The following is a 135,816-nucleotide window of genomic DNA, read 5'->3' as shown; positions in this document are numbered from 1 at the left end:
TTAAGTCAAAACCAAAGTCTTTTCCCATTTGAAATCATTAGGCTTGGCAAGGACCCTCCACCACTGCTTCTTTCACTAAAGCTTGACTATGAAAATTCTGGGACTTTATGACCAGCACTGTCACCATTTTCTGGCTGAGCTTAAGGTGCTGGAAGTCCCTGAATCCCTTAATGGCAGAGTGTCTGGCCAGCTTAGAAAACCAACTTTGATGGAGTTGTTTTTTTGTTTTTTTTTTGTAAAAGAGTTATATAAATTTTTTTTTTATTATTTGTTTCTGGCAATGAGTGTGCCTGTGTGCACAAATGTTGGGAGGGTACATAGGTGTGAAATAATAGCTTTGCTTTCATAAAATAGTCAAGTTTAATTTCTGGAATTAAATAGATAGATCGCATTCATTCAGGATAGCTGGCCCCGAAGAAATTAAATGATGAATTAAAAACAGGAATTTAAATGAGGGCTTCAGTGACACTGCAAGAATTCCCATTAGTGGCCAAGAAAATGAAAGATCTTTCATCAAAGCCCGAGATGACAGCACTGTATCATTCACTTCTAGCAGCTGGATGTGTCGTTTTTTTATGCACGAACCTCAGATTAATGCTTATCTGTACTTCCACAATGAAATACTTGAGCTTTCTCCCGCTATTTAATCTGTGCGCCTGTGGAGAACAATTTTCACCAATGAAGAAGAAAAACACACCTTCCTTTATAGTCACTTACAATGATGTTTTCCTGATTGGAAAAGTGGATTTCCTCATGAGCATCAACACTGTTGTAACTGAAGCACTTGTTTTCTTTTCTTTATCCTGCAACACGCAACTATATCAAATGTGAAGTAATGATCCCAAGTGTATTACATTTTAATGGTGTTATTACAGCATACGAGTACAATTAGTTCATCAGCAGAAAGAGGAGATAATTTCCAGCGGCTCAGCTCCATTTAATGGCAGTCCCAGGGATGCTGGCACAGCAGAATAAGAGCCAGTACCAGAGGACTGCAACAGTGGATGACATTTAGAGCCATAAATGTTTACATATAAGTTGTGACTGTGTTGGCAATTTACCTGAAGAGCCACTGCAAAAAATGCATGTGATGCATGCATGAGGGATAAGCCACGTCTGTATGTAGACAGTGATTATTTTAAAGTCTATTGCATTGGCTTTCGTTATTCATAATAAATATGGTAATATATCTTGCAAAATCACTCTTGAATTTAATCTATTTTTAACAGCGTAATTCATAATTAGAGCAGGCATTTCTGCGGACAGCCTTAATTCGGATGCTGCTGCTCTATTATATTCTGTAATGTACTAACATAAAAAGGTACGTTGGTTGAGATCAGATGATATATAGCTTCAGCAACAACTATCCGATGACATCAATTATTCTTTGACACTTTCACGGTTGTCGGGCCACCCGTAATGATATCCGATGGGTCAACTTGAAATTGGACAGGTGACTCGGTGTGTCATCTTGACATAAGGACAATGGAAACAGCATGAGCGCTGACAGTGACAAAAAATGATTTTCACCAACATTTCTAGCCAGTGTGGAGATCATCCACCTGGTAAAAATACTTTTGAATTGTATAAAAACTAGCAGTGACTGAAAGTCTTTTTTTGTCAATAAATTTGAGTGTAAAATTAAATTTCATTATGTGGTTTTACTAACAAACCTTGTAAAATACAATTATGTTATTGAAAAGCGATTACTTTTTTCTTTAAACAATGATTGTTTTTATTACAGAATTTAATTGTAAATTGATGACAGAAAATCGAAAAACAGACTGTAAATTTAAAGATGCTTGAAAATGGAAAATCCATGTGAAAGGATGGGAAACTTTACACAAAATTGTATGTATATCTATATTTTTTTTTTGAAAAGAATATTTGGGAAATGATTCAACTTTAAAAGATAATACTGTTTTCTCGGGTGCATGGGGAACAGTGATGTTTTTCTGGTTAAATGTACTAGCAGAAGGACCTTCATGTTTAAATATAAAACTGCATAACATTTGAACATATTATCAATGTGAAGGTGTCAGTTCAGTTCAAAATAAAGATTGAGCTGAACTCCAGCTTCGAGAAGCTTGGCAAAGCTATAGTCACTTTGAAAACAGTCACACACATTCCTGAAAGAGATTACCATTAATGCCTGAGCTGCCGTGGCTGCATAGCAAGAACCCCTGATGTTTATTTCCCCCCACTGCTTTTAAAACTGCAAGACAGGAGATACTAATCAGACTTTAAAGTTCTTTCATTACCATGAAGAATCATGTAGCCTTTACTGCTGCTGCCTTGTTCTTGTCACTCCTTAAAAATGATAAATGATTTTGCAATGTATTAAATAAATTACCTTGAGTGTTGTGAGACAAGGAGAGTGTGGGTGGGAGCTGGATGAAGGTGTCCTTGAGGTATTTCATGCAAGAAAAATTCACAGTGGATTAAAACAAAGTATTTCAAATAGCTGTTTTGTTTCTGATCATTTGCCTGCAGTATCTCTTATATGAATTATTTCCAGTAGTTTCTACAGAAACAGATACTTTGACTGTGGACATATAGTTAGCGTTAGTTTATCTAACTGAACTGTTTTGGAGGCTTCAACCGCCTTCTATCCATTCATGTGTTAAAGAACCCGTGAGACAGGAAGGTTATGTTTTGGTGTTTGGTTTCTTATTTAGCTATGAATATTTAATGTTATTAATCCAGATTTGAGCTGTTCTGTTGTGGAAACTCCTCTGAAAATCAGCAACCTTATAACTCCTGTACATATTGTGCAACCACATTTCTTTCAAATAAAAGCCCAATAATTTTCTGCAATCTGTGCCTACATTTGTTTAGTTTTGTTCCTTTTCTTTTGTCAACTGTTCTTTGTGGATTTCCTGTCAAATGATGTCTTGTGTTGCATTATGTTTTGTATCTTTTTCACAGAAATTCACTTTTTGTGGCGCGTGTTCTTTTCACCATGTAGTGATAATAAACTCGAATTGAATCCAGAACTGAAAAAACGAAATATTCAAAAATCAATTAGACCAAAGTGTGTGCTGTTTTCAGATATATTTGAGTTTGTGGCTGAGTGACTGCGAGACTCAAAGGACAGTGTTGCTTTTGTTGACAAAGTTTTGTTTATTAAAAATGTTCAAAGAACATAAAATAAGTGACAGATATTAAATTACAGATAGTGTGGTTAGAAAATGGAACCTTATGCTGCTATTGTTAATTTAAAAAAAAAAAAATTCTCTTGTCCATTTTTATATTCTTATTTGTTTGTGTTCAATTAACAATTAAACTAACATACCTAAAATATTCTGTCCGCATTTTCTTTGATGCCAAAGGAAATATGATTAGTATGTTTATACTGGCATATGTGAAAACATTGAGTGTTTGTGCTTCTTATTCCTTTGTATTGAGGTTTTTGTTTTGTTGAGGACGGTTTCATTTGAGCACTAAAAACTGGGTTTGTTGTTGGACTGAGACGATAACGCTCAGGGGAATAAAAGATTGTGAAAGACAGAACGTTGACTCTTCTTTCCCTGTATAATTTCTACCAAATTACATAGTTCCCTCCAGGAAAAATTTCAGGAAATTGTGGGAAAATTACAGGGACCGTAAAGCTTTAGCGAAGTGCAACACTCAAACCAAATTACATTAAAGACATCCATCCAGTTGGGCTCTGTCACGAACAGTGGCAACTGTTACAAGATATTTTTGTGGTATAAAACCACCCACTCGCATGCATACACACACCCACAAAGATTCACAAAGAAGCACAAACAAAACAGGCTCACCGAACCAAACACATTTGCCTCGAGAAGGAAATCCACAAACACACACAAACAGCTGACAGCTTTCCCTCTGTGGAAACCCAAATGCAGAGTCACAGACTTCACTCTGCTCTTCAAGCCTCTACTGGTTGAACTTTCAGCACTATGGACAGCACTTCAGCACCATGGACAAAAGAAGTCCTGTGTGTTCAAGGTCCATTTAAAGTGACTGAATCGCCGCAAAGAGGCTGAAAATGGGCAGTTATTGCATACATGGAGAGGTAGGTGTCACTTACGGTCCAATGAGCCACAAGTCCTCTCACTTAAGGTCAACAAGCTTCTGGACAGATTTGTGTCCCTTCCCAAATCACTCTCAAAATTCCCCCATGTTTTCTTTTTCCATTCATGTGTAGGTTGGTTTTCAACAACACAGCCTGATGGAAACCTGCTGATGTACAGATAAAATGGGCTGAAGTCATAAATGTGGCAAAGATTCTAAGCTCTCGTTCTCACATATACTACATGTTGAACTCCAGAGTGAATATTACATTTAATAACTTCATGGAATAAAAAAATTTCAGGCTCTTCAATGTGTTATTAATGTAAAAGTCAAACCCTGAAGGAATCGTAGAGGTCATAACCATATCTTAAGATGAGAAAAGAGGGAGAGAGAAAACGTTGCAATATAACCGAAGCAAATCCCTCTGATGCCATTTAGCAGACGATTGCTTGATATACCTCAGGCTGGATATTAAAAATCTCAGATGGGCTGTCCAACTGACAACTTAATCCATTTAGAGACACTGAGTAAGCAGCAGGAAGCTGATTCAGGGTCAGTATACACAGAGGTCTGTTATCTCTCACACGGGGCACAATACGTTTTTCTCTGGTCATCTAACACTCCTCAGACTAGTGTTACACACCTCTACTTAAAGACAAAAATCCACAGTGCACATCATCTCCCATGAAAATAAAAAAAAAATAAAAAAAAAGACTATAAGCATATCACTGACTTGAATTGATAATATGTTATGTAAAAACCTTAAACTGGGGAGGGTAGAAAAATGACCCTGTGGAAAAAGGAGTAGTTCAATATGTTAATTGAGACTTTTTTCCATGTTAGCTTAAGAGTCTCTGGGGGCACGGCAGCCTCGATGACCTTCTATTTAACATCCTCAGAAAAATGAAGCAAATTGAATACAGTGCGTAGTTGCTGTCTTTTATACACACAAAAAGAAGTTTGGACCAAACTTTCCCCGGAAACAAACCACTGTGGGTTTAGTGTGGGCAGTAGGGGCAGCCCACACATATCTACCATCAGTCCCACTGTGGATTTTCTGTGGGAAGCCCACTCTAGGGCCCAATTTTCAGCCTACAGTTGCCCACACGGGAATCACCAGAGTTGTTTGCTCGGTTTGTCATGAAACAAACGACTTGCATAACAGAAAAGAGGGTTGTCATGTAAATGATCGCTGAGATTTCCAGCCACTAGAGAAAATTTAAAAAAGTAAACCAAAACACTCCATAAGCTGTAGCTTCCTCAGTCCAATTCACTCTTAAAAGTATTGTACAGCATAGCTACGGTTTTAACATTAAAGGGATATCTTACCTGATGACATTTGCTAACTAGCAGCAGAAATGTTTCACCTGATTCGCTTTGCATGCTACTGAGCTCCAGTAAAAGTGTTCCAATTTTTATGAATCAAACCATTTCACTGTGGTTAACTTAGATCTGCGGGGTTTTTTTTTTATGATTGGTACAATTTGAAAAGCCATTTTCCACCATAGTTTATTGTTGTTTAGAGAAAATCATTGTGTGCAATGTAGGAATAAACTTTCAGATGCATTATTATGGTACCAGGGCACTGAAACTGTGCTGAGAGGTGTGTATTGCTTCAGTTAATGCTCTTATTTTATAGTTCCTTAAATTATAAAGATAATGATCAATCGATCGATAGATAGAGAGATAGATAGCTAGATCTATCCAAGTCAAACTCTGTCATTATCCTTTTTAAAAACCTGGAAGTGACAATTTTTCAGGACACATGAGCCTGTTTGTGCTTGTCCCTGAATATAAACTGCAGTCACACAGTTGGTGATGTTAGCTCAGGATGACTCATGTATTGACAGAGGCATTTACAGTCAATTTATTCAAGACTTTTGAAGATATCAACTCTGACAGGTGTTATTGTCTGTCTACCGACTTCACCTCAACAAGAAGAATGACACAGAGACAGAGAGGGGGGCGAAGAGGGCACACTCTCAGCCCAGTTCATGATGAGATTCAATTTTGCACCTGTCTCCATGAACTGGAAGTTCAATAGTGCCATCTTCTGGATAGAGGCTGGAGTACTTGGAGTACTCTTTGGGACTTAAAAAAGACATAAACTTGGCACCACAACAAAATTAGGAAGTGTATCATTAACGTGGTAAAAGTTGAACTCTTCTCCCTCACCAGTGTGTCCACTTTGTTAGCTGAGAGCTGGTCTTGAGTCGGTTGAGCTTTTGTTCCACCAGAAGGTGACCGACATGTTGCTGAAGGACATGTGACGAAACAGATAGAAGCCTCTCCTACGTGGCTCTGAGGCCAAGACCTTCCTCCAGTGTTCCCAGGACGGCCATGGCCATCTACCAATTGAGACAGCATTGGTAATATGTTGAGAACACGTTAGTCAAATGCATTTTGATTCTGCCGTCATAAGGCCTTTACAAAACAAGCAATAATTGTAAATGTACAGTAGAAATAATTGTACTTAAATAAAATATGACATTGTACCTGCCAAGAATTTGAAATAACATTCAGTCTTTATTCTTTAGCTAATATATATTGACCTTGTGCCATTTTTAAGGAATTAAGAGCAGAATATGGATGAGTATAAATATTTGGATTTACGCTTAACAAAAAAATACTCACGCGACATTTTAGTTTTTTGTTAATTTAAAACATCTACGACTTCTCTGATGCGCACAAAAGGCTTATTTCTCTCACATTTTGTTGAAATCTGTGTTACTGTGCACAATTGTTGCGTTTATATTTTTGTTAAGTGTGATTAGTAACATTAAACTAAGTTTGCTGAACGTGTTGACCAGAGCCCCCTAATAGGAAGCCTTCCTAGTAGGAAGGCTGGCCATATATTACTTCTGGCTCGATTTTAAAATGAATATTAAGATATTTGACTTATTCAACTTTTTGTTTTGAAAGTGTGGAGCGGACATCTGTGTACGTTTGTGTCTGTCTTGTCTACCATTTTAATCGTGAGTGTAAACTGCCCTCTGGTGGTCACAATGTGTAACTACGTCTGCCTATTTCAAAATAGATGTACTGTAATGTAATGTATATAAGGCACGTATGGAGAGATGTATTTACATATTGTGACCACAGGGGGGCAGTGTAAATCCATAATTAAATGTGCTCGAATAGAAACCAGCGACTACCAAATACAAAGAGATATAACGAGTTGATGCAGGTGAACTGTAATAAATTACAAATCCAAAAACAGACAGATGTATCTACGCATTGTGGCTACCAAATAGTAATAAACAGGATAATATACTAGATACTGTCATCATCTACTTCTGCTGCCACGACCAAGGCAGACTCAATGGCATATATAACCATTTCCGGTGAAGGCCTTCAAAATAAAGGTAGACTCACAGTGACCACGGGAATAGTGCGCTCAAATCAAACCACACAAATTGTGTCCCACAAGGATCGACATTTGAAAGCAGAAAAATCCCCCCTTTTAACGCCCTCATTTCCTATTATTTGTTATTGTTGTCCGTGGCTTGATAGAAATGCGCGACAAAAAAAAAAAAAAAGTAGTCTCTTTATGACGTATTTTTCAGGCGACAGGAGGAGGGCGGTTTGAAAGCAAAGAGGCGATAAGATGTCTAAAAAAAAAAAAGCCGAATAAAGCCGAGGTTTCTGCACGCTGTCAGCGAGATACGTCATCTGAAAGTTAACCGAGGCGAAACGCTGTCGCGTTTATTCCGCCTTTTGAAACAACTCGGCGCACGTTAAAAAAAAAAACAAAAAAAAAACTCGGCCGGCGCGCTAGCTTTGTTTAGCTGCTGGTGGTTTCCAGATGGCGAGCGTGCACGAAAGTTTGTATTTCAACCCGATGATGACGAACGGAGTTGTGCACGCCAACGTGTTCGGCATCAAAGACTGGGTGACTCCGTATAAGATCTCCGTCCTGGCGCTGCTGTACGAGATGACCGCTTCCAAGATCTCCCTGCCGGAGAGAAGGCGGCTGAACAAGCTGATTCTCCCCCTGCAGCAGGTTAGTTAGTTAGTTAGTTAGTTAGTTAGTTAGTTAGTTAAATCCAAGGTTGTTTACCTTCGTCTCGCTGTTTGTTGGTGTCTTCCAGGGTCCCGACCTGTCTCTTGGCCAGTTCCTGAAGACCGTGGAGGAGTGCTGCCCTCAGACCGCTTACGCCGTCAAACTCAGGTAAACCTCCCCGGTGTTGAAGAGCCCTGCTTGGCCAGACTGCTGATGCGTTCACGGTCTTCCATTAGCGCGGAAAAGTCTCCCAATTTGTCCAATAATAATAATAATAATAATAAAAAAGACACTTTATTTCTACAGCATCGTTCATAAACAAAATCAGTGTTGGGAAGGTTACTTTTTTTTTTTTTTTTTGAAGTGTATTAGGTGACAGATTTGTTGTTACCCTGTTCAAAATGCAATAAGAAATGTGACTATTTCAGTTGCTTTACTGATTAAGTGTAACTTTTATTACATTCAAATAGTTTTTGATTACTTCTCTAAAAATGCTTTAAACCAGACAATAGAGCGGAATAGTCCTAAAAACTAAACGTAAACTAGTCCGTGTAAACCTCACGACACAGTACTCAACACCGATCACTGTCAAACTTTAATTATAATGTCTTCAGTATGACGTACCAAAACAAATCCTAAGTGACTGCAGTAAAGGGAAAATGTTCCAATAACCTCCAACTCAATGCTGAGTGATGACAGGACTATCAACATGGCTGTCTACTCGTCACAAGTTATTGACACTGGTTCCTGAATAACTTTAAATATCTCTTGGTCTTATCTTAGGGAAATGTAAAAGGATTTGATTGGTAGACCAAAGGCGATCTGAAGTCAAACAAGAGCTTTTTTTTTTTTTAGTTATTTAAAAATCAATCCTCAGTGACACACATTGCCAGAGATATGACGCTAAATCTGGAGTAAATCGATTTCCTAGTTCTCGTTACAATTCGGACTGCTGAATTTTGTAACGCTGGAGCCTATCACTGTTTTTTTGTTTTGTTTTTTTGCTGTAAACCAGAAGAAATTGCAGTACAATAATCCGGCCAAGAAATTACAAAAGCATGAGTAATCGTTTTGACATCTTCCAGTGCGAGGTGGGGGTTTAACTCTAGCAATATTTCTTAGGTGATAAAAGGCTACTTAATTGCATTGCTGCTTTTGGCAAGGAAAAGAGAGTATATACAGACATAATTACCTAGATATGATGTCATATCAGGATAATGTTGAAGTAGTGATGTCCTTGATGAAGCTTTTGTTTCCTTCAAAGGCTGCATGAAATGGCAGATGGAGAGCTGAAAGACATGGAGTACTTCTTTTCCACTCTTCCCACTCCATTCACTGCTTTTGATTCTGAGGCTTATAAAACCAGTGTTGTTGGTGAGTACACGTCATATTACAGGCCTTAAAGTCTGAATGGAAGTCCTGAAATGTCTGTGTTACTCGGCATGGGGGTCGACAAGTCCTCAGTTTGGAAAAGCAAGCACCTCTACATTCACAGAAGCCGAACTATGTACTGCTGTGAACGGGGTCAGGACCAAATGTATTTCAGCCATCAATAAAAAAAAAAAAAAAAAGAGGCCCACATAATAGAATCAATATCATTTTAAGTATCTGCTATATCTGATGTTAGTTTCATCACACGTTAGCACAGAAACTAACCAATCAAGGCAGTAGCAGAAGACCAGCAACGCGCATGTCCTGTGAGGTAAAATTACTGCTTTTGTCAAAGGAGTCTGGATATAACGTGGATATAACGGTACAGTTTGACGGCAAGGTAAAGCTTTGAAAATATTCTAAACCTATTGTACACTTAAACTGGTTGTGATTTCTGATGGTAGTTAAAACACATTTTGTTGCTGACCCCGTTCACAGCAGTACATAGCTGAGCTTCTCTGCCGGTACGGTTACCTGCTTCTCCAAACCCGAAACGTGCTGATGCCCCATCTACTGCAGATAATACCCTGACTATGTTTAACGTACAACACCACTTCAAACAATCCGAACCATCCCTTGAAGGAGTCTCGCATTAAGCCACGTTCCGCCTGCTTTTCAGGTCTTTTCATGAGACACATGCTTCTGGCCTACAACAAGCTGTCTTTCAGTCAAGTCTACAAGCTGTACAAGTCCCTGCAGCACTACTACCACAGTCACTATGCCAAGCCCACAGATGGGCAGGTGGGTCTGCCGGCGCTGGTCGCAGATGACTCAGACATGGACCTCACCAGCACTGAGGATACTGTCGGGGACAGACTGGACAGAGAGGAGCTGGACACCCCGCTGCATGAGTCAGAGCTTCGGTTAGTGATGATGTAACAGGACGGAATCATTGACTTATTCGGTGTACTAGATTTTACAGCAAAAGTCTAAACCATAACCTCCTACATCTTGGTAATCAGAAGGATTTTTGTTTTGTCATTATTGTAAGCAGGACACTTGTTGACAGCATATTCTCATGTGTGTGTTTTGGCTTTGTTCTAGCAGTGACAATACTCCAAGCAAAGGTCCACTATCCCAAAAACAAGCAGAATACTTTCTTGCAAGACAGGTGAGTGTTAATATCAAGTATTGAAATTAAATGGAACTGCGTAGTGCAATCTTGTTCAAAAACCAGCAGATTTCATGCAGTAGATTGATACAAATATTAGCCATCAACATCCTCTGTGTCAAACATAGATGTGCTGTTGCAGCTCTTACAGTTTTTGAAAACATCTGTCTGCAGGCATATCTTCTGAAGAACGATGAGAACAAAGCTCTAAAGCCCGCGGCTCTGCAGGAAGAGCTCAACAACATGCTGAAGTTTAACCCGGATTTTACAGAAGCAGTGAGGTCCATTTACTCCACTTTCCCAACTATGTTAAGTCTACCAGGGGTCGGGTATCTCCTTCAATGGCTCTGTGGTCTCTTCTCTCTCTCCTCAGCATTACCTGAACTACTTGAACAGCATGAGAGTCCAGGACATCTTCCTCTCCGCCCACAGTCTCTTACATTATTTTGACCGCCTCATCCTGTCCGGTAATGAGGGGAAGAGCAACGGGGATGAGGGCTATGGCCGAAGTCTCCGCTATGCTGCGCTGAACCTCGCAAGCCTGCACTGTCGCTTCGGCCACTAGTGAGTACAAGAGCTGGAGGAGTCTGAGAAAATGGACGAGTACGTAGGAAAAGAATAAATGTTTGTCTTAGACAGACATTTTTTCCCCCTCTTTCCTTCTAGTCACCAGGCTGATCTGGCTCTACAGGAGGCTATCCGGATTGCCCAGGAGTCCAACGATCATGTCTGCTTGCAGCACTGTCTGGTAAAACAAACAAGTTCCCACTTCCCAATTATTTTCACATCACCTCAGTGTTGGTGCCGTGATGGATTGTTAGTTACGTCTAAATGTAACACGAGTCTTCTCCTTCAGAGTTGGCTCTACACGCTGGAACAGATGAAGGGATCTGACAGCACAGTGTTAACGGAGGATTCTGTGAAAATGGCTGTCCATTTCTGCCTGCCAGTGAGTGCAACAAGAGCTCTTAAATAAGAATGCCCATATTAAAATAGCTCTGGCTATTTATCTTGTTTTTTATTATTATTATTATTTGCTTCAGCTCAATTTTCACAACTTTTTTAATTTGTGAAAAATACAAAATTAAAACATCCATTTATATTTAAATAACACACGAACATCACAACATTCTAGATGTTCATCACTGACTTTGAATAATTGTTTGATAGGAATGCAACTAACAATTATTTTCATTATCAATTACTTACTGACTCGTGTTTCCCGACGCCAGAGGTGCGACCTAAAATGTCTTGTTTTGTTCCAACCACCACTCCACAACCAAAAAAGATATGAAGTTTTATCATCATGGAGGACTAAAGGAACCAGAAAATATTCACATTTAAGATGTTGGAATCAGAATTTTAGCATTTTTCATCAAAGTTTACTCAACGTGGTTCATTAATTATCACAACAGTTGGCGATTCATTTTCCATCAATTAACTAATCGATTGATCTTCTAATCGTCCCAGCTCTATTGTTGGATTTTAAAATATAATAGTAATCATTAGATAATGCTGCAGACTATATTTGCACTGGTCATTTCTTTTAGGTGATGCAAGTACTGAAAAAAACTGCAATATGAATCGTTCTGTGTTGTGTTTCCCTAATGTGAGGCAAACCACATATTTATTTGCAATCCTTCTTACCTATTAAGCCGTCAATGTATTATTTTCTATGCATGTTATTTTATGAAGGAATAGTAAGTTTAAGAATGTTTTTTTGGGGTCAGACTACAATTACATAAATTAAAAGCAATCATTTATAATGAGAGGTGCTTGAAGTGATGCTGACAGCTAACATGTTCATGTACCAGTTGTGTTGTTTGGTTAAAGCTGACCGTTACGTATCATATTTATGTCATGTGTTTTCCATCACTGATAAATCCTCTTCTGTTGTAGTACTTGGCTTCTCTGGGCATTCAGTCTCTGGTCCAGCAGGGGGCGACACAGGGTAAAACAGCCCACAAACTGATGGATGCACTGAAGGACACAGACATCCTGCACTGGAAGCACAGCCTGTCGGAGCTGATCGAGATCAGCCTCGCTCAGACTACGTCCATATGGAGGATGTACGGGAAGAGGTCAGGCTTCCTCACCTTGCTACCTCAACACACAGTTGTTACTTCTGTTCACTGTTGACAAGCTTCTCCACATGCACATTAAATCAGACCTGCTTTTATGCATGGGTTAACAATTTGGACAGCTGAACATCTTCTGCACAGGTCACACTTGACCAGAGCATAAAAAAAAAATAGGCATCATAAATAAAAAACAGTATTTTTTTTTTTGTGAATCACTAATGTGGCCTCCTGTGTCCCGTGCAGCACCATGGCTCTGCAGCAGGCCCAGTTGCTTCTCAACATGAGCAGTCTGGAGCCGGTTAACTTCGGGGTCCAGCAGAACAACACAGAAGCCTTCGCCGTGGCTCTCTGCCACCTGGCCGAGCTGCACGCTGAGCAGGTAACACATTTGATTTGATCTTGTCGGCTTGGTTTCTGTCCCGCTGTTGCATATCTAACAGTCAGTCGCTGGGAAGGTTTATTATTTTCCCTTCGAAACATTGATATGGTCTGTTTTCCAGCTGCTGGGTGGAGCTCAGCACTTGACTCATTGTTCCATGTACCTTTGTTTCTGTTGCAGGGCCTGTACAGTGCCGTTTCAGAGGTTGTTCAACATCTGAAAGAACAGTTTCCTCCTCACACACAGCATGCCAAGGTGCATATTCTCAAACATACTGTGTTGTTCGATGGTGTCCTACCGCACAAAGCCAAAGAGCAGTAACTGCAGAGGGCAAAGTTCAGAAACAAGACTTTGAAGTTTACAGGCTGACCAACTGGGTAAAACTGGTTGGAGGTTTTTTTTAACCCAAAGAATATTTTTTTAAAGCTAAATAATAAGTACAAATTGCATACACTGCTTTGAGTGTTTAGATGATTAATAGAGGGAATCATTTATTTTAACTAGTTTGTTTATAATCAATAGTTCACAGGGATTACATGTATTTCTGTTTTTCCATCTACTATTAAGATTTGTATTCAAATATTATAATGAATTAAATCAAAAATGTGTTTCTTTAAATGTGTGATTTTAAGGTAACTAAACCACACCAAATCACGTAAATTTCACTCCTGCTAAAAGCTCGGGCATTTGCTGCTGCTTTGCCAAGCTAACACAGTTAGCAGGAGTTTAAGTGGAGTTTGTTTTTTAATGATGACTGGATTTGGCGCCTCAGATGAGATATTTTTTTGGTTGAGCTTGAGCTAAGAGTAGCTGTGGTTACACCAGCTAGCTTTCACTTTATATAGCTCTCGTGCTTTAGTGAACAGTTGTGGCTATCTCTCTGTGGCAGACACTGCAGTAAGTGTGACGGCACTTTAGCACAGAGAGCGATTACTGTGGTTTAGCTTTGTTCTGTGATTACCGGTAATTTTACATGCTGTTTTCGCAATAAATATAGCAGATTATATGCTCATTTTAGGGCAGTAAAACAGATGTCAAAGAGTTGGATGCTTGGTTTTGAGCAAATATTATTACATTTTGGCTTTGCAACCCAGAGGTGGAGGTTTAATTGCTGTATTCTGTGATGCATGACATTATGTAAATATAACGAGAGCAAATTATGTTAATGTTTTTTTTGTTTACCTAAATCTCCAATTCAGCTCTGGATGCTGTGTGATCTGAAAATCCAATTTGAGAGACACATGAACGAAGGGAAATACCACTTGGCCGAGCCGCTGGTCACAGCTATTTCTGCATTAAACAAAACAGAGGGGCTTTACAGGTAACGCCAAGACACAGCTCTTCAGTTTTGACTTTTAGTAAAGGTTGCCTCATACGGGCGTTATTTGTGCTGGAAAAGTAACACTGTGTTTGCTAACAGGAAAGCTCAAGTTCTGAAGGCTCTCAACCGCAGCACTGAGGCCTACAACGTCTTACAGCGGCTGCAGGTTCACTGTGAGAAGACTAAATGTACAGAGATGGTCATCAGGTAGGATGCTTGTTATTTGATACCCGTTCCCTGCAGTGTAGAGGGCAGTGAGTCTTAGTCTACTGTTATTTTTGTATGTGAAGGAGAATTTGCAAATACCACCTTTTGTATCATAAAATGTAGATGCGCCAACAAAGATGTTTGTCCAAAAATGTATTTTCTGACCTACATGCTCTCAGGGATTAGTCTAAACCGCAGTTGAACTCTTTCATGCCCTTTCATGTCTCATCCAGAGTGATGCTGTCCACTGCTGAGCTCCACTGGGAGTCGTCTGGCTTCTCCACAGCTCTTCCTCTCCTCCTGCAGGCCTTGGCTCTGGCTAGACAGCACCACCTACAGTCCCTGGCTTCGGAAACCATCCTTCACCTGGCCTTCACTCAGGTCAACCACAACACGAAAACAGACTTCACTCAAACACTGTTCGGCTGCCCGTCTATGCAAAATCACCACTGCTTTTATTTGCAGTGTGTCTGGTGTGTATGCAAAATAAAAGCAGCCTGGGCACGCACGCAGGGTTTAGTTATTATATTTGTTGTCTCCGTTCTGCAGCTGATGTTGGGGGTTCCTGAGCAGGCTCTGAATGTTCTGCATGAAGCCATCGAGCCCGTCCTGGCCCACGGATCAGTCATGGACAAAGGCCGCGCCATGCTGCTGGCAGCTCGCTGTCAGATGGCGGTGGCTGGGTTCAGTCCAAATGGACAAGGCCAAGCAGGTAACACCTTCACCCCCTCACACACAAACCCCCGCCCCAAATACTGATCCACTTCATGTAATGTTGAGTGGTTACTCATTTACATTTACACGCTGCTGCTCGTTGTGTCACGGCAGATTTGCGTTTGGCGGTTTTGGCTGTCGACACACTAAAGGAGGCTGCGGCTTATTTCTCCAAGCTGAACTGTAAGGAGCGGCTGCGGGACGTCTACTACCTACAGGCTCAGCTCCACCACTCTCTGAGACAAATCTTACAGCGCAACAAAAGTGCCATGCTCTTCCGGCTGCTGGACCAGGAGCTGCAGTCACCAGCACCGCCAGTCTCCATGCGACTCTAACTGCTCCCTCTTTAACAACAAACTGGATGTTGTGGCTCTTGCAGAGGACGAAAGATCTCCAACCGCTGAGTTGAGTCATTGCAAGTCACCACTAGATGGTGGTGAGGCTCTGTCGTGCTTCTGTCAGCTGTAAAACATTTCACTTCTAAATATTTTGACAGGCAGCTGTGGAACTCTTTGCACACGGTGTCAGGATAATAATTTAACAGAACAATGTCAGCAGTCGTAAATAAAGATGAGTTTCCAGTTGATCGAGAATGTTTCCGGCGTCCCTGCACTCGTGGTCAGTTACAGATTTCAATGATGGCCCCATGTAGAACATGAGGTTTAATAGATTTCACCACAGGCCAGGATTGTCTCACAGACGCACATGCCGGGCAACGGTGTGGGTAAAAAATGTCGAAAGTTTATCAGGAGCTGCCACCGCCGTGCAGATTTTTTTTCCTCCGCCTTTTGATGAATGAGGGTACTATCACAGTTAGCTAGAAGATGAATATGTTCCAGTGGCCTGGATAGTCTCAGCTGTATGTAAAGTTGCAACTCGTCCATATCTTGATATTTCAGTGTGGGATTGTTTTGTTTCCCCTCTTGCATAAGAGACTGTAAAACCCTCAGGGCTTGTTATCAGGAACTTTATCTCGTTTACCATCTGCACCGATCCACTGAAAGTTTCTGTTGCATCAGATGAAGTGCCATGTTTGGCTTCGTGTCCTCCAGCAGATAAACATAGATTGCAGCGGTGCATCATGAAAGCCGTCCTGTTTTCTATGCAAATATCACACACTGTCGTGAGGTACAAGTGTGGTCCTCTGACTGTTTCTTTTTGTGACATGGCTTCAGGCACTGGTCCATCGAGGGCCAATATTTACATGTTTATCTTGATTACAGCTAGAGTATGTGGTCCAGTTCAAAGGAGTAAAAGGAGGATGTGTGTGTTTACGTTCAGTTTGTGTTTTTTGAACAGACACTTAATGATGCAGGTGGGATTTAAACCAGCAGTTTAGTATTTTTTTTAGATTATTATCCAAAGGTAATAAAACATTCTCACTGCTCGTAATGTAGTTTTTCAACTGCTTAAAGAGCACACGAGTGGAGATGTTTGCCTAAGGCTGATTGAAAGCAAAACCGGTTCAGACTTTTCAGGTGCTCCTGAGTCCTCTTCAGGTTTTGTTTATTTCCTCTCACCATAAGTGAATCCACTAAGTCCTAAAGTTTTCCTTCACCTTGTGTGTTTTTGTGATGAAATTGAATGGCTTAGTCTATTGACAAAAATAATCAGCAACAAATTTTGAAACTAATGAATCTTTAAAGTCATTAATTCAACAAAAATGCTTCTCTCAGTTTTCGGCGCGGTAGCAGCATGACTTTCGAGGTGGCTGTTGGGCTCGGTCGGTCCATCACTTTGGTCCAGACTGAAGTGTCTCAGCAACTCATGGATGGATGGACATGGAATTTATTGTCACCACAAACTATTGACTGCAGTGATCTGACTTTTACTTTTTTAAGTGAAATGTCTCCCTAACTAACAGCTGGACTGCCGTAGGTCAAATGTCTATTTTCCCTTCAGGATGAATTTAATGTCCTCGGAGATCCTCTGACTTTCCCTCCAGCGCCTTCATCAGGTCAAAGTACTTTTGTTTGGAACCAAATATCTGCAGCACAAATGGCACTTCCATCAGCCTCAACTGTACTTTGGCTTTGTTGCTAATTGGCCGCAACATTAAAAAAAATATATTACACCTGTCAAACACTACTATGTCATTATGAGCAGCAAGTAGCTCAAAGCCACACCAGGGCGCTTAGAACAGTTTTGGACAGGAAGTCAGACTAAACCAGCAATTTCAGTGCATTACCTTGAGCTTGGGGAACATTTTCATGGGCGTTTTCTGAAAACGTGTGGACTAAAATGAAAATAAATGTTGAAGAAAGTTCAGGTAATAAGCTAATTGACTGAAAAACAACATGTTTCTAACCACAAACTAAACAAAAGAGTGATTTCATTCCTAATATTCCAATACAGAAACAGCACAGTTTCTATGGTAAAATATAACATCTTTGTTCAAAATGTTTAATAACAAGCATGGCAACAAACATGGCATAAGAACAATGCATGTTTAGAAAAATATATCTGCAAATGTATTTTTCAGAATACACTATACATTCACTTAACCTCTACTCGATATTAAACATTTACAATTCAAAAGTAATAGTTTCACTGTAGAGAGTCATGGTAGAAAACAACACGGTGAGTTTCCTCTAAATAATGTCCACTTCAGGATCAACTTACATCAGGGGGAAGATGTAGGTAGACATTTTGGTAACACAGGCAAACAACCTGAGATGTCCTTATTTTCAGTTAGTATAGCTGCTAGCAGGTCGAGTTTTAAAGCGATGGTTTTTCACCAATTTGACATGAAAACAAACCCTCTTTTTTCCAGACAAATTGTCCAATTATTCACAGTAATTATTCCTTACAAAAGAAGAGAAAAAAATAAGTTTAAATACTACATGGACAACCTACCACTCAGATTCTTACTTATTGATGAAACTTAAGACCATTTCTGTATATGGCAATATCCGTTGCCTGGTTATTGCTATGTATTTGGTTGTCTTTATGAAAATGTAGGGTACTGTGTCATAAATGGGCTGATTTATTGTTGAGAGCAGAATACATTTCGGGCCAACGGTTTTTGCTCCAGTCCTCAAAACATCACCTTCTTGACCAGTATCCAATAGTGATGATACAAGAGTCAAACTGGGTGCAACCTCTTATTTTACTTCAAAACACAGAAATGCCAAAAAAAAAAAAAAAAAAAAAAAATGTAGAAGTAAAGCTGAATGAGTTTGAGTAAAAGAGGTATTGAAATGTAGTCTATTTCCATGTTTGAGTAAAAGAAATTAATCTCTGAGAAGGAGTGGTGACTGTGTCTCCGTAGTTTAAACGTTGCTTGAGTCTTCAGTGCAGACACCTTTTTATTGTGGTTCTGTTCGGGTGTCTTTGAGGAAATCTTCCTCAGCGAGGGGAGCACAGCAGGACCTGACGGGACGCTCAGTATCCCGCTGGATAGCCTCCTTTCCTGGGGTCGGACTCCGCGCAGAGATGCTCTCCCTGCCGCACCACGGCCTGGACCACTGAGTCAGGAATCCTCAGCAGCTGTGTTACATGGTTCTTCAGGGCCAGACCCTCCAGGACACTCTGCCATGGTAACAAGACACATACACAAACACAGAGATATAGTCTTTTGTAAGAGCTGGTGATGATACTGGTCTTTAATAGAGGACAGTAACACACCTCTCAAAGTTTGGGCTGGAAACGCATGGTTACCTTTTATTTTTCATTCTTTCTAATTATTTTTAGCCATGCTGGAGGCATGACTGAAAATGTACAGAGTTTCATGGTGCCCGCAGGATGAATCCTAATGACTTTGGTGATCTCCTGGCTTTTCCTCTTCTGGCACCATAAGGTGGAGATTTGTGTTTTATAGTGAGTGTCTTGAAAGCTATTGAAAGGATTCTTATGAAAGTCTGTACACCCATTCATGTCCCCCTGACGATCATTTGTAAATTTGGTGAACCTTTCACTTTTTATGTAGCGCCATCATCTGGTCAAAATTCCCTTCTCCAATGCTTTGTTATTGACAGACCACCTAGAAAACGAATGACACTCCCATAAGCCTTAGCTGTTCTTTGTGTTTAGTGCTAACCAGCAAATGTTAGCATGCTTACACCCTAAGACCAAGAAGATTAATATCGTAAATATTATAACAGTACAAGAATGCTACAGATTCTAGCATTTAGTGCAAACAATAGCTCGACCTAAATACAGCCCCATAGAGGTGTTATTTACATTTTAGTTATTATAAAAAATTAAATTTTTGACATTTTTTTATACATTCTTTCTTGTGGCCTCTAGATATTTGATGCAATTTTTGATATTTTTATTCTGACATAAAATTAAATGAATGGTTGGATCTACAGCAGGAAATGAATAAAAACACATAATATGCTTTGGAAATCAATGTAAGTTTGTGGTAATGCTTCACCCAGCACCCTCAGAAGATGTTTTGGCGAGCTCTATTCTAAATGTTGTTTCGCATCCGACGTCTCCACGTTTGACTCACCTTTTCAAAGCCCTGCTCGACCACTGTCATATTTGGGTTGAGCTGGTTGTGAACTCGCGGTTCTGTCACAGCTTTCTTCAGGTTATAGTTGAAGAACAAGGAGTTCAGGATGACCTTTTTTTTTAGCCAGAAAATGTGATACATGTCAAGTTTCACATAATTAAAGTGAGTGAATCTACAGAATGGAGATGTGAATCAATCACACTTACTAAGGCGGTGGCTGTGGTGATTTTTGTGCCCCCAGACGCTCCTACAACCATTTTCACTCTGTTTTCTTTGTCAAAGATGATAGTAGGACACATGGAAGACAGCGGCCTCTTGCCTGCAACAGATAAACAAAATGTGGCTGTGACTGCTTAATGGATGAATGTGTAATTTCAACCTTGATACTCTGTGTGAGTTAAAGCTTTCAGAGTTCCTGACGATGACAAATCTGGCAATAAGTGTGGTAACGCCACCTCTGAATCACCAGAGAAAGGGTCAAGTAACATTCTCTTTGTGGAAATATGGGGATTCATTGAAAAGAAAAAACACCAATATCCGTCAACACGTGTGGACATAAACAGGGGATTGGAGTAATACAGTACAAGTGTGATAATTCAGTTTAGCCACACCTGGTTGGATGAAGTTGTTGGGCGAAGGCGGGATTCCAAACCCATTGGTCATGTATGGAGAGCTGAAGTCATCCATTTCATCATTGAAAATTATTCCAGTCGATCGAGACATGACTTTAGACCCGAAGCTGTGGAAATTAAATTGCTTTTTTTGAATGCGTATGCTTTATTCTGTGGGAACTACTTTTATTTAATTAGTGTAAATCCAAGTTTGACTTTTATGAGGCAAATTTAAATCAAAATCCAGGAAACGTACTACAGATTGATGGTGCTGGTGGCGGCCACAGCACTTCCATCCTCAGCTATGACTGACAGGTGAGCTGTCCCGTGGTTGTCTGGGACAAAATAGTCAGGCTCATAGTAACTGTCTGGGTGGGTGGTGTCGTCTGTAATTTTATTCCTTATGCCATCAGCGAAGTAGTCTGAGGTCATATTTTGGATGAGCTGAGGGAAGCAAAACAAGTCAGTCGAAGAGAAAATACAGAAAACAGCAGCTGTTTTTTATTTTGACCCTGAGCAAGGCCTTTAAACCACAGCTGTTTCAAAATGCTTAGGATAAAAGCTTGAGCACTTACATCGGTAATGTTGAGATATCGTGGGTCCCCCAGTCTGCTCCTCTTGGCGTAGGCAAAACGAAAAGCCTCTACGATGCGATGGTACGTCAGAGTTTTCTTCTCTGCTGTGGAGACACTTGTGTCTGTGAAGTTGTACCCTGCAAAACATCCACAGGAAAAAAATGTCTAGACTGAATAATGTTCTCATTTTTTCGCCCCAATCAGGTAATCAGTCTTCTCCATTCTTGTGCTAAAAGTCAGTGGCAAGTCATTAAACTTAAACAACATGAAACCTCCCAGCAGATATGAATGTGTGTGCACATGTTCCTCCAAAATAGAACATGTGGATTATTTCTCTTGCATATACAGCTATTGTACTTATAATTTGGCATTAATATCAGTAACATTATATTTTTCATGAAGGTCTCTGCATGCATGCAAGGTACACTACTCCTCAAGGTCAGAAGCAGAGCACATCGTCTCGTGCAGAGAGTCACGTACCGAAACCAGCACTTCTGAAAAACAACTACTCCTCAAAACTGATCTGCAGGTGTCAACAGATAACGAAAACAGGAAGAACCAATCAGCGAACGCCAACACAGCACAAGGAGCTACATGCATGATGTACTATAAAATACAGGAGCAAGGGCTAGACAGTCAGTCAGACTTCGCGAACTGACACATTCTGTTGTTGTCAGGGACACATAGTCTGGACTCCTAGCTAGAGATCTGATACTCTGTTGCTTTTATAATAAATACTTTTGAGACCAGCCGATTCTCTCCTATTGCCTCATTAAAGAATACGCAGGACTGGGGGCTGACACATATTGGCGTTGTACTAGCATGAGCCCAAGTCCAACAATTATGAACATATTCAATGTTATCCCTCATTTAAAATGAACTTTTATAGTTAAAGCGTGACTAAAAGATTCTCTGCCTGAACAGATGGAGTGTTGGTGGTGAATTAAATTTGGCGAGAAGAACTGAGCCGCTACTGTTTTTTGCTTCCAAAACAGGCGGAGAAACATTCCAGGGACGACCTGGGGAAACCTGACATCCTTTCTTCCGCACGGCTGCACAAGCACTTGGCGAGGCTGCTCACCATCCACTATATTGAGTATGAGTGCCAGCACAGGGCCACTGGAGGGGGCATCTGGGACATACATGGTGTATTCCCCAACGTTCAGCTTCAGAGGGTTTTCATTCAGCACCGGCTGGTACTCCAACAAATCATCCAGGGTGATAATGCCACCTGGAAACGTATGCAGAGGTGTCGCAGTGATTATAAAATGAGGAATAATGATCACGTTACTGGTTGTCATTTATTGTGTAATTTCTAGAAAGTTTTAACTTGAATTCTGTCATGTGCAGCTTGCTTCTAAGTGTATTCACTATTTATTCATTCTCATATCTCTGAAGACAAGAGTGGACAAGAAAACAGCTCAGCACCTGCCGCCTGGATGTCCTCGACGATGGTATGTGCCATGGTCCCATTATAAAACACATCGGGCCCCTCTTCTGCTATTCTTTGGTACGTGTCAGCCAGCTTTGGAAATTTAACAATATCATTTTCTTTCAGGATGTTGTTTTGAGAATCACAAAACACCTCACTGCAAGATGATAAGAAAAGAGAAAAGAAGAAAAACAGTGTTTCAGTAGGTAGAAAATTAAAGTCATTATGCGTAGAATATGAATTCATCTAACTTGACGCACCCCTAGCAAAAGCCACTGTGCTAGACAGCGATGCACCTATTACTGCTGTTAATGCTACTTGCTGCAAATTTATTTCAGAGGGCACATAGACCCACCTTACAAAAGAGGTGTCTGTAAAACTGTTGACAGTAGACCTCCAACTCAAAGGTCAAGGTCAGTTATCTCGTTTTGTGTTATAAACCATTATGGTCTCATGTTTAAAAACCTTCCCAGAGGAGTTATTTTATGTGCAGTCTATGGGCCCAACTGATACAAACACAAATCAATGGGCACCGCCTCGGAGTCCAGTTTGCATCCATGAAAGCTATACCCAAGAGAGGTTTAGATTAAGTTAGCATAAAGCTTTGAATGAGGAAGAAACTGCTATCATTGACTCAAAAGTCAGAATAAAAACGCATCCGGCATCTGGAGCTCACTAATTCTGAAGTTTGATCTTGTTTCTTTGATATGCACAAAAATTCAAGTTTTGTTTTCCGGGTGTTAATGTCCTAAATAATTTTCTAGAATTTTGTAGGCAACCAGTTGTAACTTGAGGAAAAGCTGCTGCTTGGACAAAGCAGAGATGAAGGGAGCTGGCCATTAATGTGGCTCTGGACACAAAGTCAGTAATCATGAGGTGTTTTCCATCAGCGGCAGGTATGTGGATTTTTTTTTTTTTTTTTTTTTACTTTTAGACCATCACACAGCTGTTTTACTTGTTTCCAGTCTTTATGCTAAACTAAACTAACCATCTCTGTAGCTTCATATCTGACTTACGAAAATGAGTCAGTCTTTGGGCTAGGAAGAGAGAAACCCTATTGCCCAGTAATATCTAACAATTTCTTTAAGTTTACAGCACAAAGTATTGACTAAATTATTGAATTCAAGTAGTTGAATAAGAATCCCCCTTACCACATGTTGGCGTCTCCTTGAATGGAATCTTTGCTCTTGAAGATGGCATGAGCCAAAGCTTTTCCTATAGGAAAACCACCACGAGCCAAGGCGATGCTTGGCTCAAACAGCTCCTTCCACGGCAGCCTGCCATGCCTTTTGTGTGCCATCTCATAACCTCGGATCTCCCCCGGGATGGCTATGGACAGTCCACCTGTCGTACAGAAACAGCAGTACCACTTTTGAATTTTGAGTGGAGGACCAGCATACTGAGAGTCATCGAGGCACATTTAGAGCATCTGGAGATACAGTATTCTACAGATGTAGGATTTTATTTTTATGCAAGCAGAAGCAGGTGTAGAGTAACATATCGAAAGGTTGTTAAGGATGACAGAACATCCAAAAGGAGCTCGATAAATAGATTTAAGATTATTAATAACTATCCACTTTAAATCCCTCCAGAGCTCTGATATAACATTGTCGTCAAGTTACACCAGCTCAAATTAGATCGACATTGAGTAAATATATTCCTTAGAAATACTCCAACAGCTCTCAGCTACTTTGTACCTGTACGAGAAAGCTTGGTGTTGTTGCCAAACATGTCTTCAGTGGCATTCATGGGCGCCGTCTCCCTCGCATCAATGGTTTCCACCTTCCCTGTTGAGCAGAAAATAACAACCGATTGATGAGGGGTGTTTTTCTCAGTTTGCTCTGCTGATAGCTTCTAACAAATGATGCACACGCACCTGTGGAAGCGTTATAGATGACAAAGAAGAGCCCTCCTCCGATTCCCATGCTGTGAGCGTTCAAAAGGCCGACACATAGCAAGGCAGCGATGGAAGCATCCACGGCTGAGCCATTTTTCTTCAGAATGTCCCTGGAAACACAAGAATACACTTAAGAAGAAGAAGAGCAGACGTGCAAATATGCACAGACGCCTACTTACCTCCCCACTTCTGAACACCTTCCTGCATCAGCAGCTACAGCGGCCTTTGAGTAGAAGTGGTCTAAAGGGACAGGCGGGTTTTTCTTCCCCAAGCCCATGAACACCCCCAGAAACAGGCTCACTGCGGCCACCAGAAGGACCACCAGACCAGCAATCAGGGACTTCCCAACCATTTTCCTACGCGGGAAAATCAGCACACCTTAGAATCAGACGGGATCCTACAGAAATACAAGTCTTTACATCATCTATAGTTTTTAAAATGAGAACCAAACAGTTGCACAAAAAAGACCAAAACCTTATATGTTTTTCATCATATTCTTTCAAGAACGTTCACTCACCTTTGGTGTATTGTTTTTCACAGATTGATGGAAAATGTTGGACAAAAGAAGACAAAAAAAAAAGGGAGCTGGGTATTCCTCTGACTCTGAGTGAGTGTCAGCAGTAAAGACAAGGAGTTTAACTTAAGTTGAGGTGATGTGGGTTGTGTCATCTTTGGTTTGCAGCTGAGGTGTCACACTGTGATGCTGATGAACAGTGCTTACTGGATAATAAGCATGCGCTGCATTTGTACATGTTTCCAAAAGTTACAGGAAGAAAACTAGACGCATATAGAGAGAAGGGGACTCAGTAGAGGAAGATAGACGTAGGAAGGCAAAAATCATAACATCTTTCTACCTACTGTGTGTTTGAGCTCCGGGGAACATTTGAAATGAAGCAGTGAGGTTTGAAATTCTGACAGAAAAAAGCACCTTCAATGCCTCACAAAAAATGGAATTTGTTGTAGTTCAATCAATCATTTTTTTTTAAACTTGATGTCACTTTTTCAAATGACGGATTTCACCACTTTAGAGTGAAGCTCCTGAATGTGTCATTCTAGTCCTCTATAACCTTCCATTTTACTCTGATATCAATCTGCCAGGCATGGCAAAGTGAAGGTGAGAGTGATCTGTTTACAGATGAAAGCTTGGGGCTCCGTGTGATTGGCTCAGCCGGCAGCGCTGCCACGCTCAGTAACCGTGTCACAGTCTATTTGGCTTATTCTGCAGGCATCCTCAGACCGATTGAGATGCCTGAGCCTTCACCCAGGAGCATTGGTCCAAGCTGGCAGCATCAGTGACACGAGCTTCTGAACAGCAAATACCCTTCTATTGGTACCTCAGCTTAATCCAGCGAGCACTCCTGTCACTGGGCCACACTGATAAAGCACCGTCAAAGAAGCCTGTGGTCAGCTGCTGCTGCTGCTGTTGCTGCTGCTGCTACGACTGAGTCTAAATCTAATCACTACTATCCTGTTCTGGATCTCCCAGGTTCAGAGCCGCCACAAGGAAGGGAGTTTATTCAATGGACAGAGCTGATTTATAGCGGAAGAGTACAATTTCTGTTTGTTGAAGATCACAAAAGCCCTTCTTCAGTTTTTATGTCACTGTCACTGGATAGGGGGTTATTTCATGAAATAAACCTGTTCATATTTTTTTCACTCAGCTGGAGGCTTAAAGGTTTCATTTTGACGTTGCCGGGAGGGATACACTCACACTACCCAACACGTTTCCCTCCAGTTGTTTTCGCACAATGAAGGGGGGATAGCTCATGTATGCCTGTACATACAGCAGCAAATCAAATCACACACTGCTGTTGTTCGCCAGCGACAGGTGAAACACAGTCTGCAGGAGCACTCACAGCAGAGAGATGGCCACAGTGGAGAGGGAGGTGATGTCATGTGTTTTTATGGATGGCTGCAGTCCTTTTAATGATAGTGGCTCCACAGACGCACTCTGTTATGCGTGCTGCAATTAGAAGTTGGTAACTCAGCTTCTTCTTTTGCAGCAATTACAGACAAATGTGGTGTATGGCTGGATGACGAAAGCAAAAACAGATAGATGTCCTCTGTTCCAGACATCCACTGACTGTTTTGCTTGTGAACCTTTATTAAGAAGGTGTTTGCAGATGTTTATGAATAAATCAGACTCTCTGCAACAATATTGTTTTTCAGTATTTTTGGAGCTTCATGGCCTTGATTTGTTAGTCGAAGGCTAAAAGATGCAACAATAGCAAGACTTGAATTGAGGGCATGTTGCTCATGGTTAAGTTACACGGGAGCCCAAAGTGTATCATTGTTTTTGCTGCGTCCTGTTGTTGTTGCTCTTCATGATGTGTGTGCTTTCTTGACAATGCATTCTTGGTTTTTTTTTCATTGTTATTTCACTATCATACTATTACGTGTTTCTGTATTAACCTGCATTTCATGGGTGTACCATGTTGCAAAAAAGGACTGCATTTGAAAATTTGCCAGCAGGTTAACACTTGCACATTTAAAAAAAATAGTGTGTTGTCCTTTTGTATAAAAATATGAAAAAAATAAACAGGAAAAGTGTTTTTATTTTAATATTGGGTGGGAAATTGGATTTTTGATTTCATAAGAAGAATATTATCCATAAATTTGAAAAAAAAATCTGCATAAGTATAATTTTGTGTCAATCTCCAAAAAGGCTGCAACTCAATGCATTTATTGCTTTACATCCTGTCCGTCTCCTAAATGCACCTGTCGTTCAAACCCCAACGTGTAGACCTTATGCTCAGCCTAAACCATGATAACCTTGATGACATCAGAAGGCTGCAGCCACAGATGATATATGCAGCTGCGTTTACAGATGGAATAGAGCTCCTCATGATTTGTAAACTGAGTATTCATCTGGAGAAGCAGTTTACCATTATCATCTGAAAACCCTTCAGACCTCTTTGAAAGTTGACTCCCAGTTTAGGAACCATTGCTCTTTACTGGTTCTGATTCTCATGTGACACAGAAAAAAGATGTCACACAGCTTTAAACATTAACTACAATTAAAACAGTTATGTGTTGCACATGTTGTAGAAATTAGGCGTTTTATCAACATACCTCGGAGAGTTAGATCTGTCAAAGCAAATTAGTGGCATGAGGGATGATGCATTATATTAAGGGCATCAGTCACTCATAATTACGACCTCTAAGAAAATATTCAGCAGGACCAGTCCAGGGAGTCAGTGCAGCCAGGGGAAATAACTATTCGAGACCAGATCAGCTGTTGTGCTCCACTAAACAAGGGTGAGCCTGAATCATACCAGAAAATAAGGTCAAATCAGGATCAAAGCCACAATGATGGGACCCACAAATAGAAAAGGAAGGAGGGAGGGGGTGGGGGGTTGAAATAACTGAGAGCTGTCTGTTTTGTAGCTGAATGCACTGTTGGGCCTGAATTTACTGTCCAACGTGGGTCCCTGGGACAAGATACTGATCCATATGACAGAAAGGGGCACTGGGACATGGATGTTCCTCAAAGAATGACAATGATTTAGTGGCGTTGTGACAGATGCAAACAGGATTTGACAGATCCTGCAATGGTTGACTGACAACATGATTGCCAAAAGAGATATTCATATTAATCCGGGGCCAGTGGGTCAGCACATATTTTAGCTGCATGAGATAAAAGACAAACTTTCAGTTATTTTTGAGGGATGAATCTAAAACCTTTAGAAACATAGGCAACCCCTGAACACTTGAAATCAAACTTGGATATTCAAAAGTCTTCCGCATGTTGTTGTTTTTTTTAGGTATTGCATGAGTTGCATGGTTTCCTTAGATGTTAAATATAACACTGACATCTCTTATTATTCTGTCCTCCCTCGTAGCTGCACAGAGGGGAATTTCAAGCCTGGGAGGAGAGACACGCAGCAGGCACCAGATGCTGCGATTGGTCGGACGCTCCACGTTGCACAAATCTAAACAGCAGCGTGAAGCAGATTCGACCGGAGGATGAAGCAGCCGGAGAGTCTTCATCATCCAAGCCAGGCACACGTAGCCCGAAGTGGGGGAGGAATCTAAATAGCAGTCTGTGACGGGTGCATGTGAGAGTGGTGATAAATTAGAGTGTTCGGGGAGATTTGTGTGGCTCTGCGCCGGATCCACCAGTGTGCTGACAGCCTGGCAGCAGCGGCGGAGCGCCAGACAACACGGTGCTGTTTTCCACCATCCACCAAGGAGCATCTGTACAAGCAGGAAAAACTGGGGCTGACAATGGATTTGTCGTTTTGGTAATACAGAGCTGCGACACAAAACACCACCCGCGTGTGTAGAAAAAAATAATACAATGGGTTCCAGACTGAGCAGACAGAGCAGCTTAGACAATGAGAATTTCTCAAAAAAACGACGCAAGCTTCTGGATAGCACCGGAGAGAGCGACAGGGGTAGTCGGGGCGGCGGGGACTTTCTGTTTGCACTGATGCTGAAATCAGACAAACTGCCTGGGATGCTGCGGAGGACCAACCACAGCCCGTACACGAGGAGAGTGGCGTGGATCAAAGAGATACAGAAGCTGCTCCGTGACCGCCGGATAGAGCAGGCGACCGACGTGCTCAAATTACTGAGGAAGGTAAGGAGAAGCTGCACAGAGCATGAAGTCTGACCTGTTTGCACACACTATACTGCTTTGATGCTGATGCAGCCATGCATCCTCTCCTCACCCCAGAGCAACAGATGGGGAACAGGCAGGAGCTGTGTGTGTGCAGGTGTGTGCATGCTGTATGTAGCGTGATGGGTGCATGTCCAAAACCTGCCAGTGCCACAGGTGACTGTCCTCTGACCTTTGACCCAAGCCCAGTTCTTTTTCCCCCTCCTTGACATGGCTCTACATGTGGCCTTCCTACTTCAGCCACTTCCTCCTGATGCATTTGTTTTTATAGAAAGTACGCCACTGGCAGAGCCGTGTACCTGTGACACACTGTTTCATTGGCAGACACAACATGTGACTCACCACAGTGTGTTCGCTCTTACTCTGAGTAAACGTGCCCCGTGATATTAGATTTGAAAACATTACCTGCCTTCTAAATGAGGAAATGGCAAATTGCACGCTGTGTGTCATTGCATCATCCCAAATTTCATTGTCTCTGGATGAGATCTGGATATTTTCCCACAAACAGCATACACAAATAGAGCCCCCATCCTCTCTACATTTGTCCTTGTTTTCTCCTCTCGAGCCAGAATCTCACCTCTCCTTAGGCTGTTCTAATGTTCCCATTAGTGCCACCTGCCCCCGCCATCTCTCCCCACTCTTAATGTTTCTCTCTCCGTGTAATGCAGTAATCCAGCGGCAACAATGTAAGCCCTAGAGTCCCGTTTTCCTCAAAACAAAATATTCTTCTTCTCCGAAAGGTTTTTTTTACCTCGAGGAAAGAGGTTAGAGAAATGAAAATCTAGGCTGTTGTTAGTGCTTCACTTGTGTCTTTTTCATTTTTTGTTGTTGCATGTGTTCCTGTAGTCATGTGAAGCTTTAGTCTTTTTTGATGATTTCTGCATGAACTGAGATGTTTTTTTTGCCTCGATGGCAGACGAAAATCTTGAAAACCAACCAAATGCATCATATTTAAAATGCAGTGTCATCAAGACAAAAACCCTGTTTTGTTTTTGTTTTTTTTACTATATTATGGAAAATAAATTTGCTTAAATTGACATCATTTGACATTTGTTGCTTTGAATTCGATGCAATTTTTGTTTTATCACAATAATAGCAACAAGGAGTTATTGTAGTGGATACCTAGAATATGCTCCACTCCACTTGACTGACTGAATAATGGTGGATCTTAATCAGGGGTTTGTTTTCAAAGCCCACATGTGAAGCATTTAAGCATGTGCAAAAGAATATACAGTGGTGTGAAAAAGTGTTTGCCCCCTCCTGCTAAAACATAACTTAACTGTGGTTTATCACACCTGAGTTCAATTTCTCGAGCCACACCCAGGCCTGATTACTGCCACACCTGTTCTCAATCAAGAAATCACTTAAATAGGACCTGCCTGACAAAGTGACCAAAAGATCCTCAAAAGCTAGACATCATGCCGAGATCCAAAGAAATTCAGGAACAAATGAGAAAGTAAGTAATTGAGATCTATCAGTCTGGAAAAGGTTGTAAAGCCATTTCTAAAGCTTTGGGACTCCAGAGAACCACAGTGAGAGCCATTATCCACAAATGGAGAAAACATGGAACAGTGGTGAACCTTCCCGGGAGTGGCCAGCCAACCAAAATTACCCCAAGAGCGCAGCGACGACTCATCTGAGAGGTCACAAAAGACCCCGCGACAACATACAAAGAACTGCAGGCCTCACTTGCCTCAGTTAAGGTCAGTGTTCATGACTCCACCATAAGAATGGCCTGCATGGCAGAGTTCCAAGACAAAAACCACCGCTGAGCAAAAAGAACATTAAGGCTCGTCTCATTTTTGCCAGAAAACATCTCGATGATCCCCAAGACTTTTGGGAAAATACTCTGTGGACCGACGAGACAAAAGTTGAACTTTTTGGAAGGTGTGTGTCCCATTACATCTGGCGTAAAAGTAACACCGCATTTCAGAAAAAGAACATCATACCAACAGTAAAATATGGTGGTGGTAGTGTGATGGTCTGGGACTGTTTTGCTGCTTCAGGACCTGGAAGACTTGCTGTGATAAATGGAACCATGAATTCTTCTGTCTACCAAAGAATCCTGAAGGAGAACGTCCGGCCATCTGTTCGTGACCTCAAGCTGAAGCCAACTTGGGTTCTGCAGCAGGACAATGATCCAAAACACACCAGCAAGTCCACCTCTGAATGGCTGAAGAAAAACAAAATGAAGACTTTGGAGTGGCCGAGTCAAAGTCCTGACCTGAATCCTATTGAGATGCTGTGGCATGACCTTAAAAAGGCGGTTGGTGCTGGAAAACCCTCCAATGTGGCTGAATTACAACAACTCTGTAAAGATGAGTGGGCCAAAATTCATCCACAGCTGGAAAAGACTCATTGCAAGTTATCGCAAACGCTTGATTGCAGTTGTTGCTGCTAAGGGTGGCCCAACCAGTTATTAGGTTTAGGGGGCAAACACTTTTTCACACAGGGCCATGTGGGTTTGGATTTTTTTTTTCTCCCTTAATAATAAAAACCTTCATTTAAAAACTGCATTTTGTGTTTACTTGTTATCTTTGACTAATATTTAAATTTGTCTGATGATCTGAAACATTTAAGTGTGACAAACATGCAAAAAATAAGAAATCAGGACGGGGGCAAACACTTTTTCACACCACTGTAGGTGCACCAAAGATGTGACAGCATCCTTGGTGATCTCATTTGTTTGCCTGCCACCAGGGCCCTCCTCTGTCTTTTAGCTGTCGACCAATCCAGTGTTAATTACTCTGAAGCCTTGACACGGGAGAGAGTGGAACCTCCTTAATCAAGCCAGAGGGGATAAACTGGCTCGGCTCATGACAGCCACATCACAGGGGACACGGGCTCACATCCTCTAAATGAGTTCTACTTTTATTAAATGAGCCTCACTTTATCTTTACTTGCAGTGTTGCAAGCAGGCAGATGTCCGAGATTCTGTTCTCTGAATCTAAAAATGTGGTAATTGGTGTGTAACAGTGAGCTCTGCTCCAGATATGGAAAAGATCTGAGGTTTGCTGCAGATGTGGGAGGGATTTGTGGCTTCCTATCACACTTGCACATGACAATTGATTGTGTCTGAACACAGAAGGGAGATATTTTTATACCTTGTTTCTCAGAAGGGATAAAACAACTTCTTCCCCGCCTTAGGTTCAGGCTGTGTTTACTGTTGCCATTGTTAAAAGGGTAGCCGGTAATGTGGAGCTGTCAGCCTCCCACTCGAACTGTCTATTACAATCAATGCCAATTGTGTTTTAGAAAAAAAATTGTGTGTGTGTGTGTGCATGCTGCATGTAGTGTCTCAGAACCTTTCTTTCCTCATTAAAGTTGCATGGGCTGCACAAGTGCTTGTAATCATATTTTGCCTCACTTGGACCTTGAGGATGGACATGTTGATGAAGGCAAGTTGTACAGTTCAGTACACAGCTGCACCGCTGACTGCTGCTTGTCCCAAACATGTCGTCTAACATCTTCTATTTTCAGATAGTTTGATTTGTTTCTAAGGCAAATCCCTTTGGATTTGTCAAATTTAGCTGCCATGACAGCTGTCAGTTCTGACATCGTTGCAGATGTGTTTATGTACTGCACAAATTTCCAAGTGAAATTCAACATATTAAAGTGCTACTGCCAAATTTTTACAAGGGGAAAAGCATTATAAACCAAGAAAAATACCTTATTTGTAGCTATAGAGATACATATATATTGGGGGAAAAAAAAAAAAAAAACATGCAGTACACGGGATTAAATGCATTTTTGTGTTTTTCCAACAAGGGCTTAAATGATTATGGACAGTCGAGAATGTATCGTCAATAACATTATCTAAATTGGATCCAAAGGTTTCACGTTAGATCAGTAAGAGCCAGGAGTGGTTTTGTTTGTGCAAAAAGTATGTGCTGTGACATGTTGGAATATGCGCTGTGGCTGGCTGCCATGGAAGTGTGATTATATATGCCAAAACATAGTGTTCCCAGTAACTCCCTCTAGAATTCCCTTCTCTAGTGTAGATGAAAAAGCTCCTGTCTCTTTTAATGAATATTTAAAAGAAAACTCCTCTTTTATCTTTCCATTTGGAGTCACGATGGCCTTGACACAGCAGGGACCCATTTCCATCCCTTTTTATTTCTCAGGTCTAAAGCCACACTGTTTCTTAATTGTATGTTTTTACAACTCCATCTTGCTTTGTTTATAATCCTGCTTATTTTGTCCGCTTTGGTAGGATCTGGGTTTAGAAGGCACCTCACTCAATGACATCTTGTACAAAAACGCCGCCTTCCTCAATCTGGTGGACCCGATCTCACATGAGCTGCTGCTCAGCTTAGCTCGAGAGATGCAGTGCCCTAAGAAGGTCAGTTATTTCCTGTGTTCTCCCTCCTGTAATCCTCACAGAGTATTCAGAGAAATCAAGCCCTAGTGTTCTGCAACAGGAAGCTTTTCTCCCTAAAAATACTTTCCGAATGATTTCCTTTTGTGAAGTAATGGGTTCTTGAGATCAACGAAAATCTAATCTGAGGATGTTATCGACAGACAGATGGTTGAAAGAAGCTGTGCAGCCTCAGACAAATTGAAATGGGAATATATTTTCAATATGAATCATGGGAAACTGTGTGTGATGCTGTTGTTGAATTTGTTTTATAGCTGAAAACTCATAAAGCTGGAGTGACCCGTTAATATCATAAAAATTCCAAGATGTAAGCCTCAAGGAATCAAACAAATTAGCACATTAAATAGAGAAAGCTGTGTTTTGTTCCCAGATAGGAATGCATAGTTTAGTATGTCTTCACCAGCAAAGGTGAATATTGAATTATTTTAATGTAGGCAATAGCCACCAGGAGCCACAGCATGGCTTAATGAACTGAAATTACCAGTGTTTACCAGTGGCTGTGTTGAGTCTCCCCTCTCTTGTGTACTTCCTGTGTTTTCCCCCTCGATGTGTGCTGCATGTGATTAGATTTTCTTGCTCCAGCAAGGCAGCTAAATTGTGTTTTGTTCAGGAGTAGTTTAGGGCTTCAACAGGTAATAACAAGCCATTTTTTTCCTACTCATGTGAAAAATGTTAGTTTCGGGTTGGTAAGTTTTACAAAATGGAGGAAACTATGCATGATATAAAACCCAGATAGTGCAATGTCATAAATTGTAAAGATGTTTTCTCCTGCACAAACAAGCAGAAAATCTCATTCTGAAAGCTGCTGCTTCACTACTGTTGGTCTCTTTGTTGTGTGTGTCACTATCAACGCTCTTTTCTGCTCTCTTCTGCAGGATGCAGATACCATAAAATCTTCTGATAAGATTTGCAGACAGCTGATATATCATCTGACCCCACACTCAAAGTGGCTGAGGCAGAGCATGTCCAGACGGAAATCCCAGGCCTGGTAAGCCCTTCTGTCCAGACACCCAGTCTGTAATGAATCTGCAGCTGCACACAGCATAGAACAGCGCTCAACTCCACATGAGGCAGTAGAGATTTCCATCTCTGTATCTAACATTGAAATAGGGCAGAGCTGGCCACGGGCTGACCTGAGAGGAGCGTCATGGTAACCACAGCTGCCAATCATATCTCTTTTAAAGTGCTATGGTCTGTGCAGTGGCTGTGCGTCGCTACCGGCTTTTCTCTCCTCAACAGTGACAAATTTGTCCATCTGTTTGTTGAGAAAAAGCTGGGAGGGTTGTGTTAAGATGTATTTTTAATCATTTTATTGAAAGACTGAATTGCTTTTGTTGTGAAAATAGGTTTTTGTGTGAGCCTAGGTGTGGTTTAGTAATCCTATTCATGAACAGAAACACGCTATCATAATTCTCTGTCATGTAATTGCTTATTCTACAACTGGCCTGAAAGGACTAATAATACATTTATATTCTCGAAATGAAAATAATTTCAGGATTGAGAAGGAGACAATGCGAGCACAGTGAGATCAGACAGGTTCATTATGAGTCAGTCGGAGGTATCGACACACAGAATCGGATGAAAAGCTAAGACGTATTCTCACGGTTCTGGACGGATCACACGCTTTGCTGTCGAGCTGCACAAAGGAGGGCTTCGTTGTGCTCGTGGACGTTTAATTCAGCTCAGAAGAGGAAAGACACGAGATTTAACCGATACCGGCAGCATCTCTGAAAATGTGCAGATACATACAATTGCTAGATTCCTATAGCTGAAGGGCTGAAGATCCTTTTTTTTTTTTTTTTTTTTTTTTCACTTAGTCATGTTGTTGCCTTCATAAACTTTCAGAGAGATGGTCTGACACTGGCAGAGACAGCAGGAGCAACATGAATCATTAAAGCAAAAATCCACCCTAAAACTGAATATTAATACAGTTACTGCTGTGAGCTCTGACAGCTTCGCCTGCTGTTTGTCGTGCTCACGAACAAATACCTGTCAAAGCCACAAAGAGATGAGACAGGGCCAGTCTGCCGCTGACTGGGAAAAGGAAATTCACCTCCCAAACTCAATTTTGGAAATACTTTTTTTAGGGAGTGTGCAGTTAATTTTCCATGTACTGTCACTAAAGAGAGCAGATTGTAATGCCTTTCTTTAGATGATTGATACAACCTGTGTATGTATGATAGATATGAAGCTACACCCAGCAAACAGTTAGCTCAGCTCGGCAATAATGCTGAAAACAAAGGAAACAGTTGTGCGAAGGTTAAACAATCTGTTTACCAGCATTTCTACAAGCTAACTGAATACCATGTTGCATCTTGTTTCAATCTGTAGAACAAGATCTTGACTTTTGTTTTTGTTACAAACAAGATTTAATAAAAAGTGAGCTGTAGAGGTGTTGGAAAGCAAATTCTTTTACTGTGCCAGACAAACTATTTTCCCCTGTATCTCCTGTTTATGCTACGCTGATCATCTCCTGGATGTAGCTTCATAATTAACACACAGACATGTGAACATATGTCCCAAAATCCCTGAAATTGTCAAATAAGGATTTAAATGTCAACAGTTGCAAGGAAAGTTTGCATGGATATTGTTTTAGGGGGGATGCAGAACTACAACAATCCACCTCTGTGAGGAAACAGAAACAGCTCAGTCCTTTTTAATGCCCCTGGATTGTTCATCCCTTCATTATCTAGCATTAGCTCGGCACACTGGTTGCTCTAAATACTGTACGCTCTTTTCTGACTGAAATGCCACACTGAATTAATATCTGAATCTCTCTGATCCGGTTAATCTATCTAACTTGTTTATTTGAAGTTGGTTAGAAGTGTTCTTTTTGTTTGTTTTTCTTTCACATTCAGAGCTGTAGTGGAGCCTTCAGAGCTCAACTAAAGGCTTGATGGAAAGCAGTGACCCAGAAACGCTGTCGATGCGGACTCACCTTCAGAGTGATTACACGTGAACTTAAAAATTGCCAACACTTTTGTGACTTTTTCTTTATTTGATTTTCACACTGCTCTGTTCCCGTTCCATCAGCCTTATTTGACCTCAGAATATTTTTTTCTTCGTCACCTGAACACTGTAACCAAAACTACAATTTATCGAATGCTTTGGATATCTCTGTTCATTCTTCTATTCTCAAAATCACTGGCAGAGATTATATTGTGCATTGTAGCATTCCCTGCACGTTAAAGCTACCTCGGGGCCTCATCAGTCACTTTTTACTGATAGCTTCAGCTTCAGGTCGTTTATGAGGAAAATGCAGAATAAGACCCGATTCTCGCTGAGAGAGGACAGAGTGGTCGGACCAGCTTCTCTGATCAGGTTTTCAGCCCAAAAAAAAAATCCACCTTACTAAAAATATAACATGATGATTTACGTGCAAGAATTGTCTTTATTGATATGGACTGTTAACTGTGAGGTTAGATTCCCTGCAGCATGAAGAACGATGCAGTGGTGTCAGTGTGTCAGTGTGTGTGTGTGTGTGTGTGTGTGTGTGTGTGTGTGTGTGTGTGTGTGTGTGTGTGTGTGTGTGTGTGTGTGTGTGTGTGTGTGTGTGTGTGTGTGTGTGTGTGTGTGTGTGTGTGTGTGAATCCTATCTGTAGTTGGGATGAGTGCACAGTCCTTTGTATACTCTTATGAATAGAATACAGCCGAAAATGAATTGAAAGTACAAGTGACATGTCAGGGAGCAGATGTGATTAGACTGCTCATCTTGATGCAGATGGGTTTCACCCGTCAGAGGACTAAAATTAATAATAGAGCAAAGTTTGAACGTAAATGACTCGGCAAAAAAACTAAGTGGTGTGAGCAATGCGATAAGAGCCCAGGGGAGAGTTAAAGACAAAATTAACTCCTGGAAAATGGGATTTCTCTGACAGCTCGTTTTGTCCAACAACTTGTTAAACACATGCGTTTAGACATTTGGAAAAATATTTGTAATTTTTAAATATCTTTTCCCCTCGTCTCAGCATCAGCTAACCCTTCGGATATGAATATTTATTTTAGTAAATTAATAGAAGGATTTGATTTACTGAATTCAAATGCTGCCTCATTATATTGAATCACTGACACATGGAGACTGATGATCTGCACATGGAGACAAGAGGTGCATTGTGCTTCCAAAGAGTTAAGTGGGAATACTTAATAGACGGTTTAATTATGCAATGCAATGCAAAATTTAATTGATTTATTAATTGTGTAATAGATATTTATTAGATTACTGTAGTTTGGTAAGCACGCTATAAACCACTTTCGTCATTTAAACTGAGCCTTGTTATCATTGTTCCTGTGGATGTAAAAAAAAACACAAGAAGTCTGCTTCTCAAAGTTATCAGTAACACTGTTTTCTGGTTTCAGATTAATCTGGAGGAAATAATGAAAGAGGCTGCAAGAGCTCAGACATCCATTTTTCTTGCTTCCTGAGCTCAAACAGATGAGTCTCTCTGAAAAACGTTGTGTGATCAAAACCTATTCACACCTGCAGTATAGAGCCTTTTGTGCTTCTGGTGAAGATGAGGTTTCTGTCACATAAAAGGCTGCGCCTGGCCAGACCATACAGAGAGGGAGGAGTGTGGTTCACAAGAATTTGACCAATGTCTTTAATCATAGATTTTATGCTCAAAAGCTGATTAAACTCCCTAATAGCTTGGCTTCATAAGCAGATATATATATTTTGTACTTTGCTATTAACACAAACATTTCTGCTCATCAACTCATCACCTTGTTTTTAATATGCAGCAGTAAATGCCATTGAGGGCACCTCCATTTTCAACGTGAACAAAAAAAACACTTCAAAGCATCACAAGTGACAGGTACTGCAGTGGATGTCACTGGGCACTGAAAGATGTTTTAATTCACTCTGACACCGAATCAGCGTTACAGGCCACTTCAATAACAGCTCAAGTTAAACGCACTGAGCACCTGGAGGGCGGCGGAGATGGGCACCGGTAAATTGGACTGACTGAAAACAAAGGGGCAAGCGAGTGTGTAAATAATGCATACATTTTTCTAGCTGCAGTGTAAAGCAATAGCTAATGCCACAGAAAAGGGTCACATCTGGTCACATTCAGCCTCACATCCTGCTTCTATTATCCTGAAAGGCATTCAAAAGCTTGTGCTGAGTCTGACGTGTACTGCACAGAAAACTTACATGTCGCATAAAGCTTCCTTCAGTGACTGAAGTTCACTTTATGAATCACCTCAACATGCACACAAAAATCCCCCAGATGCAACTAGAGTGCAGCCAGAGAGCACACACCTTCGCCAGTCCTCTAAAGGTGCTATGTTACAAGTAATTACAAGATTCTTAGTTTTTATACAGCATTAAAACACACAGTTTGAACACTCAAATGATTGATAACAATCATGCAACACTTTTTTACAAAAGAACACAAAACTTACTACTAATACTATCTAACATGATGAGGTGAAGCAGGATGTTTTGTAAATTCCAGTTGCTCACATCAGTCAAGTCGGTATGAGATAATGTGCACATACCACTAATACCACCAAGTAATGATTCTCAACTCATAATTACTTCATATTCATGTGCCACTAAATTAGCAGATAATGCATAAACAAGGGCATATCGTCAGGTCTGTGCATTTGATCATCCTTCCTGAAGGCAGAACACTATCCTTTTAGAATAGTGGACAGTTGCACACATGTTGCTGTATGAACCACTAATCCACACAAACAATATTTACTAATCTTTTGACAGAAACATACTTAACTGCAAAAATGTTTTGGTTTCAGTGATCCGTTGTCTCCTTCTTTCAAAAATAACAATCACGAAAAAAATGTTTTTAGAAACTCATGTTCCATCTACTCAAAACGCTCCAATATGAGATGCATTTTTATCTCTGTAACTGGATTCTCAGCTCAACTCAGCTATATCTATGTTGCACCTTTCACACGAACATGCTGCCCAAAGTGCTTCACATAAAACAACACACAAAAATAAGAGCCAAAATGTTAAACAAAACAAAATACAGGACTAAAAATTACCGCACTAAAATATAAAGTGTTAGAAATCAATAAAATAGAATAAGCACCACGGATCAAAAAATTCAAAGCCAGATTAAAGAGATGGGTCTCTAGTTTCCGTTTAAAAACATATATAGAGTCTTCCATTCTAATATCCAGTTTATTAATGTACGAAGAAATTAATACTTAACAGATAATTTACAAAGTACCAATCACATATAATCATAGTGCCGAGAATTTATTAATGTTGAGCAACAGAGATTCATGACAAATTATGCATTCATGCATTAGCATAATCTTGTGTTTTTATTATAATGTGTTACAGATGTTTATACAGATTATTTCAGAAAGTGCAGCAGTTCAACCTGAGAAAATCTGAGAATGCTTAAAAAATGTCCTATTTAGTAACGACTTCCTGGATCTGCACTTCAGAGCCACACAAAAAAAAAAAGAAACTGGCTCCTCTGCCTGACTTTCTGCCAGATTTCAGCAACATCTGTCATCAGAAAGCAGCTTGCAAACTGACGAAGAAACAAGACAAATTCATCTCTTTCCTTTCCCGTCTTGGATCCTGTTCAAGTTTCATCTTCTAAAAGACGTCATCATTTTATCGGTTAAGTAGGAAACTCTTCTCGCTCTGTGCTATAAGAAGTTCTGTGCTCCTGGTCCTCCCAAGCTTTAAGCTGAAGCTGCTGGTTCGTTCGGATGTTTTGGCTCCTCTGTTTACACTAGTAAATCCCCATGCTGGAGTCTCTGTGTCAGCCTTCCGCTCCAAGCCGGACCAGGCACCCTCTCTTTTATACAACGCAGGAAACACAAAATAAAACCACGGCCTTGCTCCAGAGTTGCAGTTAGGGGGACTCATTCGAAGATATTTTTACCCTCCTGCTAAAACCTGTATTGATTTGTTTAGTTTCAAGAGTCGTCTAAGTAATCCCACTCTTCTTCTCTTCCCCAATAGTCTCAAGACAACTCTACAGAAAAAGCTGTCCAGTGACACTGTGGACTTGTCCGGTATCCCTCTGTCCAGTCGAGACGTCCGTCAAGTCGCCTTCTACCTCCAGAACAACAGAGACAGTGTGGTGGCTGTAGACATCAGCTTCACCGAGCTCCAGGACGAGAACCTGAGGCTTCTCCTGCCTCTCCTCGCCCTGCTGCCCAAACTCAGCACGCTGGCTCTCAACGGTAACCGCCTCACCCTGGCTATAATCAAAGACCTCACCGAGATGCTCAAAGACCCCAAGCTGTTCTCCAGCCTGGCCTGGATCGACCTGGGCAACAACGTGGACATTTTTACCATGCCGCAGCCACTGCTGGTCGCGTTGCGTCGGCGCTGCAGCCTGAAGAGCAGCCTGCCGACCATTTACGAGTACACAGAGGGTCAACCCTACTGCTACCACCTGGAGACGTCCATCGAGGAGCCCAGCCACTACGACGAGGAAGAGGAGGAAGAGGTGGAGGATGACGAGGAGGACGTGGGGAACAAATTCGAGCTGGAGCCGTGGTGTCTAGGGGACAAGCAGCTCACCAAAGACTTCACCCTTCACTACTGTGAGAGGTGATGGGGTTGTTTTCTCTCCGAGGGTCTTTCAACTGTGGTTGAAATGTCATCCCACGGCACTCCGTTACTTCCTTCGCCTTCTTGCCCTCACACCACGAGCCCAGTCACCCTTTGAGGTGCGAGGGAGACCAGTGCCCACATTGTGAAACTTCTCGTCCCGACACGGCTACCAAGCTACTCCTAACCATCTCTGAGTTAACCCGCACAAGACAGTGAGAATGAAGTGACAGCCACGGCGGCGAACTTACTGTGTTGGTGGATGGAGCTCTTGGGAACAAGGTGCGGTTTCATTGGAGGGGGGCTGGAAGAGTTATTGACCCAGTGCTCTCTCTCTGTCTCTCTCTCCCCCTCTCTCTCTCCCTCTCTCTCTCTCTCTGTGATCGTGGTAGCTGAGGAGCCAATCTCAAGGAGATTTAGATCAGTTGGTCGGATGTCGGAGCAGCATCCCGGCGGCAGCTGAAGTGGAACTGGAGTTAGTTTGGAAATAGTGGGTCCCTCTGGGTTCTCCACCAGGACTGAGACTCTCTCTGGCAGGCAGGGCCTAGCTCCACATTGTGTGTTCTCTGTTAATCTCTCAACAAAAGCTATGACACAAGTTCAACAGACTATACAGCCGACGACCCGTCACGTGACGCCGGTAAAACTGCTAGGTCGACTTTTTGCATTTTCCCCCCCTTTCCCAATGTCCACTTGTGAATACCCACGCAGCTCTTGTGTAGATGTAAATGAGGACACAAAACATGGCTCTGTTGTGTTTCCACAGGCTATTTTTGTGCACTTTGGTTGAACAAAGCAATCTTAGAAGACAACAGGTAGGACTCAACAATGGATAGCTGTCACTGATTGTTTTTATTTTTGTTTTTGTACTTGCCTAAATGCTGATATTCACCTCTTTGTAATTATCAAGCTGTTGTAGTAATCACCACATCGTTTCAGTGCATTTATGACAGCTAACTGCAAATGTGGGCCACTGAGTCAGAGCAGAGCCCAGACTGCCCTTCCTACTGCCGCTTGTTTCTACAGATGTTTCGTCATTTCCATTTATAGAAGCTGTACTTCAGTGGCCCTGTGTTTGTTATGAGACACAGCCATGACTGTTATCTATTGGTTATAGTCTGTCGACAGTAGCACATAATAATTAAGTTACACTGAGCAAAATACTACGATGCACTTTAAGGCACTCTTCTTTTAATATTTCAGTTTCACATATACTCTGTGTACATCGTTTATAACTAAAGATATTTGCAAAGTTGAAAGTACCTCCTTTAGGTGAAGCAATGATTAAATGGCTCATGAATGTTAGAAGGATCATTAAAATCACCAGATATATAATAAGTATTTAATGTGTGTTCTATGTGTTTGTAACAGTAAATTTGTCTGATTGCTGCTGTAATTATTTGTGTTATTGTTTTGATGTTTTGTCTCTTGTCCGACTCCGTAATTATAATAATAATGACTCTAGTGTCTATGAAACTGAGACCAACGACCTCCTGCTGTAAGCGGTAAACAAAAGGGGGACACAGCTGATAGGGTTACACAATACAACAGAAAATAGTTCAGTAAATGTAATTTTCTGTCAGAACGGACACCATTTATGTTGAATGTTTAATCTGAGCAATGGAGAGCGCTGTCCACCTGGTTCGTAGTTTATGTTTCATGTGTCAGACTCTTCCTTGTTGTAGCCTGTGTGTATTTGTCTCATGCCAAACACTGACTGCCAATAAAAGAACCAAACTGAGAGGTGATGTTTGTTTTTATTTTGACAATCTCTACCTTGTCAAAAATAGTGCACTGAACGGTGGCAATATCTGGGTCACCAGTAGCTGCTCACAGAAACAGGATTTATCGATGCAGATTAGTCTGCAAATAGGGCAATAAGAAAAATCAGCTCGGGCCGTGCTGGTTGGGATTGGTTGTTGGAGCGTTGTACTTGTTCCCGAGCCAGCGGATCATCTGTACCGCTGTGTGCTGTCAGGGAAATGCCTGAGCTGCCGCCGTTTGCCAGGGAAAGGCAGGGTGGTCATCGCATGAGGCCCTACCCATGATCCTCCTCTGGCAACCTTTTGTTCCTGCTGCCAGACATGGTAATGTGGCATTTGCAACAGGTGGCTCCTATAAGGTCAGGGCACAGTGTGACTGTCACACCCCCTGAGGTCCAAATACCATGTGACACGGTGACACAGCCCACCCTAAAAATCACCAGGATCTTATCATTTGACCTTTTCCTTTCAGGATTGATTTATTTACCAGTATCACAAGGAAAAAAAACTATTTCTATTATGTTGTGTAAACTGATCGGGTTTTTTAGGCATTTGAGCCGACACAGACAAACTTTCAGTCAGGAAACTGCTCTCCTGTTTGTATGAGTCACTATTTGATCTGATCATCGTGCTCCAGCTACTGCCTGCTCTGGCACAAAAATGAAAAATTATTTATGAAAAACAGCACGAATAAGTCATGCGTAGCATGCAGAATACATTGTGGAGCAAAGGAATGGATTTACAGAGCAGATTTCAACAGCAGTGACCTCAGGTTAAAGGGACTGGCTGACCAGCTGAGGGTCATTTTAGTGCATCCAAAAAGAACTCACACTGCTACCAAAATTTATATATTTATTTTTTGTCCTTTTATATATTCTCTTTTTATTAGCTATACTTGTGATTTATCTCTTCATCCAGTTATTCTTCCTCCTTTGTGACTTAAAACCTTAAAAAACATGTGAAGTCCATTTCAAGCACTTTCTTACCTGCTTCATAAATATATTTAAAAATGGACCATATTATGAGAGATTATCCATGTTTCTATAAAAGGCATTTTATAAAATCAATTTTTTTTTAACCTGCTTGTGATAATTGTCCTTCTAAGTATAGACAGTTCACATGTTTCCTGCAGAAAATTTGCATCCTTAAAAACAGCATTTAGGATGTTTTAACAATATTCATCATGCAAAGCATGTAAAAAAAGGGAATATGCAATATTTTATTTGAATATTCCAAATAATATCCATATTTCATTTACAAAATTTATATTATATTCAGCTTGTATACAAAAGGTGAAAGAATAACTCAAGTACAAGTGTGAATGCCAGATAATACCAGATATAAACAAGTTTTTTAACTACACTAAAATAGCCTGCTACATGTTTATGTCTCAGATATTAAAATTAATGCACTAATATGTCACTTATGTGATGGCATTGATCAGTATTGTCCTGAGTTTTACATCAGAAACATGTAAGAAATGGCAAAACAAGCTGAACAGAAGGTCACAAAAGGTCAGATACAGTCACAGATGAGGGCTGTTGTTTCCTCATGTACAGTCAGTGCTGTTAATGCAGGCTGGAGAAGCCTGTTTTTAAGAGTCTTGTTCAATGATTTTCCAGCAGGACAAACACCACCTGTTGCAGATTTGGTGATTTTTCTGACTGCAGAAAGGTGTCTGTAACCTTTGAGTCATTCCATATATCTAACGTCACAGACTCTGGGTCTTAGTAACCGGCTGCTTCTCCAAGTTTCCTGGCGTCTGACACTGCCTGGATACAGCCGTCCTCCTTCTCCACAGCATTAACCACATTGTAGAAATACTTTGCTGTTCCTTGGTTGTGTCCCAGAGCTCTAAGAGCCTCAATTACATTCTGAAGGGAAAACCGGGGAGGAGATTCAGACAAAACAAAAGAACTATGATGTGTTATTTTCCAAAATAAGTACACTTAATGTAGTACCTTATCAAAGCTGGGCTCAAACTTGACTGCATTTTGAGGGTCGACAAAAACAACCGGAGCAGCAATTGCCTCCTTTAGGTTTTTCCCCAACCAAAGATGGTTCATGATTGCCTGGAGGAGAAGTAGAACAATACGTTGCAGTCTGCCAGATGGGAAAGTGATGATTACAGAATGGATTATGGACACCGTGAAGACTGTCGTGCAAACAACACTTGTGCTATGACACTGTGAGGGGCATTAGTCTTCAGCAATTTATCTTAATGGCACTTAGTGTGATTGCCATGGATACGTACCGAGGCCATCCCAGTTGTGATCATACCCCCGCCAGTCGATCCAATCACCAGCGTCTTGGACTGAGACTTCAGCACAGCGGGGGCCATAGAGGAAGGAGGCTGCTCCCCTGTGAACATAACAAAAGCCATGATTGACAAGACAGACAGCTACAATTCAGACTCATTAATGTGAAGGAAATGATTATGAATGCAATCAGGAGAGTGCCTCTGAATGATGTAAATGAGAGGGTGAAGGGCATTTATTCAACCCTGACATTTTCTTTTACATTTGTTCGACATCTGCAATCAAATACTTGTGAACATTTAAGGAAAGGTTCTTATTAAAACCCACAGTCCTCTTTATGTGCAAAGAAATATTTCAAAAGTTCAGCCAAATCTAATATCAGCCAGCTGGGTTAGACAAATCAAGTAGGTAGACACAGTCTCTTTTAGTATACAATAGTCTTTGTTCCTTGACTGCCAATCAACAAAGAAATCCTGTCTGCCGGAATAGAGCAACTTTTCTACTAAAAAGCGACTGACAACTGTTTCACATATGTGAATCCTGTTTTAATACAGACTTGAAAAAATGTGAAGCTATCATTTAAGTAAACCTGGGTACTTTGTACCATCTTTAAGAACCATTGCCTCTTTTTCAGTATGTTCATTTGTGGTGGAAACTCAGGTGTTAACTAACTAACTAACGAACTCAATCAATCAATCAATCAATCATATTTGGGGGAATTTGTTTTTATACCTCATTAGAAACAAGACTAAGAGTCAATATTATGCTTGCAGCCTGTTCTTTGGCACATCAATGCTTTCAGTTAAATGCTAACATGCTCTGAATGACAATGCTGTAATGTGCAAAAATCCTTCAGATGTTTAGATTCTTTTATCATCAGCGAAATATCTGATAGTTCCCAGATTCATTCTGCAGAATGACAGTGACTCCAAACATACAGCGTAAAAAAGAAGTATGTTCAAGAACAAGAACCTTGATATCAATGTCGTTACCTTATCAAAGCTGGGTTCCAATTTGACTGAATTTAGAGAGCGAGTCGACTAAAACAACCGGAGCAGGGATTGCCTTGAAGGTGCTACCTGACAACTACCTTATGAAACTTATTGCAAGTTTACTAGAACTAGTGCCGTTTTAAAAGCAACCGGTGGTCACACCAACTGATTCCAAATGACTTTAACTGTTCACTGCATGTTGTGTGAAATTTCAATCTGTTTATGGCATCATTTTTGAAAGTATCCTCACTATTATCCTGATGACTTAGAATCCCAAACTGCAAAAAGAAAATGGTGATCTGATTACCAGGAGAGATGCTATCGGCTCTCCCACAGAAGTCGGACAGCTCGTTGTTGAGGATGACTCCAGTTCTTGGAGAGAAGATCTTGGAGCCAAATCTGTAAAGAAAATACATTAGATGAACTGTATCCAGACACTAGTGACGCCACTGCACTCCTTCAGGAAGAGATACACAGAGCACCTTCTAAAAAGAGCTTCTTTTTTTAACTTTGTTGTTATGAAGAGGTTTTGGTTGGTGATGACAGGAGTCTTATGAAGGGAGAGACTTCTTTTCAATCTTTTAACAAAAACACTTGTTCCTTAATCTTTTAAACTTTATTAATCCCTTACTTTCAAACCAACAATAATAAATGATAGCTGGTTTCTAAGTGTGAAGCAGAACTCCTCAGATACTGACATGTGGTTGATGGTGCTGGTGACAGATACAGCAGATCCATCTTCAGCCAGCACAGACACATGTGTGGTACCCATGCTGTCCAGATATGGGGTGATGTTATAATACTGGAGATCATGCGTCTTGCTGCTGCTGATCAAGCTCCGTATGTAGCTGGCAAAGCTATCCTCTGTGAATTTCTTTGCCATCTGTGAAAAGTACAGAGCATTTAAAAATACAAACATTGCAAAAAAAAAAAACACAGATTATGAGAGGAATATTAAATCCAAGCTAAATTTGAAAGGGACATGCGGCCAATTTCTTTTTTAACTCTTTCTGTCAGTTTTTGTACTATTTTTGTTTATTTGTCTCTCTAACGTGATTATTTGTTTTATATATTACAGATATTATTTTTCTAAATAAATGAAAACGAGGAAAAATTCAATGTCAGAAGTTGTGATCAAGATTTATGATGTATTACATACACTTTGTGTCAACTTCAGGTTGACGTAATAATAGTAGGCTCCTTGAATTATATATATGTATATATATATATATATATATATATATACATATATATAAAGGGCCAGTACTCCCTTTATTGACATATTGGTAGGTGAATCCCTCCATATCAGCAAAACATGAAGCATTAACTACAGAAATTCTGAGGTGAATAAAAGATACTCGGATATATTACTTATCATCACAAAATAAAGTTATTTAATTGAGGGGACATTCGTTTCGACGCTCTTAATTTGAAAGGAGGTCTTTTAACTCAAACGGACACCGGAAGTCGCGTCATTCGGGCGGTTTGCTGACTTCAGAGGAACTCCACCAGAACAGGTAAACAATTACTTATAATATTTAATTTGACTATTCGGTGGCATGAATTTAGCAAACACTTGACAGTTCTCTAGCAGTGGTGCTAGCATTAGCTTGATGCTCCCAACTGGCATTTAGTACTAGTTTGGTTGGATTTTAATTCTCTGCTGTTTCATCGTCTGACTTGTCTGTTTGTGTTATTTTTGTGTGCTTTTGAAGCCAGGCCAACAACAGAGGAAAAGCAGCCAGTCAGGGGAGAACGTGACAGTGACGCACAACTGCAGTGCCCCCTGGGTAATGTAGTTTATTTAGTGCATTTATGAATTGCCTACAATCACCTACCGCTTGTGCCAAGTGCGCAAGAGAAAGCCAAAATACCTCGCAGGGAGCGCAAACGCGCAATCTATCAGACACCGTCATGGCAGGCCTACTTGTTTTTTTTGTTTTTTTTAAATCAGATTTTTGGTATTTTGCAAAATAGGTGCATTCATGTTTTTTGCTGATAATACTTCTACACATTTACCTTGAAGTCAAACTATGACACTATGATGGACTTTCACTCACAATAGAGTATTTGAATACTGTCTCATTGCTACTTAAGTGAGGGATTTAAATTATTCTTCCACCACTGTTTATAAGCCATATCTAATATCCTTAAAAAAAATAAAGCTGATGAGTGCAGCAACAGCATGTGTAAATATGCACAAATGTTCACTGGAGCATTTTGTGATACTTACTTTTTCTGAGGTGAACTGTGGATCCCTGATGTGTTTCTTTAATCCGTTGGCAAATTTAAACGCTTCAACATAGTTGTGATAAAACAGCGTCTTTTGCTCACCAGTCAGAGGCGCTGAATTCAAGGGATATCCTGTAAATAAAAAACAATTGTTTTCAATTCCAACATCCTTTTCTTGCATGTATCACAGACTATTGAATACCACCACTATTTAGTTCAAAACGTGTATGCAGCAATCAGCAGATTTTCAGTTTGGATGTCTCCGTTCAACAGACGTCTGACGAGCTTTCATTTTGTCATTTGAAGGTGTGGATGAGCGGTGGTTCTGCAGTCTGTGTCCAGCAGGAACCTTTCATGATGTTGAGGATGAGGCTGAGGATGATTCCTCCTGCGGGGGGCGGGGGTATGTACATCTGGTACTCCCCCAAAGAAACAGCCCACGCATCCGTCACTGTAACTTTGTACGATGCCAAGTCCTGCAGCGTGAGCGTCCCTCCTGAGCAAAAAAAACAAAACATTCAAACAGATGGTTCTGCTAAGCAAAACTGAACAAAAACAATCTCATAATCGAGACTTTTAATGGATCCAGGCAGCTCACAGAGTCTGAGTGATCGCTGCAGTGCTTTCAGGCCCAATTTATTTGTTCATTTGTAATTGGATCATTGTATGAGGCAGACACAGAAAACAGTTGGAAAAGGGAGCGTGATGAAACCCGTCTGACAATACCTGCCTCCTGTATGTCACGGATTAAATCCTCGGCTATTCTTCCAGTGTAAAAGGCCTCTGCCCCGTCATTTGCAATCATCTGCAGAGTGTCGGCCAGTCTCTCAAATTTGATTACATCGCCGGCCTTCAGCAAGTTCCCATTGTTATCGGAATATAACTTCCTGAAAGACAAACACAATGAGAGAAAGGTTACATGTTGATTTTATGCCCCTTGCCTTTGGAGTCATGCCGTTAGCAACTTTCGTACCGTAGTGACTGCGTCTCGTTTGTGTCAATGTGCGGGATGTATCGACCTTGGACTTGAGGAATAGGAAACCCATCTCTGGCCAGCCGAATGGTCGGCTCGAAGAGGGTGGACCACGGCAACTTCCCATAAAGCCTGTGTGCCGTTTCATAACCTCGGATTTCCCCTGGGACCCCAATCCATTTGCTACCTGGATGGATGGATGACTAGATAGTCAGTACTCGGGAATAACAAGTACAGTCAGTCAAGTTTTGAGTATTTCCGTGCAGTAATATAACAGATTGGGAATTATTTCGAGCTATTTCTCACTAACAAATTGTTTAAGGCTTCGCTCTTTAAATTTTTTTGACTAATTTCATACACTAGACAAAGGATTTTTCTGACTAAACAGCGTTCTCTATATCAGTTACAGATCATACTTTCCTGTCTACTTCAATAGGCTTAGAAGTGTATTTCGCAACAAGATTAATAGTTAATCTGTTGCACTGTGTGGTCTTGGCTCAGAGCTCAGCTCGTTGCCAATGCTCTTGTAGAGTCTGCCGGGCCCCCAAAACGTAATCAACACTTTACTGCGGGGGAACCACGACAAAGAAGAAACATTTCCATCTCCAAGAAAGGACTGACAGGGTCTGCGACTCTTGTCACGAGAAAAGTAAATCCTCGAACTTTGTGTCCTTATGTGGTAAATCCTACACTCCACTCTGAATTCCCTGGAAAGTAGAGGAGCTTGTAAATTGATGAGCAAGACACAGCAAGAAAAACAAGAAAAGTTCCCAACAAAAGAATCAGACATGCCAGAGCAGCAGACTTACCTGCCAGCAGCTGGAACGTCTTGGGGCATGACTTCAGCAGGTCAGATCTCACCCCTCTTGGTGCCGTCTCTCTGGAGTTAATGATTTTCACTTTCCCTTTTGAAAAGATTGGAAATTAATCGATTAACATGGAGTCGTCGTCGTCGTCGTCCCCCCCCCCCCCCCCCTCAGCAGGACAGTTGTGCTGCATTAGAGGGAATGGACGAGTCGGTTACCAGAGCTGTCCATCACGGTGAAGATGGACCCCCCTCCGATGCCCATACTCTGCGGGTTCATGATGGAGGTGCACAGCAGCGCAGCTATGGCGCCATCTACCGCCGAGCCGCCTCTCTGGAGGATGTCCCTGAAACATTTCACTCCTGTCACTTTCCGTGCCAGTGTTTTTCTTATCTTCCACACCGGCGAAATGGCACGCTAATGTTTTGCGTAGGCTGGTGTTACGTAAAGCATATGCAGTTTCCTTGTTTACGAAATGATGATGATGATGATGATGATTAAGTTATTTCACCGCAGCATATTTGTTAGATTTATATTTATATTTGTAAATATAAGTTGGTACTTGCATTCTGGTTATGCGGGCTAAGCAATTGTTTCAATACGTGTTCAAGTGTACTCGTATAAATAAACAGTGGACGTTGCCCGTATCAAAGTCTGCTGGGGTTTTTTTGGGTTTTTTTTTCATGAAAAGTGTAAAATGCCACTCACCGTCCAACCTCTGAACATTTCCGGGAGTCTGCGGCCACTGCAGCGTTTGAAAAAGTGCCATCTGGGCACTTGCGCCTCACGAGCACCGCAATACACACAATTACAGCCACCACGCAGAGCAGCATCAGTGCGCAACAAGTGTACACCTTCGCCTTCGACCTCGCCATGGCTGTTTCTCCTCAGCGTCTCCGCGGGGATTATTAAAGTTTTATCCGACCATGAAAAGTTATCTCCTCTCAAACATTTCAACTTGACTGACTGACTGACTGACTGAATGAATGACTGGGAGCCCGGTTACCCCATCAAGAGGGGCGTGCACCGTGCGGCCGTGGTCCCGCCTCTCCCCCCCCTGGATCGTATTATAGGAGAGGGGGGTGTAAACCAACTCTCGGTTTCGCTCGGATTACAACTAAAAAAATAAAAAAAATTCGCTGAATAACCTGGTGTCTGAGGGGCTCAAAACACGCAGCAGTCCCGCCTGTGTGGCCCTCACACGGCGGGGTTACAGCCCGGTCTCAGTGCAGATACACTCCGATAATCAGGAACTTGCATCAAAACACCTTTACTTTACTTTGTTTATCACTACCTGATCTGGTGGCAGGTTTTTCAACCTACTGACAAATGCAAACAACAAAACATTTGTTCAGTGTTTTTAGGAAGGCGTTTCTCGAAATATTCTGATTCATCTGAGGAACTAAAACGTTTGGGGAAATGTCCCCAAACTTATCCAACAAACCTCCAAACATATCAGTTTAAAGAGCTTATTGTAAGTGAGCAGCGACACAGAAACAAGTCCACATACTTTATCATTTTAAAGGATTTGCCTTGACTTGCCAATGATGTTTTTTTTTAAATTTTTTTATGAGTGATCTTTTCAGTCTCTCCTGTTAGGTTTGATAACGTTATAAGTATGTTGCAGTACTTGTTCTACCAGAATTCCCATTCAACACTCAGCGGTTCCGGGAGCGCAGCTCTGGAGAGGAGAGGGGGGGGTCTCCGGGGGTCAAATCTGCACTCGACCTTTCAAGGAAAAGTTGTTGGCCATACTGCTGTACTTTTTTGTTGTTGTCATAAACGATCATCAACAAACTACTGAACTATGACTGCTTTTGGATGGGGGAGCAAGGCGAGCTGCAGTGCATCTTGGGAAATGCTGTCTGCGGTTATGTCAAACTATAGACGATGGGCGAGCAGTGAGACATGCGGAAGAGTCCACAGCTCAAGTCAAGTGTCAAAGAGATTACCAGTGCAAAACCGGATATAAACTAATCTTGCCTTCAAAGTAAAACAATTTCCCCAAGCTATTTCCATTTTGCTGATAACTCTTGAAATTGTAGCCTACTTTTTTTTTTTTTTTTTTTTTTGCAGGCAGGTGTAACATCATCGTTTGGTTTCTGACCACCAAGTGCAGCAGTTTAACAAAACCTCAACCTAAACTCTGGCTTTTTTGTTGTTGTCTTGGCTCAGGTAAAACTACAAGCAAATCCTTGGTGATGCAAAGTTTTCTGGTAAGCATAAAAACGATCTATCAGTATAAAAATGATCTTTTTGTCCAAATGCTTTAATATAAGAATATTGGTAATATGCTTGGCGGGAAATGCCACCCATTTTACACATTATAATCAGTTTACTTGTCGTAAAGTGTAGCTACTTCTCAGCCTTTGAAAAAAAAAAAAGTAGAGTCACCTGTGGTTGTTGAGGGACCATTTGAAAGTCTGATTTATGGGACAAATACCTGTATTTGACAGGAAGCCTGCATGAAAGGCACTCAATTTATTTCAAACTCCTCCTCACTGGGACATTTATTTTGAAAGGTGCGACCGGAAATGTCATTGCATATTCCTTTGGGTGCTTGACGCTGGGTGGCTTTCCTGGTGGAGCTCAGTATTTACATCAATATTATCTGAAGTCCTTCCGACGCTGCTGACCGGCACAGCCAGTCAGACAGGGAGTCAACCCCGTCGGTAGGACAGCTTTTGGTTTTTTTTTCCCCCCCTCTTACTCCATCATTCCAGTTAGGACTTCTTTTGTGCATTTTGGAGCTGTACCCTATGATGTTGGCGAGTGATATCCGTCTACCTTTTGCACTGCAGTGGTGCGCAGCTTCGCCTGGAGAAACACCTGTGCGCCTCTCCTCTCCACTGGCCACAGTCAGGAATGTTGAGTAGGTATGGATGCAAACCTGTACACGAATCAGCGCACCAAACATCCACGTAGCTTTTAGAGAAAGAAACACGAGCTCGGTGCCTGCGATCTGCTTATTGAACGTTACAGCTCAACAGTATTTTGGTCATCAGTTTTGCGTGGCAGCTCGGCCCTGGTGGCAGCAGCTCCTTAGTGGCCGGATTACGAGGAGACAGTGGAGTGCTTGGAGGAATAAAGCAGGGTGTGTGTTTTACACGGCTTCATGGTTGGGTTTGATGGTCAGTCTGTCCTAAAAGCAGCGGGAGTGTGGGTGGGAGGGTGGGGGGGATGTGGGGGCGGGGGTGTCTTGATGCTGTCAGACAGGATGTAGGGGAGGATCTATTGGAGTAGGATTTACCCGACCATTTTTGGTGAGAGCGCTTCGTGGAGTTCTGATCACAGTTGACGCATTGCACTCCTCGCGCTTTGGCCGCTGGTCCATTATCATTATATAATCATACTCATGTAATCCAGCCCGTTTTTATACTTAGACAGCGTACGATTACACAGACTAGCTCTCCCCCCCCCCCTCCTCCCCCCTCCCTTCGAGGATCCATTTATGCAGCTCCTGCTGAGCCACCTATGAATGCCAATTATAAATGTGGGTGGGTTTCAACACTGTTTACGTTTACATAATTCACTGCTGCGCGTGTGTGTGTGTGTGTGTGTGTGTGTGCGCAAAAAATACAAAAAGGAAAGATTTTCTTTAAATGCAGCAATGTTCCCATGACTCATGGTTTTATACAGCGCAGTACAGGGGTGTGTGTGGAAAGCTGAATTCGAAAGTCTGTCCTGTGTGTGTGTGTGTGTGTGTGTGTGTGTGTGTGTGTGTGTGTGTGTGTGTGTGTGTGTGTGTACACTGGGTGCAGTCATTTTTGAAGTGCACAGTACGTGGGTGAGTTCCAGCAGGTGTGTTTTACTTGTGGTGAATACAGGATGAAAATCTGCTGTCAAACTCCGAGGAGGAAGATGTGTTTCACATACACAAAGCAACGTGTGGAGATATCTCCATCAGAGGAACGCATTAACAGTAAATAGAGGCTGGAGTATTAATATCAATCACAGCATCCTTGTCACGTCAGTTGCAACATCCTCCTCTCCTCTTATCCCCTTTCTCTCCTTCTGTCTTTGTTTTTCAGAGAGCAGATAACCCTAAGGCGCGGTGTCTGTCTGCATTTGTCTGAAAGAACAAGAGAGGGAGCAGCACAAATACCGCACAGCCAGACATCATGCAAGGAGAAACCTTCCCTCGTTGCAGAGTGCTGAAATGTTAGGACTGAAGAGCAAGTGTGTCAGATCAAATCAGCAGACTGTTTCCATCAGGGGGGGCGATAAGAGCTGCTTGACACTAGACTCTCTAACACCCGGCGTGTGGTTTACGGCCCCTTTCAATCACAGCCCAGAAAAGACGCGTTAACGGATCCTTCATCAGCACTTTGTTTTTCTGCCACATTCAGCAATCCAGGAACGAGACGAAATGGAGTGGTCACTGGAGAGCGTGAGGGAGATGGTGGCTGGAGGGATGCAGTCTATAAGGGAGTGTGAGATCTGTGCTTTTGCCATAGCCATGTGTGTCCTGCTGCTGTTTATGTGGTATTGTTACAGGGTGGGTCGCGAGCACGGCTCCAGCCCTCTGCGTGGGAGGTATCTGGCCGGGTCTGGCCGGATTGGAGGGGTGGTGGGGGGGTTCATGAGTTCAGACTGCCGTGGCAGAGGGAAGGGGAAGCACGGATCCATGCCGGAAGAGCAGAACGGCTTCGCTTTCTGCCAGTCGTCGGAGTGTTTCCGCTGTACCAGCGCCGGAGAGAGTCTGAACCAGAGGCTCTATCACAGCCTGCAGGATTACGCCAAGCGATACACCTGGTCAGGTATGGGCAGGGTGCACAAAGGAGTCCGTGACCAAGGCCGATACCTCAACAGCCGACCGACCATCCAGCGGCCGGAGGTCTTCTTCCTGCCCGACCTGCCGTCAGCCCCTTTCTTCTCTAGAGAAGTGCAGAGACACGACGTGGAGCTGCTTGAGCAGAGCTTCCCCGCCCTCCTGGCTGAGTTCGAGAGCATCTACCACCAACCTCCAGCCCGCAGTGGCTCTTCCCTCCCACCAGGGTGGAAATCCAACAGCACTCCTCGCGGGCAATGGTGGACCTACTACCTGGTCAACCAAGGCACCCCTCTGGTTCTTAATGTCAGGAGATGCCCGCGGGCCTGGAGGGTGCTGGGCCAGCTGCGCACATTCATCGCCAACAACGTGTTTGGAAACGCCTGCTTCTCCGTGCTGACGCCTGGAGCTCTCATCACTGAGCATTACGGTCCAACAAATGTCAGGCTGCGCTGCCACCTGGGTAAGAGTTTAGCTGACCTGAAACTGACGAGGCTCATCGTGTATTTAACTCAACACAAGAGAAAATGATTGCAGTAATTAGCATATTTAAGCAGAGAGGAGGAGCAGCTCAGTGAATCAGCTGCTGTGGTGTTTAGATTGAAGTCCTCAATTCTCTTGAGTCATGGGGCCACGTGGCTTTAATGTTGTGTGCAGCTTAAAAATCTATTGTTTTCACTGCACCTGAGCTTTCATTTATTTCCATCTGTACTCTGGGAGATGGCTATAAATAGTGATGTTTATTGTTTGTGGGCAGGATGTCTGATTTATAACAGTACACTAATGATGCGGGGCACTTTAAGAACTGTGCTGTTTGTGTTGGAAATGTCACCCGAGAGCACAAAATGCTTTAAAATTCAGTTTTTTTTTAAGTCTCCTAATGACATATGGCTGGGCTTGTTATTTTTCTGTGGTAGGTCTCAGAGTGCCCCCTTCCTGTGAGCTCGTGGTCGGTGGAGAGCCACAGTGCTGGTCTGAGGGCAGCTGTCTGCTGTTTGACGACTCCTTCCTCCACAGGGCTTTCCACGAGGGTAAGAAGGGATTAAAATTGAATCTTTTCTTGCACTGTGCCATTTTTTTCTTCCTGGATTGACCGAAAAGTGGTATAATCCAATAGCCAAGGAAAAAGGAGAGCCTTTTCAGTAAGAGTCTGTCTGGGTTTCAGTTCAATGACAAAATGGTGTTCTTGATCTTTGCTTTTTCCCCGTGTGCAGGCGGCGCGGAGGACGGCCCCAGGGTGGTCTTCATGGTGGACCTGTGGCACCCCAACGTGGCCGCCGCCGAGAGACAAGCCTTGGACTACATTTTTACTCCAGGCCGTTTAGAGGACAAGGACGGGAAATAGGTGTAAGTAAGAAACCATGTCCAAGCAAGACACGGATGGCATTTAGGGAAGTTTCTGTAAGATTGGGGAGCAACTCTTTTTCTGCCTCCAGACCAGCCCTCACATTCACTGTGTACATATTTTTCGGCTCATACAGTATTACTCATAACTCTTCTTAGCAAATGACCAAACATTGGGCCTCTTTTATCAATCGCATTTTTGCCTCTATAGTTGTAAAATGCAGCTATACTTAAAAGCAAATACTTGCTTTTTTTTTTTTTTTTTGCATATCAATGAGCGATGTGACTGAACAGCAAAAATGTTGCCCAGCAATAAGTTCTCACCAAATATATTTTCCTGCATTTCCATTTTCTCTAACTTTGGGCCAATTTCTGGAGCCAAGATTCTGCACACAGCTTGTGTCACTTTTATTTCAGTAGTTACCTAAAACAGTTCAACGGTATGCTGATAGAGAACAAAGTACATTACTCGTGTGATATTATAAAATAAAAAATAACGTGTCACTCTGTTGCTGTTATGCTTCACAGCATATATAGATCCATATTGGCCAACCCATTCTATTAGCTAAAAAATGAAGTGGAGTCACTGAGTAAGCGTTTATGAGCCCCATCATCTTCCCAGGCAGATCAGTATCACGGCAAATGTAATGTGTAATACACCTGCCAGTCCACTAGAGAGTAGCTTGTTTTTGTGGCAGTTTTTGTGGCAGTTTTCATCGCTGCGACGTGAAAATTAGATGCACGTCACAAGAGGTGTGACATAGGTCATTTGATGAGCGTCATGCTATGGAGGTCATTTGAGAAAATACAAAGGCAGTAAGGAGGCAAGAGGTGAAGTCCGGTGGCATAAGTCGCTGGCTTTCACCCAGGAGGCCAGGGTTGGAGTCTGTGAGAAAGTGGACTTGATTTCTTTAAAGCAACGTAGTTTTGGTGCCTAACCATAACCACGTGTTATTTTTCTCCTAAACCTAACCATGTGGTTTTGTTTTCACGATGTCCTCTAGTGGACTGTCGGATGTATTACAGGCTTTGTCGTGACACCGGGTCGTCCCAGGCCTTTAGAAAGGCACACAACGACATGTTACACCAACATACATTTCTACAAGGGCTAAAAATAATTTGGTAATTCAACCTTTTATATTTCTCAACACATCCACTACAATTTTGAATCAAGCCAAGACACATTTGTGACGATGTTTGCGCAAGTTTCATTTGAAAAACTCACTTTCACATTTAACTTTTAGACTTTTTACATTGTTATGAAGGACTGGACACTCTTCTGCTCACAGCATGATGACATAATGTCGTTATTGTAATGCCTGTTATAATTTATATAAAACCACAGCATAATTCATGATCAAATAAATGAATTATTGCTAGTTGGCCTACAAAAGGTTCTGATTACCACATCAAGCCACATTAAATAATGCCGGATCCTTCTTTACATCTAATTTTGAGTTGGGTTACTTACATGATCCCCTGTTGGGATTCTGTAGCATTGTGACTGAATTGGCAACTGTTATATAGATATTCAGTGTAAAGATAAATATAATGCTTCATGTTATAATAGTTATAAATAACTTTTCTTTTGCTTATCAGTATTACAGCGAAGTGATTTATCCTTGTGTGATTTGGTAACTGAGGTCCAATGTCGATCATGATTTGAATGTTTACAGACGCAGCTAATGTCTCTGTCCCGACTCCAGTGTGGTGGTTCAATTGTGCTCCCCTTTGAGAATCAGTCCTGCTTTCACAAGACATGGTTAGATAAGCACATTTTTAGGTCACTTTGCGTGAGTCGGCCTGTGCTATAAAACTGGAGATGAAGTGTTTTTAGTAAAAGAAATTTACTAAATTCTTGTAACTTGGTTGCATTTGATATCAGGTTTGTACTTCTGTAAATATGAGTGCGGTTACAAAAAAAAAAGGAAAAAGTTGAATGGTCTGAGATGTTTTGAAATGATTGTCTTCAATGCTTTAACTATTGTGTTGTCCTGATTTATAGCTAAAGTGATTGCATTTCATTCTCCGTTTCGGAAAACCAACCACGACATCATTTTGATAGATTAAATTTGTAAATTCTGTACAATGTTTATGAAGTACTATCTCTGTTGTTCTGTAATGTTTTTTTTCTTTTAATCACTGCAGTTTTGCAGCACCATACGGTCCATTATTAAAGCCACAATCCCTGATTATTCTACACCACCTCACGGATATGTCTAAAACGTAGTGAAAATTAATCTTCCACAGCTTTAATAGCTCATTGCTGTTCAATATCTATTCAGTTCTAATGTTTATAAAGATCATTTAGGAGCTGTTTACATCATTGGATGACACTGACACTCACATTGAGCTGTCTGTAATTAGGTTCAAGATCAAAGAGTGCTGTTAATTCACCTTAGGATATATGAAAACTGTCATTTCCAAAGTATTTGCTTTACATATACAGTGATGGGGCAACCTTTTTGTTTACACTTGGATTAAGGATTTGTCCTTTAACACATTCTTGTGTGGATTTTGAACAGTATTTCTGTACATTTAATAAATGGTCGAGTATCTTATTTAACCAGCTGGTGTCAGAAATCTCACTTTTACACAAACCTCACAGATTCACTGCGTGTGCATTTCCTCTACTACATTCTGCTGAAGGAAGCTTTCCAGGAGAATAAAGTCTTCAGTGGAAGCGCCACTCTAGTATTGATCACCCACTTCTAATACTAAACGATATAAAGCAAACGGACAAAACAATCTGTGGCACCTCATCTCATCCAGATGCAGTTTTATAGTCGTGACACAAGGAGGCGTAGCAGTCCAGTGATGTTGTCACTGCTCTGTTTTCTCATTATAACAACATTTATTTCCTGTCAGACCTGTGTTGCCTCCAGGGAATATGAAGCACTAAAACTCTGAGGCAATAATGCATTTCAAATGAAAGCAGTAATGGCGTCATTACCTGTGGGTTCATAAAAAAATATACAAACAAGGTAATGCTTTCTCTGTAGAAAGAGGGTTTCCAACACAAATCGGTTTCCTTCACGATGCAATCTTTGCCTCTTCTCAACAGGTGTTTCACATGTGGGCCTGAAACTCTGGTGGTGGAAGGCACCAGTAAATGAGAGGCTGATCGGATAGACCACTTGCATAAGCTGCGCATTTTATGGGCACAGAATTATGTTCCTGTCCCAGTTCTTGAATAGTTATTATTACCGAAGTGATTAGTACACTACTAATGCCAAACCTGTGAAATAAGCTCTGTGTGGGCTCAAAGAGGAGCAAAAAACACTGCGAGGGAAGACCAATTTAAATAAACATGTACAGTGTATGCACAATAGGATTATTCTTAGAGCAATGAGCATTAATACCACTGACTCATTTTTTTTGAATAATGAGCATGTATAGGTGCAGAAATGTAATAAAATGTATCTAATCTGGAGCTGTGTGGGCTGATGGATGGAGATCAGCAGGGTCCTTAGATGCAGCTGATGGAGATGTACATGGTCCCCAGACAAAATAATTAGACACACTTTTCATTCAAATGCAGGTGAGTACTAAAAAAAGGAGACAGAGCTGTTATTTTAGTGTCCAAATTTATATTATTGGATTATTCCGCAGACCAATGAATTATAGCCGACTTCTTATGATAATTGTGGATCACTTTATTAGCTCTGAGTTTCTAATCTAATTTTATCTTTACTCTGTCATGGAAAAGTTTGCAGACCGGTGTTTTTTTTTTTTTTTCTTACTACCGTTCACACCCACGCTACTGCCACGGTGCCCGAGACAAACACTCACATCAATGAAAAGGTGACGCGCTCCGCATCGACGTGAGTGCCGCTCTGTTTCGTTGTGTATGCGCGCTCCGTCCGCGCTGCCGCACAGCAATCAGGTGGTGAAATGTAGCTCAATTTAACGCTGGTAGGATCTGCTGGAGAATATGGGTCGACCATGGAGAGAAAACAGCAAATGATGTCGACGAACATCCCGCCGAGACGGACCAGACCAGATCCGCCGCAATGAGCGCCTCCTTCCCAAAATCTGATTCCACAACCTCTTTACTGAAATCATCCTCGGCGGCGAGGAGACCGACACACCTCCCCGAGCACACAGCAGAGAGCCGGAGAAGTCAGCATCACCACCCGCACCAGCATCACCACCGTCCCGCCGCACTCCAGAGCAGCAGCAAAGCCGAGGAGTCCTTCTGGTCGGCCGAATGCGACATCAGTGCCCGGAGACCCCTTTGCCATCCCACCCTCGCCGGCAGCCAGGACAGTAGTAATGATGCAGCCACTCGGGGCAAGTGCAAGTCACATGCTCCTCACAGCCAAGTTCCCGTTCCGCCAGAGCCAAACGGCGAGGCAGGCCGAGGTTTGAGGGAGCGCAGCAGGACGTCCAAACCCACACACCGCCACCACCGCAGGAAGCACGACCGAGAGGACCGCCCGCCGGCAGCAGGAACACCTGAACCTGAGCGTCCCCGCCGCTGTCACCCCCGCCCGGTCCCCAGGGTGCCCTCTCTGTCGGATAGCAACGACGACAGGACTCCCCTCTGCGAGCCGAGGGACCATAAAGGGGCCAGTGGGGCCAATAGCGGTGGTCAGGTCAGCAGTCCATCCCCGTCCTCTAGCTCCCTGGTCCCGCTGTCCAGCAGGTCCTCTCGTCGCTCTCGGAGGTCCAGTGCTGCTTCCTCTGCATCCGATATCAATTTACGCACCATCCTCAATTCCCTCTTTGGCCAGGTAAGGCCCTGAAATATAGAGAAATTAAGTTTGGTCTGAATTAAAACACCTGACAAGCTTTGACAGTGACAAACCAAACCTAAATCTTATGTAAAACTTAATGCCTGTTTAAAGGGAATGGAGGTTTCTCAATGGATATAAATAACACCATACATGTCTTTAGTGATTCAGACTTTATCTAAAAGAATATGCAAAACAAAACAAAAAGCCTTGTTATTATTTAAATGCAGATATGAAGTGGTTAACTTGTGCTTCTGGCTCCACTGACGTCCTGAATCAATATACCGTTAATGTGCTGTGATGCTGTCTGCAAACACTGTCATTACTGCACAGATTTTTACATGGAAAAGCATAAACGCATTTATTTCTTATGTAATTTGTAAATACAGCACTACCTCCTTCAGACTTTCACAATCAGGTAGCCCCTTTTCTTATTGATGTTGATGTGATAAAAAGCCCCATATCAAAGAGATGGAACTCTTTGATGTGCTGATGTGTATTTGGTCAAAAGCACAAAAAAATGTTATACTTCTGCTGCTGCATCATCCAATCAGGAACGCTGCAGTGATTGTGTTTTGTGTTTGAAGGAAATCACGTTGATGTTTCTGCTGGTGGTGATGGAGGATCTATTTTGAGCATGAATCTATTTATACAAATGAAAGGAGTTCAGCCTTATGTATGCTTGGATGGATTCTTACGGGCGCTGCACTTTTGCATAATTTGGGCTCTGTAAACACAACCAGCTTCAGTTTGAACATTGAGGATCCTCACAAAGCTCCAGCTTGCTGCTTCAACGACTGATAATGTTGTTTATCGGGGGGCTTTTCTTGGTCTCCTCCACAGAAGTCAGAGTTTATTTACTTCCGTGATTGGGGTTTGAATTTCACTCAGATCATGAATCAGGTGACTCACATATGCCGTTAAAACAGGAAGCTCTCAGTGGTAAAATAGGCTCAGGATGGGAACACAGAGATCATCCTTTGTGGCTGCAAGAGAAACATCTTCCCGTATAGTCTAAAAGCCATTTCTACAAATAACCCATGAGTCAGTCTGCGAGCAGTTCTGTGAAAACATTAGTGTGACCTGAAAAAGATCTTTGATGAGGCAGCTACTGTGGATGGTGAGGAGTTCAATGACGGGCAGAAATGTAACGCACGGTTTGAGAGATACTCACGTTGCCTTTGGCATGTTAAGTCTGAACAATACATTCAAAGTAAATATGATTTTCACTGCTGTGTCTGCAGGTATGGGTTTAACTGGTCAGAATGGAAATACACCTGAGCAGACTGTGATCAGGTAGCTGTGGATGAGAATTGTTTGAAATCTGTCTTGAAGGGAGCCAAATCCACAATGCGGAGAGAAAAACAATGCTTTTTTTAGGCCTGCTTCTTGCTTGTTCATCTGAATTTCACAGCAACAGCTAGACTAACTGTATTCCTGCCTCTCACAGTTTTTATGTGTTTCTCTTTGGTGCCATTAGGCTGCTGTAGTTTAAGGTGACCTTGTCTTTGCCTGCAGAGGGCAGAGGAGGATGTGTGGGGGTGGAAAGCAGGAAAAACAAAAGGCACATGCAGAGAGATATATGAATTCAAATGCAATCTCGAGGTTGCAAACTGACAAATTATTCCAGCGCTTGAGAGTGCAGGTGAGGAGGACAGCAGGGCTGGAAATGGGTCATCACGCAGTGTTCTTTTAAACTTGCCTGGTAGAGATTTTCACAGTCCAGAAAGAGCAAACGCCACACAGCATGTGTGCGACCCATACGTAAAAAGGTTCCTCGTCGGCTGCACATTTGTTGATAGTACTGTATATTTTCTGGAGGATAGCTGGAAACCCTTAATCCATTTCTCTTGTTTATTCTGATGTTTGGTACCTTTGCTGAATTGTCTGCGCTGTTAGAATAACCAACAGTTTGGTCAGTGTGACATCCAGGTGAAATATCTCCTAGGCGTCTCTTTTCCTTTAATAGGCATAATACAGTTTATGTCTTGGTCCACTTCCCTCTCTTATTTATTTTCTCACCCTTTTAGTTCTTCTCCCTCCTCTCCACACTCTCCCCCTCTCTACTCTCTACTCTCTACTCTCTTCACTCTCTACTCTCATCACTCTCTTACATTGGCGCTCTTACTCTTGCTACATTCATTTACTCCAGAAAGTGTCGTACAGTGAACTTCACTGTTGGTTTTTTTTCAGCTGTATAGGCACAGGTTAGCACCCCAGTCTTCATGGGTCTTGCTGAAACCACACTTTGCGCTCCTCTAAAAACCCAAACTGCCAACTTAACGGGGATAAAGTCCTCATGGTCCTTTTCACTGCCTCTTTTGTACTTTGGTATGGGAAACTGCTTACACTGGCCTCTGAGAACGGTAAGACTGTCTTCAGTGTGTTGCACTATTACACTCTGAGTGTCCCAGGTTGTTTTGATGGGTTTTTTTTGTGGTGCATCTGAAACTAATGCTGTTAAATGAAAACAGACAGGATTGTGGTACTCTCAGAAATGTTGTTTATATATTGGCAAAGTTTTCAACAGTTGGTTTCAGTTCTGCTCAAAATGCAAATCGCACTGTAAACAGCCATGTTTTTTTTGTTTTTTTATAACATACACAAAAATAGTCTAAATCAGTATGTTTCATGGCTATTCTCATTTTAAATTAAGAATATGAAAATGTATTGTTCCACTGCACTGTTTGTGTTTGGCTCTGGAAGTGTACTTCATAGTTTTAGACTTTAGAAGGCCTTTAGTGTGTAACAGGAACTATTCCCGAAAAATAACTGCATGTCCTCTGACCATAATGCCTTTTGTGATCACAACACATGGCCTGTTCCCCGGCGCTTTAGCTCGCCTTTTCTCTGCGTCTCAGTGTGTTTACTGTTCCTGTGACAGTGTATAGGTGTGAGGTGCCAGTCTGTACAAAGTGGCAAGTAAACTGTTATGAACAATGAGTGGAAAGTTGGCAACATGCTGTTTTATTGATGCAGTTTACCTTTCTGCCATGTTTTCATATTTTCAACATTGTTTCTCTCTCATACAACACAAATGCTCAACTGTTACAGTGTTTGTGTATTAAGCACACTTGTGTTTAAGCATTTAATATATTGCCATTTTGATAGAATAAAGTAAGTCAACAGTCACAAACCCTCTCTCATCGTGTATCTTTATTCCATTGCTTTCTGTCTCTGCGCCCCTCTGGAAAGATGCTCCAGGATGCTGAGAGGAGACTCAGAGTGGTGCTGTCCTGTCAGGAGATGGGCCAGTCAGGGTATCTTGGGCCTTATCAGGACTCCATTGTTTCCATGACACAAAACTGCGTTCTCGTGAGCAACATACTGGGACAAACCTGTGTCTTCCTGAGTAAAGGCGTGGCACAGTGCAGGCAGGCTGTACGTAAGTCTGGACAAACACCCTTTTTTTTTTTTTTTTAATCTATTTTAATATCAGCAGGCTGGAGTAGCAACTTTCACCATGAGGTTGTAGAAACTCTGTTTATCATCTGTTGATTGGTATCTTGTCAGCTATGAAAACTCTACTGTGGAAAATTCATGAAAATAAAAATAAATGCAACACCCATGAACCCAACTGCAGTCCTAACATTTGTTACACCAGCTAACCTTTCAGACTTATAAAGGTCAAAGGTTAAACTTTACTTTGTGCCTTGACTTGTGCAGTGAACGTGCAAAATATGTCATGAATATTGTGACATTTTGGGAAATAAGCTCAATATGCTGCTTCTTATCAGAGCGTTTTGAGAGGATTTATCCTACTCTCATGTCAGTCAGTTAGATATGTAGTTGAAACCAGAAATTGGTCAGCTTAGAGCCAAGACTGGACAAACAGCAAGCCTGTCCCCGTCCAACGGGACCAGCATCATTTTATAGTTTGTTTGCTTAATCCATACAAAAGGACAATAAAAACAGTATGTTTTGGTTTAAAGGGGTGTTTTAGAAAAGCTGATGACAAAGCTACGCCAGCTCTTTCCTCCAGTTTTCACTGTTTGTGTTACGCTAAGCTAACTGGCTGCTGGTTGTGGCTTCATATTTACCACGTTATTATCTCTACCACAGTCTTATCAATATTCTCCTGTCTCAGCAGGAAAGTGAATAAGCATTCCCAAAAGGTCAAACTATTTGTTTAAGAACACTTGTGATACTCAGTTATCACACCGTCTGCACAAATCCACAGCTCATATACTGTGTGTCCTTGTATCCACTGTGGTAACTGGTGATGGTGGTGATTTGCATGAAAAGAGTGAGCAGCTTTTAGATTTTGTGCTTTTATTGATTTTTGATGTGTCAGTGAAAACAGCACAGTATGAATTGATCAGACATGTCAGTGTAGCCAGTGACGGTTGATGGATTGACAGAAAAAGGGCTGACACCACTGTGCGTGCATCGGTGTTGGGTCGGCTGCTTCTTTGGGCTCATGTGCCGGCTGTGTTTTCTGTGTCAGTGGTTCCGGTCAGATAGTTCTTCTGGGCCTGATGTCAGCACTCAGTGTTGTGTTTACACTTCTTACTTATCCTGCTGTTAACCCCTGAAGGGCTCTGGGTTATGTCTCCCTCCCTGTCTGTCCTTTAAAGGTTGCGTTTATTGTAAGCAAGCGCTGAAAAAAATAGAAACAGTCACATTCTTCTGTGAACTCCAGGGTTATGGTTTCCAGTCATGTTTGATCGGGATCGACATGTTGATACTTGGAAGTTCTATCATCACGATGTGAGATCATTTCAGTTTGCTGTTGACATCTTTTACTGTTAGTTGAGGTTCGCAAGACAGCCGAGAATTGTTATGGAGAGAAGTGCCGATTTAGATTTGGCCATCACTCAAGTCACAGCGTTGTCAGCGGTATGTTTGCATTAAAGCTCAAATACAAAAGAGTATTTGTTATGATGAATAATCATCATCATATTGATGTTTTTCTTATGTGTCGTGAATTTGTTTTTTTTACTGACCAACAATTAAATGTTTTTTTCTAATAGGACAGAGAGCTGCGGCCAGAAGAAATGGACGGTACGTCTTTTATTTCATACATTTTTAATTTCTTTACTGAACTTAATGACTCAAACAAAATGGACTTTATTTTAACATGACTAAACAACAAAGGGTGTTGAAGTCGAATTGAATGAACATGTGAATTGACATTTGATGCCAGAATCTGTATTTATTAGTACAAACAACATGTAAGAAAAGGCAAGAAACGCAACTCAATTTCTAAAAGGATATGTGCTACTGTTGTTTAATCAGAGCTACGAGACGCTTTCAAAGAGTTCGACAAGGACAAGGACGGTTTCATCAGCTGCAAAGATCTAGGAAACTGTATGAGGACCATGGGATACATGCCCACTGAAATGGAGCTGATAGAACTCAGCCAACAGATAAACATGAACTGTAAGGACATAAATCTCTTCTATATTTATGTCATTTTTATAACTGTATTTGTATTAAAGGTTTGAAATTCTGTTCTCTTTTTTTTAGTGGGAGGCCATGTTGATTTTGAGGATTTTGTAGAGCTGATGGGACCGAAACTCCTCGCTGAAACTGCAGACATGATTGGAATTAAAGAGTTAAAAGAGGCCTTTAGGGAGGTGAGAGTGTCTGGATTCCATTTTTTTTATATTTTATTTTATTTTTTTATTTTTTTAATATTGCTCCTCTGCTTGTTGTTCTCAGTTCGACACTAATGGCGATGGCGCCATAAGTACATCTGAGCTCCGAGATGCAATGATAAAGCTGTTGGGCCAACAAGTAAGACTTTAATAAAGACAAAACAGCCTCTAAACTGTTCTTGAATGATAGACACTGTGTGTCTGACTTCTGCCAACCTGATTTTTCCAGGTTGGTCTAAAGGAAGTAGAAGATATCTTACGGGATGTAGACTTGAATGGTGACGGACTTGTTGACTTTGAAGGTAAAACAGCTTCCACAAATTTACTGTAAACTGTAGAGCGTGGTACTATTTTTACACTCTGTCATCCTCCTCCTCTCTTTGCAGAGTTTGTACGAATGATGTCTCGCTAAGATCATGAAACTGATCGGTCCTGAATGTGAAGCTATGTCCATCTCTACACTAGACCAAGTACAACAGAAGGACATGTTGAGAACTTCTGAGCCATGCAAATCTGAGTGACACTGGAATTAAAACTCCTTGAATGTTACAGAGCGAGGAGTCACCTCACAGTTTCAATCAATAAGTGTTCTTCCTGAAAAGTCTCCAGTTCAACTGAGGCAGAATTTGCTGTAGCCTAGCTGATGATTGTCTAATTTATGTTTTTTGCACTTTAACTCTCACTAAATAACTTCCTGTGTGGATAGATTGCTGGTGTCCCGTCTCATCCTCTACATGGTATAATCAAGTGTCTTGCAAAATGTCGCCTTTGATGTTACAACAACGTCAGACTGTTTCATCGAATGTCTGTAGAAAAGATGTAAAGGATCAGTGCACTGTTGAAGATTACACTATATACTCACACAGTCTGTGTTGTATTAGAAACTGTAAGTTTGACCTTGGTACTCCACCAAGAACCCATGTGGCAGTATCACACCTGTATTGTAACTGTGTGGCCATCTGTGATTTTTCTCTGTGCCAGTCCTGTCTGCTAAAAAGCATCACTGTCTGACATGCAGCGACGAAGGAGATCCCCGACGTTAACAAGAACTGATGCCTTTCGTGTATGTTATTCACTCGTCTTAGATCAAGGGCAGTGGAAACATTTACACTATGATAAGATGTACAGCTCTTTCAAAGCTTAAATCTAGAGAACCAAAGTGCTCAACCACACAAACAGAGCATCTCCAGACTCGTAATCTAGCTTTGGAAACCAGAAATGTCTGTTTTTAAAAAAAAAAAAAAAAAATGTTTGCCCTGTCTGAGATTACATCGTTAGAGTGACATATGTGAACTGTATACACAGTAGATTTGATAATGTTGTGTCTGTACTGTACGTCGGTGTCAATATGATTGTAGTTGTGGTAACATTCCACACATCTGTGCTGTCAAAGACATTTTTATGCATGCCAAAGAGAGACACATTTATTAAATTCAGTATGCACATTTGCATTTTTTTTTTGTCAAACAAAGTAAACAAAATATTTCGCCAAGTTAACTGTAGAAAAAATAAAAGGTGTTTACATTTGAGTCCTTTTTATTGTGGTGGTGTTGCCAAAGGGGAAAAAAAAAAAAAGCTGTGCAATATAATAGAAAATGCTTTTTCAGTTTGTTATTTAGGTAGATAAAAAATGAAAATATACATTGGCTTATTATGGTGTGGATGTTTTGTCTGTCTATGACGCCTATGTCAAAATGTCAATATAATTACATTGGCAGAGTTCAGAGAGCTGTCACTGCATGTCGAGGAGAAACCTCCTTATAATATCTATTATTCATACGTGCCCCCGATAAGATGGCAGGCTGGAATGTTTTACCTGCAGCAACACTGCAGTACTATCACTGTAAAAGTCACCAAAGGGAAATGACTAACTATAAGTAGCTGCGCTGTGTGACCTTTGACTAATTTAGATTTGACTGATAAACATGTCTTGAGGTAAGATGTACAAGTACAGTATGCATAACATGTTTCACAAAAAGATGCTATTTGGATTCATTTAAGCAGCTGTGACAGAGAGTGCCTACATACACCTGCAGCTGTTTTCCACATTGATATTAACATGAAAATGTTCAGTGCAAGAAGAAGAGGTTTTCAATCCAGAAACAAGAGGAGATCGTGGCAGGCACAGCAACACCCACTGCACTTACATGCTGCCTCTGGGCCTCTTGTCTTCTGGAGATATGTTGTGTGGATGTGGCAGCAGCAACCTGACAGCAACGAGTGTTGGCACATATGCTTCTACAATCTACTTTGAGGAAGCATTATGACTTTGTAGGCGTTTGCTGTGTACGTCTATTGAAAATATATCTCAATGTACAGAAGCAGCTGCAGCCAACCATTTAACTACAATAGGGTTTATTATAATGATAGAGGGTATTTCGACGTATGTTCACCAACCACGCAGTGTTAGGTTTAAAAAAAAAAAAAAAAAAAAAAAAAAAAATCATGAAACACCTGTCGTCCGTGGCTGTATTGCTGTTGCCATAGCAACTATCTTCATTCATCCGCTGCTCTCTGGTCAATGCTCAAGTGCACCGTGTGCGCGTTGCGTTGGACTTTCCTGATTGGACAAGACTCGGACCATACCATACCGGAAAAACGGGGGCGTGACGTAGTCTTAAAGAACACGTGTAATAATAGTGGCGATAGACATTTTTCAGTCACTTCGCCTAAAATACTAGGAAATACAATGCCGAAGATATTTTATCTTTGGTTGTGAAAATTCAGTTAGAAAAAAGTCTTCACTTATTTTTTTATTTCTTTTAACTTTTTGTCTATGGAGAGATTGATGATTACACCAAGGGAACAATTATAAAAAATAAAAATAAAAACAGCACACGGCAAACAGTGAATGATGGAAGGACTTTAACATCGTAAAATACGCTTTCTTTAGTATATTCGTGGTTTCATTGGAGTCCAGTAGGTTTTGGGGTTTATCCTCATTTCCTCACTGTGTTTTCTTTCTATCTATCTATCTATCTATCTATCTATCTATCTATCTATCTATCTATCTATCTATCTATCTATCTATCTATCTATCTATCTATCTATCCATCCATCCATCCATCCATCCATCCATCCATCCATCCATCTATCTATCTATCTATCTATCTATCTATCTATCTATCTATCTATCTATCTATCTATCTATCACCTTAGAGTCCTGCATTCAAAGCCTTATTTCAGTAAAAGTATGTAGTATTAAAGTTACTGCTGCATTAATGTTCATTTCAGTGGTAGAGTTACTTAGGGTTGTGCTTTTAAGTACTTTATATACTGTTTGTTGGTTCAATCTACCGTAATGCATCACATTCTATAAGATTATCATGTTTGAATTCTTTCTGTTCTGTAAAAAATAAATTATCTCTAAAAAGTCAACAAGCTCAGAAAAACAATGTATTTTTTTTAATAGTTTATTTCGCTTAAAAATTAGGAGCATTTTTTTTTTAACCTATGAAGCAGCATTATATCCTTCAATTTTAAGAAATAACGTGGCTATAGTAAGTAAAGCTGTCAGACAAATGTAAAGGAGTAAAAAGTTGGCTACAATAATTAGCTCTGTGATTTTGTGGCGTGTAAGAATAAAGTTGCATTGAATGGAAATACTTGAGTAAAGTCCTAATTGCCTACCCAAACTTTAATAAACGCAATTAGCTACATCCCACCACTGGCCTAAAAGAGGGGTTTGGACACAGACTGCTGCCTTTGAGTCTGAATTCAGGGCACAAACACATCTCCAAAGCAGGAAGACAAAACATGTAGGGCTTCTGTCTTCACATTAGGGCGGCACAGTGGTGCAGTGGTTAGCACTGTCACCTCACAGCAAAAAAGGTTCCGGGTTTGAATCCGGTCCTGGGCCTTTCTGTGCGGAGTTTGCATGTTCTCCCTGTGCTTGCGTGGGTTCTCTCCGGGTTCTCCGGCTTCCTCCCATCATCCAAAAACATGCACCTCAGGTCAGGTTACCTGGCGCCGTGCTAGTGCACCATCTCCCCCCTGAAAGCCCCCCCTGCTGTAGTGAAGAAATTTCCCCTCGGGGATTAATAAAGTGTATAAAATCAAAATCAAAAATTTCTTTCAGGTTAGATTACTGGGGTACAACCCCCAAAGGTCAAGCCTTTAAAAAAAAAAAAAAAATAATAATTAAATAAATATATATATATGGTAGGTATTTACTTTATTAATCCCCGAAGGGAAATTTTTCCACAACAGCAGCATACAGAAGCAATAAGATAATAATACAAATAATAGAATAGAATAGAATAGAATAGAATAGAATAATAGAAAAGCAATCAAATAGCAGTATATATATATATAAAATCGTGATTTGTATTTAGTTATAAAAAAAATTTAAAATTAAATAAAATAAAAAAAAGCAGGATGTGATTGGCCCCTGACGTGAAATGTGGTCGCTGGTTCAAGGAAGTGTCTCCGGGACGCTGTGATTGGCCGCGGTGTCTGTCAGTCACCGGCCGCGGCAGACGTCATGTTAGGTAGCGCCGCTCCGCTCCGCCTCCTCCTGCAGACACCGAAGCGAGCGCTCGTTTGAGTTGCACACATTGAATGAAAGTCGGTGCAGGAAAAAAGAAAAAGAAAAAGGCTTGTGGCCAAAGCAGCCAAACAATCCGAACACAGCCAACGCGATCATCTCGGGCTGTAAAAGTTGTTCGGTGACGCGTACATATTGGCAACACGCAGGCTGAAGACATCCGAGGAAGAGGAAGGTAAGAGACGTTTGTGTTTTCTCGACTCGAGAATTTCTGGTTAGACAGGTAGGGTTAGCTTCGCTTAGCATAGCCGACTAAAACCAACGTTACTCGCTGCTGATTTCGCGTTATTTATTTATTTATTTATTTCCCCCATTTATTTTAGCTTTTTGTTAATAACAGCGGCGTTTTTTTGTTGTTGTTGTTGTTGTCGTTGTTGTCGTAAACGCGTCGGGTGTTAAGCGGGAATTTACGCTGTCATTTTCCGGGTCTGCGTTTGGGAAGAAGAAAAAAAAATGTTGCTACTGCCGGTCGTTAGCATGGAGGCTAACTTACAGATATCGTGTTTCAGATGCCGTTAGCTCCTCAGGCTAGCTGACCTGACGCGGTTCAACGGAAGCGTTGCTTCGGTTACTGACTTTTATGCTGCATGCATGCAGGTACCGACGCTGTGTGTGTGTGTGTGTGTGTGTGTGTGCAGGACCGGGCTGTGTGAGGCAATGCAGCGGGTCACGGCGCAGCTGGTCGTCGCAGCGGTGCTGTCCCTGCTGTCCGAGCGGTGCTGGGCGGACGGCGGCGGTGGTGGCGGCGGCGGCCCCGTCCTCGCCGAGCGGGTTATCTGGGCTGTGAACGCCGGGGGAGAGGCGCACGTAGACGTGCACGGTATTCACTTCAAAAAGGACCCGTTGGAAGGAAAAATTGGCAAAGGTGAGTCGACGTTTAGCTGCTTAAACGCGGAGGCTTTTCACCTGTGGAGGTGGTGGAGGTGGTGGGTGGAGGGTGGAGGTGGTGGGTGACATTGTGGAGGGTACAAGGTGCTCCTCGGGATATTTGCGAGCACAAACCTCCGCATGGTCTCGGCTTCCGCAAGTGACTCCTAACTAATGAGGAGTCAGCAGAGAGAGCTGCGGCCCCGCCCCTCTCAACACGAAGAGGAAGCAAATCATGATCTGATCAAACCGACTGCAGGGAGTCTTGAGTCAATCTCTGTTTCATTGAGGCAAAGATATAATTATCCATTTAGAGGGAATACTGTACAAAGTGGTAACTTGGTATTTGAGACGTGGTGGATTTCATTGTAAAAGGTCGTGGGGCTTTGCTTTATATATATATATATATATATATCTATGTATACGTGTTTGTACATTTTTGTCTTTTATTGAGGGTTTCCGGGCTGCCCTAACAACTGAATTTCCCCACTGTGGGATTAATAAAGTCTTAAGTCTTGACTTCGAAAAGTTTTCCAGCATTGCTGCGAACAACGTGTGGTCGAACTGCACCCCGAGCCTCATTTTATTCTCCCGTGCAGCGTCTGATTATGGGGTGCGTCTGCCAATACTGCGTTCCAGTCCTGAGGACCAGATCCTGTACCAGACAGAGCGCTACAACGAAGACACCTTTGGATACGATGTCCCCATTCGTGAGGAAGGAGACTATATTCTAGTTATGAAGTATGCAGAGGTTTACTTTGCTCAGTCACAGCAAAAGGTATGTCGGTTAATACAGCTGATGTATCCTAATCGTGTATTTCTTGAGCTGAGCCGTTAATCGTGACCGATGTGGGAATACGTTTCTCCAGGTGTTTGACGTGCGTCTAAATGGCCACGTGGTGGTGAAGGACCTGGATATCTTCGACCGAGTGGGCCACAGCACCGCTCATGACGAGATCGTGCCCTTCTCTATCCGACGAGGCAAGCTGAGCGTGCAAGGAGAGGTGTCCACTTTCAACAGCAAGCTCGCTGTGGAGTTTGTAAAGGTGAGTTGTGGCCTATTTGAATTACCCGAGAAATCTTTGTGTCTTTGCGTCGCTGTCACTGAAAAGCTTTCCGTTTGCTTATTTTGCCAGATGCTTCTGATTCGATTCGAAATACACTGCAAACATTTTTGGAAAGATTAGATTTGATCATTTTCTTTGGCATTCTCTGTCACATCAAGAGCTTTTTTTTTTTTTTTAATAATGATAGGTTTGCATTACGTCATAGCTGTGGCAAAATGTTTATTTAACCCAGCGAGCGTGTAAAACTGATACCTTATCTGTTAATTATTTGATTTATTTATTTTTTTATAGAAGAGCGTTTTATTATTTTAAGATGACGTCCTGCATGTGCGATGGACAGAGGTTGGGAGAACCACGAGTACACAAGTAATGTAACTTGGACATTTTGGGATATATGATCAACCTTGCTGAGCGACGACAAGATTGATACCACTTTCTTGTCTGTTGAATTTGAACGGCAACACACATATTAAACTGAAAGCCCACTAATCTTGGGTGTCCACCTTTTTTCTTTTCTTTTTTTTTAAACTGTGCTGATTGAAGATGTTTGTGAAGCGTCCACATTTTTAGAATTTGTTTGAAGTTTTGAGGACTGTCATGGTGCAACTTTGTTCTATCAGAATTGGCTTTATTGGCTAAGTATGTCAACAAACACAAGGCCTGCCTGTAAAAGTACACATGCAGCAGAATAAATCAAACATTTTCCTCTCGGGGCTTCACAATCTGTTCAAATAACATCCTTGATCCTTGGACCCTCAACTCGACTGATGAACAACTGCCGTTAGAGGGGGAAAATGGAAGAAGCCTGGGGAATATTTTATCTGATTTTAACATTGTCTTTATCAAGTTCATTTTGAAGTAACGACAGCATGTTTCTGACTGGAAATGATTTACTGGAATCAAACGTGTCCATATAGTGATAACTGCTATTTAGCAAGAAATACGCTAAATCTATTAAGCTACACTTATTATATGAATTATTAATTATTGTATGAATTATAATAAGTGTAGCATGTCAACCAGATCATAACGGATTCATCTGCTGCAAAGCTTTTCAAAATGCCTGCGGTAATATTTGGAAGATTTTCTTCAATGCCCCCAAAGTAATATTTGCATTGTAACATCACAGTCAGAGATTCTACTTTTAAGTTGAGGAGCTGCTCACTAATGTTGATCAGATGGTTGCAGGCCACATATAAATACGTGCATTTTCTTTTTCTACTCGAACTAATCATTTTTCTTTTCAGGTTCTGGGTTCTTACAAATGAAAACTCGTGGCTTGTTAGTGGGTTTGTAGAACACTATGTGACTGCGGGCTGAGTTTGAAAGGTGGCATACTTTTTCCTTTTGTAGATCACTATTCCTCTCTGTATTTTCATTCTCTAAGAAGATCCAAGTGGGACACACAGTCTGCTTTTTTTTTTTTTTTTTTTTTTTACATACGTTTAAACTATTCAGAGCACGAATAAGCCTGTCACATTTATTACATAATCAGCTGATCACGATTCTTTGAGCACACAATCATTTTTGCATAATCTTTTAGATTTGTTTCTGTTCATTTTTCACCATTTGAGGTTTGTCTGCAGCTCTTTTAATGATGTCATCTCGTTGCACTCCTTCTTTTGCCGTAGTTTAGTGGCACGTGAGTGGAGAATTGGCACCACAAATGGAAGTATTTGTTCAGCTGCAATCCACCTGCATCTAGTATCGCTTCTTTCTTCTTTTAATCATACATTGGGATAAATTGAGACAAAAACAAAGTAAGAAGGTGTTAACAAAGTAAGATTAAGGCTCTTCAACCACTAAATAGGGTTTTCTTGAAAGTAAAAAAAACATTATGGAAGATTGTTGGAAACGTGACTTTTGTATGGCATGAAACACCTTTTGTTCCTGAAACTTGATTTTCTTTTGCATACATTTGGCCCAATTGACCATTTGACTCATCTTGTCTTTATTCCAGGGTTATTATGACAACCCCAAGGTCTGCGCTCTCTATGTAATGAAGGGGACATTAGAAGGTGAGTCCCGAGGTGGTGTACATATTGTACCCTTCAGCATTTTGCAGTAAAACAAATTAATCTCACAGATCATAATGTCTTTCTCAGCCAGATTATTGGTCATAAACATAGTTGTAGTGGTGCATCCAGATTATTCATGTGCCAGTTTCTTTATGTTTCTGACTGCCTTCACCCATCTTAACTTTTACTTGACAGATGTACCGAAACTTCAACCTCACCCTGGCTTGGAGAAGCCTGAGGAAGAGGAAGAAGAAGAGGAAGATAGCGAAGGAGGCGAGGAGAGTGGGAGGAAAAAGGTCCCGCCAGGTTCCAAGAACAGGGTCCAGTCGGGCCCGCGAACACCAAACCCATACGCAGCCGACAACAGCAGCCTAATGTTTCCCATCCTTGTTGCGTTTGGGGTGTTCATCCCCACACTGTTCTGCCTCTGCCGGCTCTGAGCAACAACAACAAAAAAAAAAAAAAAAAAAAACTTGCAATGGAGGAGACGTCAGGAGGATAAGATTGACGTGGGACTATGAAGAGATGGGGGGAGGGGGAAGTTGGGAGGGGAGGGGACGGGGGTGAGGGTCGTCAAGATGGCAACAGCAGCACAGGTAAAAACATAAATGCAGGAAGAGAGCTGGAGATTTGGAGCAAATCAGGACGACGGAGGACAAAAAAAGACAATAACCTTTCGGAAAGCCACCTCAAGATGAAGCTAACGCTGCTGTCGAGTTGTTCCGTTGAGGAAAGAGAAGGAGATGTAGGAAGTGTGTGCCGTGCGCTTCTTTCTGAATGTGTTTCACATCCACCTCTGCTGACCCTTATGAACAATGTTAGTCATTTCCACTCGGAGGCTGGGCAGGATTTTACAGAAGCCCGTCTTCAAGGGTTGACACCACATTTCTGCAGCTAAGGGATGCTCAGGAGTGATCGGTCTGGGCCCATTTTGTAAACTAAAAGCATTGTTTTGTACTGGGTGTAGCGCACTCTGTTTAACACTCCTGCTCAGCATCTGCTCAGACATGTTACCTTCAAATTGGGAATGGTGCTGCCTAGAAATAGTTTAAATAGAACAGAAACCACGAGTCAAGACGGTTAATGGGAAATACAGTTGCTCTTTGAGAGGCTTCTGTTTTCCTCAACTTGAAAGTTTTTGTGTCTTTTCATTCAGATCTGGTTAGTGCTTTTGTTGACGTGCCATCATTGGATTGCCATAAGGTGTTGAAAGATGGAGGAATGGAATCGGCTCCGTAGCTCAGCGACCTCATTTGCAGTCTGCTGTCAAAGGCGGCTTGCCTTTTCACTGGTTTCACAAATCTGTTGGTGACGTGTAGTAATGCATAATAGATGTCTTTGGCATTGTTCCACAAAATAATGATTCAGGGCCTTTAATAAGTGTCCTCAAATTAAAAGTCCTTGTTAGATTTTTTTTTTTTAATTTTTTTTTTGTTTGTTTTAATTTTTTTTTCCAAGGATGGTTCCATTTTGAAATCCCACATTAATCCTTTTACAGAGCAGTTTCTCTCAGTAAGGGACACGACGGTTGTTTTTAGTGAGAGTTAATGCTGTGAAATGCTGAAGCTCCGGTGAGTCAGGATCATTACATCACTGTATTTTATGTGAGCTTTGCCTTTTTTTTTTCTATTCATTCATGAAGTATGCATGCCTGCCTTTTTGTTTCACCAAAGAATGTCTTTTTTTTTAATATATATTATTATTAGAAAATTGAAAGCTCGATGGCCTGTTTAATTTGGCAAATAGCTCGCAAATTCAATTCTCTGCGGTCCTCTGTGTCTCAGTTGAACAGGTGAATGTTAGGCATACCATATGCTCTTCCTCTGAAAGTGATGAAGACTGATTAGTTAGAGTTTTCCTTCTTTTTACTTCAGTGTCCAAAATAGGAAGACAGCTGGAATTTATTTCTTGTTTGTTTTCATCATAGATTAGTGGTTTTGATTTAAAGGTCCCATATTTTGCAATTGTCTAATGTTTTCAATCTTGATATCCATAAGATGATATTGTGGTTTTAAATACCAAAAAAACATTCCAAAATAATTTTACATCTCTCTCTCTCGAGCTCTCAAAAGAACAGGATATTTTGTGTCTGTGTCTTTAAGACGCATTGATATAAAGTATCCTGTCTTCTGATTGGCTGACTCCTCTTTTTTTTCTTCTTTTCTTTAGTCTTGTAACTTGCCAGCTCCTCAACAGAATGATCACCGTGTCTTCCGTATAAAAGGTTGGACAGTGGGCCGTGCTGAGGGAGAGTTTGTGACATCACAAACTTACAGATGTCGCACAGCACAGCCGCTGAGTACAGGCTGTGTGGACTGAGCGTTTCGAGACTTTCACATTACTTATGTAGCAGCTAGAACTGCTTTATAATCCAAAAAGAACTGGAAATCTGAATTTAGACAATATGGGACCTTTAAAGCAGAATACTGCGTTGACTCCAGTCCCTCATCGCATCTTAAATTGAGAGAACATTATATAATAAATAATGAGAACCTGTGCCAGTCACTGCACTTGTTTCATACATCCTCCAAGTTTGTGTGTACCACGAGTTCGTACACCTGCTGTAAGTGGTGGCAAAGCACAACATTAGTGTAAATTGTTAAAAATATCAAATGTTTACTGGATGCTTTACATCAGCATTTATTCCATTCTCCACGTTGTTCTCTCGGCCTTTTCAATTCTGCTGTCTTAAAACTTTGTAATGTGGGCTATTTTACCATCTTGTTGATCCAGTGTGAACTTTCAGTGGCGTTAAGCCGCATGTTCTGGTCCTTGAACGAGCAAAGTGGGAACAAAATGTCGTCTTTGAGCCTTTTTTTTTTTTTTCCCCTCCATGGCCATGTTATCAGAGTCCACTTTGGCTGTGTTTTTGTCTCAGCTTTTGGACAATGATATTCTTTTTTAGCTTTCCATGCAGACTGAATAGAAGCTTTGTATTTCAGTTTTGGTGGAGTTGTGAACCCTCCTATTTATGCATCTAGTTACCTCCCTCAAGTGCTTAGCTCTACTCCAAGGACAATTTTGTAACTTTGCCTGTTTCACTAATGCGTCTTTTAATGCCCCCTCTCACCCCACTCCTCCTCCTCCTCCTCCTCCTTCTCCTTCTTCCTCCCCCTTACCAGTACTGCTGTTGCCATAAGCAGTACTTGAAAAACTATAAATAGTTCAGGTGTTGTGGATCCTTCCTCACTCCTCGATTCTCCTTCCCATTTTGATTGAAGATGGGCAAAGAAGTTGGTGCCAGGAAATATCCGATCACTTGTTGACAGTTCTGGGGTTTTTGTTGGTTGTTGGTTTTTTTTCTTTCTTTTCTTTTTTTTTTTTTTTATCTTGTAATCTCAACTCATATTTAAGACATGGAAGCACCTTCCTCTCCTCTGAAAAGATGCAAAAAGTTGATTTAATTCAGCACCAAAGCCACAATGTTCTGTTCCTCTGCAAGTCTACACAGTAGCGTGTGTATATAAGGTACAATTTCACACCTTTTTTTTTTTTTTTATCGTGTGACCACAGTTTTTGTTTTCATCAATTTTGTGTTGTAGCTGAGGTGTTGAGAGTTTTTAATCGAGGAAGTCTTTGTGGCCTTTCTTCTAGGGAGGAACGGTTGTTGGTACAGAGTATAGATACAAATTTAAACAGGCAGCCAGATGAACTGACTGTCAGAAAGTCAAATAAATGAGATTATGTCTGAAAATATGGGATCTTCCATTCTATTATATATAATTTAAATCAGAGCGGGGCTGACCTGGAGATATTTTATAACGTGCTTGGATTTGTTTGAATTTTTTTCCTCAGGATCTGTTTTATTTTTGCGTTTTTAAAACATGATATTTTATTGGTGTGACATTTTGCACTGCCTCATGTATTTTTAAAATGTCCGATTTTTTTTTTTTTGTGTGTTTGTCTTTGTTGCCTTGGATTATTGAATACATTGTGCTTTACCATCATTCGCCTTGAGGTTGCTCTTTTGTTGGGTTATATCAAAACAGCCTCTCTTTTATTTTTTCTTCTTCTTCTGTCAAATCCTTTTCAGGACTAGATTTTCATTCCACACCAACAGTGGCAACAGACGCCTTTCAGTAGAATTAATATATCCCGAGTCTGTCGTTAACCTCAACTTTTCTAGGAGCAAAGCCAGTCAAAATCAAATGGAAAGATTTGCAAAAAATACTTGTAAAACACAACTTCATATCTCTCATCCTTCCTTTTGTCAGACCTGTTGTTGTCAGTATGTCTCGGTTGAACTACTTGGGAGTGGAATGAAGATCTGCTCTGTTTTTATTTTTCCACGAGAACCAAAGAATTGCCGTCATTTCATCTAAATTCTTAAACACGTTGTCCTGACATGACGCTAAAGGTTCTTCATTTGTTTCATTCATTTTTGTTTTCATGTGGTAAACCAGTGACTAAACCAGAGAAAACAAATGTTGTCATTGCATTGTGACTCCCCCACCATGACTCCAATCTTCTTAAAAATATCCTAAAAGAGTGACTCAGCTCAGTAATTAATGTAAAATTTATTTTTGGCATGTGGCTACTTTCTTTTTCTTTTTTTTCTTCCTGTGTTTCTTTTTCAAAGCAACTGAAGATGTGAGACTAATTTAAACAGAGACAAATTTTAAATAGCGAAACATCAGCCGGTTTAACTTGTCCATCGTCCAGGCAGCAGAACGCAAACGGAAAGGTCTGCTGCCGATCACTCGGTGCGAGTGTGTGAGACAGTGAGTGTGTGCTTAACATGAGTTATGGATACACGTGTGTCGGGTTAATAAAAAAAGAAATAAAATAATGCTCTTCTGGGGGCTGTAGGCAGCAGCAGGTGGACTGAGAAATGTATTTGAGACCCCTGATCTTCTGACTCAGATGTGGCATATATCTGCAAAATGGGAAATGCTGATAAATGCTGTCTCTTTTTAATAAATGTGCTATTTTATCAGAATGTGTTGCTGCTGTTTTTACACTCCCAACACTCCTGAGTTGCCGTTAAGTACTCTTTGAGGTCATTAGGTGTTAAATGCTAAATTTAATTTGTGTTATGACAAATATTTCGCCTGTAAATCCACGGCATCAAATTTTTGAATTATGCACCTTTGTGAATGCCCAAATACACTAAAACTCTTTAATTGAACAGTCTGACCATATCTTCTGACAAAGTAGTCCCAACAAAAGTTCGGCATGGTCAGCACATGTCCAAGCCCCTTGTTTGTCCAGGTGTTGTTGTTTTTTTTCCACCTTTTCCCACCAACTGTGAAAACTTCTTTAAATAGAAGCACATTATCTTAGAGGAACGCAGCTGAACAAATTAGCCTGAACCTCTTCTAACAACACTGGTCATGAGTCATTGTTAACTTGAGTTTTTAATAACCAAAGAGTGACATTGTAAACTTACAGTGTCATATTTACAATGTACATATTTATATACAGTAGCTATAGTTTGCAAAACATTTATAAATTAATAGATCTGACATTGAAGTGCATCATGTGTCTTTTCTGTTAGAAAAGAGATTTAACAGATGAAATGGTTCCATGCAGTCACGTCTGGCTTTAATTTCATCTGTAGTACACAGCCATAAAAGGCGGGTGTAAGAGGTTAACACCGCCACTTCCACAGGACACTTCCAAACCATCCTTACTGCAGTCCAGGACCAAACCCAGGTCCAGAACAGGCACCATGTTGGCCACCTCATCCCTCCACATGTCACCGTTGGTGTCCTGCAGGGCCCCTAAAGAAGGCTTTTCGCCTGGTGGACCCCCGTTGGACAGAAACGCCACCCGCCAAATGTTTACCAAGCTGGTACTTGGTCTGGCACCATCCGTCATCTTCTGCAGACGCTTGAGAAGGAAGAGCAGATCCACTCTCAGGTCCACCGTGTCATCCAACGACCCCAGACTGTACCTGCAGCAGGCAAGGGAGAAGTGGGTTACAGCCAGGCCTGTAGCTATTCCACCAATGAATAGAAGGAAGAATTTGTCTGTAAAACAAACCAAAAAAAAAAAGTACATTTCCTCCTGAGAGCAGAGTTTTTACCTGGTAGGAAGGTTGTCCTTGGCCATGTTTGGAAGCACTGGCCGGATGTCCAGATGATGTGGGTTTGAAAGTTGAAGGTGAAGGTCCGCTCTCACAATTATCAACGATAAAATCTCTGTGGTGAGGACGAGCTCCACATCTGCATCTGGCGAGGGAGAGAAGAGGGAGTTAAGAGTCTGTCAGAGCAACACATTAAGCCGGGCTCAGTTGTGATAAATCCCAGGGATCACATCTCCACCACAGAGGTGATGTTTTCACTCCGAATACCTTGTTAACCTGTCAGCAGGATATCGGGACAGTTCTTGGAGGGGACAGTAAGCCATGCTGAGACTCATTTGTATGCAGATAACACAGTGGCCTATACAGCTGCATTAATCAAGCCATTAACATCCACCTCAAACTGCTTTTCAGCCTTCACTTGTACTTCCACAGAAAAACAGCTTATGACACTCAACCAGAGGGAAAATCCTGCAGAGTGACACTCTTTCAACACACGTGAGAGTTTTGTGTGTGGCTGTTTAATTCCATTTATCACGTATCTTTTTCTGCTGAAAACTTGCACCAGTTCATCCTCATAATCTCTTTATTTTCTCTGAATGTGGGCATGTTAAATCTTTGCAAAACACTCCTCTCCCATCCACCAGTGGTCACTCCCTTTGCATGGTCCGCATTGGGTTCGAACAAACTTCATAAAGAAAGTTCATTTGGAGGGTAAAAGTGGAATTTAAATGAGCAAAGCTTCTCTTTTTCTCTGACTTTTATCAAACGTTAATATCCCATACTTTTTTTTTTTTAGCTAGAAATATCCTGATTCTAAAACTAAGAAGCATGTTCAACAAGCAAACTGAACCTAAATTTAAGGAAAGGCAACAAGCTGGATAATTCTTCACCACTGTTAGGAACTCTCTGAATGGCTGATGTTTGTAGATGTGAAGATCCCAGTCTATGGTTACAAAAAAAAACATTTAGCTCCATTCAGTAAAACATATACCAACACAACCCCAAAAAGTTCAGTTTCATAGACAGTAAGAAACAAGTTAATCATGTTAAAGCGGAATCTATACTTTGTCTTACTTTCTGTCAAGCGACCTTGGATCCCCCTTACGTTCCTGCACTTTGCTCCTTCGTGACAGCATCGGTAAGCCCGTCGGATAAAGCTGCAAAGATATTTTCCTGGGAAAACCAAATCCTGCGAGGGTGCCGATGAAAAGGGCTGAATACAGAGCTTCACCAGTGTTGCGTTATCTCCAGGAGCTTGTGTATTTTCCAGCCAAGGTGCCGCGATCTGTGCGCACCGCTCCCGGTGCGTCCCCGCCATTGCGCGCCTCCACCGCCGGGATAAGTTCACGCGTGAAGTTGGTTCATCTGCAGTTTTTGGCACCCGTGACCAAAATCCCAGCGTGTTCACTGCGCGACTAAATACTCCAATGTCATTTGTCACTGCAAAGAGAAAAAAAGCAATCCAAATGCATTTTGAGGAGGCCATGGTGAAATCCTAAATCCTGGCACAGTTTCTCTCGAAAGCCAAAGACGAGACTGGTCTCCGCGCTATATATCCCACTGACAATGGGGACAATTTACCCCTTAGAATTTGAATCCTGACCCTCTTCTCAGTCCCTGCCCCTATTTTTGTCCGTACCCTTAACCACTCATTTGACCCCCATTGCTTTCTTTAAATGCGCCAGCACAATGAGGCGCCCAGAAGAGCGCCGATCCCGTCCATTCAAATTCAGTTTAGCTAATGTCTCGAATTACTCCATATTTGAATCATTGACAATTATTTTATTTACAGCACAGAAACATTGGGACACAACATGGAGAGTAACATTTCGCAACCATGTGCTTGGCTTTTTCAAATTACGCACGCACTTCTCGGGGCTATTTTAAACCTGAAGGTGGAAAACAATGAGGCCGATTGTAGGATTACGTGCAGGCCGCTGATGGCACCAAGAAGGTCTCGCAACCCCTGTGGTTTTAAAGAACTTACAAAAGCAGCTCGCATAAGACTGGAGTGGATCATGTATTCATTTAATCTCCACCAGTGTTACACCGCAGTAAATTTCCTCTCGGAAAACTTTTGAATAACGTCTAAACAAATGATGTGTTCAAGACGGAAAAAACAGTAGAACTAACAGACAAATTATACTTTTTTTGTTTTGTTACTAAAGTTTATTTGAAATAGAAACTTTTTTTTTTAATATATATATAAAAAAATGATGTTTTATTTAGAAATATGCGTAAGCTAATAAAAGCATCATTCATCAACAGTAAACAAAAAAGTAAAGATTTAACCTTGCTTTAGAAGAAACTTCTCATTAAATGTATAAGCAAAAACAGGAGGAACATTGCAGTCGCTGCATAAAGGAATGCAAAGTATCAGTGATAGGGGGTTGCACTGCGTAAACTCCCCCTCCCCCAACATACCCATTTCTGCAGGTAAAGATGCCAAGGTAGAAAAGTGAAAACCAGAAAAAACGAATTTTTGGAAATATGAAATACAACAACAACAAAAAAGAGCAAAGACAAGTATGGGAAGTGCCACAGATATATATAATATCTATATATCAATTACAGTCCCAGATACAAAAGCCTGTGTTTCTTAGCAATACAGAAATACAGTTTAACTCAAACAAGCATGTCAATAAATTGCATAATACTCATCATAAACATAACATACTGTATTTAACCTTTAACAACCCTCCTCTCTGTCACAGCAAATGCATAATTATGATTCAAATTATAAAAAGAAAAATCAAAGCTTATGAAGAATAGGAGCGCCATGTAGGTGTATATAGAACAGTATATTGAAAATATTATACAATCTGTTGCAAATCTGCTACAAAACAGGAAGTTTTAAATTATATTCTGAAAATGTCCTCGATCGAAATATCCAGATTTTTTTTTTTTTTTTGTAGGACCTGCTTACAGGACTCCTATTTAGATTTTTAAATCCAACTCATCTTGAACGTGATGCCGATCCATCAGAGCAGGTTAACCCCGTGTTTCAGCAGTCTGTGCCGGGCCTTGTTGGGCAGAGAGAAAGCACTGTCCTGGTGGTTGGGGATGCCTGAGTTCCTCAGTGATCCCCCGTGCTGCTGGAAGTACGTCTCCTGGGCTACGCTACGGGTTCCATACACTGCAGCTCCGGCACTCCTGCAGTGAAAATATCACCCACATTTATATTTCAAGCATGACGAATGATGACATGCAACAGAGATTAGAAAAGTGACATAAGACAGGGGCCACAGAGCAAACAGTAAATGTGTCTTGTTGTTATCTATGCAAGTTAAAGGGAAAACATTTCACAACATGATAGACAGATAGATACAAATTTTTTTCGCTACAGCAGCATTATAGGTACAGGAAAGCAAAAAAAAAAAACAGTAAAATATTAAATAGCACAGTATATAGATAAATAAATAGAATACAATAAAATAGAATAATTAAATTAAAACTAACTAAACAATAGTGCAAAGATTTAAACAAACAAGAAAGCAGATAACAGGTTGTTATTGTTATGATGGATTTTGACACCGACAAACCCATTCCCTTTCCCCATCTTCTATTTGAGAAGAACAAGAAACCCCCCAACCACCAGTCACTGCCAGGCTGACCTGATAATAGCCTCCTGCAGAGTTTCAGTGTTACAGAAATGCGAGTGTAGAAGTGATGTGGCACTGACAAAAGGATGTTCCGAGTCTCGGCCAGACACGTTGGCTGCAGAGACACATAATAACAGGGACACATCAACTCAGACATGCATGGTTACTATGCTGATCAGTTTCACAAATCACTCTCACACTCACACACATACACACACACACACACACACACACACACACATACACATACACACACACACACACACACACACACACACACACACACACACACACACACGCATTTCTGCAGGTAAAGATGCCAAGGTAGAAAAGTGAAAACTAGAAAAAAAAACGAATTTTTAGAAATACGAAATACAAAAAAAAGAGCAAAGACAAGTATGGGAAGTGCCACAGAGTGACTATAAAGAGATATATTGGAGTATTATGAGGGGCTTTACTTGTCAATGTGCTTTGAATGCAGTCAAAATGGGCAAAGATGTAGGGTGCTGGAGACCTCTGGACCCCTGGAGAGATGGTCCTCAGATGGGCCTCGAGTCCATTGAGTGAAGCCAGGCTGCTGTGATACTGGATACACATCATGACAAGGGGTTGACAGGAATTAACACATTTTAGCATTACAAATGCAAACTGGTGCATTTCATTAAAAACAAAACAAAACAAACTATTGGTTGATATTTTTTTTCTCACCACTTCCTCCATAGAAATTGTGTCACTCAAGAAATGCGGCTCCACCAGCAGAGCCATCATCAAGCCTTTAACTCGGTGCATGTATAGCGTCATGGGGATCAGTGGAATCATCTCCGAGTTTTCCAAAGCACTGGAGAGAGGAGGAGGAGGAGGAGGAGGGGGAGGAGGATCCCTGTGCTCTGACTCGTGGCCTTGAGCGCTCCCACAGCAGATTCTACCGTCTCCCTCCGCCACACTGTCGTCATGTGACTGCTCATTCCCAGAATCAGCGCCTCTCAAGTCCAAGACCGTCCCACATGCTGCGTCTCCTCCATTTAGATGGGAGTTCTCCTCGCACACCGAGTCGTCTCCTTCGCTGTTGTGAAAACTGTAACGATGCGACCTGTCCAGCACTCCCTCAGGTTCATCGGACGTTTTTCCATTTGAGAAAGGAGGCCTGAGCGACTGTGGTGAGGGGCCGGGTGATTCAGCAGTACTCTGTGATGGGGTCGGGCTAAACACAGAGTTATCCGATTCTATCAAGTGAGAGCTGAGGGACTCCTTCTGATCTGATGGCTCCGAGCTAGGAGAAGGTGTGTCAGATAAAGTTCGTGACAGGCGGGTCTTCTTTGGGAGAGCGTCTTTGTTTGAAGTGGAATGGGAACTGAAAGGTGGAAAACCGTTTGAGACAGTCGGACCTCTCGGGAAATGTTTTAAGTAAATTCATTTCAGAAAACACTACCTCAAATCTTTGTCAACAGGAGCTGACTGCAGGAGCTGTAGTTGAGCCATGGTCAGGTACACCGTCGTGGAGCTCACAGATCCACCAAATGAGCTACAGGTTCCCGGTCCACTGGGCGTCTGGGCCTGATTCAAACAATCAAACAAATCAAACTATGGCTCGTCATTGCTTTTCTGTTAAGTTTAACATTTTATTGGCTTTTTTTTTTTTACTGATAGATATGAAGAGATGAATACTAGGATGCCTGTACAGTGAATATGTAGCTGGAGCTAGCAGAGGGTTAGCTCAGCCTAGCCTGAAGACAAAATCGAGCACATGGCCTTTGTAAAATAGTTTGTAAATATATAAATAAATTGCAAATAACTTGTTTTTAAACTTGTGTGTACAGAAAAAGTAACCTAGCACGGCAATTAATATTAATATGTTTTAGAGTTTTTGGTGGGATAGGTTTTTCCTTTAGACTAAGCCAAGTGGCTGTTGACGCTAGCGTCATATTTAGTGTACTGGTATCAAAACCTTCAGCAAACTGGAGGAAAGAAGGTAAATATGCAAAAGAAAACATCTTAAATAAAATACTTCTGTAATTTCTTTATTAAAATGTCACTTAATTAGTCCAAATTACTTGTTCTTAAAGTGACCTGGGTTGGTTCTCAGCAAAAATAATAGATGATATTATTTAGTTGATTTAAACTGAGTGCATTGTGCAAAAAAAAAAAAAAACAATGAACAACTATACAAATGTAGATCTGTTTGGGGGGCAGTTGGGTGAGAAAGGATTTTAGAAAATATGGGACCATGTCCTACCTTGGTGTAGGTTTCACTCTCATGAACCATGACCTTCATTGTGAGCTCTGGAGACATCTGCGTGCTAACAACTCTTTAAAAAAAATAAAATAAAAGTGTCAGATTTCAGAACCTGTTATTTTAAAAAGAAGGTGGATATTGTCAAAATGCCAGCTCACCTTCCTCTGAAGAGAATACAGCCTCCCAGCACTAGAGGGCAGCGCTGACATGCCTGAAGGATGAGGGCAGCTTTGAGCAGGAGAAGTGGGTCCACCTGAGGACAAGAAACAAAACTGCAACCTTTCAGTTCATGGAGAAATTACTAAAAACCCAAAAGGTCATAAATATGCACTTTATAAAATCATAACTTTATCAGAGTGTTACACGAGGACACCTTCGTGAATGTTGGATTAAAACGTTTGTCTTGCCATCTTTCGCCTTATGTGATCATCGTTGCATCTTTCAGCACGTGTTTTGCGAAAGCTAGAAAACTTCACCCGTAAATGCACGCTGTATTATTTACATGCATTCTGTGGGCGCAACACAAATGTGCAGACGAGGACCGCCGAGCATTGTGACACAGTCACATCCTGTCTGAAAACAAAAAGAGAAGTCAGCGCAGGTTAAAAGCAGAACTCCTGTTGTACGTACGTTCATCGAGTCGATGGTCCTCAAGCAGCTGAAGACGTGATAGAGCTCGGAGGTTCCCGACTGCAGGTGAGAGAGGTACCGACCCCATCGAGCTGACAGGGCTTCCTGACTGTTGAGCTATAAAACAAAAATCACAAAATAAAGAGATGAACAAAATGTACCTGGACTCAATAATTGTCATATAACTTATGAAATGGATAAAAAAAAAATTGTATTCTGATTCTTCACATAAGTTGCATACAATATCAACCTAAATCAAAAATATGGTTTGTTGGAAACAGTTATTGTTGTATTTCTTTTTTTTTCAAATCAAACGTTTAACATACGAGACTACAGTAGGACTATTTAGACAACAGCAGGCTGCACCTGATAGCTCTGGCGGACAGAGCCGTTGTAGAAGCAGAAGAGGTTTATCAGCTCATCCAGGAGCTCACAGACACTGACTGTAGGGACGTCCATTGAGCAGCTTAGAGCCTTGAGAGATACAAGAAAAACACCTCTCCAGAATAAACATCTTATGAAATAAAGTCGGAAACATCTGGAGAAGCTGCTGCTGCTGCTGCTGCTGCTGCTGCTGCTGCTGTCACCCACTCACCCAGAAGAAGTCATCTTTCATGCGGATGGCAAACTTTTTGTGACGCAGCCTGAGGATGCGCACGGGAGAGGAGGAAAGCTCGGAGACACAGCGGCCCACGCCGGCGAGCTGGCTGCAGAGCAGCTCCTGCTTATCTAAAGGGGTCTGATAGAAGACACATGACGCCGTGATGAGCTTTAGTTGAGCAACTAAAAATAAAACAGAAGCCGGGATCATTTATCATCCTCAACGGTCTTCTGCCCACAACACAACCAAACTTGAAGCTTTGCAGCCGTTTGTAACCGTCCGACCTCTTCTGGATAGAAGTAGCAGATTCCCTCTCTCGTAGGGTCACTTTCTCCTCTGACCTTGGATCCATCGTAGAGGAAGAAATTATTACACCTGGGAAATAATCACAAGTAAATATATTTGAAAATCTGATTTAAAAAAAATAAAAAATAAAAAAAAAGGCCAGAGGACGAGCATGATTGGTGACATCGCAAAACATTTGGAGCCACATCTGGTCCAAGTCAACTTGGGTAATTGTGATGTGGAAACTTTCAGCCTTTCATTTTAAGGGTTTTTATATGACAAATTACTTTTTGTGGGAAAACCAGACAAGTCAAATTAATACTCAAAGTAGTGGATTTAAAGACTTTAAAACATGTCTGGAGGATTCTTTATCCTTTAAAAGTTGCTGCTCTGAAACCATCGAGCTATGAATGACAAGCCATGTACCTTCATGTGCAGGTCAGGTTGCACACAACAAACATTTCTGTCCGACAGTGAAGGCGAAAGGAAAATACCTCAGGAGAGGTTGGATTTGGGCAAACAGTCGAGCAGTAGTTTGTTTCTGTCGTAAAAGTGCAGGCGGACCGAGGTCCCCCAGCTGATCTTACCTCCTGGAGTCTGGCGGCGTGTGCTCATCCATCGGTTATCTTGCTTCCATGTAGGTCCACTCCGGCAGGTTATAGATGCACTCTGACAAAAAAAACAAAAACAACAACAACAAAAAAAAGTACATCTGAGTATTTCAGCCGCGAGTCCGACTCGGATGTTACAATATTCTCCGCCACTCCGCTGGTTGCTGCAAAATGGTGTTGTTTTTGTTGTTGTTGTTTTTTTTGTTGTTTTTTTTAAATACGACGACACGACAGCGATGGACGGTGTCCACAAACCGCGGTTAGACTTCCACTCACCATTAAGTTGAATCGCTTTCTGACAGAGAGAGTAATAGTGACACTTGAGGAATGCAGGTCAGTCACACGCAGCAGAAGTCATGTGAAAGTACGGCAAGCATAGGAGGACAAACTACTGCGCCATATAAATACGTTTCTCGGGAAGCTTTAAGAAGCGTTACGCAAACATGACGGTAATAAATCCATTACATACTTCGATAGCTCGTTAAAGTGAAGCTCAAATTAACTTTATTGTTCTGGGTAGTGTTGATGATAATTAGGATACCGATTATGCTCAGATAATAAATAATTGCTCTTCAAAGTCCACCGGTCAGATAAATGTTGTAAAAGTAGGTTATATAATATGCAAAGTGTGAAATCATGGACTGTATATCAGAGACTGAAATAAAGATATGTAGGAATTGTAAATAGCCCACAGTGCTTGTATAGTTTTATGATTTTCCACCACTGAATTAAAAGGTAGTTGCAGTATCTTAAAATTCACTGTAATCAACATATTTGAATTCACTTTAAATAATCAGTCACAGCAGTAGATTAATAAAACAGTTTCAAATACATTGGTAGGCTTTATTTAGTGAAAGCTTTCAGTACTCAAATGTTCCTGTTTCTTCTAAAAGTTTCAGTTACTTTTTCTTAGTTGAATTTTCTGTTGGGATTTCATAACACTGAAGAAATATCGTTCCGTTTTAACTAGTTGTGGCGGCTATTAGTCTCCCAATAAACTTATAATCAGATAAAAAAAAAAAAGGCTACTAATGCAGACAAAAGAATTTAATTTCCACGAGCCGTTGTATTTTTTTTTTAATTTTCTTTATCTCAAAAGAAGCAAACAGAGAGAAAAACAAAGGATTCATTCCTACAGCCATTCCTAAAGCTGAGGTGCCTGTAGTGTTACCTAATTTACAAAAGTTAACCAAAATTGAACAGGCAAAGGAAAATACTATCAAATATCAGCCTAAATAAATATCTAAAGTAATCTAAACTCAGTGAAAATAATAAATATTAGAAAAGCCAACAAACTAATAATAATAATTTCAGGAACTGATTTTACTTTGAAAAGCTCTCCTGAAACATTTGAATGCCTGTTGATTTTAATCTTAAATGCAAGTGTGAAAAGCTCTGACGGAGGATGCAGTGTCACTCACAGTGGTGTGTTAGATTCAAAACATTAAAATAAGAAGAATAGCCGACATGTTTAGCTGATATGAGGAGAGAGTCACACTACACAGACAATATTAAAGGCAAAGAAAATGCAGCTTGGCTGTATTTCCCTCTGAAGCCCTGATGGATCCTCTTTTCAATGCTCGATTAAGGATGGCTTGTGGAGTGCACCGTGAACGCGTCTTCAGCTCTTTCAGCCAATAGCTGCATTAAAGCGCGACCGAACCACAACCGACTGCGCTGCAGAGAGAACTGCGGACATGTCGCATCTGTTCAGACGTCGAGATGCAAGTTTGAATTTGAGATCAGCTCTCATTTGTTGGAGGAGTGTGTGTGTGTTCATTGGTTCTTGTATATGCAGTCTATGGTTCCTCCGGAGTCGCTAAACCAGACCGCCATTTTGAATGTGCCCAAAACCGCCGAGCCGGTGCGCATCCCCGTGGTGCAGCCCTGGGGACTTCAGGCGGGCAGACGGTGTGCCGCATTTAGGGATTTAGTTCATGTTTATTTTAACACCTGTCCTTCCAGAATAATCTCCAGAACCCAATTTCTAAAACACTCATCCCAATAAAGGTAAACAATTATTGAAATTCGACGAGTCACACAAAGCAACAACTAATTCAGACTTGCCATTCTTAAAATTTGTTTTATCAACATAATTGTTGGAAAGATTAAGTGTACTGTACTACATTTTGTGGACTGTACCGAGTCCCCATTAACAGTTTACGCACCACAAAGCTACTGAACATTTATAGTTCTATCTATGCTTTCGTGTTACCAACTTTTCTGTAGGTGCACACAAAACTCATGAATATATATATATTAAAAAAAAAACACAAAAAAACCCAACTATATCATAAATAGATTAAAATAAACACAACCTGGAGAAATACCAAACTGATTTTAAATATAACAAAAGGCCAATGCAAAAGAGTTTATAGAGTTTTGGTGAATTAAGCTTTAAAACTGGATTCTTTTTTTTCACCCAATTCTTTGCAGAAAAAAAACAAAGTAAGACAGCTGATCAAACATAAATATAATATATACATAAAAAGGCATATTCATTATTCTCCTGGCATTCATGGAAAGATCATCTACATCATAAATGTACACTAAGCACCATTTCAGAACAAGGCTCCCGCTGGTAGAAGGAACCAATCGAAAATTATTAATTTAATTCATACTCCCCGTCATTTCTAACCTTAAAAAACATGGTTCAGCAAAACCTGACCTCAAGCCATTGTTTTTTTTTTTAATTTTAGGACCATACGCCTTTAAAGGGAGTATCTGAAGACGTCTATCAATCACAGCCCTTCGCCTGCAAAGGTTGTTGTCCCATAACGTTGCAGAAGACACATGTAAACGAGTGAAACTGATCCTATCCTGCTCATCTGATGTGGATGTGGGGAGACCGGGGCTTGTTGTCACATTGCTTTTATTTCCAAGGTGCTACTAAGAAATCTAATATAGGTTTTGCGCATTTACTTCCAATTTCCTGTCTGGGAGCAGTCATCCACGCTGTGAAGTGAAGTTAGCGCAAAGTAACAGTTTTTCACACCCCTGAGTAACAAACATGTACATTTCAATTTATGTAGTTTTGTTTTTCTAGTAAGGAATATTACAAATGATATATTTTCATTTTGCAGAGGAGCTATATCTTTTTTATATCTTTTACGTATGGGGCAAGTTGTCTCGGGAGATTTTGGAGCATATTGTCACGTGACAAACCAGCCCCAGTACAAATATAAACAGAATCTGCCTCTACTGTAAATCCTTGAGATATTGTTTAATCAGCTGCTATTGGGAAATTGTACCAAATGTGGCATTATCAATAATATCAGTGAAAGTTCAATAAATAGGGATAGCTAATTTTGGAAATGTTGGCCAATCAGCAGTCAAAGGATTGTTTAATGATATTTAACATATAATTGTGTTAATATGTTTTTAGAAGGAAGAAAATAGGACAGAGTGAAGAGATGGTCAGGGATTATTAAACATTATTATTACATGTTAAGGGCAGTGAGGTAGGTGACGTTTGAAAATAAATTTATCAGGAGTACAGCCCAGGATTTTAATTTGAGCCGAGCTATCGTTTGTCATGTGTATATTTCTTGCAATATCCAGTGTGACAATTTACCCACTGATGTGGCAAATTTACACAAGTGCACATTAACTATTTGACTGCCGATAACTCTGTTCTGAAGTAAGATCTTCAAATGTGCTGAATACAAAACATATGCCAGAGACTTTCCTCTTTCATTTGGTATATCATGTAGAACTATATGAGTTATGGATCCCAAGATATATAAGAGAGAGTGAAAAGTGTGACAACCAGCCATGGTGTCCCCCTAAGTATCAAATTAAGGCCCTTCATCTTTTAATTTTAAATCCATTGTGCCAGAATACAGAGCTGACAACCAGAAGTGTCTGAACACATCATGTGATGGTGGAGTCCACAGCGAGTCCACAGTGGCTCCTCACAAGCCCTTCTGCTGTATGTGATGCTGCCGCCCTGAACCCTCACTGGGCCTCAAAGCTGGTTTCAGGGCAGCTGCCGTCCAGATTATGCTGGGATTGAAATGACCTCAGAGCAACTTGTAGGAGGATTTCAATACTTCCGTAGTCTAAAGGTTACCCAAAGAGCTTAAGGACTGATGCCTGGTGCAATATTGCAAACATAAAAATAGGGTTCCACATCTTTTGTTAGAAACTTCCATCCATCCATTTTCTATACCCGCTTTATCCTGAACAGGGTCACGGGGGGCTGGAGCCTATCCCAGCTCACTTTGGGCAAAAGCAGGGTACACCCAGGACAGATCGCCAGTCCATCACAGGGCCAACACATAGAGACAGATGGAAACAAAGACCATTCACACCTCAGGGAAATTTGTAGAACCACAAATTAACCTGAGGTGCATGTCTTTTGGATGGTGGGAGGAAGCAGGAGTACCCAGAGAGAACCCACGCAGGCACAGGGAGAACATGCAAACGACAATGCTAACCACTCCACCACTGTGCCGCCCTGTTAGAAACTTAATGAGCTATATAAACTGCTGTCCAACCCTGCACACGATGTGCTGTCGTAAAAGCAACACATCAGTGGATCTGGCTGAAGGAGTTCACCAACTGTCACATGTAAATACATATTGTTTTAACATATTACGATAATTAAATTAATATTTAAAAAAAAAATCAATTTTTACAGGGTCGCAATCACATCAGCTGCTTATCAAGTAATACAATTTCTTTCTCCAACTTCCTCATTTTAAGAGCTCTGTACGCCATCTCCTGGTCCCGGTTCTCCATTTCCTTTTTGAGGTAACAGCAGTAAAGTGCCCGTAAATCTTCTGTCTGCTTCTGTGGAAGAAATTAAACAACACAAATGCTCTTATTGTTCTCCTTCTTTAAAATGAATTACAATACATGTATAGCAATATGTTATCATGCAGTGTTAACACAATTAGAATAAAGTTATCAATGTTACTTATGTTCAAATTAAACATAGTTTTAGCCCTGAACATAATGTTAAAGCACATTTATGGAGAAATCAAAGATCTTTGGTTGCGAACAAGACTCCTTCCTCTGAACCCTTGAAGTTGGTAGATTTAAAAACATCCCGAAGGACGATAGGCTGTGAATTATGTGGTTTAGGTGAGGTTGAAAATGAATCATTTTCTTCTTTTTTTTCCTTATGATGATAAATTAAGAATATCTATGTTAAAATAAATGTATATTCAAAATCCAGATATGTTCTGGTGCACTGACGATGAAAAGAATTGAATTTTTGTTTAGCTTTAATATTTATCAGTTGGCTACCTTTGTTGCAAAAGCTTGGCAAAATAAATGTCATGATGGTTTATTTATTTAGAATCACTTGACATTTTTAATGTTACTGTGGCTCTGGTTTTTGTTATTAATGGTATCTTGTAAACCTATTTGGACTTTTGGACAATTACCAAAGCCCAGCGCTGACATATGAGACTCACCTCTGCTCTTCTGCCACCAGTTCTAACACCAGCTGAGTTGGACCTGTCCTGGAAGCTGTGCACATCCTATAAAAAAAATAAATCAAGTCCATATGTGACTTATTTAAAGACAAATGCTTCAACGGATGCACTTTTAGAGGAACTTACCCCTTCAAACTGAGTTTCACTGATGTCCGTCTCATCGCTGCTCAAGCTCTCTGGTTCAGTCTTGGTGACAGGCAGGAGGAGGATCGGATGGCCCGACACTGCAGCGGCGGGGCAGACGTTAAATCAAGCTGCAAAGTAAACTCCACGTGGACTATCATGAAGGACAAGCGACACCTACCACTCATAAAAGAGCCATCAGATCCAGTTAATGAGTCAATGCAGGCACCTCCAGGAAGGACCTCCACTTTCAGCCTGCCGTCTTTGTGGTGCAGCAGATCCTCCTCAGCAGAGGTCAGGGACGGGGTGGCCGACCCCCCCTCATTCCTCATCACCTCGATCATTTTTCTTTTTGCTGCAAAGGGAGAGAAGTGAGAGCTTAGAAGAATCTGCCCTCGACAATAGAGGATGGAGAATATAGACTTTTACTTAGTGAAAAAAAGTATTCAGATCCTTTAATGAAGGGATTAATAACTGAAAAAAATAATTATACATGAGATATGTATTGTGTATATTTTTTGATTATGTTTACTGATGTGATTGTGTAGGCAGCTTTTGAATTATGGAGGTAAGGTGACGTGTTTGTGCACCGTATTTTAAGAACTCAATGTTTTGCCTAAAAACGTGACAAATGAAAAATGAAATCAAAAGTACAATATTTGCCTATGAGATGAATTGAAGCAAGAGCTGCAGAAAATTAATACATTAACTACATTAAAGGTAAAAACATGTACCTAAGTACACTACTTGAATCAGTACTTTCTACTTTCTGCTTGCAATAACAACATAGCCGACCTGTTTGCACTATGTTCTTGTGTTTGACTTTCACTTGCTGCCATGTCCTTTTGTAGCCACTGTCCGATACCCTGTGAATCATGAAAAATAACATAATTTTTCAAGACAGAGATAATGTATCAGAACACATTACAACTGAGCTAATTAAATATTATAAAATGAAGTGAAATTAGCCACAATTTTGTAAATAAGACTTCTTACGCATTTATTCTATCAGCAATTCTCTGCCAGGCCTCCTCTCTCAGTTTAGAGGCAGTGGTGGTGTTGGATTTTGCTGTTAGTATTTCTCTCTCTTCTTCATACAACTTCAAAATTAGCTCCTGTTCTTTGGAGCTGAAAAAATGAGCCCGCTCATGTTTTTTCATCATCTGGAAATCTATAAAAACACAATAAACTAACTGTAAGTGTACATTTATGAGAGAGGAAAAAAAACAAACATGACGGATGATTCTTATGAATGGTTTAATATTATGAGATCTTCAACAAGGTCTCCTCACCTCTGTTTATGTTCATGGTTTCTGATCCGAGTTTCGGCGATCGACTGATCTCCCCTTTGAGGCAGAGCGGGTGCGCGCAGTTATCCGAGATGTTTCAATGCTAGATTTACTAATCAAATCGTAACCCACTGTCGTAAAAACGGAGTGAAGCCGAGCTTAATCGATACGACGGTTAGATGCGGCATGCGTCACAATATCAATCACTGACCAAGCGACGGAAACGGGGGGAAAAGAAAAGCGGTGGGAAAAAAATATGAGTATCAGCAAGCTTTGTTAACCCAGGATTTTCTAATTCGGCTTAAGGCGCGCTCCCGTGAAAGAGGTGGAGCCTGTAACAAAGAGCGAGTCACGTGATCATATCACACCAGATAACATAGTACGTGAGGATTTTGTTATTGGGATAACATACGAGGACACAGCTAATAGGAAACGCCTAAAAATAATCAATAAGGGTAATATTCATGTCACCTGACATGAAGGCTTCGAGCATGAGGATGTGGTCTTACAGGAAAACCTGTCAGCCAATGAAAAACGGGCTGATCAGGATACAGATTTTTATATATATATAACATATATATATATATATATATAATGCTGCAGACAAGAACATGATCATCTAAAAACATGATGCCTCTGAGACCAGCAGTCACTACGGTACAAAAAGCTCAAAGAAAATAGGTTCAACTGAGCAAATGAGAAGTCACCCGTGTTGGTTTACCAATGGTGTGCAGGATTTGTACACGTGTGGGCAGAAAGTTAATCCATTGTGAATGTAGGATGAGATGGCTGATCCTGAGGGAACCTGTTAGCAGTTACACAGCAGACATTTTCAATAGCCATAGTAGGAAAAACAAGAGTGGTCGTAATGAAATTCAAAATACTTTTTGTTTTAATGTCACCATCTGTGCTTCTCCAACTGTGACAGGGAATAGGAAAAGACCTGTTCCTTTAAACATGACCTAGAAATGGAAAAAAACACAACCTGGAGCACTACATCACATGAACACACAAAAGAAATAAAACATGAATTGAGGTAATAATAGTTACTTTATTTATGTTATTTCAGGTTTCAGCAGACATTGTGTTTTATGGTCCAGAGCAAAGGAATTGTTGGTTCGGGTGCCCCTTGTTGAGAGCACAGAGGTAAACACAATAAAACTGAAGAGAGTAAACTGCAAATGGGTGTGTGGTCCAGTAACAAACGCTGAGGGAGGACTGGTCCTCGTGTCGGTTGTGTGGTCCGAAAGGTTTATTCGTGTCCCTCATAGCCATCAGGAAGGGGGTTCAAATGTGGGTTGTGGAAAAGAGATTTGTTCCCGTCCCCCCAGGGGAAACGCTGCAAGAATGAGGAATAAGAAAACATTTTAAAAGTCAAAATTAATGATTAAAAGGTGGCACTAACAATTTTTTTTTTTTTTTATTTTTTTTTTTTAAAGTAAATCATTCTTAAAGCTGCATAAAGTCTGACCTTGGTGCGAATGCGAAGGTGGGAGTAAGGGATAAACTCGGGCTGTTCATGGGTGTGTTGCTGCTCTTTCAAGTACATGTTCAACATGCATACCGCAACTCCCGGCAGGGCGACCACGAAAGAGAGGATCTTCCATGTCTTAGCTGGGAAACGGGGATGATAGTCGTTTACCCAACAAATCAAATTTTGAAAGACGCTTTTATTTTGAAAGACGCTTTTGTAAACACAGAAAAATTAAATGTGAATACTTTCCGGCTCCTGTGCTCCTCCATAATAATACAACTGAATATGTTTCGGTTGTGGACTGTCGACAAAAGAAAGAAGACACCTTGAACTATTGGAAACGCTGGTGGGCCGGTCTTAATTATCAAATTTATTAGAGTTGACTGCATGTAGCAGCAGCATTAGAATCCTTTCCATTCATCAGTAATAAAACAAATAAAATAAAAAGCGGCTCAATGAAACTACCAGATGTCATATTTCCATCCATTTTGGACCATTTTTGGAGTTTGACCGGCATCACCTGTTGCGCCCTCTTTTTTATGTTATAACTTAATGGAACCTGAGTGGAGAATTAGCGCCACCAACTGTTCATATAGAGGAACTAAACTTCTAATATTGAACCAACAGCACTTCAAATAAGCATCTATTAAAATCGTGAATTTAGTTTTAAAAAAAAAGAAAAGAAAAGAGAAACACTTTCATAAGGTGTTTTAATTAAAACATGATGAGGCTTAGGTTAGAGTAGAGGCGTAAAATGAACGGAATAAGATGACTAAATTGTTTTAAAAACCAAACAAAATTAACAGATTAATTAATAATAAAGAATAATTGTTATTTACGGCTTCATCCACTACAACACTTTCCATCTTGGCATGCTGTTACCCAAGGTGACACCCAGGATAACGATTTAAATGAATAAAATATGATCTCATTTACTGATTTTATTTTCAGTTTAGACCCTTTTCACTCTAATAATTAATTAATTAATAATTAATGTGTGGTCACAAAGAGCCCTCTTCAATTTCATCCTGCTCATCTTCTTTCTTACTCAATCGATGTGAAAATAAACAGAAAAAAAAACTACAGTGACGTTAAAAGCATCTTTTGCATGTAACATTTATTCCACCTATTTTTTTTTTAATTTTTATTTATTATTTACTTTTTTTGGGAGGCTCTTTCTTGTCCCCGTGAACATTTCGTCTTTGTTGATAACAGCTGGGATGTAATGACGTCATCGCGAGGCTCCAGTGACGTTGGTGTCATTGCTAATAAAATACTAAAATAAGTCCAAAATGAAAGAAGAACACGATGTGGGTGTCTGCGTTCATAGAGAGTAAAAAAAAAAAAATTAAAAATGCCTCATTTCTAATTTTTTTTTCTTTTTGGGGGTCAGAAAGCTGAAGCTACAACGGCTAACGCTAGCTCAGCAAGGTCACTTGTTAAAGACAAAACGAAGAAGTTTAAATATTTTTAAGTACATCCGGTGAGGTGCAGCGAGGTGTTTAATTACCTGCCTGCTCGCCGTGTCCGGCAGCAGCAGCAGAAAACTGACGCCGGGGGGTCTGGGTCAAAGAAGACCTCAGCAGGGCTCGAGAGGCGCGTCCGATAGCCGACATTTTCCTTTTGAGAGAACCGCACAGACCGGAAGGAGTTTGTGTCGAGGCGTCACGTGGTGACCGGACAGCGCTACTGCGTCACCAAGCGGCGAGACCGAGAACTACAGGCAGACTCTGGTTTGTTGTCATTCTGTTACAGGAGATAAATCAAGTCTAGTTAATTTTGTTTTATATAGCCGGTGAGAAACAAGGGTTTAGATCAGTTATTTAATTAAAAGTAACGATACTACAGTGTAAAAATACTCTGTTTCAAATAGGTCCTGCGTTTCAAAATTATGCTTAAGTAAAAGTAAAACAAAATGTAATGCAAACTCTGCACTTGAAATTGGTTGCTGGTCAAAGTGTCTTTTTTAGAAGATATATACTCTTTAAAGTTTGAGCCGTAACACAATACAAAATAGTGAAAAAATATCTAGTTGGTAATGTGATTGACCTGCAGTCCAGTTGTTCTGAGATATAGGTGCTGTATAAATCATCCCTAAATAAAAACAAATTGTTGAGTTTCCATTGTGTACTCTAAGGTGGCAGTTTCCAAACAGGGGTTTGCTAGATTAATCTAAGGCTCATGAGACTTACAAAAAGAAAAAACATAATTTTGCTTTATCAAAATGTCTTCAACTGGTCTTTGCTGTTTTATTTTTATTATTTTTTTTAAAAACAGTTTACTTTTGCAAACATTTAAAACAATCTCCAAAGAAAAGTCAGACTTTGAATGAACACACATGTTGCCTTCCCTGCAAGAGGGCTGTGGAAATGTAATTTTAGTGTATATGTATATATGTTGTATATTTTCGTATTTGCATGTCCTGTGCAGCAATTTGTAACTTTGCTTTAAAAGGTGTTATATAAATACAATCTGACTTACTGACCTACCTACCTTCATAACAGTAATTCAAATTTACAATGAAAGGAACATTTATTTGCTGCAGTCGTTTATTGTGACCATTATTCAGGCCAACTGCCCTGAAAATGATTAATAAAGCCTGAATAATTATAGGCACATTAAAAACATTTCCTGTAACTGAAATGTATTTCTCTTTAAAGGGGAGGACTTTCTGTGATTGCATGGTCAGAGTCCACCAAAAAAAAAATTCAGAGCTATTCTGCTTGATCAAGGTAAGTGGTAAGTTTTACTGGCACATATATTCCATACATTTGCCCTGATATGGGCTAATATTTTCAGTCTTATTTTCAACATACACCTTACATGTAACTTTTTATAAATGTGCACTAATGGCTGTGTGTTCTATACAAACGACACAATGGATTATACATCATGAAGACAACACTTGCATCATAATTAAAATTTTGTAAAGTATTTGGTGAATTTAGATGAATACTTTTGAAAATGACAGACATCTATTTATTGAGCCGTTAATAGTTAACAAATGCAGCCTGGAGACAAACAGGACAGATTTTGTTGACCTCTTATCTGCAGCTTTGATCTGAATTTGTCTCTGGACTTAATACTCCGATTATTGCGAAAAAGCTTTCAAATTACAACATCACAGCTGGTAAGATATGATATGCACTAACAGCATTTAAAAGTCTGAAAATAAATACATTTTCTACAACAACCTGATCTCTCTCAGTCATGGAATCTCACTATCACCAGTTTGGATCGCCTGATGGGAGCTCTGGTCATGGAGAGCGTCCTATCACCACACAAACAGGTAAAACTCATATGTGTCATTTGATTTTGATCAAATAATTTCAGATATCTCCATAAACTATGAAAAAATGTTTCTCAATGTTTGCAGCTATAAAGAAGACAGTGATTTATATCCCATACTGCATCCTGGTGCTGCTGCTGTTAATTCTGCTGATGGTAACTGGGATAAAATGTAAGACTTTCAATATATTACAATAAAGCAAATCCAACTCATATGATTATCAAATTATTGTTTGATCATATTTTTTTGTTTCAAAGTCTCCCAGTTAAACAAAGAAATCACTGATGTCAAACATAGTCTTGAGAAAATCAGCCACGGAAGAACATCTTCATTGTCCACCTCAGGTTATAAAAAGTCTTTTCTGCTCTGAATATAATGATGCAGTAATAAAATGTATGTCTTCTAGACAACCTTTTTTTGTGTGTTTTTGTGCTTCTCCAACCTCAAGGTGCAGCAACAGTGCCGGAAGCCTTCTTTGATAAAATGATCCCAGTTAGAGGTAAAAATCAGAACGCTTTTTTCTAAATAAAAATCAGATATATATATATATTTTTTTTTTTGACACAGTCAGACTCACTGTTAATCTTAAACAAACCAGGAACATGTAGGGAGGGATGGGATTCTTTCCAGGGAGGCTGCTACCTGCTCTCCACCAGCACTGTTACCTGGCACCAAGCAGAGGAGCATTGCAAGACACAAGGAGGACACCTGGCAGTTCTGAACAACGTGGAGAAACTGGTGAGTTCATCATGTGAGAGGAGCTGCTTGACACAGTGTGTAAATATGATAATACAGGGGAGTGCACACACTGTACAGAGCAAAAGACTTACCAGACTTCACAAAAATAATGTGTTGCTATTTGTTTAATTCTAGGACTACATTTCAAAAGTTGTTGAAATCAGACACAGCTACTGGATTGGACTCGTGGAGCGACAGCACGAGGGACACTGGAGCTGGGTGGATGGAACTGACTTCAATTCAAACCCAACGTAAGATACATGTAAAGGCATACAAATAGACCAAAAGAAAGCAGAGACTAAATGCTTGGGAAGTGAAGTCACCACTGTCCCTCTGCTGTTTGTGTTCAGTTTCTGGGATAAAGGTCAGCCTGACGACTGGGACTACAGGGAGAACGGAGAGGACTGCGGGCAGATTCATGGCTCTGATAGACGCAAACGCAAGTGGTGGAATGATGCGGACTGTGACCAGCTGTTCCGCTACATCTGTGAAACCAGGGCATGAGAGACAGCGGACCTCTCTGAGATGACGACCCCTCACCAACATGACAGAGCCGATACAGTGGGAAAAGAGGGGTGAAATCCAGGCTGAGGGAAAATGATGTTCCTGATGACAATTTGTGATGTGAATCAATAAAAGGGATGAAACTTATATGTCTTTAAGGCTTTTCTTGGACAATAAAAACATTGGCTCCAAGTCTCCTTTATTGATTTTTAATTAAATGTGTCAGTGTTGATTGCATATCCCTGTGTTTAATGGCAGCGGTCACTGGAAAGGTGGGCATTTCCTTCATCATAATCTGCTTTGGAAAAGCAAATGGCTGCTTTCCTGTCACACTCACAGATGAACTTCTCACAGGGATCATTGTTATCTAAACGGCAAAGACAGAGAAGAGTAAACAGCAAATAATGGGAAATAGTTATTTATCCATTCTCCACATAAATATTAAGAACTGTTTGCTACATATGAAATAATGATGTGTACATATACATATACATATACATATACATATACATATACATATACATATACATATACATATACATATAAACAAAACGGTTGCAGTTGTTGAACACTCACTCGGACAGGTGACGGTCTTGCTGGCCTCGTCACAGGTGTAGCTGTAGAGTTCAGTGTAAGAGTTGTCTAAGATGAACCAGCAGCCTTCGTGCTGCATAGCCTCACTGTAACACTTGTCATGGACTTGACAGCATCTACAACAAACACAAAGCATAAAAAGGCCATTACAGCACCTGTTTCAAATGTACATAAGGCTGCAACTAACAATTACTTTTACTATCAGATGATCTGCTGATTGATTTATCTACTAATTATATTTTAGTTGTTTAGTCTATAAGATGCGAAAGAATATTCAAAAATGTCCATTACAGTTTCCCAGAGTCCAGAATGATGTCATTAAATGTCTTGTTTTGTACAAACAACAGTCGATCTAAAAGATTTATTGATTAGCAAAACTGTTGCTGATTAATTTGTGTTGATTGCCTCATTTATAGACTTTCAATCAATTCAATTTATCAATTAAATGTCATTTTAAGTGTAAAGTCATAATGTAACATGGTCCCAAAACACTTTATAGTCACAACAGAATACACAGCAAGTAAGACAAACAACAAAACCACATTAAAATGATCAATGTTAGAAAGTAACAACCCAGGCCAATAGAAGCATGACTATAGCAGCATGATTTTAGCCTCGTAGCCGAGACCGAAAGATTTATCAAGAAGCAAAGTTTTATCCCTGATCTTAAACATAGACATTGTGTGTCTACTGAACTTAAACTGGGAGCTGATTCCACAGAAGAGGAGCCTGATGGCTGAAGGCACTGCCTCCCATTTCACTTTTGTAAACCTTAGGAACCACAAAGAAAACCTTCACTCCGAGAGCAAAGTGTTCTGTTAGGATAATATGAGCTACTTTCTGCTGAAGAAATATTCCCTGTTAAAACTTCCTTCAGTGCTTTGAGCAGCACAAACAAAATGCCATTGTAATGGAAATATAATATATGTACAGTACATGCACACGTGCACAAGCAATTTATATATACACAACAATACACACGTAAGCAAACAAACACACACTGATGCTTTTTATATACATCATTGGTTCATTATTTGTTTTAAATCATGTATTGTTTCTTTTTGTGTCAACACTACATGCAGCAGAAAGTCGTGGGAACTCTGGCAAATGCTTGTTATTTACACAGCTGTGTGTTGGGACAGTTACCTTAAAACCAGAAGATTCAAACCCAAGTGAGTACAGAGTGCCCGGACCGAAGAGAACAAATATATCATGTGGAAAATTTTACTAGGGAATTAAAAAAAAAGAAGCTTAAAGGATCAAAATAAATGTGTACTGAACATCTGCTGCTTAACCTGTGAGAGGAGAATAAGTGAGACCAAAATGTGGTATTTCGAAGCCATGCGAACTGTGATTAACATCACTTTGTCATCTTAACAGGATAATAAAATAATAAAAATTTTACCCAGAAATTAAGCAGTTAACATATTCAAAGAGTTGATCGTCATATATAGTCCATAATGTATCATGCCTGATTCATGACTCTCAGCTGCTGTGGAGGTCATTAGAAGATAAAGGTTGCTCTTCAGGAGTAATACTGAAGACAGGGAAGCTTGAGCCGTCAGTCTTGCATTTTGTGGTCTTTTTAGTTCTTGGCTGTAGAGATACATTCAAGTTTCAGAAGCAGTATTATAATATGTATCCATCAAAAATATTTAAATAAAGACAGATGTACTATACAAATATCCATTGAGTAAAATATGTAAAATGTTAAAGTTCTGATAATGATGAGAAATGATTGTTTCTATTACACATTATATTTCTGGATTATTGTCACTGATAATCCTAGTTTGTTGGTAACTTAAGTTTTGAAAGAAATGCAGCATTTGAAATTTAGATTAATAAGCATGAAAATACTGAAGCAGGATCAATGAGTCAAACTTAAACCTCAGTACAGTCATTTTCAGCAACTTTCCACCTATGAAATACAGTAAAATCCAAACACACTGGTTTTACAGAGCGACTATATGCTTGTCTTGACAAGTAACTCCTTATACAAAAGCTACTTAAAGCTCCCACCCCCTTGGTTTCCTCTTATCTCCGGTTTTCTCTCTCGTACTGCTCTGTAATAGCAGGCTGCACCTCATTTAATGTTCTTCTGACTGCAGCTATGAAGACTACTCCTCAGCTGCTGCTGCTGCTGCTCCTCAGTGGTAAGACAAAAAAAAACCAACCCGTAAAATATTAATTAATCTTTTACTATAATAGACACTGTAAATGTTTTTGTTGAAGTGATATTTATTGCTTTTTTCTATTTTTTGTGTCTAATTTTCTCCTGCTCCATTCATTGTGTCTTTACCAGCCTGTGTAGTCAGCAGTGCTCGGCTCCCCAAGGCCTTATGGCAGTTTGGAAAGATGATCCAGTGCACCCAGCCTGGAGTTAACCCTCTAATCTACAACAGTTACGGCTGCTGGTGCGGCTTCGGGGGAACGGGAACTCCTCGAGATGAACTGGACATGTAAGAATCCATCATTACTTCATTTTGTTTTTGCCAGTCATCATTTTTGGAATAGAAATGAGATTCCCTAAAACATGCTGCCTTCTTTGACGTTATCAGGTGCTGTAAAGTTCACGATAAATGCTACGAAGCAAGCAGGAAGGTTCCTGGATGCACGGCTATCGCTGACCTTCCTTATGTTCTTGTTTTTGATTTCACCTGCTCAAATGAACAACTGACGTGCTCAGGTAAGACTGAGAATGGGACTGAATAAAGATGGTCTCACCCATCCATATATAATATAGATAATCTGTTAAGCGCTTCCTTAATTAAATTTAAATACTAATGTTCTGGGTTTAAGGAATTGATTTAAACCGACATCTGTAGCACATCAGGATGCGAAATGTTGAACATGGAACATAGCTCTATTTACTGCAAGAAAACAAGGTTTTTACTATACTTACATAAATTTAATAACCATATTTAATGTCAAAAATACATTCAAGTCTTTAAATCAGTTTTACCAAACCAGTAATCTTTACTTTAAAGCATGGGCAGTTTTCAGTAGTCCACTGTGGATCTAGCCAAGTAAAAATAATCTTATATTCAGTTTATTTATTCAAAATCTAGTTGTTGTTGTTTTTAGTCTGAATGGATCATACAGTGCTTTCTCAGGCAGATCATTTGATCACTTAATATTCAAGTAAATGTCACTTGCCTTTTCCTGATGACCATCTTTGTCTTTGTTTGAGTGACTATTATCTAAATACAAGCAACATGTCTGTAAAAAAAAAAAAAAAAAAAAAAAAATCCCCTTCAAGGCTATGGAAGCCTTATCAGTATGTCTTAAAACCACACAAGACTAAGTAATAAAAATCCCCTTACATTAGTGATTTATTTTAATGTGCTTGGCCTTCATTTTTTCAGTGTGCTAAAATTTTAAAAAAAATTGATGAGGACATATTTACTAATATTTAGTGTATTTCGCTTATTACTGTGCTGCAGCAAGTCTGATCACAAGTAATTTGATTAAAAAAACAGCATTGTCTACCTATTTCAAACCTGTGAACACTTAACTGGGTTTACTGAATTCTACACCTTATTGTATATAGTACATTGAACAAGGGTGTGTTTGTGTGCCTGTGTGCAAGTACTGTATATAATATTTAAACAGCTATTTATAGGTATTACACAACCTGGGACTGAGGTTTGATTCCCAGTGGGGAGAACCCACACTGTATTCTCACACCGGCATATAACCAACTATGTTTATTATGTATTCATCGTGTGTTTCATGTTTTTATTATTGAGCAGCTACAGTATCTGCTAATTTACTGACTCAGCTCTTTGTCTCTGCAGCTACCAACAAAAAGTGCCAGGCTGCTGTGTGTGAGTGTGATCGCGTGGCGGCTCACTGCTTCGCTCAGGCCACATACAACCCTGAAAACAAGAACCTGGATCCCAAAGTCCACTGCGTGGACTGAGTCATGCAACACACAGAAAAAACCCACAAGAGAATGATTTCGAACAGGTTTCTTTTGCAACTTTAATATTGTTTTGATCGTAAAAAAAAATACAAGTTTGATTTTGTACAAAGAAATCAGTTTCAAATAAAATAAAGCAGAAACTCAAAATGAAGCCTTCCAGCTGAATTTCAACGTGTGTGTTTGTGTGCGCTTGCTCACGTATGAAGAGCTCATGTAGCAGAGATTGCAGCTGTGCTTATCTTGCTGGTGCAACTTTTGTATTTTTCCAGTCACAGTTTCTTTAAATTCCAGCTCACTTAAACACATGGAGCCACATTTCAGCCTCTGGCTTTGTACGAACTCTAGCAAGGTCAAAAGTTTCCTGTTATGTATCATGTGTTTGGTCTCTCCGTTAACTAAAAGTGTATCGGAAAATCTGGGTCAAGCTGAGTTGGAATGAAATATCTTTAAAAAGAAAATCCACCCGATCTTGTGTGTCTTGGGAGACTTTGGTTGAATCTGAATATTAAAGATTCATGCGTTCATAAGTTGATATACACTATATCAAATTTCACAATAGTTATTTTTAAAAAGATGTAACATTATCAAATTTTGAGATTACATGCTGGTAAAAAAAAAAACTGCTTCAGCAAACAGTTTAAATTGATATCAGGAAGATTTTTAGGTCCAGTTTCAACCAAACAATGAAAATAGCAGCCGTGTTATTTATTTCAAAATAAAAGGCTGGCTATTTTCTCTGTGGATCATATTGGTTTGTACAGAAGAGTGGTCACGTACTTCTTTTTGTATCGGTGTGTTGCACTGAGAACCATCACCCCGTCCTAAAACACAGTTACAAAAGGAGCATTTAGGAAAAATTAGGTTTACAGATGAAGTTTTTGCACGGTTCAAGCAGTAATGGTTCGAATTCCCTTCAAAATTATTCTGATTATTGGAAAATAAAATTTGACCTACAGCATTAACAATTTGCGTTATGATAGAAATAAGTAAGAAATTTTTTTTACTTTCCCACGGCAAATAATGGAAAATCATTGATAACAATAACAGCTGAGGTTTTATACTGTATATTTGTTGTCTAGAATTTTATCTGTGTAGCATATGAATGAGATATATTACATATGCTTTCTAAGCATGATTAAAATTAAATAAACATGTTAGTGCCTGCATTGATGCCAGTCAGTAACATGGAGCCCATATCTCCTTCCAGTTTAGTCAAAATTCATGTTGTGTCATCTGAGATATATTTGCCTGACTGACAGAGGATAAATAGACAGATAAGGAAATTTACACTTAATCATTTATTTATTTATTTATCTAGTTATAAATGTTTCTCATGTATAAAATTTCTTTTAATTTTGTGTAATTGTTTAGTTTGTTGTTAATTATTTCAAGTCTTTGTTTTAATTCTGATTGATGTTGTAAGGCTCTTTGGTCAACTTATGTTGGGTCTAAATGTGCTACATGAGGAACCCGACTTGATTTGACTGGATTCACAGTGATGGACAACATTAGAAAAGCAGGCCTGTCTTCAGTGTATTCGTTACCTTGATGGAGAGGGCGTACAGGTGGTTGAGCATCACATGGTTGGGCTCTGGAAGCAGCGTCGGGTCACACTGATGGAGATTCAAAAGCAGGATGAATTTTTAATAAATTAAGTGGTTTCTTACATGGATCATCTTTACCAGTATTTAATCCTGTACTTACAGAGATCCCCGTGTCCTTGTTGAGCAGCACCTGCAGCAGGTGGGGGGGTAAGATAGGAGGGTGTTTGATCTTGTCTTCTGGCTTGGTTACATATGCGTCCTGCTGGTAGGGGCCCGGAGGGGAACTGGACAAGTCTGGAAAAAAGGATCACATAACACTAATTTAATACTGCATTACATCAAAGCAATAACGCAGACAGAGAGAGTCAAGGTCAATGCATTAGCACATGTCACTGATCCATATAATCTACTTAAAAAGTAATGAGACACTCTTCCAATTTTTGTAAAGTAAACTTAAATCTAATATATGTATTAGCTTTACAGACAGCCACATACATTATTATTCAAAGTGTCTTGAAACACTTAAAAAAATAAAATAATAATAATAGGCCAGTTTGAGAGCTGTAACTAATGAATTAAAACAAGTGTCAGCACCTGAGATTTCTGCTGAATCCTCCGAGTCAATCCTGAGGGCGTCAAATACTTCAAAGTCAGTTGTTTTCACCTGAATGACGTTGTTGACTGTTCCAGTTTTTGACGTCATTACACCCTGAGAGAGAGCATAAACAGAAAACTGACACACATGCATGAGGAAAAATAAGAGTACACTGGTGATACTTTTTGTAAAGGTGGATCGCCTCTTAAATTTTAAACCTTCACTCACCCCGCTCGGATCCAAGATCCATTGACCGTCTACACAAAACTTGTACTGGTGCTCTCCCTCCGGTAGATCCACAATAGCCACAAAGTTTTTCTGACTGAATATGAGGGATGAAAACGTGTCATATTTTAATTAAAAAACACAGTTCAATCATTCAGCTTTCACATGAGTCAAACTACCTTTTGTTGAGCGGGATCTTGGTTCCCCAGTTGTTAAAGGAGCCTGACACAAAGACTTCTCTGGCGACTCCGGACCATCTGAACACAGTTGGTCTGGCCTGCGTTGGACTTTTGCTGTCGCTTTCCAGGTCCTGCTGCCAGGCCAGAAATTCCTGGATTTCCTGTGGAGCCTGGTCCTGAGACAGATAATGAATAGAAAACTTTCAGTCTCTTTCTGTCATACAGACAGTTTTCAGGAAACAACTGAACCCAAAACTTTTAAATTGGGTTTTGAACAACAAAAGGCAACACAATATGAAGGATTTAAGCAGCAATTTTAACTAGAAGTATCTTCTGTCTAATGAAAATCATTCTACAAACTTTGGTAAAACTATGGTAATAAAGTGTGCAATAATTCTTCTAGCTATCTCATGCAAAATCCGATTAATGTGTGAAAACATGCACAAAGGGACAATCCAGATTAACTCCGATGTGTGTCAGCAGTCATGGTATAAACTTATTTGTTCACCTTTGGATCATCTCTCTGGAACAAGTCTGTGTCCTCTGAGCTGTCCATCATGATGTTGGGACGAGCCTCCTTCCCTCCTTGCTGTCCATCTCTGTATGATCTTTCACCCTGACCCCCGCTGGACCGATCACTGCTGCTGTTCCCCATCCTGGTGGCATCAAACGCTGCAAACAGATCGAGATCAAGTCAACAGCCTGTCCTGGATCAGGAAGGTCACAGACCACCAGGAGCGGACCACGGTGGGCCACCACCGAGGGCCCTTCTGTTAGTGGGGGGGCTCCAAATGGCCCCATGCATTTTGCGCAGTGCATATCACACCGCCACTGATAACAATAGTGATTGTTGTGCTGCAGAAAATCTCCTCAGAGGAGGTTTGGTTTGCTGCAGTCGTATCAAAGGGAGGTCCTTGCTTTGACGTACATCTGTTCGTGGTTTGCAGTCGTACTGAATGAAGCCTGTCCCGCTGTCCTTTGTTGCTGTTTCCGTGTTTCAACTGGAGTTTTGCTCTGACTGAACATGAGCCGCAGCAGCGTCCCGCCCATCAATAACACATGTAAACACGCTCGCTGATGTTGTACGTGTGGTCTTTCTTTTACCTTTTCTCTGCCCTTGTTTCTTTTTGTTATTCTCTCGTGGTCTGCCGCGGTTCGTACACTCTCGCCATTTGTCATAAACTTGAGTGTGTGTTGAATTGTGAAGAAAAACACACCTCTTCCGCCTGCTGTGCTCGTGCTCGCGGAGAGTTTAACTGTTTGGTGACCGGACGTTCATCATCTATCATCTACAGATGAGCACGTTTTCATCGACAGACATGAACACAACGCTGTTTTTAGATGACCTTCGACTTTATATTAAAACATAATAATAAGAGAAAAACAGTCAAATAGAAACGTTTATCTTGGAGGAATCAAACAAAAAAAGACACATGACAAACATATGTCCGAAGTTTGTCTTTACAATCCAAACAGCAGTTTCCAACATGGGGATCGCGGTCCCTCAACTGGTCATGCACGTACCCAGACTGCGACAAAATTAACAAGCAGGAAAAAAAAAAAAACATTCGTCATGAAAAATACAAGAAAAGTCAGATGTTTCTCTGATCTTTGCTTCATGTTTGGTATAAATTTAAATTAGGACTAATGGGCTTGGTGAACCTTAAAATGTTGTCCATATTGTAACATTATTTGATTAGTCCTTGTTTCTCTTGGTCCAGTCTGAGTCTGGTCCAAGAAGGACAGTCATCATCTCGTCTGCGTTTTGACTCTTTCAGCTTGAACAGTTTAGAAAGGAGACACAACAACACAAGAAACTTATCCAGATGTTGCACACACTTATACATAAACCTGTATTTAAACATCATCATTCAATTAATCGCAGTAATAAGATTCCACAATTAAAAATGTTATTTCTTAGCAGCATGAACAAACCTACCATAGTAATTTGAATGTGTATTTTTTTTTTTTTTTTTTTTTTTTATAGAATAGGCCTTCGTCTGCGCCAGCTGAGAGGCAGCTGTTAACAAAGCACACTATGATGTTGTGTTTTGCATCATTGCCTTGTAAAGCAGACATCCACAGACTCCTGCAGTTCAGCAGTCTTTGTTCCATATCAGATATAACTCCTCTGAGACATTCCCACAGCATCCAGTTTCTTCTAATTTGCATTTCTGACGGTGATACTGTATGCACTCAAAATAATAAAAACGCAGAGTCATCAGTATTTAAGTGTTGGAAAGGTCACAGTTTTCTTCCTCAGGTTCGGAGAGTAGAGCTAACGTACATGCAATCACTATTTCAGATAAAGAACCCCCTGTGTAAACGGATATCATTTATTTTTCCACTCAAGGAAATTTAATCATTTAATTTCAAGTAATGGTGCTGCTTTGTTTTAGGGAAACTGAAGTTTGGTGCAACATGCTACTGTAAAATCTTTGTATTTATACTACGAACACCACTTTGTCTGGATGACTATGAATCCTTGAATCTCCCTTCAAGTTGAAAACACATTTTATTCCACACTGTCTGACAATATCCATCATGTTCTTTATGGGCTTGTTCCAACTCTTCATTGAAGCTATGTGACTCAGTGAAAGATTCAAATGCAAAACTCTTGAACATTTTCTGGATGTTTTGTGAATAGCTTTACAAATACAATAAAATTTGGACCTTGGTTGAAATCACAACTAATACTTTCAAAGGATTTTATTTATTTATTTTCCATTTTCACTCGTTCAGGTTCACATTCTCATTTCTTACTTCTGTCAGTGGTGTCTCAATTTCACAATTTCAAACAACATTTTCTGCTCATTTTGTGCACACCACACATGAGCTGTGATTCTCCACTAACAGTTTTCAGTTGCTGGCTTCATGGTACAAGTCAAAACCAGAGGTTTAGATGGTTCACAAAGTCTTTATGCTGATGCACCAGGGGGGCAGTGATGTGCCAGTATTTATACAATGATAAGCTGGCAATTAAGACTTTTATTTTCTCCTTAATAATAGGGCTGGATCTCATTTCCTGCAGATTATATGCTCTATGTTTAGACCTGCTACAGTGTCAGTATTACATATCAGAATACATGATCCCTCAGACGCAACAACTTGCAACAGGTGTCAAATATGGGTGCAAAATGAGGCCAGTGGGAGAAGTGAGTATAGATATGTAACCTTGTCACAGGATTTCACAATCATGTTGCAGGATCATACTATTAATTGCCTCAACAACATGAATGTGGATTAAGTCATTGTTAAGACTTTTTCCTATGTATTAGGTTAAAGCTAGGAAATCTACATTTCCATACTAGTTTTCATTCTATCTCAAAGGAAATATTTAGCTTTCAAGTGAAATTCCTTTTTCAGTCATAAAGGATTTATAGATTTGGTTTGTTTATAAGACAACATGTGAAGTAAAGTAGAGCAATATTTCAAAGATATTTGTCTGATTGCATTTGCCAATATTAGATCAAATTTGAGCAATAATCAGTTATCAATAGTTACATCAAACAATAAGATACACCAGCTGTTGTAAAACTGTTCATTATCTGTGTTTGGTTACAAAAAAGCTTTCATGTTGAAATCAGCAGCATCATTCCTTTCACGTTGCCATTACCAAACCTGTAAAAAGTTTTATTGAAGTACGATTCACACATCATCTGAAACCAAAATGTTTTCAGCAGTAAAGTGACACTCAGCCAGCTCCTGGAAAACCTCCAGAGCTGCTGATGACAGAGGACAAGCAGAGCTCTTCTGCATCTCATGATGCTGATCTCTCCATGACCTCGTCACCACTTCCACCTCCTCCTCCTCCTCAAGAGGTCACACCACATGCTGTAGAGGGAAAAACAAAGATCGTTGAAATCTTGATATCCTTCAGTTTATGTTTGCATCACATATCTGGTGTGTTCGTACCGTAGTGAAGTGCACAATGATGCACGCAGTGATAATCACAAGTCCAATGACAAATGAGACAATCCCCAGGTGGAGAGCTTTCCGACCCAGCCGCTGGGAGCCATCGTAGTCCTGCTCGTAATAACTCTTTTGGGCCTGAAAAGTGAAAGACATTACTGTAGCTACAATCTCAGTCTGCATTTATGTTGTTTTAAACAAGTATGTCCAGTGAGGAAGAAAGTAGTTCCTTACTTGTGTTTTTTTTCGTGTAAATCTCATGTAAATGCTGAATGTTAAAAAATAAATGATTCATCGCCTTCCTTTGCATCCACATGCATGCGTCACATCTGCACCTGCGTTTCTTGTTATCTCTAATTCATATTTGTGTTGAAGCAAAGTGTCCTTAGCAGTGAGAAACAGCAGATTGCTGTGCCCGAATGCCTTATCTAGTTACTCACAGCCACAACGATGCAGCAGCTGCTGCTGGCACGTCGACTCAACACAACTCCGTCGCCTCTGACAGCTCAAACACTGAGGCACATCTAAATGTGTTGCTCTCATCTAATGCTTCAACTTTTTTTAAACTTTGTGTCCTCGTGGGAGAAGGTAATGAATGTGAAGCAGGGAGCTGCAGGAAGAGACACTTAGGCTTCTTCAGTTTGAGATGAGACAAAATCATTGTGTAAAACATTAGTGTTGTAGTTATGGATGTAGTTTAGTACTGGGCCACAAATAGAAAATATATTTGATCTGAATACACATCAGCAGAAGCACGTGTTAATTATGTTGAGAAGAATAGAGAAGTGAGGAGCCTAGACATAAAATTTACACAATAAAAATAACAATTTCTCAGTATATACGAAATGTTAGATCCATATCTGACAACAATCAACCATCATCCCATATGGTCCCTCGTGTTTTTCCCAGCGGTGACACTAAATTATGCATCCATATGTTGTGACACATGTTGACTGATCTTTATTCACCGCCAGCAAACAGCTAAACCTCACATATTATATATTATCCTGAAACAATTAATGCAGATAAAACAGACGTGTTCAGAAAACTCAAAACTGTCAGCACTCACCAGCACAGAGAAAACCAGCGCCACAATATTAATGGGCCATGCCGGACAGAAACAGGTGAACATGGTGAGACAGAGGTAGTTCCTCATAGGGGGACTCTCCTGAGCCTCAGCGCTCTTCATGAAGTCAGAGCCACCATCCAGTGAGGGTTTGGTGTTCATGGCTGGCTGCGGTGAAAGGCAGAGAGGCGAAGCAGCAGCTCTGAGACGCTGGGAGACTGGAGGTGGAAACAGAGGAGGGGAGGCAGCAGAGCAGTGATGATGGAAGAGAGAAATCAAGCAGCAGAGAGACATCAGAGGGACACAGAGGCAGAGTGGGGAGCAGAGTCATTTATAACACATTTATGCCTCAGTTTAAATTCAAAGTAAGTTTTTACACATATTTCTTACCTATTACGTATTTATGATGTCTAGCCCATTTACAGTAATTTCTCACACATGGTAATGTTGTACATATCTATGGTAACTGATTACACATGGAGGCTAATTAAGGGAATTTTTTTAATGAATTCAGTGTAAATTTATAGCAGTTTGGTAGAAAGTTATATTCCTTTGTAATTGTAAATGAACATGAATTTATAGTCACAGAATCTATTATTTTGTGAGAAATTTGATGCAATTCATGAGAAAATCTATAATAATTTGGAACAAAACTAAAAGTAATTTAAAACAAACATTGTTTTACAAACCTACATTCATTTAGTGCAAATGTATTGCAAATTCTAGTAATTGTACAGTTCCAACATTTTTTTTTATTTTTTATGTTGGTATGCCGGATGTATGTGGCACAAAAATGTGTAAAAAGCTTCTCCCCTACATAAAGTTAGGACTCTCCTGATCAAATTGTGCAGATGGCAGAACACCGTGCAGCTCGGCACAGCAACACGCCAACACGTCAGTCCACTACAGCTGTGTCAGTGTCACGTTTTACATTTAGGAATACAAAACCACGAGTGAGGGTTCGGCACAGATTTCTTAAAATAAAAACCACATCCCTTTCTCACAGATTATCTCCCTGGTCTCCTGGGTGTAAGTCCACACAGACATACACACACACACACACTCCACGGCTGGTGTAGAATGATGTCAAAAATCCTAAACCTTCATAACTATGTGATAAAAATTTGCTTAAAAAAATGTTCAACATTTTCTTTTCTTTAAGCAAAATTTGCAAAAAAAATTGTATACTCTGCTCAGTTCCATAACCCTTATAAAAAAAAAAAAAAAATTTAAAGTGCAAAAAAAAAAATCAAACAGGACACACAAAAGTGGAATGTTTTAAAATAATTTATTAGGAATTTTAAAAAGTGTTTTTTTTTTTTCCAAAGGAATAAACATGACAGGAAAAAGAAAATCAGAAAATGTTACAGTGTTGACAAGATTGTTATGTTTCAGTGAAATCAGAATCAAAGTCTGAAATACCATGGTAGCTCGCAGTGAGAGCAAGTGTATCAAAATGTAAAACCTGGTATTTTGTAGATCCAGAGTGCTTTGTTCTTAATCTAACATTCGAAGGAAAATACATTATCGTGATCGGCCAGTGCAACATCCTAGTAGCTTTGAAAATAATTGTTTTGGTCTAAAAAAATAGCTGTCACATTGCTACAGTCTGTGACCTCCAGTGGATATGCAGTGATGGATGTGAGAGTGGGGGGCATGACAGGTGAACAAAAGTTAACAAAACCCCAACTTTTCTGTTGGAAAAGCCACCTTTCTAAAAGGTCCAACCATCCACACTTTAACATCGATGTTAATGTAATAATAAAAAAGTCAGATTAAAATTTCACATTTGCAACTGAGGAACAACCCCTTCGCCCCCCCCCCTCCTCCCCCCCCCAAAAAAAAAATCCAGCACATGGCACATTGGAAGCCAATGTGTACAAAACCATATGACATGCTCACACAAACCTCAACACAACCTGCAGAGGGAATCAGTCCTAAACAGGCTAACTGTGCATGACTGTCCTGCACGCTAGTCCTTCATTTTCCTTCACAAACAATCATCACATATTGAAAATCACAGTTAAAACAACAATATGATAAAGTAAGAAAACAGCATGATTTTTTTCCCCCTCTCCTGACAGAGGAGTGTTTTCACACCCTTATCTCCCAAAAGTAATAAGTGTTGTTTCAGACTCAGCCTCTCTCCTGCCGAACTCAAAGCTGAAAGTGTTTCATCTCCGAGGCATCTTCTGAATGTCACATGACACGTCATTTGTAAACGCCTGGAGAGAAATGCAGCACATGGCCGGTCTAACATAGACAGACAAACCGAAATGTTCTTGACCTCCATGTGACGCAATCATACGTAACAGTCAAGCTTTCCAACACATGAGGATTTCTCCAAAAGCATCCCGCCTCCCGCCTCCCACACACCAAAATGAGCAGAACCCTCCCACCCACAAACCAGTTGTATTTACAATATTTTACAGAATTGTACACCTCATGAGGGCCTACTGTAACTGTGACTAATGACCTCCGTCATCTGACCATTATTAGTGTAACATGTCATTGTTAAAAACCTACCAAGATATACATTTAGCGACACATTTTCAAGAAATAGTATTAATCCCAAATGTTAAAATTCAGTATGAACTAGTGACAAATATACAGTTTTTTTTTCCAGTACATTACAACTCCTGACCTTCAAACAGGCGTCACCCGGGGATTTATCTCCTCCTATCTCAGAGAGATCAGGTTTAAGAGGTCAAATAACCCAATAAAACACAGCCAAAACAGATCATGAAATAACGCAGCCATCACAAAAAACAGCGAGGTAAAACATAACAGAAAAAAAACACCAAAAAATACAGCATCTGAATGTGTTGCTATTACATGTAGTCATAACATTTCTCGCTCCTTCTGTGAATTTTTTTTTTTTAAACACTTTTTTTTTTTTTTTTTTTTATCCAACAAAGTGGAGTTTAGTGAGGTGTCAGTAGAGTCGACGTAGATGTGGCTGACACCAGAGATGGATTGGGGGGGGGGGAAGGTTCAGCCATCCCAGCCGGAGACATGGACTGGACAGAGACAGGCCAGATCAGCTCCAAAGCGGTTTCAACTCCTTCCAGCTCTCAGTCTACAGCTCTGCACTGACACACAAACCAGCCGGATTAACTCACAGGTTGGGTGAAACCAAACAGTCTTACACGTCATACTTTGAAAATGGCAGCGAGCACGAGGACTGACTCACACTCTCAGTGATAGCCGTTAGTGAAGGCCGTGGCAATCAAAGGGCCCTGTGAAAGCAAGCATGCAAGGTTAGAATTCATTTTCACTGTTAGACAATAATGCAGATTTTGAGTTCATCTATTATATGTAAGTAACAACTGAATCTCTGATTATTGTCCTTCTCTCAGGTTATTATAATCCGTAAAAAAAAAAAAAAAAAGGTTGTACGGTTGGCTGGAGGTTGCTGTGTCCGTTTCTACTTTTTCTTATTGTGTTATTTACAAAAAAAATGTGTAGATGCAACATCAGCATCAGTGCCTGAAGCTTTTAAAGCATTAGATAAGCAACAGATCATCAGCAGACGGTTAGCTCGGCTTAGCACAAACACTAAAAACAGGCGGGAACAGCGAGCCCTGCTCTGTTGAGGCCTACCAGCACTCTTAATAAAATGTTGTCACTGCAACTGTAAAAAAAAAAAAAAAACTGTTATGTTAAAAACAATGTCATATAAAAATGGTAGATTATAGTTTTTAAAAGGTTTTATGTGAATGACTGTTTTATAGATTGGCGAAGGCCAGCTGTTTCCAGTCTTTGTGCTAAGCTAAGCTAACCAGCTGCTGGGTGTAGCCTTACGGTGCATTCATGAGCTACTGGAAAGTGGGGAAAGTTCAGGCCTCCAACTGGGAAAACTCCCACCAAAATTCCCAGATGCCTGAAAGCATGAGTGAGGTATCAATCTTTTCATCTACTTCAACTTGCAGTGATGTACAGAGTTCAACAAGCTTTGCAGATGCTCTTTTGTCTACATCATCATCTTGTGCCCTCAATTGGAAATTCACTTCAATTTTACAAAAAGAATTAGAAGCCCTGGACTGGATGTAACGGACGTTTCACCTGCAGCTTCAGCTCAGCTATGGCACACACACACACACACACACACACACACACTAATCAAACCCAGAACTCAAGTAGCGATGATAACTCACCCCCAAACTATGGCTGAATCCAGTGCTCGGGGCCGGGCTCGCAGCACTGAGGTAACTGCTGACGGCCGACTCCTGACTGGCGTTTCCATAAAGGTCCGCCATCGGACCCGGGCTGCTCGTACCTAAAAATCCACCTGCGCGAGACGGGGTGGAGCCTGAAAGCAATATAATGATGTCAGATTTCTATTGTTGTAATATCTGCAAATCGAGGGTTCTTAGTTTGATTAAATCACTTCAGGCAGAAAGCGCTTTGAGGGGGGGGATGACTTCAACTCATGCATGTCAGAATCTATGGCTCTGAAGTGTCAGTACCATAACTGTGCTGTGCATCGATTGACCACATTGTATTGATAAATGCTCCATCCTCCCTGTTTCACAATAACAAATGGCCCGCTGCTAACAGGTATCTATATTTTAAATGTTCCAGAGACAAAGAAAACGTCACCCACTCTCCGCCATCGCTGCTTCAGTGTCACAGTTAAGAGAGCACTGACTAGATTAAGGGAAAAACACATTAAAATGTAAATTTTCTAACCTATAAGGATTTAAAGTAATTTCTCAAATCTGTCTTTCATTGAATGCGAAAAATAATTTGATGTCATTTTAAGCCACACTAGCAGCACAGTTTGGAGTAAAATGTCTCAACTAATGGACGGATTGCCATTTACCATGAAACCTGTAAAACGAACAACATTCCCGCCAAACTCAGCCGTAATTAGTGCTCATTTTAATTTCTCCATCAACCATCAGATGTTCATACCTCTGACTACTGCGGCGGCGGCCGCCGCCGCTGCCATTGGTCCGTATGCTGTGAGAGGAATGGCTAAAGAGATGGAGAGGAAAAGATCCGGGGTAAACATCCTGGTTTGGAAGCACATGACAGACAACTGTATAACTGAAGGCCTCACTCCAGTGACCGCAGAAAATGTATCAAAATTTCATGTATATAAGAAATAAAAACTGCCAATTAGAGTACTGCAGACTATCATACTAAATATTATTACATCATATAGAAATGAGGTCAGCGGAGGAAGCCTTTAAAACAAACAACTTTCCCCAGTACTGTCAGCAATCCTGCCTCCAGATAGAAACCGAGGAGGACCGACAAACACAAACATGCAAACCAAAGAATGATGAGGTGTTGATGCTAACGTGGCGTGTAGCAGACTGACAACATGCTGCTTGTAAAGTCCAGAGGAGGGACTGACTGACCTGTGAGCTCAGGGGGGTGGGGTGAAGTCAGAAGGGGAGTCCTCTCTAAGTGGAACTCTAAAACAGAAACATCAGAGTGCTGTTGAGACACACACCACCACCGCCAGACACACACAAACACACAAAGGCAAGGGAAACACCTCAGAGGTGAGGAGGTACAAAAGCAGGGCTCGAGGAATGCAAACAGGAATTAAAGGATGCAAAGACGCTTTGTAGTCCAAAAAGTGAAGCAAAAAAAACGATACACCGTAATCATTCTGAAATAGAAAAAAAATAATAATAATAATAATAAAGCAAGTGATACAATTTCGACATACAAACTTCAATTCAAAGGAGTGCTTTCATCATTCAAAAAGAAAGTGTCAGGTTTTTCTTTGGTGGACGTTTAATTTGGGAATTATGTCCCAGATCAACATCACACCCTCAAACACTCGCACAAGCTAAGCAGACACATTTCCACTCCCTGATATTTACAAGCAGCCCTTTACACTCACAGTGTTTCGTATGCTTCTATGGAAACATGTTTGTATTTGTGACAGTGTGTCTACTGTCAGTAAGCGTTTGCATAAGATACAGTTAAATTAATAAGAGCACTGACATAACCTGGATTCTCCCCTGATTAATTATTCAATATAGGACACCTCTCCATTCAACAACATCTCTACCTGCTGCTCAGTGAATTCGTCCACTTTTACATGCACATCTCTCATCTCATCCTTTGCATCCATGCATGATATTGGATTTTTTTTTTTTTTTATATATTTTCAACTCTATCGGCTGATTGTCGATGCGGATATTTGCAAAGATTTTCTTCCACCTAATTTCAGAAAACATGAACTCTCTCCTGTAGTGCAATTAACATTCTTATGCCTACTCTTATTGTAATATCAAAATGTTCACATTTACTGAGCAAAAGAAGAAAACTACTTCTACTTATGTTACGTAAAAGATGCCATATTTGCTATTTTTCAAATAAAACTGTAATATTCATCCTATTTAAAGTTCCCCTATAACTATGTTTTATTCTTGTTATACAGTTGAATGTTGGAGCTTCACTGATAATTAGAGTGATGTATGTGCAGAGTTTGACACGACTGTAGAAGACTGTTTTCACAATCATTTGCTGAAAGTGCAAAGTTCCTCTGTGCTCATTAAAAATCTAATTTTAAGAGGTGGGCTTACGAGCATGATGTGTTGTGACATCACAAACAGTTTGAAGGCCAATCCTGATCCAATTAAACTCTCACGAGTGTGCTGTGGAAAACTTGAATCCTCCAGTGCACATGCAGAGATAAGACATCTTCTGTTCAACAGTTAGACTTTAGAAATTAAATATAGTTTTAGATTCATTGATATTCAGTCAAATTAAAACAATTAAAAAATGAGTGAGTAGAAGCAGACGTCATTTTAAGGTTTCTTTTACACAATAATTTTTTTTTTTGAAAAACTATATCAGATACAAATTAATATTCAAAGTTTTTGTACATACAATTTAAGGCATAAGGGGAGGGAATCTTTAAGCAGCCTCACATGATGTTCTCCCTGAGACAATCCTGACAATCGCTGCAATCAAAGCAATTCTGACCTATTTCACGAGGTGTAAAACAAATAAATAAAATGTAATGTCTTTCCACAGGGATCCTGAAAGTACAACTGTACAGTAATGTCAGCTGACCGAGAGAACATGAATATTTAGACATAATCAAAGCATAATTTTGTCTCCCTCCATATTAGCATAAATGTTCATCTTGGCCTAATATTTAATTTTAAAGTCTTTATCAGCACTGACATGCTGATTTCATCATGCATCCCTATGTATGAAATCTCTGCAGAAAACTGGAGGTTCAAGCTGCTGCAAGTCATTTCGTTTCTTTTAATAATATTAAAATTTCTTTGATCTCTAAATGTGTGGAGTCTACAGAAGATGCAGAAATGTGCTTTCATTCCATCACAAATAACCAGTGAGCTGAACTCCTTTTACCCAGCACCACACATTTTCAATGGTGAACATTTCGCATCTGCTAACTAAATATGGCTGTGTATTCACTTCTCAGTTACTGTGACAGAAACAACTCGGAGTGTATCAGGAGCAGAGAGTGTGTGTTGCGATTACCAGGGAACTGGTAGGTGTATCCAGGAGTGAGGCCAGCATAGCTCCGACTGGTGTAGGTGGCAGTCTGGAAGCCTGGATAACCTGTGGGAGGAAAATCACAGTGAATATCCAGATCATTGCGATACACAGAGAACGAGACATGCTCAGATGTGGGTGTGTGGGTGTGTGTGTGTGTGTGTGTGTGTGTGTGTGTGTGTGTTTGTGTTTTGTTGTGCTGCCCCCTAACAGGGAAGCCTTGTACAATCTGTGACATGCAGGTGCATGATATTCTACACCTGTGGTCTGGATTTCTTCACAAGGACAGGGGCGAGCAGCTTACTGTCTTTGTCTTCACTTTCACTCTCAGCAGAGCACATTACACAGATTTCCTTTGTATGTAACCCAACACCCGGAGAGCCAACCTCAACACAGCATTCAGAGGATTAACAATAATGGTATCTATTACAAGCACCGAGTTTACACATGTTTTAATGTTATTTATTTCTCCCCAGTGTGGAGGAAAATCCCTTTATCTGCACTGGCTAATTAAAGAAGTGAAAATACTAAAGAAGTAGTTCTCTGACTGAACAGTAGGTGGTAGCATTGGTGTGGGTTAGATTCAGATAAGCAAACAGGTCCTTACTGCTGTCAATGGATGTTCAAGGGTATGAAAATCTCAGAACTGCTAAAGGGCCAATCCACTCATTTTATACCTGATCTTCAGTAGGTGAAGAGACAGCCTGAGAAAACAGTTGTAAAATGACTCTTTTGGCTCAGCACAAATCTTCCCAACTATTGACAAAAAAGTCCTGGTGTTGTCATGGTGATGTCATCAGAGTTATCGCAGCTTGAGCTCCAGATCAACAAATTTTAACAGAAAGTTACAAACTGACAGTAAAAAGTTTGAAGGACGTTTAAAGTAAGGATATTTTTCTCTGATGCTTCTGTTTGGAACTCTCTCTTTTTTATATATATATATATTTGTCACTCTTAACTTTAAGGAAATGCAAAACTAAAGTAATAGACGTGATGTGTAAAATTAAAATGTGAAACTAGTTACAACTGCAATACAAAATACTGTATTAGTGTAATGTATCAGACATTATTAAATCACTAGCAGATGAAGAGTGTTACATTTGTCGTATTGAAGAAAATATATTGTATTTGCCATTATGTTACATATATGTTGTGGTTTTCTTCTCTATCTAATCCGTGAGCAGTAAACTCACAGACACATATCTGGAGCGATGGCCTGCTGTAGCACCAGGGAGCAACTAAAGGTTAGGGGGCCAACATCAGAGGCCATGGATGCTAATCTTTGCCAGTCAAAGGAATCTAACCACCTTCGGTCCTAAATCCTCTCTTGTCTAAACTCTTCGGTGTAGACAATCTTAGCCACGAGGTGGAGAGTTACAAGCTGAGGTGAGCAGTCTACGTCAGTGGTCAGCTTTCTCCCCATGAAGCGCCATGTGACCTTTAAGGCAGCTGGGTTTTCAGTGCAGGAGTAGTTATTGTCAGGTTCAGGTGTGCAGCCACACGCTTCCTGTCCTGATCGATATTAACTTACCGAGCATACCGATGCCCAGCATGAAGGCGTCCATCCCATAGGGCATCACCCGAGAGCGCCCCCTGGCCGAGCCGGTGGGGGACATCACCTCCTTCGGCTGAGCTTTCTTACACTCCACCTGTTTCCAGACAAGACATGAATCAGTGCTCCTCATTTCAACATGACGTTGTGTTGTGTTATAAATCAAGCCGCTCACCATTTTGTTGTTGATCTCGTGGAAGTGGATCTCGCAGACTTTCTCCACCACATCCTCGTTCTCAAACGTCACAAAACCGAACCCTGATGGGCACGAGGCAAGTTCATGAGTAAAAAAAATAATAAAATCACACAGTACGGTGGAATTAGACAGTAGGCCTTTTTCTGTCCTGTACTGCAGCTAGTAGTCGGCAGTAATTAGTGCTGTAATAGCCGCTTAACACATTTGCCCCCCTCCCCCCTCTCTCAGTGCTGCTATTCTGCACTCATCCTTTCTTCCCTCCCTTCCTGGCCAGAAGGCCCGGGCAAAGCTGGTAGGCTGTCATAATCGATCAATCCCAGGGTGGGGGGGAGGTGCTTAAGGAGGCTTTATCCTGATCCCGATTAACGGACTGGCTAATTAGACTAGCCCCGTTCGTCTCCTCCAGCTCAGCCCACAGGAAGGAGGCCCGTGGGGGGAGGGAGGTGGATCAATAGACACCCAGCCAGGAAGGAGTGGAAGGAAAAGAAGTGAATCGAGGAAGAGAGGTAGAGGGGAAGGCAGGTACACAGAGAATAAATGGACAGATTGGAGGGTCGGTCCATCTCACCTCTGTGTCTGTTGGTGGTCTTGTCGAACATGAGCATGGCATCGTCGACCTGAAGGGAGACAAACAAGACCGTTTTTATTTATTTTTTTATATGCACAGTGCTCTCCCTCTCTCTTGCCACACGGCATATTGCCTGACCTCAGCCCTTCTCAAGTTCTGCGGGGAGGCTCAGCAACAGATGGACAGAAAGGAGGGGGGAGAGGGCGGGAGGGCGACTGGAGACGAGCGACAGGTTACAAAGAGGAGGCCGAGGGGGCGAAGGCAGCTCGATATGTTGAAGTACTGTACAACAAGCCCTGGCGCTAAGATGTGGCTAACAGACTTAATGGGTGGCATAAAAAGTTGGGCTATGCGTTTGCTGTTGAACTACCCCAGTCACAATCCTTCTAACAGAGAGCCCATAATCCCCCTCTCTCCTCTCCAAAGTTTGACGTTCCCATGGCAACTGTACAAAAAGTCCTAATAAAAAAAGCTCGGGCCAACATCAAATATGCTTTATGAATGGTGGGAGAGTGCCAGAGAGACAAAAAGAGGGCCGCAAAGAGAGAAACACTGACACGAGAAAAGTAGCCGGTCACAAGCAGCAGAAAGGTGAATCCTGTGGGCAGGTGGAGACTCGATGAGAGGGGAGAGCTGATAGCGAGAGGAATAGCGACAGGTGGAGATATGGTGAAAGAGAGCACAGAGAGTTCTGTAAGAGAGGGAGAAAGAAGAAAAAAGAAAAAAGATTGGGTCAAAGTGGGAAGGGAGGAAAAAGAGGAGACAAAGGGAGAGGGAGAGGGAGAACAAAGAGGCCTGGAGGCTTTGTTTGTTGGCACAGTCAGCCATAATTCCTCCTCCTCTTCTCCCTTTGACCTCTCCCTCTGGCCCGGCCTCCCTTTATAGAGCAAAGACACAGGTGTCTATTCCACACACACACACACACACACACACACACACACACACACACACACACACACACACACACACACACACACACACACACACACACACACACACACACACACACAGTTTCTTATGTCAAAGTTGACCTACTCTTTCTCTCTATCGCTGCTTTTTTGTCTTTCCCCTCTCTCTCTTGTCACAAGCTGACATGTTTATACTCTGGTCTGCACATAAACATTTGGTAAATTAATCTGAGCTCTTGGTCTATAATAAGTTTACTGGACATGGTCCACTGAATAATTTGTCATAGTCACATCAGAGTGTCAGTGCTAGCACAGTGTGTGTGTGTGTGTGTGTGTGTGTGTGTGTGTGTGTGTGTGTGTGTGTGTGTGTGTGTGTGTGTGTGTGTGTGTGAACCCCCAAGGGCAGTTTGCCGACAGAAAGGTCAAAGGTGAGTGAGGAGTGTCAGTGTGAAAGGGGACCTGTTAGTCTTCCTCTTTACTTGCAGCCTGACATTTTGCTCTGCAACTCTCTGCAAAAAAAAACAACCCTTCTTTATTTTTGACACTTTAATCAAACAGAAGAAACTCCCCAGATCAATCAGTGATCGAGGAGAGCAAGGGTCAGGAGTGCAACAGCCAGAACACGCTTCATGCTACAGACCCATGATTTACCCAGACTAAACCAGACTTAACAAGGCAAACACACAGACACCCTTACAACCCCACCATGAGCTAAAACCACACGCAGTCCACAGGACGCTATCGCAACATCACAACAATGTCAAACGCCGCAAACAGAGTTGATTGCACACCACTGCTCACCATTTTAAACACCGGGCATTTTAACGGCGTACCGCCAAACAATATTCCCTCTCATCCTTTTTTTTTTTTTCCCCCCACCTCTCATCTTCCCTGTTATCCCCTGCCCATCCCTCTCCGCACTCCTTTGTCCTCACCAGGACGGGACACAAAAGGTCCAGTGAGGCAGTCTAATCAGGAACTTCCATGGATGGCTGGAGCCTACATTTCACCGTCCATCCCTCGATATCTCTCCCGGCAAAAATTCATCTCGACGTTATGATTGAGGAGGGAGCACGGAGAAACTGGAGGCTGAACCTTTTGGCGCTAAAAAAAAATGAAGTGCCACGCCGTCGGAAACGCGGCGGCTAAAATGGACTCTTCGCCTCTTTGACTTTGAAAAGTTTCAAGGGCTTTCAGGTGCAGAATGACCATCTAAAATTTGCTCAAAAAGTTTGGATGCTTTTTTTTCTTTATATTGTTTGTTTGTTTTGAAGATCCACCAAAAGTGACCCAGCACCTAAATCACACATATTATTGAGCAGTTTCACATTAGAAGACAGAGAAGCGTGAACAATCCCGAAGCGTCCAGTATGCAGATAACTTCAGAACAAACTAACAAAATATTTGTCCAGCTTTGTATAGAGGCATAATGGCCCTAATAATCCCCCCCCCAACCATCCAACACACACACACACACACACACACACACACACACACACACACACACACACACACACACACACACACACACACACCATCTTTGCCCCAGTTCCCTCTCTTACGCCTTCACAAGCCTCTCTCAGTAAGGCCCTCCCTCACTTGTCAGTGCCTTTGTCAGCTCATCATCTATTCTCTGCCCCATGCCTTTCACAGTCTTACAAAATATATAAAAGAAACTTGGAAAAAGTTTAAGTAGAAAAATATCTTAAAAATACAAATATATATAAAAAAAAATTGAATGATGACTGGTAAGTTTACAGGTTTTTGAGAATTAGTCAACTTGTATTTATTGCTGCTAAACTCCCGAGTTGACCCCCACCCAACACACTCATGCTAACACCCCCCCCCCCCCGAACACCACCTCATCCCTCCTCCTTCAGAACAAAACCCCCTTACCCACAGAATTACTTGGGGACAATGGGCAAGCCAGGTCACCACGGTAACGGGCCAGGAGGGGGTTTGTGGGTAGGAGCAGCTGTTACATCAGATTAATTCAGATTCTGATAATCCCTCCTCCTTCCTCACCATCACCACACACTCACTACAAAACTTTTCTTCCCCCCCTCCTCTTCGAACCTCCCACCCTCCTCTTGCTCCCTCTTCCAGTCCCCCTAACTTCGCCTGCTGCTCCCGGAGCCTCTCCAGCCTCGTTATTTTTTCTCCTTCCTACTCTCCTCGAGCCTTTTCTCTCCCTCCTTTCTCGCCCTCCTCCCCCTCACAGTAACTCCTTCACTTCCAGGCAACCGCTTGACTCAAAGTGAAGTTTTTCTCAGAGAATTCGTGGTGAGTCGGAGTCGGCAGAGATGGTGGGATGTCGTATTACGTGTTTCAAAGCTGTTGATTTGTTTCAGCACCGATTCCACCGAGAAAAACTCATATGAGTCCAGTTTAATGGACAAAACCATCCTTATTTTGATGCTCCTCCACCTTGCAGTTATTTTGTCACAAAATCTTGACAACAATTTGACACCACAGCAACTCCATCGCTCTCTTAAACATCACTCACCTTCCCAAACTGGTCAAAGTACTGCTTGACGTCCTCGATAGTCGTGTTCACTGACAGGCCTCCTACAAAGATCTTCTTGGTTCGAGTCACCAGCTGAAACAAGAGGAGAGGCACCGATGAACCAAGTTCATTAGAAATACATGCATTTGTAGCTCACTATATATATTTATTATACTTGAATACATTCAGTGTTTGGTGTAGCTGGTAAACAGTACCACATCAGGAATCAAATTACTGCATCCAAAATCAAAACATGTCATTACTTGTCTCACTGCTGCACCTCAATACACTCTCAAACATTAGTACAGTAGTTTGTGTCCTCATATTAAAGTCTAATCGAGTTGGGAAATAGCAGGAAGCTTAATTTTCTTTAGGACCATTAAAACATTAAGTCATTAACCCTTTAAAAACACACCTATTTTTTTTAGGCTTCTGCTCAAAAATCGCAAAAAGAGTATATCTCTGCAACCACAATAAAAAAAAAATATATATATATATATATATATATATATATATATATATATATAAAAAAAAACTATTTTTAATAATAAAGGGAACATATTTTAATAATAGTTTGTTCCCTGGCCCCCAATTGGGGGCCTCTAGGGCTTAAAGTTCAAGAGATGTAAAGGAAAAGTCATAAAACGTATTTCAGGGTATTACTGCTCCTAATATATTGAAAAAAATAACACTTTTTAAACTAGTCAAAAACAAAAAAAGATGATATATTGTTTGAGCAATCAAATCAAAGCTGTTACACTTTTTCCCAACTAAACTATCTGTAAAGTGTGTGTGTTCTTGGGAGAAGATCAAACAGCACATGCAAAGAAGAACTTTCCACTGACTAAGCGTAACTATGTTAAATAAGGATACACGTGTAATATTTATGCTTCTTGCGTGACTAAATTTGAATAAATGTCACTATTTCCTGCAACGGACACAAACCCAATCCTGTGTGCAGCAAACATTTGACACCTGCAATTATTCTGACTTCTTGCATCACTTTCACTTCCTCACACAGCAGCACAGTTTTCAGCGTTCCTACTTGCATCCTATAAGTTTGTCTGATGTCAGCAAGCAGAGAAAGAAGTGACTGTTTTTTCTTAGCATTCAGCGAGGAGACAGAAACGAAAATAAACAGGTTTACTCACTGGAGTTCTGTCCAAGTTCTATCACAATATATTAACACTGTGATTTCATAATATGGACAGTTTCCACGACAAAGTGCTTGTTTACTCTTGATCCGACAGTCGGAAACCAAAAGATACTCGGCAAAAAACAGCAGATAATCAGCTGTGACAAATCAGTTGATTCCATTTCGATCATTTAATTGATTGATTAATGGATGAATCACTCCTACAGTAATGAGCTCCAAAATAAGTACCATACATCTTTTCTCTAACTCCAGCCATGAGTTTGTTTCCATTAGGACAACTGCATCACTGAACACTTAAAAACTAAAATCCATGTTTAGTTCTGTCGAGTATTCGTCTTAACTTAATGTTTTTTTGTGTAAATTTGAAACAAACTTAAAGCACAGTTACAAGTAGCATTTAATATGTTGTCTGTCTCAGTGTTAATGTTAATAGAAAAGACAAAGGGCATGACAGGACAGGCTTTGAAATACTACGCAGACGATTAAGTGTGTTAAAAAATACTGCGTGTACTTAAAGTTGTGAAGCTTTTTGTTAACACATAAGCGTTTGGTGATGTCAGCGGTGCTCATGTTCATCAGATTAAGAGGCATTAGCCCAGATAAGAGACCGAAACACTCAACACACACTAACACTGCTGCAAACAATGCACAACAGGAGGGATACGGTTCGACTCACCTTGGGCTGGGCTCTGCGAGGGAACGCGACCTTTGGATCGATCTAAGAAGAGAGGGTACAAGAGAAAGAGAGGACCGGTTAGTGATGTGCCACGACACAGTTAGACCAGCAACCTGCCGCCTTCTTCCCTTCAGCGTACTCTGATATCAGACCCTCATCTTTCAGTCTTAAATAAAGTCAACAATGAAGCTGTAATATATCCCCGTTATCTTCTTGGCCGAGCACATGTATTCACCAGTCTACGGTCAAAGCTAGGATGTCAAAGACACCTGTTTTTTAAAGCATGCAATACATGTACCTCTCTGTGCTGGAAAACATAATGACACCATTCATAAATTACATCACATGCACAGAGCGTTTTCAAACCAACACACTTTGTCATCAATACTTTCTTACTGTGCAGCAGACCAGGATCTGATGACTGCCTCTGACTACTAGAGTCTGAACACTCTGCTGAATCTGCTGCTGCTGTTAGGTGTGTGTGTGTGTGTGTGTGTGTGTGTGTGTGTGTGTGTGTGTGTGTGTGTGTGTGTGTGTGTGTGTGTGTGTGTGTGTGTGTGTGTGTGTGTGTGTGTGTGTGTGTGTGTGTGTGTGTATCTTCTAGTGATGTGTGAACTCATGTAGCTGGTCATCATTATGGTTTGAAGTCAGACCTTCAAATTGTGTTTGACTAAGAACCAAAGACTCTGAAGGATTGAAGTAACATTTAAAAAAAAAAAATGCAATTTTGGTAGCAAATCAAAACCATCAAAGCTATCTTGGTTAAAATCTTAGTTTATAGGATACTCAGCCCTAATGATTAGGAAATATAATTTTTACTATATATACAATATACTGATTTGACAGATTATACTGTGGGACTTTTACTCTGAATTTCAGTTATAACATTTTTTACAACAATTCTGGCTGCAACTGATTTTTAGCATAGATTCATCTCCTAATTGCTTTTTTTTTCCTTTTTTTTTTTTTTTCAAATAATCAATTAATTATCCAGGCTATAAAATGTAGATTTAAAAAAAAAAAAAAAAAAAAAAAAATCCCCTTATAGATTCTCCAAAATTCAAACAAACTCAGTTTATAATGATTTTAAACGGAGTAAAGCAGCAAAACCTAATATCCAAGAAACCAAAACCAGTAAATGTTTGGTCTAATAGATTACTCAAATGATTAATCCATTGTTCAAATTGTTGTCAATTAATTTTCTGTCAATCAACTAATCACTGCAGCATTAGTGTCTGACCAGTGGCTGGTCACTTCAGGTTAGTTCCTGCTCTGCATTCTTGAGTCACACATCAGTAGGTGTGTTTGTGTCTCTGTGCACAACGTGTGTGTGACGTGACTGTCTGCAGGGTTTTTGTATGTATTTGCTTGTGTTTATATTCCAGTAGGTGAATGGTGTTCTATGCACATGCACCCACCACTGATGTGCTTGCACATGTATATAAGCACGCATATATATGTGTGTGTGTGTGTGTGTGTGTGTGTGTGTGTGTGTGTGTGTGTGTGTGTGTGTGTGTGTGTGTGTGTGTGTGTGTGTGTGTGTGTGTGTGTGTGTGTGTGTGTGTGTGTGTGTGTGTGTGTGTGTGCGCTCAAGGGGAAATGCATGGGAATGTCCAGTGAACCCCTGCCTCTCTCGTCACCACCATGTGACATGTGATCTCCTGGAATCTCACACAGGCACCACAATCACAAACACACCTCACCTCGGCGAGGGGAGCCGGAGGTGGAGGACAAGTGTGTCAGAGAGAGAGTGAGAGAAACGAGGAGGGAGAAGAAGACCGGAGCTGTCAATCACGCCACGCTGACGGCGGATCCGACCAATTTTTGTTTGTTTTGTGTTTGTATGTTTTTGACTTTCTCCACTCATCATCCTGTACGCTTTTCAGGTGATCCGGATCTTCGTCTGTGCTCTGCGGTTCCTTATGTTTACACCCAGGAAAAATAGCAGTACAACTCTTTTGATAATAATCTCAACAATAAAACTACAGAGACAAAAAACAAAACAAAACAGTGTGCCCATTGAATGTCACCCAGGTTAAGATTGGAGAGAGAACCACACCATGCCATGAGGAAGCAATCATAGACAGGCTGTAAAATTGGAATTTGAGACCTCTATATTAGTCTATACTGGTCTAATAGAGCTAAAGAACAACTAGACTACACCACACTGTACTGCTGTTACACTAATAGATGGTGAGACAGTACAGCGCTAAGATTAGTCCGTAACCATGAGAGGGTAGAGTTGAACTACAGTAGAGAGCTAGAGCCTCTATGGTAAACCACATGCGTTTACCACAGTCATTTCTGATAAAAGTCGACATCACCGCAAGTCTTTTCTTTTTCTTTTTTTTTTACTTTCGTTCTAGAGAGCAGAGTAAGAAGACTATAGGCTAAAACTGGAGGATCAGATGCAGAGTCTACTGTTTAGTTTCTATGGTGGCTAGACTACTCTGATAGTCACCTCCGGTCACCAACCCTCCTGATGTCCAACACTCCTGTGCACATTCAAAAACAAACAAGACACACACACACACAAACAAACAGAATCAAACACATGGCAGCACACAGCACATCCGTGGGGGGAGGAAAGTGAGGACGTTAAACAGATAAAGTGGCCGTGTTCATGGATCCTTTTTTTTTTTTTCGTAGACCAAAATGAAAAGATATGTTTAAAGTTCCCCATTTGCACAAAGATATGTCTTGACTTATTGTGACTTCACTTGTATGTTTGCTTTCACATTTATCTACTGAAGAGGGGGTGGGGGGGTCATGTTTCTTCATACTTACCTAAAACCAGACTTTACATACAAGTCAATCAAACCAATCGTAGTCCAACATTGAAACTTTTAGTGCACATACCCTGAGATTGGACTTTGTTGTGCCAAACAGTTCGTTTTGAAACATAATTAATTGCACTTTCATAAATTTGGGCTTTTTTTAACTTTACTGAGATGATTGAACTTTTTGTGGAAAAACAACATCGGACACAAGTTATTATTCCATGCAGAGTATTTTTTGCGTCATGAACACTTTCTTCTATATAAAGACATTTGAAAAGCCTCAAAGATGCCGTTCAGAGAGAGGTCTAACCTCTCTGCACTTGCAGCAAGGTAACAGGGAAAAAGCTGAACATAATTCCAAGAGAGGTTTATGAAATCAGGGCAATCCCCTTTGACCAACTATGCAACAGTTGGCTGAGCGTGCAGCCTGTCACAGCCTGAGCTGGGAACACACTTAACGCAACATGCCGATTGGGCAGCGCTCAACATCTCTGAGGAACAACTCAAGCTTGTTGACTCCAATCCTATTAGTTAGCAGAGCCATAGTAATCACAGATGGGGTCATCCTGCACCCCCTCCCTTCTGTCTTTCCACTCGGGCCAGTATGGAAATGGTTAAGGGGGTCACAAATATGCCCGATGCAACTGCAAGAGCTGTGTGACTTTGTTGTAAAACTCTCCACGGTGCACCTCGGAGCTGCAGCTGAATGGAAACTTTGTCCCACAAAGGTGCAGTTTGCATCGGCCGTTACAAACTTTACAGATAGCAGGAAGCCGGGAGGGCACCCAGAGGGGCAACTAGCCGAGCAGCAGTTATATAAATCACAGTAAAACCTGCCTACTTGTTCTGGTCAAAACCAGACTGCATCTGTCCTTCAACACAATAAGTACCAATAAATTCCTCTGCGGCACTGTATTTGCTCTTTAGCCTTTCTGCTGTGCAAAGCTCTGTTAATTCCAGTGCTGGAGCGGTTCAGTCGGTCACAGCATGGCACATTCTTTCTGTTGCCACTGGAGAACTTTTCTCTCCCCTCTCTAACAGGATAACCTGTCTGCATGAGAGAGAGAGGGAGAGGGGGGCAGGGTGAGCGGTCTAAAAAGCCTACTCTACTCACCATCCAACCCCTGTGGCTGATCACTGAGCCCTCTCCACGCCAAACACACACTCGCCACAGCCCTAACCCAACGCCACCGACACACCCAAGACGTGCCAGCCCCATGGGGCCCCGCCAGGGCCCACGAGGCCGTGCGGAGATAACATATGCACATGTTAAAAGGAAAAAACATACTTAAAAAAAAGGAGAAGAAATCATCGTCTATGAAGTCTGCGATGAATAAACGTAATAAGTGGCTTATTTGGAGAGGCGACGCGAGGATAAACTGTCAGTAGCATGACCTCCACTCCCTCTGAGTGGTTATGCAGTCTTGATTTCTGGTTTCCAAGAAATGATTGTAAATGATGTGCATTGTTATCTTTTTCTTTTGTGACAGAGCCATTCTTCAACTGTGGAAAGCGGGAGGGGGGGGGTCACTATGGAAACAAACCCCATGGCGAGTTAGTGGCGACCAACCATGATGGCGCTACTTGTCATAGCTGTCGTGCCTGCAAGTGACACTACAGCAGGGCACTCGGGAAACCAGAAAAAAAAAAAAAAAATACTAGAAACTAAATTCAGTTTGACTTCTCTATCAAACAACTTCAATCCTCTTTAATCTTGGATTCATAATAACAGAAATGTATCATTTCCTTGTAACTTTTTACAGCAAACAACCTGTTATTTTTTCTTCTATTTTTCCTTCTCCACCAGCTCCACTTATCCTCCAAAGATTCGAGAAGGTGCATCCACAGAGCACAAAAGGGGAAAGAAGAAATTGCCTCCCCTCATTTCAATACAGTCACTAACCCACAGCCATCACCACTCCCACTGAGGAGAGAGGCGGGGGCACTGGTCCCTATGGCGACCAACGGGCCACATTGTTCCCAGACCGGCCCACATTCATTACTGACAAAAAAGACACTCACACACACACATACACACACACACACACAGTCACACACACTCTGCAACACAGGCGATTAATACATTTCAAGTTACGAGTCACACAGGTGAAAAGCGGGGCCTGAATGCATCATGCTGACTTTATCATCAGGCGCAGTTTTATTCCCTCCTGAGATCAACAGGAAGCTCACAGGAGTTGGATTGTTGCTGCTTCACACCTTGATGGTTTCAGGTTGCATTTGCTCGTTCCAATGAGAAATTCCTTTTTGGGGTCAATTCGACCCCTTGGGGACCAAAAAAAAAAAAAAAAAAAGCATAAAGAAAGTTCCCTCCTCTTAGAGGCCAAATCAAAGATTGGCGGTGAATGCAACCCTGTCCACTTCCCCTTGTTTCTATGGAAATTAACATTGGGTAACATTTTCCTGCCTGTTTGGCGACAGAGAGGAGAGAGAGAGAGAGAGAGCACTTTCTCTCATGTGTCTCCACCGTCGACTTTATCATGTAACGTGCTCACATCCGAGGTGCGGCGGCGGACACGGACGTGGTTTGAGGGGAACATCAGATTTGTGGAACCTCAGTAAACACACTCAAATGTAGCAATGTTACACCTCTGTGGCGGATTATTGGAAAATCCACTAATCAAACACTGAGCAACGGGATTAGCCGGAGGTGGGAAGTAAATACAGAGAACTCACTGTTTTGGAGTCCAACTCGTGCCTGGTCTGGGCCAAAACTTTATCCACGCCGGCCTGATCAACAAAGGTGACGAATCCGAACCCTCTGCAGACATCAGGAGAAACAGGTATTACTGACACAGGAACTGATGTTGACATGTAATGATATATTATGAGCAGCGCGGAATCGCGGAGGTCAGATAAACTTTCAGGTCCGGCGGAGAAGCCGGGCTCACATCTCCCTCACCTCGAGCGCTTAGTAACCGGATCTCGCATCACCATACACTCCTTCACTTCGCCGTACTTGCAGAAGTACTCCTTCAGACCCTCTGGGAAACAAAACAAGGTGGAAGGAAGACACATTCACGCATGAAACAAGAGGCTAACAACTTTTTGATGAAAAGTTAGAAAGGAGTTAGACAGCAATGAGTGAATCTGCTGAGATTTATTTTTCCAAAGTTGATATATTTTTTGAATAAATCTGTCAAACGTAAAATGAGCATGACTCAAAACACTTAAAATTAAAAAAATAATTCCAACTAAAACTCCTCACCTTATTGCAACCTGAATAATTTAAATTCAGCCCTTTTTAATGAGCTTTTAAGAATCACTCATTTAGATTTATATATTATTCTATGGTAGTTCTGAATGGGTGCATTCATTCTGGAGCAGGTTTCATATGTAACATTCAAAAACAGAGAAAAACAAATAAACAATTTCAACGTATGCAGACAGAAATACGAAGATATACAGCTTTTCAAATAAGTTTCTATTGGTTCAACTAATCCATGCCAGGCTTTTTAAAGTCATGGTGGCCTTTCAGGAGAGCTAGTAGTGGGGAAAGATTTACCTTGTGTTGTTTGCCAGCTGAGTCCACCTATGAACATTTTGCTGCGGAAAAAAAAAAAAGAGAAAATATTTATATTTACAGAGTCAACAAAAGAGGATTCAGTGAGTTTAACGTTTAGGCGGCTGCACAGTAATGAAGAAGTTGTTAAAAGGGTAATCCTGGAGCTACAGACAGATTTTCAGTGTATCATCTCTGATTTTACATGAGCTGTGTGTGTGTGTGTGTGTGTGTGTGTGTGTGTGTGTGTGTGTGTGTGTGTGTGTGTGTGTGTGTGTGTGTGTGTGTGTGTGTGTGTGTGTGTGTGTGAGAGAGAGAGAGAGAGAGAGAGTCTGGCTGCAGACCAGAATCCCCGCGCAGAATAGCAGGTTTGTTTCTGAGGTGTGTGTGTGTGTGTGTGTGTGTGTGTGTGTGTGTGGGTGAGCACACAGGGACGAAAGAAAGTTTTTAAAAAACTGAAGTTTTTTCCGTTACCAGGGGTCGTGGGGGGAGTCCGTGGTGGACAGGCTGCTCTGGCTCCCTTCCGTCTCCATTCCGTGTCCTTGCGGTCTGTGACTGAGCGCTGTGTGTGTCCGGGCCGAGCCGTGCGGGGAAACAGGCGGAGAGTGAGTGAGAGGAGCTGGGCGGGTTTGGCCCGGGGTGACAGAGAGTGGAGCGGGCCAGATGCAGGCTGGGACAGACTCCACCTCCTCCAGTCAGTCCCCTCTGCTGTCTCTTTCATCCCACCACCGGGGCACGCGGCTCCGGCTGCAAGTCTCCTCTTATCAACGCCATCGCTTCCTCTCCTTC

The 135,816-nt window shown here is 40.9% G+C and overlaps 17 protein-coding genes across 26 annotated transcripts; 7 read left to right on the top strand and 10 right to left on the bottom strand.

The window, feature by feature from the left end:
• The first annotated feature begins 7,617 nt into the window (after positions 1 to 7,617).
• Positions 7,618 to 15,881, top strand: anapc5 (anaphase promoting complex subunit 5). Its single transcript, XM_069706667.1, has 17 exons — positions 7,618 to 8,044; positions 8,133 to 8,212; positions 9,309 to 9,418; positions 10,095 to 10,338; positions 10,520 to 10,586; positions 10,761 to 10,862; positions 10,960 to 11,150; positions 11,253 to 11,334; positions 11,443 to 11,535; positions 12,486 to 12,667; positions 12,911 to 13,046; positions 13,227 to 13,301; positions 14,246 to 14,367; positions 14,467 to 14,574; positions 14,808 to 14,955; positions 15,124 to 15,286; positions 15,403 to 15,881. The coding sequence occupies exons 1-17, from the start codon at positions 7,847 to 7,849 to the stop codon at positions 15,621 to 15,623; spliced, it is 2,322 nt and encodes a 773-aa protein (XP_069562768.1). The 5' UTR covers positions 7,618 to 7,846; the 3' UTR covers positions 15,624 to 15,881.
• A 2,791-nt stretch (positions 15,882 to 18,672) lies between these two features.
• On the bottom strand, positions 18,673 to 24,614 carry ggt1a (gamma-glutamyltransferase 1a). The gene is made up of 12 exons (XM_069706666.1): positions 24,442 to 24,614; positions 24,242 to 24,372; positions 24,063 to 24,152; positions 23,517 to 23,709; positions 22,362 to 22,522; positions 22,015 to 22,164; positions 20,934 to 21,070; positions 20,615 to 20,802; positions 20,359 to 20,486; positions 19,954 to 20,066; positions 19,745 to 19,858; positions 18,673 to 18,819 (listed from the first exon to the last, which is right to left on the bottom strand). The coding sequence occupies exons 1-12, from the start codon at positions 24,612 to 24,614 to the stop codon at positions 18,673 to 18,675; spliced, it is 1,725 nt and encodes a 574-aa protein (XP_069562767.1).
• A 3,548-nt stretch (positions 24,615 to 28,162) lies between these two features.
• On the top strand, positions 28,163 to 42,545 carry lrrc75ba (leucine rich repeat containing 75Ba). Its single transcript, XM_069706685.1, has 4 exons — positions 28,163 to 28,844; positions 33,097 to 33,225; positions 34,137 to 34,249; positions 40,208 to 42,545. The coding sequence occupies exons 1-4, from the start codon at positions 28,563 to 28,565 to the stop codon at positions 40,806 to 40,808; spliced, it is 1,125 nt and encodes a 374-aa protein (XP_069562786.1). The 5' UTR covers positions 28,163 to 28,562; the 3' UTR covers positions 40,809 to 42,545.
• Positions 42,546 to 43,405: 860 nt separating this feature from the next.
• ggt5a (gamma-glutamyltransferase 5a) lies at positions 43,406 to 50,819 on the bottom strand. The gene is made up of 12 exons (XM_069706665.1): positions 50,537 to 50,819; positions 50,047 to 50,174; positions 49,832 to 49,927; positions 49,023 to 49,209; positions 48,776 to 48,936; positions 48,399 to 48,545; positions 48,051 to 48,181; positions 46,516 to 46,700; positions 46,125 to 46,216; positions 44,822 to 44,928; positions 44,529 to 44,639; positions 43,406 to 44,441 (listed from the first exon to the last, which is right to left on the bottom strand). The coding sequence occupies exons 1-12, from the start codon at positions 50,701 to 50,703 to the stop codon at positions 44,295 to 44,297; spliced, it is 1,659 nt and encodes a 552-aa protein (XP_069562766.1). The 5' UTR covers positions 50,704 to 50,819; the 3' UTR covers positions 43,406 to 44,294.
• Positions 50,820 to 52,408: 1,589 nt separating this feature from the next.
• asphd2 (aspartate beta-hydroxylase domain containing 2) lies at positions 52,409 to 58,509 on the top strand. Of its 2 annotated transcripts, none has more exons than XM_069706664.1 (4): positions 52,409 to 52,700; positions 53,860 to 55,062; positions 55,517 to 55,630; positions 55,814 to 58,509. In XM_069706664.1, exons 2-4 carry the CDS (start codon positions 54,198 to 54,200, stop codon positions 55,942 to 55,944), a joined length of 1,110 nt encoding a protein of 369 aa, XP_069562765.1. In that variant the 5' UTR covers positions 52,409 to 52,700; positions 53,860 to 54,197; the 3' UTR covers positions 55,945 to 58,509. The 2 variants fall into 2 exon arrangements, with proteins under 2 accessions (XP_069562765.1, XP_069562764.1); XM_069706663.1 differs by having other exon boundaries at positions 52,409 to 52,704.
• Positions 58,510 to 59,761: 1,252 nt separating this feature from the next.
• On the top strand, positions 59,762 to 67,808 carry cabp1a (calcium binding protein 1a). 3 transcript variants are annotated; one of them, XM_069706661.1, is made up of 8 exons: positions 59,762 to 60,679; positions 63,884 to 64,060; positions 65,653 to 65,683; positions 65,918 to 66,061; positions 66,149 to 66,258; positions 66,344 to 66,418; positions 66,509 to 66,581; positions 66,666 to 67,808. In XM_069706661.1, exons 1-8 carry the CDS (start codon positions 59,957 to 59,959, stop codon positions 66,689 to 66,691), a joined length of 1,359 nt encoding a protein of 452 aa, XP_069562762.1. In that variant the 5' UTR covers positions 59,762 to 59,956; the 3' UTR covers positions 66,692 to 67,808. The 3 variants fall into 3 exon arrangements, with proteins under 3 accessions (XP_069562762.1, XP_069562761.1, XP_069562763.1); XM_069706660.1 differs by having other exon boundaries at positions 63,875 to 64,060; XM_069706662.1 differs by lacking the exon at positions 63,884 to 64,060 and having other exon boundaries at positions 59,764 to 60,679.
• A 3,006-nt stretch (positions 67,809 to 70,814) lies between these two features.
• On the top strand, positions 70,815 to 79,716 carry mlec (malectin). The gene is made up of 6 exons (XM_069706659.1): positions 70,815 to 71,000; positions 71,464 to 71,690; positions 72,292 to 72,470; positions 72,562 to 72,738; positions 74,720 to 74,777; positions 74,973 to 79,716. Exons 2-6 carry the CDS (start codon positions 71,483 to 71,485, stop codon positions 75,215 to 75,217), a joined length of 867 nt encoding a protein of 288 aa, XP_069562760.1. The 5' UTR covers positions 70,815 to 71,000; positions 71,464 to 71,482; the 3' UTR covers positions 75,218 to 79,716.
• A 489-nt stretch (positions 79,717 to 80,205) lies between these two features.
• Positions 80,206 to 82,834, bottom strand: LOC138625626 (uncharacterized). 2 transcript variants are annotated; one of them, XM_069706657.1, is made up of 3 exons: positions 81,880 to 82,834; positions 80,806 to 80,950; positions 80,206 to 80,673 (listed from the first exon to the last, which is right to left on the bottom strand). In XM_069706657.1, the coding sequence occupies exons 1-3, from the start codon at positions 82,289 to 82,291 to the stop codon at positions 80,328 to 80,330; spliced, it is 903 nt and encodes a 300-aa protein (XP_069562758.1). In that variant the 5' UTR covers positions 82,292 to 82,834; the 3' UTR covers positions 80,206 to 80,327. The 2 variants fall into 2 exon arrangements, with proteins under 2 accessions (XP_069562758.1, XP_069562759.1); XM_069706658.1 differs by lacking the exon at positions 81,880 to 82,834 and having other exon boundaries at positions 80,806 to 81,169.
• Positions 82,835 to 82,968: 134 nt separating this feature from the next.
• Positions 82,969 to 88,919, bottom strand: hps4 (HPS4 biogenesis of lysosomal organelles complex 3 subunit 2). 2 transcript variants are annotated; one of them, XM_069706652.1, is made up of 13 exons: positions 88,840 to 88,919; positions 88,744 to 88,786; positions 88,156 to 88,246; positions 87,866 to 88,009; positions 87,637 to 87,744; positions 87,271 to 87,387; positions 86,799 to 86,893; positions 86,641 to 86,713; positions 85,837 to 85,961; positions 85,116 to 85,758; positions 84,866 to 84,992; positions 84,420 to 84,522; positions 82,969 to 83,958 (listed from the first exon to the last, which is right to left on the bottom strand). In XM_069706652.1, the coding sequence occupies exons 2-13, from the start codon at positions 88,773 to 88,775 to the stop codon at positions 83,787 to 83,789; spliced, it is 1,830 nt and encodes a 609-aa protein (XP_069562753.1). In that variant the 5' UTR covers positions 88,776 to 88,786; positions 88,840 to 88,919; the 3' UTR covers positions 82,969 to 83,786. The 2 variants fall into 2 exon arrangements, with proteins under 2 accessions (XP_069562753.1, XP_069562757.1); XM_069706656.1 differs by lacking the exons at positions 88,744 to 88,786; positions 88,840 to 88,919 and adding an exon at positions 88,583 to 88,724 and having other exon boundaries at positions 87,866 to 88,246.
• Positions 88,920 to 92,995: 4,076 nt separating this feature from the next.
• Positions 92,996 to 96,172, bottom strand: LOC138625623 (uncharacterized). The gene is made up of 7 exons (XM_069706650.1): positions 95,627 to 96,172; positions 95,331 to 95,505; positions 95,130 to 95,200; positions 94,516 to 94,689; positions 94,338 to 94,435; positions 94,191 to 94,256; positions 92,996 to 93,561 (listed from the first exon to the last, which is right to left on the bottom strand). The coding sequence occupies exons 1-7, from the start codon at positions 95,640 to 95,642 to the stop codon at positions 93,418 to 93,420; spliced, it is 744 nt and encodes a 247-aa protein (XP_069562751.1). The 5' UTR covers positions 95,643 to 96,172; the 3' UTR covers positions 92,996 to 93,417.
• A 612-nt stretch (positions 96,173 to 96,784) lies between these two features.
• Positions 96,785 to 98,733, bottom strand: cox6a1 (cytochrome c oxidase subunit 6A1). Its single transcript, XM_069706648.1, has 3 exons — positions 98,608 to 98,733; positions 97,095 to 97,237; positions 96,785 to 96,962 (listed from the first exon to the last, which is right to left on the bottom strand). Exons 1-3 carry the CDS (start codon positions 98,711 to 98,713, stop codon positions 96,876 to 96,878), a joined length of 336 nt encoding a protein of 111 aa, XP_069562749.1. The 5' UTR covers positions 98,714 to 98,733; the 3' UTR covers positions 96,785 to 96,875.
• Positions 98,734 to 99,810: 1,077 nt separating this feature from the next.
• On the top strand, positions 99,811 to 101,775 carry asgrl1 (asialoglycoprotein receptor-like 1). Its single transcript, XM_069706647.1, has 8 exons — positions 99,811 to 99,829; positions 100,306 to 100,386; positions 100,474 to 100,557; positions 100,644 to 100,730; positions 100,835 to 100,885; positions 100,985 to 101,124; positions 101,260 to 101,375; positions 101,475 to 101,775. Exons 2-8 carry the CDS (start codon positions 100,308 to 100,310, stop codon positions 101,626 to 101,628), a joined length of 711 nt encoding a protein of 236 aa, XP_069562748.1. The 5' UTR covers positions 99,811 to 99,829; positions 100,306 to 100,307; the 3' UTR covers positions 101,629 to 101,775.
• Positions 101,776 to 101,800: 25 nt separating this feature from the next.
• On the bottom strand, positions 101,801 to 102,632 carry LOC138625676 (phospholipase A2-like). The gene is made up of 3 exons (XM_069706766.1): positions 102,628 to 102,632; positions 102,205 to 102,338; positions 101,801 to 101,995 (listed from the first exon to the last, which is right to left on the bottom strand). Exons 1-3 carry the CDS (start codon positions 102,630 to 102,632, stop codon positions 101,877 to 101,879), a joined length of 258 nt encoding a protein of 85 aa, XP_069562867.1. The 3' UTR covers positions 101,801 to 101,876.
• A 1,635-nt stretch (positions 102,633 to 104,267) lies between these two features.
• LOC138625624 (phospholipase A2, minor isoenzyme-like) lies at positions 104,268 to 106,306 on the top strand. The gene is made up of 4 exons (XM_069706651.1): positions 104,268 to 104,375; positions 104,525 to 104,681; positions 104,781 to 104,908; positions 106,020 to 106,306. The coding sequence occupies exons 1-4, from the start codon at positions 104,333 to 104,335 to the stop codon at positions 106,142 to 106,144; spliced, it is 453 nt and encodes a 150-aa protein (XP_069562752.1). The 5' UTR covers positions 104,268 to 104,332; the 3' UTR covers positions 106,145 to 106,306.
• Positions 106,179 to 109,905, bottom strand: prkab1b (protein kinase, AMP-activated, beta 1 non-catalytic subunit, b). Its single transcript, XM_069706649.1, has 8 exons — positions 109,795 to 109,905; positions 109,199 to 109,362; positions 108,691 to 108,866; positions 108,515 to 108,608; positions 108,286 to 108,400; positions 107,852 to 107,985; positions 107,692 to 107,760; positions 106,179 to 106,968 (listed from the first exon to the last, which is right to left on the bottom strand). The coding sequence occupies exons 2-8, from the start codon at positions 109,343 to 109,345 to the stop codon at positions 106,891 to 106,893; spliced, it is 813 nt and encodes a 270-aa protein (XP_069562750.1). The 5' UTR covers positions 109,346 to 109,362; positions 109,795 to 109,905; the 3' UTR covers positions 106,179 to 106,890.
• Positions 109,906 to 111,419: 1,514 nt separating this feature from the next.
• LOC138625681 (transmembrane protein 233) lies at positions 111,420 to 113,872 on the bottom strand. The gene is made up of 3 exons (XM_069706773.1): positions 113,672 to 113,872; positions 112,606 to 112,740; positions 111,420 to 112,524 (listed from the first exon to the last, which is right to left on the bottom strand). The coding sequence occupies exons 1-3, from the start codon at positions 113,828 to 113,830 to the stop codon at positions 112,513 to 112,515; spliced, it is 306 nt and encodes a 101-aa protein (XP_069562874.1). The 5' UTR covers positions 113,831 to 113,872; the 3' UTR covers positions 111,420 to 112,512.
• Positions 113,873 to 115,503: 1,631 nt separating this feature from the next.
• On the bottom strand, positions 115,504 to 135,585 carry msi1b (musashi RNA binding protein 1b). 5 transcript variants are annotated; one of them, XM_069706642.1, is made up of 15 exons: positions 135,502 to 135,585; positions 135,031 to 135,071; positions 134,428 to 134,509; positions 134,202 to 134,286; positions 128,728 to 128,769; positions 126,896 to 126,988; positions 123,482 to 123,530; positions 122,893 to 122,975; positions 122,697 to 122,814; positions 121,151 to 121,231; positions 119,038 to 119,094; positions 118,586 to 118,648; positions 117,826 to 117,980; positions 116,862 to 116,907; positions 115,504 to 116,760 (listed from the first exon to the last, which is right to left on the bottom strand). In XM_069706642.1, the coding sequence occupies exons 1-14, from the start codon at positions 135,558 to 135,560 to the stop codon at positions 116,866 to 116,868; spliced, it is 1,050 nt and encodes a 349-aa protein (XP_069562743.1). In that variant the 5' UTR covers positions 135,561 to 135,585; the 3' UTR covers positions 115,504 to 116,760; positions 116,862 to 116,865. The 5 variants fall into 5 exon arrangements, with proteins under 5 accessions (XP_069562743.1, XP_069562744.1, XP_069562746.1 ...); XM_069706643.1 differs by having other exon boundaries at positions 115,504 to 116,755; XM_069706645.1 differs by having other exon boundaries at positions 117,826 to 117,959.
• Positions 135,586 to 135,816: the final 231 nt, after the last annotated feature.

Source organism: Brachyistius frenatus, unplaced genomic scaffold (genome assembly GCF_029030835.1).
Source record: "Brachyistius frenatus isolate BFR_SWC_R1_liver_20210118 unplaced genomic scaffold, ASM2903083v1 Contig_64, whole genome shotgun sequence".
Classification (NCBI taxonomy): domain Eukaryota; kingdom Metazoa; phylum Chordata; class Actinopteri; family Embiotocidae; genus Brachyistius; species Brachyistius frenatus.
This window is presented reverse-complemented; position numbering and strand designations above follow the sequence as displayed.

What these genes read in the sequence shown, in the direction of transcription:
- ggt1a (XM_069706666.1), bottom strand. Translation starts at nt 24,614, where the DNA reads ATGGTTGGGAAGTCCCTGATTGCTGGTCTGGTGGTCCTTCTGGTGGCC. An exon ending in ACCAGCACCATCAATCTGTA is followed by an intron (nt 20,487 to 20,614) that starts GTACGTTTCCTG and finishes TAATTTCCACAG; the next exon opens with CTTCGGGTCTAAAGTCATGT. An exon ending in CAACAACTTCATCCAACCAG is followed by an intron (nt 20,067 to 20,358) that starts GTGTGGCTAAAC and finishes TATCTGTTGCAG; the next exon opens with GCAAGAGGCCGCTGTCTTCC.
- cox6a1 (XM_069706648.1), bottom strand. Translation starts at nt 98,713, where the DNA reads ATGTCGGCTATCGGACGCGCCTCTCGAGCCCTGCTGAGGTCTTCTTTG. An exon ending in CGGACACGGCGAGCAGGCAG is followed by an intron (nt 97,238 to 98,607) that starts GTAATTAAACAC and finishes CCCGTTTCCCAG; the next exon opens with CTAAGACATGGAAGATCCTC. An exon ending in ACCTTCGCATTCGCACCAAG is followed by an intron (nt 96,963 to 97,094) that starts GTCAGACTTTAT and finishes TCATTCTTGCAG; the next exon opens with CGTTTCCCCTGGGGGGACGG.
- cabp1a (XM_069706660.1), top strand. Translation starts at nt 59,957, where the DNA reads ATGAGCGCCTCCTTCCCAAAATCTGATTCCACAACCTCTTTACTGAAA. An exon ending in TCAATTCCCTCTTTGGCCAG is followed by an intron (nt 60,680 to 63,874) that starts GTAAGGCCCTGA and finishes CCCTCTGGAAAG; the next exon opens with ATGCTCCAGGATGCTGAGAG. An exon ending in CGGACTTGTTGACTTTGAAG is followed by an intron (nt 66,582 to 66,665) that starts GTAAAACAGCTT and finishes CTCTCTTTGCAG; the next exon opens with AGTTTGTACGAATGATGTCT.
- mlec (XM_069706659.1), top strand. Translation starts at nt 71,483, where the DNA reads ATGCAGCGGGTCACGGCGCAGCTGGTCGTCGCAGCGGTGCTGTCCCTG. An exon ending in TTGCTCAGTCACAGCAAAAG is followed by an intron (nt 72,471 to 72,561) that starts GTATGTCGGTTA and finishes ACGTTTCTCCAG; the next exon opens with GTGTTTGACGTGCGTCTAAA. An exon ending in AATGAAGGGGACATTAGAAG is followed by an intron (nt 74,778 to 74,972) that starts GTGAGTCCCGAG and finishes TTTACTTGACAG; the next exon opens with ATGTACCGAAACTTCAACCT.
- LOC138625626 (XM_069706657.1), bottom strand. Translation starts at nt 82,291, where the DNA reads ATGGCCTCCTCAAAATGCATTTGGATTGCTTTTTTTCTCTTTGCAGTG. An exon ending in CCAAGGTCGCTTGACAGAAA is followed by an intron (nt 80,951 to 81,879) that starts GTAAGACAAAGT and finishes CTCCCTCGCCAG; the next exon opens with ATGCAGATGTGGAGCTCGTC. An exon ending in AAGGACAACCTTCCTACCAG is followed by an intron (nt 80,674 to 80,805) that starts GTAAAAACTCTG and finishes TGCCTGCTGCAG; the next exon opens with GTACAGTCTGGGGTCGTTGG.
- anapc5 (XM_069706667.1), top strand. Translation starts at nt 7,847, where the DNA reads ATGGCGAGCGTGCACGAAAGTTTGTATTTCAACCCGATGATGACGAAC. An exon ending in CTGCATGAGTCAGAGCTTCG is followed by an intron (nt 10,339 to 10,519) that starts GTTAGTGATGAT and finishes GCTTTGTTCTAG; the next exon opens with CAGTGACAATACTCCAAGCA. An exon ending in AAAACAGAGGGGCTTTACAG is followed by an intron (nt 14,368 to 14,466) that starts GTAACGCCAAGA and finishes GTTTGCTAACAG; the next exon opens with GAAAGCTCAAGTTCTGAAGG.
- lrrc75ba (XM_069706685.1), top strand. Translation starts at nt 28,563, where the DNA reads ATGGGTTCCAGACTGAGCAGACAGAGCAGCTTAGACAATGAGAATTTC. An exon ending in AGATGCAGTGCCCTAAGAAG is followed by an intron (nt 33,226 to 34,136) that starts GTCAGTTATTTC and finishes TCTCTTCTGCAG; the next exon opens with GATGCAGATACCATAAAATC. An exon ending in AGACGGAAATCCCAGGCCTG is followed by an intron (nt 34,250 to 40,207) that starts GTAAGCCCTTCT and finishes CTTCCCCAATAG; the next exon opens with TCTCAAGACAACTCTACAGA.
- asphd2 (XM_069706664.1), top strand. Translation starts at nt 54,198, where the DNA reads ATGGAGTGGTCACTGGAGAGCGTGAGGGAGATGGTGGCTGGAGGGATG. An exon ending in CAGGCTGCGCTGCCACCTGG is followed by an intron (nt 55,063 to 55,516) that starts GTAAGAGTTTAG and finishes TTTCTGTGGTAG; the next exon opens with GTCTCAGAGTGCCCCCTTCC. An exon ending in CCACAGGGCTTTCCACGAGG is followed by an intron (nt 55,631 to 55,813) that starts GTAAGAAGGGAT and finishes CCCCGTGTGCAG; the next exon opens with GCGGCGCGGAGGACGGCCCC.
- asgrl1 (XM_069706647.1), top strand. Translation starts at nt 100,308, where the DNA reads ATGGAATCTCACTATCACCAGTTTGGATCGCCTGATGGGAGCTCTGGT. An exon ending in TAAAATGATCCCAGTTAGAG is followed by an intron (nt 100,886 to 100,984) that starts GTAAAAATCAGA and finishes TAAACAAACCAG; the next exon opens with GAACATGTAGGGAGGGATGG. An exon ending in GACTTCAATTCAAACCCAAC is followed by an intron (nt 101,376 to 101,474) that starts GTAAGATACATG and finishes GTTTGTGTTCAG; the next exon opens with TTTCTGGGATAAAGGTCAGC.
- LOC138625681 (XM_069706773.1), bottom strand. Translation starts at nt 113,830, where the DNA reads ATGAACACCAAACCCTCACTGGATGGTGGCTCTGACTTCATGAAGAGC. An exon ending in CGCTGGTTTTCTCTGTGCTG is followed by an intron (nt 112,741 to 113,671) that starts GTGAGTGCTGAC and finishes TTCACTTTTCAG; the next exon opens with GCCCAAAAGAGTTATTACGA.
- msi1b (XM_069706642.1), bottom strand. Translation starts at nt 135,560, where the DNA reads ATGGAGACGGAAGGGAGCCAGAGCAGCCTGTCCACCACGGACTCCCCC. An exon ending in ACGAGTTGGACTCCAAAACA is followed by an intron (nt 128,770 to 134,201) that starts GTGAGTTCTCTG and finishes CTCTCTTCTTAG; the next exon opens with ATCGATCCAAAGGTCGCGTT. An exon ending in CTCGCAGAGCCCAGCCCAAG is followed by an intron (nt 126,989 to 128,727) that starts GTGAGTCGAACC and finishes CTCTTGTTTCAG; the next exon opens with CTGGTGACTCGAACCAAGAA.
- prkab1b (XM_069706649.1), bottom strand. Translation starts at nt 109,345, where the DNA reads ATGGGGAACAGCAGCAGTGATCGGTCCAGCGGGGGTCAGGGTGAAAGA. An exon ending in TCCAGAGAGATGATCCAAAG is followed by an intron (nt 108,867 to 109,198) that starts GTGAACAAATAA and finishes TATCTGTCTCAG; the next exon opens with GACCAGGCTCCACAGGAAAT. An exon ending in ACAAGGACACGGGGATCTCT is followed by an intron (nt 107,761 to 107,851) that starts GTAAGTACAGGA and finishes AATCTCCATCAG; the next exon opens with TGTGACCCGACGCTGCTTCC.
- hps4 (XM_069706652.1), bottom strand. Translation starts at nt 88,775, where the DNA reads ATGGATGAGCACACGCCGCCAGACTCCAGGAG. An exon ending in GCTACTTCTATCCAGAAGAG is followed by an intron (nt 88,010 to 88,155) that starts GTCGGACGGTTA and finishes GTCTTCTATCAG; the next exon opens with ACCCCTTTAGATAAGCAGGA. An exon ending in AGAGTGAAACCTACACCAAG is followed by an intron (nt 85,962 to 86,640) that starts GTAGGACATGGT and finishes TGTTTGAATCAG; the next exon opens with GCCCAGACGCCCAGTGGACC.
- LOC138625676 (XM_069706766.1), bottom strand. An exon ending in CAAGACCGTCACCTGTCCGA is followed by an intron (nt 101,996 to 102,204) that starts GTGAGTGTTCAA and finishes TTTGCCGTTTAG; the next exon opens with ATAACAATGATCCCTGTGAG.
- LOC138625623 (XM_069706650.1), bottom strand. An exon ending in ATTGCTGATAGAATAAATGC is followed by an intron (nt 95,201 to 95,330) that starts GTAAGAAGTCTT and finishes CATGATTCACAG; the next exon opens with GGTATCGGACAGTGGCTACA. An exon ending in TGATGGCTCTTTTATGAGTG is followed by an intron (nt 94,436 to 94,515) that starts GTAGGTGTCGCT and finishes CCGCCGCTGCAG; the next exon opens with TGTCGGGCCATCCGATCCTC.
- LOC138625624 (XM_069706651.1), top strand. Translation starts at nt 104,333, where the DNA reads ATGAAGACTACTCCTCAGCTGCTGCTGCTGCTGCTCCTCAGTG. An exon ending in GCTGCTGCTGCTCCTCAGTG is followed by an intron (nt 104,376 to 104,524) that starts GTAAGACAAAAA and finishes TGTCTTTACCAG; the next exon opens with CCTGTGTAGTCAGCAGTGCT. An exon ending in TGAACAACTGACGTGCTCAG is followed by an intron (nt 104,909 to 106,019) that starts GTAAGACTGAGA and finishes TTGTCTCTGCAG; the next exon opens with CTACCAACAAAAAGTGCCAG.
- ggt5a (XM_069706665.1), bottom strand. Translation starts at nt 50,703, where the DNA reads ATGGCGAGGTCGAAGGCGAAGGTGTACACTTGTTGCGCACTGATGCTG. An exon ending in AACGAGACGCAGTCACTACG is followed by an intron (nt 48,937 to 49,022) that starts GTACGAAAGTTG and finishes TTTGTCTTTCAG; the next exon opens with GAAGTTATATTCCGATAACA. An exon ending in ACCAGCACCATCAACCACAT is followed by an intron (nt 46,217 to 46,515) that starts GTCAGTATCTGA and finishes TTTTCTTTACAG; the next exon opens with ATTTGGCTCCAAGATCTTCT.